This window comes from Trematomus bernacchii, unplaced genomic scaffold, assembly GCF_902827165.1.
Source record: "Trematomus bernacchii unplaced genomic scaffold, fTreBer1.1, whole genome shotgun sequence".
Taxonomy (NCBI): domain Eukaryota; kingdom Metazoa; phylum Chordata; class Actinopteri; order Perciformes; family Nototheniidae; genus Trematomus; species Trematomus bernacchii.
Genome location: NW_022987689.1, coordinates 3,011,359 through 3,155,537, shown reverse-complemented (window position 1 = coordinate 3,155,537; position 144,179 = coordinate 3,011,359). Strand labels below are relative to the sequence as shown.

At 40.3% G+C, this 144,179-nt stretch overlaps 1 protein-coding gene across 1 annotated transcript; it reads right to left on the bottom strand.

The window, feature by feature from the left end:
- Nucleotides 1-53,066: 53,066 nt before the first annotated feature.
- cdh2 (cadherin 2, type 1, N-cadherin (neuronal)) lies at nucleotides 53,067-111,640 on the bottom strand. Its single transcript, XM_034137300.1, has 16 exons — nucleotides 111,581-111,640; nucleotides 109,809-109,917; nucleotides 74,221-74,441; nucleotides 70,706-70,873; nucleotides 69,697-69,852; nucleotides 68,029-68,173; nucleotides 67,517-67,689; nucleotides 65,799-65,936; nucleotides 65,138-65,323; nucleotides 64,269-64,522; nucleotides 63,411-63,553; nucleotides 62,126-62,359; nucleotides 61,162-61,395; nucleotides 60,794-60,933; nucleotides 57,026-57,190; nucleotides 53,067-54,401 (listed from the first exon to the last, which is right to left on the bottom strand). Exons 1-16 carry the CDS (start codon nucleotides 111,638-111,640, stop codon nucleotides 54,195-54,197), a joined length of 2,733 nt encoding a protein of 910 aa, XP_033993191.1. The 3' UTR covers nucleotides 53,067-54,194.
- Nucleotides 111,641-144,179: the final 32,539 nt, after the last annotated feature.

Sequence of the window (144,179 nt, the reverse complement as noted above, 5' to 3'; positions counted from 1 at the left end):
GAGCGACAATGGGGGCAAGAGCTTAGTACTTCTGACATTCTTCTGGCAAGGACTCTGCAGGGGGAATAGTGTTTCTCATTTTCATTAGATTTCATTAGATAACACCTCGCTTTTCTCAAGTAGTTAAAAATATGAAATGCTATTTTGCACTTTTGCTTTGTCCTCTAGCCACACAGAGCTGCTTCCAAGACTGTAGTTTTAGAAAAGGAAACATATATTTCTAAGATGTTGGGAGAGGAATTCTATATTTACTACATGTTGCAAACTTAATCGCAAACTTTTTCTCGTGTATAAAACTTCCGGACGGAGCAAATGTAAAAATGATTTGATACAGCCGCCCACGCTGTATCACTGAACACATGCCAAGGTCTGCAGCACCTCCTCAGTCGCTGAATAAATTATCATACTTTCAACCAGAGGAAGATGACACAGTGTCTTGCTTTAAGAATAAAACATGTTGGATTAAGTTTGACAAGGAAAGCTCACATTGCTGTTTTATGAGCACTCTGGATCTGTCAAACATACTGTACAGTTCTCAGTACTGATCCTGAACATGTGTTTCCAGACATCACACAAGAGAAACCATAGCGACCTAATGTCACAAGAAACCGATATAAACATTGCAGGGATGCATCAATGGTTTTTAACTTTGACTCATTTGTACCAACTCAAATTACATGTCCAAAATGTATCTCATTTCTGACTTTGGTGAAAGAGTAATAGTTATTCTAAATGCACTATATTTACCTGTTCCTACAATTATGTCTACAAGATGTAAGTAGAAATATAGGAGAGTTTCTTTTGTGCAGTTTCTTCTAAGCTCAGAAGTGACTGGTAACTGCAAGATGAACAACACTGTATGCCGAAAATAGGCCGTGAATGAGTTGCAGTAATGGTGCACTTCATTGAGATGAGCAAAAGCCTCTGCTTAGGTATACATCAGGCTCAATAACAGATGCAACAAAGCAAGCACTTCATCAAGAGAGTACATCAGCCTAGACACTAATTAGGGACAGAACCCACATGAGCACAGACACACATTATAACATGAGATATGCAATAAAGACAAATAAGGATTTGGCTTGTCACCAATTAGTGTCCATACGAGTAGAAGAAATGGCATGGAAACGACCAATACCACATTACATCATTATTCATAAATGTACTTCTATGTTTATACTACAAGGTTTAAGCACTCATTTTCCAAAGCCATTACATATACACACATACAGTAGTACTGTCAATATGTATTTTTAGAAAAGGTGGCCATAGGTGATATGGATTATACTATTTCAAGCAATCAGCAGGTTAAGTGTAGCATTAGTCGGCGAACCAGCTATGTTTCTGATCTGTTAGCATTGTTTGTGCATACTATGTCAGGTTTGCTGAACACCACGTGAGGTAATTACAGGATAATGGCTTATTGAATAAAGAGCAGAAAAGCAGAGCATCTCCTCGAGCAGGTGACCTACTGGTCCGTCAACAAATCTATCCTGCTGTTTGTCATCTGCATCAATCAATCGTGTGGTGATTCCCTGACTCTGTATTTGCTTTTTAGATTGTAAAATGTTTGTCAAAATATTAGCTTAATTTGTGTGCAGGTTGTCAACACTCTAATATCCCTTCTGTGTCTTATACAGGTCTTTGCTTTAAGAAACATTTGACCAAGATTGTGAGTCATCTACCTCAAAGACATCGCCATTTGGTCATCTTTCTGAGAGATAAGGGACCTTATCTCTTGATGAGGTAAACTGTGTGGGATCTTTGTTGAATGCCATAGCTCTCTAATGAGCTGGTTGAAGGAGAAAATGTTTTAAATTTAGCTTAATAAAAATGTTTAGTTATGGTCGAAAAAACATTCTTTAGTTTTTTTTACATCCCATCTTCTGTTATATGCCATGTACAGTAATGTGTCTTTTGATAATTCACTTATGCGTTGCCAATTGAGCCATAAATAAGAATTCTCTCAATTTTCCCTCACAAATTTAAACAGAATTCTTATTAAAGCGGGGCATAATTGATGATACAAATATTGCGTTTTCTCTTTGTTCTGCTGGAACCCCTTATCCTTCAAACACCCCCCTCTCCTGGTTCAATCTCTTCATCTCTCTTTGATGGCGTCGCCCTGTTTCTTCTCTGACCTGTCTTGAAAACCACACAGCCTCTGCAGATTGTCGATCAATCAAGCTGTAGCATGCTTCATCATTTGGCCCCTCAAACTGAGCCTCCTCTACCTTCGCTCAAGCAATCAACTGATTGTTCTCCGGCCTCCCAAACCGCTCCTGAGTCACCCCTCAGAGTTCGGGCTAAAATGTCAACCAAATTAGCAGCCAGACCTGCGAGCGTCAGGAGCACGCAGTAGGACACGGAGCTAACAAATGTGGAAGATAAACTACACTGCTACATCATCAACAAAGTTCCTGACAAGCTGCTGATGTGAAAAGGTCCGCCTGTTTGAAAGTCCAAACATCCTCTGCTGCCATTGACAGGAGCCGCCTCATTCCCAGCCTTCCAATGAACTCTGGTGTCTGTTTTTTTTCTACGTTTTTTCCCTTTTGGGGATTGTTTGCTGTGCCTCCTGCATATTATTTATCATGTTATTGTTTTTCTCTCGCTTCTTTGCTATGTTGACGCGGCAGGGTGCATCCCAAAAAGTAGATGCGTACCGCCATGTCACAGTGTATAGACATCAATATTTGCGACTTGGTATGAGTGTTCCTGACAAGTAAACATGTTGTAGTCATGCATAATGATCAAAAAGGTTATCTTTCTAAAATTTGAAATATCCCTGAGAATAATGTAAATGTTTTGCTTTTTGGTTTTATTAAGATAAATAGGCCCAAGGGCAAAGCTAGAAGTCTCACATACTCCTGATTATTTCAGTGAAGAATACATATTTCATAAAATGATGGAAGTATTTCTCTTAGCTTAGTTTGGGGCTGTAAAAAGCACATGTATTTTCTTTTTGCAATTTATCGACGGTGACTGATAAATACAGATACTAATAATGACTTAAAATGTGCACTCTAAGAATGGCTCAGCTGAATTCAGAAATGGAGCAGCATTGTCTTTTAATTCATTCTAGCCAGCAGGGACACATTTTCTTACTTGTTTATGATTGTGCCATAATTCTCAAAGGCCCTGTTCAACCCCCTCAATATGTCATGTTCAATCAGCAGTTTATGCCTTGAAAAAGATGTAGGCTGGGGCTTACCAAAGACAAATGGTACCTTTTTACATCCTTAACTTACATCATCTAGATTTGGCACACAATGATGCTATTCCATGTTTTCCACTGCCGTAAACACATTTATCCCACAGCATTTGTTCCCGGTTACAAAGTGTCAGACAATCTGTCCGATATCATGTCTCACACAAACAGCCATTTCAGTGACAGCCACTGCATGAAGATCGAAGCTGCTGTCCTGATTTTAGCACACGGTATACTGTTTATGCTCCTGCACAGCAAAAAAAAAAAGCTGCTCATGTTATGTGTTTCATCAACAGATGTTCGGGGCTTTACAACCACAACACACCTATCATACCTACTGGAAACACTGGAGTGTACAAGTGCTCATTGCAGCAGACATGAAGAAGATAAAATAAATCAGTGAGTTGATTGGGCTTAGATTATAAATCAGACAAATTCTAATTCTAACTATTCAGTACATCTATATGTGCATTTAACAATATAGTGCATGCAGACTGCATTTCACAGAGAGGCTAATGTAGTATTTTCATCTTTAAGATTTGTTATAATAATATGTATGCTTATGAAAGATGTGACTTATTAAAACGTGTCCATTTAGGTGACTAGGTGGCTGATATAATGCATTGTATGGAGACGCTCTAGACCCACAAACTCAATGACTGGCTGAACTCGACAATCTTTCAGCATTAAGAAAAAAGACATGCGATGCCCATGTCCCATTTATTTATGTAACACCTTTCAGAAGCAGAAGCCATAAAGTGCTTCACAAAAGAAAAAGTGAATAACACATTGACAATGAGCTGCAATGCATCACTAACTATTAAACAATGTGTAATAGTAATGCTGCAGTGTGTTGGGTGGGTTGTTGTGGAAATGGACCATGTGCATGGTTCTGTATTTTGTCCTAAATTACATTTCTTGAATATAATGAATTATTCTAAAGGGGGAAAAAAAAATCATAATTGTAAAAGATAGCATAGACTAACTCTAACAAGCGGTCATTGAGTCGTCAGCACAATTTTGTGCTTGGGGCAAACGGAGTTCAATTGAAATGATGCAAGAAAGAGCAACACTGTTTTCATTATTATACTAACTGCTGATATCTAATCTACTGTGTGGAGGTACTGTGATTTCCTACAAATAGTTCCCACACAAGAGTACCTAATTAGTAATCACTACAAGTGCTCAGTGCTGATAAAATACAAAACGATAATCTGCAGAATACCTTTCATTCTTTCCGCTTTTTCTATATATTTTTTTTACAGAAATGAAGCCGGGGCTTTCAACAAAGTGCTACTATTTAAATCAATACATTCCTCATTACAAAATGATGAATATTTCATCAGCAACGCTATTACTTCAAATGAATAATTTAACTGTGTTATATCAGTGAGGGTTGGGGGTTCAGTTGGTACCCTGGTCCCTCAGCTTTTAAACCCAACCACTCATTATGAAGCTCTTTAAAACACTGCATAACCCCTTAAAAAGGTCCAGGATGAGGTTCACAGATTGTTCTCTGTGAAAATGCCAGGCTCACAGTTCACACCACCGACAGTAAAGGTATCCTCAGCTCCAATTAGCCATGATATATACATTGTATTGAGAGTATTTCTCTTTATTATAATGAGCTCCATGGATGGGTAAATCCCATATGGATGTATGGCTTTTGTGCTCATTATAAATACAAAAACCCTATATGACCTAAAGCAGTAATCTATCAAATATTCAAACATAATACTGATTGCACTGGAAACTTGTTGTTCATTTCTTTGTTATTTCAGACACATAAACAATATTTTGTTGGGTCCTTTGGCTTTTGTGAACACAATTACACAATACAATGATTAGACCTGCTGCTGCCACATCTAAATGAATCAAAGAACAGCTGTAACAATCAATTATTTTGATAAGATATCTGATCAGATTATTCTGACTTTTTTTTTAATCTTATCAGATAAGATTCATTTTAAACTGTATCACTGAATCGGTGTCCTTCCCAGAGGAACCAATAACTTTGGAGGGTTCAAGTGACCTTTACAACCTCATGTGGCCGTGTGGATAATGACTTTTTCTGTTAGAAAGTCAAAGTAACCTGATGTTGCCATAGTGCTGCGAAAAGCCTTAAAGGGGGCCTTTGGTAAGGTGGATGGTTCCACAAACTGGTATTTTGAAGTCAGAGACAGCTTTTAGTATCGTGTTTTTTTCCTACATTTCCTACAATGTTTTTTTTCCTACAATGTTTCCTTTTAATTATTACCACAATAATTCCTAACGATACCAAGTCTTTATGACTAAACCTAATCAAACTTAACCAAAGCTCAGGCAGATCAGAAAGTGTTCACATTGAATCTTCCTGTTAGTGTACTTCTTTCGGTTCTGCCCTCTTCCTGCCCTTACTACATTTCCAGCTTACAGACACAATAATGTCAGCTCTGTGCTGAAGGACCAATGAAGATTTAAGGCAGAAAAATGTAAATGTAAGATTTTAAATGGAAATCTCTGAGTAATCGTTTAAGCCCTAACACACGGTACAGATGCAATGTAAAGGCAAATTCTGCTACTCTAAACATCGACTGAGAACGGTAATGCTACAAAAAGAAAATCTTTATTATCTGTGACATCAAATTCACTATCATACATTAAATATTAAGTGAGTATATTTTAACCTTCTGGATTTCCACGGGGGAAAGGGATGAATCCATTTACCCCCTCTGAACTTCATCAAAATGGAGATAAGAGTTCTTTCAAGTGTTGAGCTGTGCTGGGTATTAAGTAACACAAGGTCAGATTCAGTGTTCATGTAAGATTATGGAAATGTCAGTCTTTTCCCTGCCTCTGAACTCTGTAGTTAGGAACACTGACACAGAGAGGACACTGGTTAAGTATGTCACACACAGATCCTATGTGGTGATTGATTTGTATGAGAAGCACCTATTTCAGTCACATGCCTCCTCATTTGTAGCCTTCACTCAGACAGGTTATAATTTCTGTGTAATTGCTTCCTATTAGCATGAATTGCTCTTGTGAAGCTTGAGTATGTAATGCAGATAGTGCAGCATGGGCACCACAAGCTCTGCAATCTTCTCCATCAAGAGGCTGCGCTGCCGCTCTGCAAATACGCCATTTATCGACTTAAATCCTGAGTTTCAAAGGACACACATCTAATATATCTGCATTTATACAGTCACGTTATCCTCTTGGGCAACATGTAGGCTGAGCTGGATAAAATAGCTGCCTCATTTTCAAGCATGAAAATACATTCATCAAATTCATGCATTATTTTAATCACATGTCTACCGTAGTGGCCCTGATGTTGTGCTTCCTGGGCGTTGCGTTTTCTGCATTAATTACATTCTAAGCATTAAATTGTTGACTTCTCTTGAGGTTCTTAATCAGAGTGATTTACATTTTTGCCCTAGGAGTAGTTTAAGAATAATTAAAACAGCCAGGTGTGTTCCTGCTTTTTTTTAAATTATAATTTTGAACATTTGAGCCATTAATGCTGTACAATAAAGTTCAATTTGATGACATTCCTTCTTTTTGTTTAGCATTGGGTATTGACATGAAAGGCTTTAAAGTTGGATGTAAAAAGTCAGTTGTTTTTTGTCTTTGGAAAAAGAAAGAAAAACATCGCCTGTGGTGGGCTTCTAAGTTTTCACAGCACAAAAAAAGCATCAAAAGGTCAAAGCAACAGATCAAACCTCGCCTGCAGCATTATAAACTTCTCCAATGTCCATCTCTGAGCTATGTATGTCATCATGATGAATAATGAGGATACAACCTTAATGGCTGGTTTACAGTAAAACCAGTTAATAGTGTTTCCCATCAACAATATTTGATCAGAAAGCTGTCATAACATTGCATTTACAAATAATGGCTAAATGATTATTTTCCGTAAAAACATTCAGCAAGTGTGCAGAGATCACTTCATTTACATAACTGGTGAGCTTCGTAAGCTTTTAATAGAATTTACATCGGACATCATTTCTTAATGCAAAAGGGCTCCATAACTTCTGACTCTGGACAGCAAGCCTACTTCATGCATGTGAAAAAAATAGACCCTAAATCTAAACAAAGTGGCCACAATTTATCTAAAATAAAATAAAAAGCCATGTCATTTTCCCCGTCTGTGTCTGCCAAGTAGTTCAGACCATGACCTTTTGAGCATCTAAACCAATATATTTAGCATTGCCGGCAAATCTCTTTAGCAGCAAGCCATTCATATCCTCTCTAACAGTACGTCCTCCTGGACAGCGCTGATAGTGATGGCGGAAGTAACTTATCTGGATCTATCTCTCTCCGGACTCTCCACTATCTCTCCATCCGCTGTCCGAGAGACGTACTGAATGACAAATTGTACTGTTCTCTGTGGATCAATGGCTCATAAGTATAAACCAATTTCCTTTACAAACGGCACTCTGGGAAATAAACAGACACACTGCCGCAGGAGCCTGACACCGTGTGAGCTGCGACAGCCCATTATTCATTTTAATGTTCTGGAACTTTGGCAGAACCACCAAACTTCAAAGATTAGCTTAAAAAGTACATTTCACTAAAGTGCAACTCAAGTCAAAATACTGTTTAATATGAAACACAAAGGAAAACCTTATACAATAACTTATTTTTACAGATGATGTGGTCCTACTTTCACACAATCATGACATTTATTAAGAATCATGGGCACTTTTTTCCAATGCATGTATTTGATATTGATGATTTTCCAGGAATCCATCTGTCTCCATTCATTTCTCTATAGCATGTATTGATGCTCGATGATATGGAATGTCATGATTATCGATAAAAGAAAGGCTTTTCAAATAAACAATCTGGTAATACAACTAGCTTGTTTTACTTGTAACCTAAGGTAAAGTAGTTTTATTTGTGGCCATTTTAGAGGAATTGAATGGTATTCCTGCATCTGCCAACAACAGATGAGATATTGATATATTAATTCCCCTAGAGAAGGGACTTGATGTTCTCCGCAATTAGGTGTAGCATAAATATGTGCTTCTATCGGCAATTAGATAAAAAATGAGTTTGGAAAATATCAGTGAAAACCCAATGTTGTGCATTTCACATATCATCATGATTATACCATTCCAGAGGTTTTAAATGCATTTTGAATCCAAAGTGATGTGTTCAAGAATGCTCTGACATTTCAGATTTATGAGTCTTCTGCTTTTAAACAAAGAAAACTAAATTAATGTCTTTCTCTTCACAGCAGTTTATTTGTTTTGAGTTGTACTTTCTGACAATATATTTCATCAGTGTAATCTCTCCAGCTGTCAACAACCTGTTATGGAGTATTGAAGAGTCCTTGAATGCATCGCCAAAGAAAGTTTTGAAAATGGTCCCTCTCTGCAGCTGCAAAACACTATCACTGTTTGTGCAGTATAATCTTATTCATAGCAAAAGCACAATATAAAATCAAAATGAAGCTATCCACTCCACTGTTGTAGGAGATAATTTGCTGTCTGAGTTCTACAGGCTCTTAAATTCAGTTTAGCCCCTACTGGATTTCTACTGAATATATTTGCATCATTCAAAAGTAAACTTCCTGAGTGAAAATACTGAATAAACCAAAAGTTAAATGATAAACAGTCGCAATAAGATTCAACACTTTTTGAGTCAATACAATAATAGCAGATAACAGAAAAACAAATCATGTCAGTAGTACAAATGTAAAGGTAAAAGGCAGAATGGTGCTTGATATGGTTTGCTTTTCCTTTTCCTTTCATTTAAGAGAAAGAGAGGTTTGGTTTGGCTCTGCCGCATTGTTTCCTTCTATGTCATCACAATAGACAGCTGGTGGATGTAATTGGTGTTGGGGGTTTTAGGAATATTTTTTATGGCCAGATTTTGCATGGCCAAGAAACGTTTCTGGTGCGAGGACATTCAAAGAAGGTCTGTATTTCTGTATTTCTTTGAAGGAATGTATATATTTTAAATGCTCGCATTGTTTTACATAACAATCACATCGGCAGGGTTCAAACCAAATGACGAGTTTTAAGAGAGGGAGTTCACTGCATACATACTGTACATGTCCTGGGATAAACAGCACTAACATACTAATATACACAACATATACCAATGCATACATATTATACATATTGTTATTGAAATACAAACAGTACGTACAATCATAAAAATGTACAGTATGTGTATACAGTAGGGCTGCTCGATTATGGCAAAAATCATAATCTCGATTATTTGGGTCAATAATTGAAATCACGATTATCCATTTACTTTGAAAAAATGTGAACAGTATGTTATTAACAGTTGATTACCCTGAACTTGAAGTATAATTCAACTGAAAAACCAATAAAAAAAAAAAGAATTATAAATAAATAATTGTTTTATTTCGATTATGTTGTTTTCATAATCGTTGCAAGCCAAAATCGTAATTGCGATTAAAATACGATTAATTGAGCAGCCCTAGTATACAGTAAACATATCTGCAATGCACATAGTCAAAATGTCAACTTTAATGTACATGTTTCTGTGTGTTTGTACAGACAGAGAGATCGAAATTACGTTTCCAACAATCCCGAATACAAAATGCAAAAATACAAATATGTATACAAATATGTATAAATATATGTATATCCTCTATATATACAATCAACAGACACATTTACACATATGCACACACATTAAGATAAAACACAACAATCAATATATACAAAATAACAGTCACTTCAATATCTTAGTGAATGTAGATAGTGCAAGATTGTCCATAGCAGCGTAAACAAATAAATAAATATATATACACATATCAAAACATATACATTAGGGATATTATATAAATAGATACACTTGCTTGTTTTTTGCAAATAGATCCCCTTCCTATGCATTCACCAAAACGATGTCCTGTTGATAATCTTAAAATCTATGGTTTTATGCAAAGTTCGATATTTAATGATATTCAAAATCATTTCTATTCTATTTTTTTGAGAAAACAGATATTTCTTTACTCTGTGCATGGTTGTCTTAAGACTGGTACACAACATGTCCAAATATTGCTAAACAACTGCCTCTGATGATGCAATAATGATGAGAAATATGTAGTGATATTTTGACTCCTCATAGTGTTTGAAATATTCTAACATACAACAAAGTAAAAACAGTGAATTATTTCTCAGAGATAGTTTGTATAGCTGGCTTTTCTTTTAACTTTCTGTTTAAAAAAGTTCATGGTAAATTAGCTTTAAATGGTTGCATATAAAAAAATCAATTAAACAACATTTGTCTGGCTGATTGTTTTGACAATACTAAAATTACCTCCACACCAATTAACAGCTGCTTCTGTTCTTTAACAACCACCAACGCAGATCTCACCCCCTTCAGGTGTTAGTGTTAACAACTGTTTTCATGCTTAATGCGTATTTCTTATTTACCACCAATAATAAAATATGCAACTGCCATGCCAACTTTGGATTAATTATTCATTATAAATAAATATTGGATCTTTTTTCTCACATTTGAATTGTTGAGTTACTGAGGATTTGCCATAAACGATTGAATCTACTCCTACCTTTAGCACCAAGGCTATCTATTCATGTTGCAGTTGTACACTAAGTGATTTCAAATGGTATCCTTCTCACTCTTTTTACATTTCTCATTAGCTTATTTTGTAATGACCATTTTGGTTGTTTTTACTTGAACCCTTAAACAAAGATTATTCTTGGTAAAGTCGGATATTTTCAACATGTATTGACTCTTTATACAAATATTTGCTTTCTGCGATTTTAGACACCATAGCATCATTATTTAAAGGTATATATTATCAACAGTAGTGCCATTTGGACTCAGACATAATCTAGCTGAGCATATGGTTATTCCTTTAATGTGTGGTTCCCATTCTCTCCCAGATTGTATACACCTGTCTACTCTTAGAGAAAAACGTCTGCCAGAATATTTACAGAAGCATTTTGGGCTCTTTTTCTCTTTCAACACTACTTCAGTGATTCCCTGCAGTTCTGAACAGTTGTTGATTGCTTTTAAAGCATTTGAGTTCTCTTGATGTTGTTCATCCTTTTTAGAAAAACAAAATTATCAACAACCAAAATCTCTGCCTTGACTAAATAAAATCTCTTCAGTCGGATAGAGAGGATGGCTTAAATTGATATCATGAAATGACAGTGTTTTCAATTACTTATCTGCAACAGACATTATCTTTGGTGTCCCTTGAGTTCAAAATACTTGCTGTATTTGAAATCATACAATGCTAACATTTTTCACTGTTGTGCATTGTCTGCTTTCTCCCGAATGCCTATTACTTGAATAAAAACATTTTCCTCCTGCTATCAGATGATAGTTGTCATTCTGGCTATATAGACACATCAGCGTAAAACATCCACTTATGTATCAGAACTTTATGATCAAAAGTTGACCCCTGTGGTGGGAAACTTTCTTCCCCTTAAAGAGAAAATGACTGAAAGACTCTGAGGACTTTAGCTTCTCCTCCCTGCATCTCTGCACACAGCACGATGGCCGAATGTGGAGATTCTCTGCCTTACAGATCACAGCGTATTCAAAATATCAAAAGGTCTGCAGAACTGGACTTGAAGTTTGGTTTTAAAGTATGCTCATTGAGAAGTTTTCAATAAATCTAGACCACTTGTCCTTAGAACTGCTAAACTGGGACTGTTAACGCCATTTTGATAAAGTTGCCTTTACAAAGACTTTAAAGGCATAGTTTAGATTTTTGAAGTTAAGGTACTTATCTGAAGTCAGTTTGTAACCTACAGTAGAAGGAGGTTGGCTCTCCTAAATTTGGAGAAGCAGACAGGATTACAGGCACCGAAGCTAAGCGGTGTACTGCTGTGAAAGGGGGCAGCAGCAAAACGTGAGCCATCTTCAAAAATCAAAAGCAGTACTCTATATTTAAAATATTTTACTGCTTTATCTTGACGTCACACAGCCCTTTCCAATGGGGAACTGAGGCTGGTATGTTCTTTTTCAAGCCACCAGATTACTTCTTTATAAACAGTTATTTTACCCTGCAGCACTGGTCAGCGTCTGCCCCGATCGATTAGTGCTATTGTTTGACTTTTTTCCTTTAGATTATCAATTCTTAAATATCTACCCTTTACGCACAGCCGTTTTGACTTGTCACAAATGGAAAACCAAAGATTTAACCATACATAGAAACAATAATATATCACACCAGTAAATGATGTACACTTTTCAGAAGTTCTGCGTACTACCTAACAATATAATTTCCCTTTTTTTATGACTCATAAAAGGTAATTGGTTAGAGAAGGGACGGATGGAAAAAGAAAGTAAGATACACTTCAAAAACCTGATACAAACAGTGCACTTCTATGAACAATTTCTAGGTTATAAAATTGATATCTAGACTGCAACAGAGACATGAGGGGACACTAGTTCACACAAAACACTGAGGGGGTTTTCATATCCTGCAAGAGCCATTTTCTCTGAACCTCCCACTTAATGCTTTGACACCGTTATCCATGTAAATGCTCAGCGCAGTGCTTATGAATACTGAGAGCTCGCTTTTGCACATGGATTGTCAGAGTGGTTGGAGATCATTTAATTCTTAGGAGATGGTGATTAACACATGCATTCATTCCAGGTTATCCACCTCTTTGATGCAAGCTGAGAGAGAGAGAGCAAAACAGGAATAGATGGAGGGGAAGGGAGGGAAAGACGAAAGAAAGTAATACAAAGAGACATGCGTGGATGAAAGAAGCAAATCCCTCATAACCATGAATTACCCGTGTGTGGCAATGGAGAGAAAGAGTCTTCATCACCACTGTTGATACTCCGCTCAGCCTCATTCGAAAGCACAAAGAGCACTTTGCACTGGCAGACATTATCAACAGTGCTCTTAGCCCAACAAAGACTGGAATGAAAAGAAGCAACCACGTATTGTACAATGAAAGCTGCCAGTAATTACGTTCCAATTTTCTCTTTTACAACACTGTCCTTCATTGACATCCTGTTCAATTAAAACAAAATGTCTGCTCGCAGTGAAGCTGTTTGTCTGAATGTGGGAGGGGGGCATTTTGAATAGCTGAATACATTGTGCCCAAATATATACATCTGCAGAGGTGGGAAGTAGTGGAGTAAAAATACTTTGTTGCTGTACTTAAGCACATTTTTCTGGTATCAGTACTTTACTCCACTACTTATTTTTATGACGACTTTTAATTTGACTTCTTACATTTTTAACACAAGTACCTGTACTTTCTACTTCTTACATTTTCAAAACAGGCTGGTTACTTTAGTTTTAATCTGCGTTTGGTGGCGTGATCATTGTTATTTAGAGTCATTGCGTGCCTATTGATTTGAACACGACCATGTGTATCCATCATTTCCTGGTCTTCTCTAAAGAAGAGGGACCAATGAGAAAGTAAGTGTAAGAGGCAGAGACAGGTGATGAATTTAGCGCAATACTGAGACATCTCTGAGGGGAGATATTGTTATAACATTCCAGATTGTTTGGAGAAGCATTACAGATTGGCAGATGAGGGATTTGATGGTGGCTTTGCATTATAATTACAAGATGTTAGCACTTAAAGGGCTATTGAGACAGTCATTAACCTCTTTGTAATGCTTACAGCCAATCTCATACTGCATGGAGATATTTTCATCGCTTCACCAATGATGATATGCCAACACCTTCCTTTGGGTAAATATCTCATTGTTTTTAAAGGTCATGTCCCAAATACCGATTCATAGCTCATGCGAAAGGGCAGATGTTCTTCAATCAAACCTCAGCTAAGGTCATTTGCACAGAGTAAAATCCATCTCTACACTGTATCTGTTATCTGTAATCTTCTAACCATCCATGCATCTTATCTGTTTTCCATCATCTGTGTGGATTAGCGCCTATCAGCAGGTCATAGGCTGATTTCAGTGAAGCTCTTGAGTTATGCTTTCAAATGCTACACACAGAATACTTCGTTAATTTACTGTAACACGTCTTTTGCACTAGACCTACTTTGGTTGCATTTTTTTAATGTTAGAAACAAAACAAACATAATTATTATTATTATTATAACAAAGAGAAGCAAAAAAAACAACAAAAAACGTTCTAAAACGATATTTAAAAAATTAATTCTCAAATAGTTTCTCATGTTCAAAAGGGGCAAGAAGAATCTTAAAAATGTTTCTGTTACGTACATTCTTCACAAAAATCTAAGTTTAGGCCATCGACATCCGTGATATTTGATTAATTGTTTTAAACAAATCTTTTTTTTGTACAAAAAACCCCAAAAAGAAATAACTTTTACAATGACAAGAAATAGCAAGCAGCATCACTTCACAGGTCCTGCTCAGAACCATTCAGGATTTGGTTTCTAAATAATAGTTTTAGTTTAGATAAAGTTGCACAGTATTTCAGCTCATCATTACAGTTATTCCACAGATGAACACCTTTTTGTTGTGATGCAATGAACGATGCATTTTAATTATTATGCTCAGTACTATCAATGTCAAGAAAAATGCTGTGTTTATGTTGACATGCTCAGCTCCTCTTCAGCTCTACCTAAAGCTGGAAGGAATGACGAGGCTCCACTCAAACTGTCAAACTGCATCTTCAACTTAAATGGTGTTTTTACTTCAGTTAGCGCTGTTTTGCTTTTGAAATGACACTCTGGAGCTGATTCATAGATTTAAATATTCAGCATTCACATTTAGTCACTTGTTTATGAAAAAGGGTTTGTGAGGGAGTTGTTTTGAAAAGCTATTCATGAATAATGCACAGAAAAATATGTGTCAGAAAGAGAGCCGTATCATTTCAGTGCAGAAGCCCGAGTGTTTTGAATTATAAACAATTTCTCTTTACAGTCTTGTACAGTGTTCTTAAAAATACAAAATAGAAACCACTGTTTACTCAGACACGCCTTTACTCTCGCTGCTCACGTTAATCTTTTCATTCCAGCAAGTTGACGGTGATGATGGCGGGAGATTAGTCACTAAAAACTCAAAAATTGGCACTCGATGTTGGACTGATGGAACTAACTAATTATTGTATTGTTAATAATTGGTACATGTGTTATTGAATGTATTTCTGTGACTAACTGTCTATAATTAAATCTGAGCCAAACTGTTCAAATAACATATGCTATAGTATTTTTATAACTATGAAACCAAGATGGAAATCTGTAATTCTCCATAATCCAGTAAAACAACAAATGGTTGTCTCTCCGTTAAAATGTCTATAGACAATGCAAGAGACACTGACCTTATAGAGCATTTGATCTATAGTCTGTGAGATTATATTTTCCACTCATCCTTGTTGTGGGACTGAAATCTCAGACTGCCACATCACAAAGTCATAAATGCCATAAAATATTAAGAAATGGTTTTATCCCAACTTCAAAAAAGTTGCCCCTAGCCTGGTTTGGGTTTTGGCTTTTGCTGTGTTGCTTTTTGCCTCAAGTGACTCACATCAAATAATTTACATTTATATATATTTTTGCTCAAAGTTGTCACATAAGGAACTAGGACACTCAAAGTATTACCATAATACTGTGGAAGGGACTGAACCGTTTTATGATAGATGTCTTTGTAAATAAACAATAGTATTTTACCGGTGAACATGCACTTTAAATGTCATACATTTTAATCTGAATCAAGGGATGACAATAAAATATTTATACGATATTTTGGCTCTTGCCGAATAAAATGAACATCATTTGCTCTAAGTTGTCACATTTTCTAACAGATGCCCCAGAGCGTTCAATGCTTCTCGTTGTGTAAATTAACAAAAAGATATTAAAAATGAATTTGTAGTGCACGTTTTATTCAGAAACCTATTTATATTTTACAAGAGCACTTTGACCAACAGCAGTCTTTAGAAATCAAATTACACAGTGTCCTTGAATGATGATGGTACTTTACAGCAGGGGAATTGCGAAAACTCCCAGTGTGTGTAAGCGTGTAGCTAATGTTTGATTGCGGAAAAAAACACCATGCTGAATGTTTTAGAAGAGAAAATGCAGTTTCCTTTCATCAGTTGCACTATATATGCAGCATGCAATAGGAGCTCGCAGGGAATAAGAGGGCCGATACGGGTCTCGGGGTGCAGGAGGAAGACGGTGGCGGTGCTCGTATCATCATGGCTGGCCTGTCACTACGTGTGGACAAACTGTGTGGGGATGATGGGGGACAAAGGAGGCGATTAGTTGGACAGAGCACTCGTAATACACTCTCCGGGGAGCAGTAAGTCGGGCTGCTCCATGCTGCAGCCAGGTTCACTGAGCAATTAAGAGCCGGGAGAGTCAAAGTGGCTTAGCCTGATGCTCTGCAGCTCTGCGCCAGTGTTGAGAGCAGAGGGTCACTTTCAACCCCTATCAGTCCACCTGTGTGTCTTAATGCACCCATCCACACTGGCTACACGAGCATAGAACAGAGCCAAAATGACAAGTAGGGGCCAAAGCAGTACATGGGGAAGAATTATTCTCCCCTTTCCCCATAATTGTGTCTGACACATCCTTTGGCTTGCCTCCCAGATCACTAGCAATATATATATTTTTTCTTTATACCCTTGTTATCCTTGACTCCTTAATGAATTATTTATAGCGGGCGAGAGCGTAGTGGTAGAGAGCATTTCCCTCCGAGTAAACATACCAATAAAAGGAAATATGACTGCAATAAAATGATATGAAAGGCATCATTTGCCCTTTTACCAAAATGGGTTTCAAAGTACTGTGGGATAAGCACCATTGTTGAACTTCAAACTCGCAATATTGTTCTTAAAAATAAAAATGGGTGACATTGTAGAAACGCTGTCAGACTCTGGATGTAGAATCTAGGTATAGGCATTTGCTACCATTCTCCGCCCCTTCCTTCTTTCTATCTGCTCTATCTATTTTACAAGGGCACGGCCAATGCATTCTTAACTTGCCCAAGATGATAGTGATTCATTTAAAGTAATGCAAACATGCCGGAGTGTTTGTTCCTACTTTACCAGAATGGTAATGTGTTGAGCCAGACCTTTGTCTAGCGCTGCTGACACAGTGCTGTGGAGGTATATAAAAACCTTGAATCAAAAGAGATGTGTTATTATTTAAGGGGCCTTTATTACAAACTCTGTTATAATTATAATTATCCTGGCCGCTGCATAAACAGAATCGATGAAATCCTCTTGCATATTGCATTGTGCGGTTTGACCTCCATTGTACAGTAGGTTCAAACATAATGATCACATTTGCAGATTTTTCCTAACTCTAATGTGAGTGGCAAATATTACTCATGACTTTGTGGCGAACAGAACCACCAATAAATCCTTCACCACTGGAAGTATTTTAACAGTAAGGCCCCAAGACAATTTTTCAAAAGGTGTTTTTTTTGTAATTTGCTTTTTTGTCTCTCCACAAGCCTGCAAGATCACAAGAATGAAACAAGTGATGCCTTGAGGGAAACACTTTCCAACTTACTGGCAGCAAATTCATGAGAACTCTCTCACCTAAAGGTCCTTAGAGAAATCTGTGCACCAATTTAAAAGCTTCCACAAGAATGTGAGCAATAACGTTTCCTGAAATGAGGATCAGGCTCTTTGTTACATTTCATTTATTTGAAGGAGAAACCTTCGGCTTCATAGAAAGATCACTGGGAACAAATTGAACAGCACTTAATAGCTCTCCCTCTCCCTAAGCATGTACATGTTCTGAAGTCTTCATTTATAATCATTGTCAAGTCCTCTCAGTGACAGCAGATATGTGAAAGTGAATCATTCTCCCACACATTCATCTGCAAGAAGTTTTTCGCTCCTTGTGACATACAGTCAGAATTCCAGTGTTTCAGAAATGCAGGCGAGGGCAGTGAAAGGTCAAAACCGAGAGCCTGTTAATTGAAGTTGTACATAATAAAAGAAGGGATGGCTGTGGTGAAGGGGGGGCATCTGTTCATTAATAATTGATCAAAGAGCCGTTAAATCGAAATGTGTTTTCATCAATTAATCATCCCCCCAGATACCACTAATCAGCCTTTTCCATCGCAGCATCATAGCAATCCTGCAGACTCCACCAGTTGTGCCGAGCCATCATTCATCATGTCTCGCTGTGCTCTTAAAGCCCGCCTCAAGTCTGTGACAGAGTGATTAAAACACTATTGCCATTGAGCGCTGAGGGCTTTACTCACAATCTCCTCTGAACATTGGCTGCAGTCTACACTGTGTACAGTGTGAAACTTGATTAACATGTTTCTGTGAGTTATTGATATTCTTTGAACTTTAACGGGGTGGTGAGGCGTTCTGCAACAGCATGCGGGAACAGTTTCACTTTAAATGTTCAGTTCCATCACTGTCAGGCTCTACAATGACCCGGTTTGCTGAGGGGGTGGACACCCATTAGCAAGTTGTGAATGGTGCAAAATAGGATTTAAAACAATGACTTAAAGGATGGCTTCATTATAGCTCATGGTCCGAGGTAGATTTGTTTGACCTCGGCATTGGTATATGTTTTCAATTGGTCAATCGTAAATGCAACAATATATGATATATATATTGGGAGGGATGAACCCCTCTTTAATGGTCACTCATGCAGAGCACACAGCACACACAGTGACATTTGTTCTCTGCTTTTAACCCACCCTAGTACCAGGAGTCTAGTAGTAGGAGCAGTAAGCTGCTATTGTACAGCTCCCAGGGAGCAATGGGAGTGGGGGGGTGGGGGGTTGTCCGATGCCTTGCTCAAGGGCACCACAGCAGGACAGGAGGTAGCAGTCCACACTCCATACTTTAAGTCTGTTCGGGGGGTTGAACCGGCGACCCTACAGCTCCCAGTCCAAGCCCCTACTGACTGAGCCACTGCCGAACACGCATTTCACTGTATGTGACCCAAACCAAAGATAAACACAATTGTGCAGCAAAAATGCACATACTGTAGACATCATTGTACAGCTAGTCGTCAAAGGGGAAAGAAATTGAGAATTTGTTGCAAAATAAAATGTAGATAGAAAGATTTCATTATTGAATTCCATTTATCAAACACTTTTTAACACACAAAAGAAGGAACTGTGAAAGAAGTTGCGTTTAGTGAAAAATATGAATGGCATGCAGCCTTGTGGAGTGCAAGATTCATTGAAATATTTATTTAAATCACTGATGGGTTGTGTGTGTACCAAACTGTGTGCAAATGTGTGTTGGTGGACTCTTTCTATAATGCTAAATATGTAAATTGTGAAGCTTTTTGTTTTCAATCTGAGTTACACTTGATTACCTATTGCACCTACGCACTTAAAATAATTACTAATGACTCAATATAAAAATCCATTCGTTACATTACAATACTGTTGTAATTCAGTCCAGTTCCATATCTACAGTATTAAGGAATTAAAAGCTGACACACCAGTTTTGAGTCCTATATGTAAGACTACCCTGGGCTTGAAACCCAGCTCAGAGCACATAATGTGAATAAAACGACTTTGGAATATAGGAACGTTTTATTTCTCGGCTTTTTGAAAGGCTAACCACATCCCCTCCCTCCTGCGCCAAGTTGAAATGTTTGGCAGTCTGTCCACTGAACGCTGAGAGACCAATCTAATATTAACCTACCACTCCCTTGCACGGCTCCTCGCTAAGGAAAGTAAACACATTACTGTTACTTCAAAACACTGTTGTTAATTGCCTAAGGTGTTATTTAATCTATGTCCTCCTCATGCATGTTTGTACAGCCTTGGTGCTAATACCTTTTTTTTAATGTATTGCTGTTTAATGTTTCAAGTTGATTCTGGTGTAAAATAAATGTATATCTAGTTTAGACGAATGGCCCTGGGGCGCATTGACATTGTTCCTTTTTTCAACATAAATAGAAATAAACACGTCGTGCAGCAACAATCACTATTGTAATCATTACACTTTTCATTAAATATTAGTTCTCAATGCTGCTTTTTGCAATGCCTTACCTAAGCTATACCTGAAGAAAGGGTGATGAACACTGTGATGTGTTCCAAAGAGTCACCTCCATCTAATCTGTTTGACATCAGAGCCCCCATCTTTAATTAAGATGAAAGCACAAACTGATGCCTTTTTATATTTACTACATCGCTGCACATCCAGGTTAATCCAAGAAGGGATTATCAGCTCTGAAAGTGACCACTCATGTAATAAACAGGTAAGGTGACTCATGGCCGGGGGAGTTACATTCTGGCTCAGCCACAAGCCATAGAAGTCAGTCCAACTAAGCCATGTGAGGTAGCCATGTCCCCATCATCTTTATTTAAACTTTAATATCTCCAGGCTCTGTTTCGGGCCCGTTGCTGTTGACATGAAAATGATCAATGACAGTAGATCAGCCCCATGGGAAGTGCACGATACACATCACATGATTAATGGCTTTGCCAGCTGTCATGAACTATACTGGACCAATACAGTGAAGGCTTCATAAATCATAAGTCTTCTGACACTTGAAGTTTTTGTGCACTTTATAAAAGCCAACATTGTGTATTTTCATTATTCTGCTTTTTTTATTTCTGCAGTACTCTCAGGAACATAACAGGATCAATGTTGCTTCCAATGTTGTCTTTTCATAGTTGCTATATTTTGTTGACAGTGTTGCTATTGCAAAGTGCCTCCAGTCTTATGATGAATTAAACATGCGATTTAAGAGTACAAATAAGATGTCCCTCAGGAAAGTCTGTCGTTTGCTGTCATACGCTAATGAATGTCTCTTAAACCTGCATTAAGTGTTTACCACTAGAGAGAAGAAGACTCCAAAACAAATTCACAACAACCAAGTCCTTATATACCATCAGCTTATCAAGCGCTTAAGGCTAGACTATTAAGAGAAAATTGTCTGCTTACACATCCACCAGACGCAGAGCAACATACTGTAGGATTCTTTTTTCTTTGTAGCTGTCAAATGTAACTCACATTTCAGCCCTGGTCTACAAAGCCTTGAGGAAAATACATCGATTTCTTTGGCTTTCTAGATGGTTAGACGTAAATGAACTGCTTGCTGCTGAACCCTGCATAAGCTAAGGCTTGGTGTTGAGTTGTGTTACTTCAGATTTTTCTCGAAGATCATTTGGTTATTGTGATATTAGCAGGTGTGGTTTAAGGGCCCTTTTAGAGTGATATCAGTCCTGAGCAACTACTTCTAGTGTGATAGCCTTTTTTAGATTGGTTCGGACTCTCTGAAAAAAACCAGTAAGTGGCAATACAGTTTCATGTTATAAGAGTAATGTAGTTCCTTAAGGAATAGCTAAGTGCGTAGCGACTGCTTGGTCAAGTGAATGATACTTGACATGGAGCAAGGAGTTTGAAACGCAAAAGCAGGGCAAAGTAAAGTTGGTGACCTTTCTGAGAAGCTGGAAGTGTGCACTCTGTTGCCTGCTATTGAATACATTTTTGAAATGGTTGTTATAGTATATTAGATGCACTTTTGATATACCACCACAGTAAAAACATACATTGTGTTTACTGTGGTTGCTTCACCACAAAGGCCACTCTGTTTTGCCAGGTGAACGGTTTTAATGTGAAGCTGCGGCAGTAAGAAATGTACCCTTTGCATTAGCAGTAATTTTTTGCTATAATGTAAAGAGGGTGACAATAAACGGTCTGGTACATTTACGGCATATTACAAGCTGTATAGTTTCCAGTGAATCCTTTGTGTGTGTGAGGCGAATTTGTTTCCTGCTACAGACTGTCGGACTCTGCCACTAACAATCAAAACAATTCAATTGTGAGGTAATCACTGATGTAAATATAATTAGTGGTTGTTGCACAAAAGGGCAGACCATGAATGGAATACAAAAATGCCACCCTTTCACATTACAGCAAGCCGTTTCATTTAGTGTAATACAAAAGGGAGCTTTAAATGTTCAATAATGTTTTATTAGAAATAGTTTATATTCCTTTTAATAAGCGCATCATGTTAATCCTCCATGTTTCACTGGAACCAACTTTCTGCATTCTTCTGTGTCTGTGAGAAACGTTTATGTTCCCTTATTATAGTGATGAACTTGAGATGCTATTCTGTTCCATTTTTCTCATGCATTTGCATATACACGAATCATTATGCTGCCATGTGGTCACAATGACTCTCCTTAACGACTGTATCAGCAAGACAGGTCACTGGGGGTAAATCTTGGGGATGATTATGATTATAAATTCACCCACCCACCCACCCACCGACCAACCTCCACATACTGTATGCTCAAGTGCATTACTCAAACATGCATGTGTGCACACAGTCTGCACCAAGAGGACAACAAGAGGTGATGAAGACGGGGGGAATAAGGAAGAAGGAGAGAGATAGCGGTCAGAATTAATAGAACATTGAACCTTTACTAACAACACTGTACAATAGTGAGGCCATTACCATTTTAATTACACTCATTAGCTTAATATCTGCTTCTCCATTCTGTCCAGGATGATATGCAACTCTATTGAGAGCCATCAGCTTTATACCCGTTGGGACTCTGTGAACATATGGTGCATTGAACGATGTGGAGGAAAAAAAACATGAAGCAAAAAATAATTGTTTATCTGACCATGCCTTCGGGAAAGTATTGCAGTTCTATTAACACTGAGCAAATATAAAGAGAACATTTAGGCTTTTTTTCTTAAATTGCTTCCTTTCCTGAACAAGCCAACCTTGTAATACCTTTTCTATGTGTTGATTTTATACATGAAATCTGTAGCTTCATTAATTGAACCACGTTTCTTTATCCTTATCCCGAAGAAAGTCATAGGTGATTGTTCAGCATGGAAATGAACTGGTATAGGAACTGTTATTAGTAGCATGTTCTGTTTCTCTCTGGCTTGAATTCAGAATGTGTCAACTGGAAGGTTACTTCTTGTACCATCTCTTTCGCCCTCTACTCAACCCAAACAGCAGCTTGTGGGAATAAACCTGTTCTAATCTAACATTTCAAGGTCAACAAAAATGAACAGCAGCTACTTTCACTTAGTGGATCTGCAGACATCTGCCAATGCCAAGAGAAAGAAAAAAAGAGATGACTATTTAAAAAAGCACGTCAAAAGCAATACATGTAGTGTTTTTGGAACTGGTAAATGGAATAGGATAACTTTAAATCTGTATTCACCATATTTTACATGAGTGTATTCTTTTTGAGAGTGAACCAATGATTTACTTGGGTATTTTCTTCTATATCCTGTTTTTTTTTTGTACCTTAGAGCCATGTGATAGACTTGCAACTGTGCATGCTGGGACAGGATTCAGTCCTATAGGGACCCTAAACAGGATAAGCCAGTATTGAAAATGGATGTATGGCTGGATGCAGTGAGGTCTCCTAGGAGAAAAGATGTGCACGATCTGTTTTGAGAATGACAGGCAATCTGTTATTACCAGTGTCTAAGGCTTCAGGTATTCTCAACATTGAGGGTATGTTTATTCAAATGTTTTATTGCATTACAGGTTGGAGTGAGAAGGTTTGGCTTATTGGTTTACCCTTGTAGCAAACAGCTATTACAACCAAGCAGCAGCATTAAAAGAGCAGATATTTACAATCAGCAGAAACCAACACATTGCCAAGGAGCAGAGCTATACATCATTAAAGGTTACTGATATTGCCAAGCAGACACATATCACACAGTGGAGCAGAGGTAATGGCACATTCTTGTTGGCACAGGCAGGAAATTGTTTGGTGGAGTGTGCTTGTTGATGTGATGAAGTAATCCCTGTGGGGCAGAACCATGAAAGCCGACGAGTTCAATCATATAACGGTGACCCTCAGTTGAGTTTGGAATTCTGGAAATAAGGCCAACCTTTACTTTTTCACTTGCTATAATATATTATATAAGATGTGAATGGTGATGACGTGTAATAAAAGTCATACCGGGTAATAAGGTAAACCAGAAGGAATTTATTTTGTATTTGTTTTACTTTATTATTTTATTTTCACCCTGGAAATGGGTGTATGTATATGTGTACATATGTATGTCTATGTATATATAGAATTGTGTTTATCTGTGTGAGTATTTAATTACGGAATCATCTTTTTTGACTTTATCCTGCAACTGGATGACTAACGGGAGGGCTACAGTAGCTCTGTATAAGCTATGCTTTCTGCCCTCCCGCTTCTACACATTTTGTTTGGTCTTTGGATGTATAAACTGTCTAATTGTGGAAATAGTAGAATAAAAAAAATAAGAAAACGCAGACTCCTGATGCAGTAAGCAGTCTGGCCAATTGAGGAGCACGTAGAAAGGACGCCAAAATCACTAACGCTCTCATGGCTCACAGGATGCTACCAGGCTGCATTTTACTGTCCCAGGAAATGTGACCGCCAGGCTCAGCGCCGGGAGAGATGCACGAAGGGATGATCCCTCACAGAGCAGCCACTCCTAACATGCCAATTTGAAAAGGATAGCCAAATTATTTTTATTGAAAAGCTAAAGAAAACTCAGCTTTGGGTACAGCTCTAAATCCCTGGCATCTTTGCAGAAAACCATCTGGTAGTTTCATTTATCTCAACCCCGTTGTTATGTCTTCTTAAAGTGGATCTTTGGGGCTAGAAGTTAATGAACAACAAATAGAGTTGAGGAAGTCTGAGCAGTATCAGACTTAGCTGATGAGCAAGGCATCCCAACAACCTGAAAGCTTATACATTATATGCCGTAGCAAAGGATGCTCTGGATGTATATTTAAATCATAGTGGGAGCATGTGGGAGCATCGCAGTGCAGTTTCAGTTTTCTGAATCTGATTGTCTGAACTTGCTGGCAGACTTCTCAACTGATTTAAAACATTGAAAATAAGTTTAAATGTTGGTTTTGGTTTCTATCCTGTGCCTATAGGCATATATATTTCCCAAGAGGCAGAATCGTGCCTTGGATTCTGGTAGCTTGCTTTATGCTGTCCAAAATCGACTTATATTCATAACATGAAACCGTATAGATATATCTTAAAGGTCACCTATTGTGCAAAATCCACTTTTTCATGTCTTTTATACATAAATATGTGTCCCTTCTGTGTAAAGAGATTCTGAATGTTTTCAGGAAGAAAGACCCCCTCTCTTTTGTCCTGATCCATACATGTAAAAACCTGTCTGAAAATGAGCTGATCAGATTTGGGCAACTTTATGATATCATAACGTTTTTTTGGCTTGTGTAACCATTAGCCAATCACCAACCAAAGTAACCCCCGCCCCACCTTATCACCTGAATCTCCTCCTAGAGCACAATTTTTTCCAAATATCTCGCAGAGGGGCGTCGGGAGTGGCTCCTTATTTTCATCTAACATAACAGACACAGAATCAGCCCTTTTGAAACAGGGCTGAAACAGAGGGGTTTATGGGATGCTATAATGGGTGATCTGTTTGGTATTTAGAGCCAAACACTTCAGAGACATGTTTGTATATATCTGAGACCTATAATATATTGATTAAAAACAGTATAATAGGGGACCTTTAATGACAAGCATTGTTGCTTAAAGGGGACTTATCATGCAAAATGCACTTTGTGATGTCTTTTATACATAAATATGTGTCCCCGGTGCGTCGGGGAACTCACGCAGCGTCAGAAAATAAACCCTCTCTCTTTTCCTCCGTACCCAAATCTTTTAAAAACGGGTGTACAACGAGCGGATACAGATTTCCATCCGCTGTGACGTTTTCCATCCGCTGTGACGTTGGCGGACCCACAGAAAGTTGCTATCAGAAACAATGCCTGACGTGTTTTGGACATCTTTGTTTACATTAGCAAGCCTCGCTAACACTCAGAGCTAACCTGTACTGAAGAGCACATGTGTTTAAAAAGCAGGAAATAAAAAAAGAACTCACCTTGTGATAAACCTGCAAGAGAAAAAGCATTTGAGCTCCATACTATTTCAGAAATTAAACAGGATGGCGTTTTATCACAACCGAATTTAACTTTATCTCCGGTAGAATTCTGATCAGGCATTAGCTCCGCCTCCTCTTATTTATTTATTTCAAGCTAAGGACCCAAAATCTGCGTTTCTCTAACAGGGCTTCAAAAGAGGGGTTTGAGCAGTATGAGGCATGGCTACAATGGGTGATCTGTTTGGTATTTTGAAAAAAAAACTTCACAGACATGTTTTATATAGGTATGGCCCTACAATATATTTTTCAAATATAGCATGATAGGTCCACTTTAAGTGGTCAATAATCCAAAATCAGTTTGTTTTATTTTCATGATGTTGTTTGTTTTTATTTTATTGGTGCAAACTTACTAACACTTATTTCATATTGTCATCTTTTGCACCAACAATGATCTATGTGAGGAATGTCCAGGAGATTTATGAATAGGTGGTCTTCCCATCAATAGTCCTTTAAAAACTAGAGAGAAAATAATCCTGTAATCATCCCAATTATGTTTTCAGTGTCTGACATTGAAGAGAGCGTGAGTGAGACTGAGGGAGCCAGGACAACACATCCTAATTAAATGTTGTGTCTCAGGCTGGGAGCGGCACGGCCTGACCCTTTGATTACACCAGAGCTGGGGACAAAGCAATCCAAAACCCCTCCCTCACCACCATGATTAATACTGCAGGAGCTGAGGCTTCCCCATGCTTTGTTGATCATATCAGATCATTTCTGTCATAGCGGGTAGCAGAATAAAAAAAATCAATGGAAATGAAAATATAAAAACACCTTCAGGCAACAACGGAGGGAAGAGACCTCAAGGCTGTGAGATGAAACAATTCTCATTGGACACTTGACTTGATCTTCAGGCAATTGACTTCAAATGTTAATTAAGGGTTAGGTTCAATAAACATATCTGGTATCATTAGTGTATTCAACTGTGTGTTACAAAGTACCATGATAGATTACATATAGAGCAAATGTGAATGTGTAAACAGCTAATGACTTTAGAGATCATAAAGAAAAAAATATTATTTATAATTCTATTAATATTACACTCCAGACTGCCGAGAGCCACAGTGAGATAGAAGCCATTATTGATGCCTCTGACTCTGTTGCATCTATTGCACTTGTGAAAAAATGACTGGATATTTACCACAAAAATAGGGGTGGAGGTGGACAGAGATGAGAGCTGGACATTTTGTTTCTTACATAAAGTTACCACATAGGCCAAGAAAACAAATATCACAAGACAATTAGGAATTAAATGAACTACGAAGCAATGCACAAAAGAGAGTTAAGGGAAATAACACGATTCATCCCCACTTTAACAGCATGGATATACAATATATAAGATTATATAATGTGTATGCATGTGATAAAAGCCCAAATATCTCTCAAATATGCTTTCCCCTCCAACATTTCTGTTGAAAAACAGATGCAGCATTCATTTTCCCACTCATCTATAATTAAAAACCAAATGTATGCATAATTATTGCTTGGCTTATGTGCTCATGCTTGCATTTGCTATCTATAAATTGGCTTAATTAATGAAAATGATATACTGAAGCTGTTTTCATGAAACTTGACAGTTGAAGCATTTCTTTTTATTTTGACAGCTTGATGCTAGAAGTGAATAATGCACCCTCTTGCAATGATAATGTCCTCTCAGTGGAGAGAATACTGACGTTAGAGGAAATGTGTTGTTACTGAAAGAAGGGTTCTTGCATATCAAGAGATACTGAAAAAAGAGGTCATACTTGGTCCCTTAGGCCATAAAAACTCCTGATAAAGCGAGGGAAGAGTTTAATTTGTTTGTACATTCTGAGTGCAATGCTTCTTTTCATTTTACACTAAACCCTTTTACACTAACCCCTGACCATAATGTGGAAAAATAACCAATTAAATGCAATTATACACTAAAAGCACCGTTCAGTGCAGTGAAGTAGGTGAACAGGTAGGAACTCTTATTAGGAGAAGAAACTAAAGATTGGTTATAGAGATAAAATAATCCTGAGCAGATTTTGTGCCAATGGTGAGACGAGCAAACAAAATACTAAGTGCAGTTATACATGTCTGTGCTAAAAATATTCATTTAATTCAAGCGCACGCATGTTACATTTATTTCTTATGGATTAAAGAAATGTGAGGTTGACGTATTTACAAATTGCACTGGCCCCCGGAATACATGAATGTGTTTATTCTAGGAGATAATTGCCACTTAATGAAGTTTACGTTTAGTGGATGGAGATGTCTTTTCAATGCTTCAAACTTTTTCCACAAATGATGATGGAACTAGAATTCATTAACATGTCAGTGCTGGAAGCAACATCAAACCAAAGTGAGAGAGAAGTACAGGATCCACTTTCTGTCTTAATTGCCCTACTTAAATACAGACATAGAAATGAAGAAATTGTAGCTTGTTAGTAGTTCTATAAATGCTACATAATGTAAGGTTGTATGAACCTGACTTCTCTAATTGGGCTAATTATTATGTGCTGACAGATAGGACATTTAATCTAAATTCTTATATGTAGAATATAATATGAATTGGACTTGTAGATGGAAAATATTTCTGAAATATGTTTATTTTATTTTATTATTCTAAATAGCTCTATTATAATACATATCAGTGATTGCGGTGTGTAAGGAATCTCATGGCAGCCTTCACTGCGTTTTGTGAACTGTGTGCAACGGTTTCATCATGTCCCTGTACACCCACTGTTGCGAGGGATTATTGCTTTGTTTTCATCTGGAAACACCATGCTGCATCCACACCTACTCTTCGATTATCCCATTTGTTGTCATCTTTGCAGTGAGGAGAAGGTACATACCGCATTATGTTTTATTGTCTTTTTCCATCACTGCAGACACAGAGCACATGCAGAGTGCTTTGCGGATGTGGTCAGGTAATTTGTGTCCACAAAAGCACAAGCCACAGCAATGATTGTGGGGGGGGGGGAGTCTCCTGTTCATTGCTGTGACAAATGATCTGTGAACCTTTTCCTGAAAGCAGACAAACAAAATGATGGAAAAGGTGTCAGGGCTAATGCTTTGGGTTGTTAACACGGCTGATTTTCGTGACCAGACTGTGCCCCCGGCCAACATGTGGCTCTGGTTATAACAAGGCCTTGTGGTTTAGAAAAAGCAATGTTCCTAACTCCTTAAAAGCTGTTCTGAATCAGGGACGAGGAAATACCCTTTCTAAAATGTTTATTTTATCTTTTCTGTGCTGCCTGCTTTAAAATACCGTAATATGGTCATTAGGATGCTCTGAGACCCACATAACATATACAACTTCTAAATACATTAGTGCAACATCTGGAATCATTGAATTCCACTCTTTTGGAGTTTTTGGTAAAAGAGTTGTTAAAGAGCGCTATAAAACATGAAATAAGTTGGCAGGTGGATATGATATGTATGCTAATCACTCTTTCACTGTGAAATATGAATGAATGTGAAATATGAATATGGAGGAGCAGCATCAGCGCCTCCTGTTTCAGGACACCTGGCCATTACACCCCCAAAACATAGCTGCTGCTCGGGCGACTTTTTCCAAGGTTGCTTCTGTGCTGTTCCTTGCAGGCTGCACATCTTAATATACATATATATATCATTGACTTTTTGATACCATAAAGTTCAGCTTACCTATCAGAGGATAACAGATAATGGTGAACATATATTCTCCGGGAATCTATTTTCAGAGCTATGATCATAAAAAAGAATTGAAGCACACGCCATTACATGAAATGAATATTAAAGAACAAAAAAAGAAGATGGATTTTATACATTTTGTTTGATTTAAGAAAGTCATCTCGGGGGAGCTGTGCCGCTTCTCACTGCCCATCATTAAACAGGCAAGCAGTGAGAGGATCAGAAGAATTAGAATAAGTAATAACCATCATCCTCTAACTTTTAAATTCCCACAGTGTACGCTCACAAAAGTCAGTTTCTCTGCACACAAGGGTATGTCAGACAGCTTTACTGTGTACACCACCTCCCTATTTACTGGTTTCTATAATCTCTTTTGCGTCTTAATCACTGTCTGAGTACTCAAGAAGGGAATTCTTCCTAAGGAGAAACCATTTGATGGTGTGAATGATTAATTTAGAGAAAGGAAATCATTTTGCCCTGGATTTAGACGCCACAGAATTCACAGCGCGCTCGCCAGGACAATGAAAGCACAGATGCACATTAATGCATTCAAAACAAACAGACACACAGATGCAGGAAACAAGGGCTGTGAATGGGTCCAAATACACCCCCTCTTAATCCTGTTGGAATATTTTGTCATTGCTGGCTCTTGTGTGAGCGAGGATGCAGGAATGCGGCTTCCAGTAAGTGGTGCCCTACAGCCAAGGCTGGTATAGAGCCCCTGCTAGCCCGATGTGTTCTGCTAGCAATCACAGCCCACTGAGTCACGGGCCAGTGGAAAATGTCAGATAAACATCACACGGGGAATGAGCTTCCTCTCCCTCTCTCTCTCTGGCAGTATGAGTGGTTTAAGAATAGCACTAGAGACGGAGCTGCTTATTTTAAGCGACACCGTGAGAGTCATAAGGTCAAATGAAATATACAAGGTTAGAACAGGCAAACATGGCGCCGAGTAGATCAGAGGACTGCGGTTCATGCCAGGCTATGTTGTGAGTTCCACTCTAATGCAAACGCTGTGCAGCATGTTACTCTGTCTCACCAACATCTCTGCTGTCGTCCTCTATTATGTAGTATGCAATAAAGGAGGGAAGTCTGTAGGAAACATGGAGAAAGGGAAACCTAAGAGTCCTGCTTTAAGCCGAGACGTGGCTCTCTCTCAGCCGTCTCTATTCACACCTTCACAAAAAAACATTAACAAAAGCTTATCGTAATTTCCTGTGAGACCCTAAAGAAAAAAAAACACAGTCAGGCCCAACGCTCACTGCCAGGTGCTATTGTAAATCACAAGAGGGCAGCTCTGATATTTCATTTCTGCTGAACATTTCTCTGCTCATCGACCGCTGGGAGAAAGTAGCCTGTGAAACATCTCTTCCAATTTCATGACGTATTACACAAGCTCTAATGCAGCGCTGCAAGTGGGACTTACAGCATGTTACATTTTTGTTGGATATAATAGCTTCTCTTTGTAGGGGACATATTTATTAAAAAAAAGACTCCCGGACCTCTACGCTATAATGCAGCAGTGGAAAGTATCAAGTACAACTACTGAAGCACTTCTATTTGAAGCCACATAATACTTTCACTGCAACACGGCAGGATCTTTTGCTCTTATTTTACTATAGCTACGGTAACATGTTACATTGCAAATCACTATCTTACAAATGTATGTACTGTTAGAGAATAAACACAATACTATATAATGTAGTTTACAAATAACTACACTTCAACCATTTACAATATTTAAATGCTGCATTCAAATACATGCATCAATAATAATAATAATGGATAGATAGATAGATAGATAGATAGATAGATAGATACATACATACATACATACATACATACATACATACATACATACATACATACATACATACATACATACATACATACATACATACATACATACATATATACATAGATAGATAGATAGATAAATACTTTATTGATCCAAATTTGGGAAAGGATTTTGTTAGCAGCATCAGTATGTTCAGACATAAAAGAAAAAAAGAAAAATATCACTAAAACCTTTGTAAAATATTTTAATATTTGGTGATTTATGAATGCTCAACTTTTACTAATTTAGTATGGCTGCTTTTAAATGACCGCTTAACATACATGTCTACACTGGTACAATCATCTATTCCACACTGATAATACAACACATGCAACGACCGAAGCTGTATGGTGTTTAAACTGAGTGACTCATTCAAACTTGAGCTTTTTTTTTAAACATTTCCCCATATGCCAGGCTGACGTATTTACAATAAAGTCCTGTGGGTTTGGATAGGTGTGACTGCACAAGTTTCTAAGTTTGAAGAGTAAAGCATCTGAAATCTTTAAACTAAAAAACAATCATAACCCCTTCCCTGAACTTTAAAAGACTTGGCCAAGCTACATTACAGTTCTCTCAGCCCCAGTTCACTTTCTGCCTTAAAGGATTCTTTTTCCAGTCTGAGAAGAAAAAGCAACGTTTTCGGTCCACTTCCTCTGCAGTGCCTCATTGCCGTGCCGACGGAGTGCCCTCCACTGTGAGCTGCTGCACAGAGCAGGGACGAGCTACTGTTAGTCTAGTTCAGGGGTGTCCAAACTACAGCCCGGGGGCCAAATGTGGCCCGCGGACCATTTTGAATCGGCCCTCAGCAAATTAAAAAAGTATAATGGAATATGGCCCACAAAGGAAACTTGTGCTTGTCTTATATTGTACTTGTTAAATATAAATGTAATCATATATTACACAGTAGTATTCATGTGTTAATAAGACCACTTATACAAATACATTCTGTCAATTAAAGTTGGAAACATTTTCTAACATATGTTGATAAGAAAAAAGCCCAATAACTTACTTTCAAGCTTGAAATACACCCTTCCTATTTCTCCTTATTATAATCAATCGGAGGCTTCTGTTTTAAGGGATGAGCTGCTAACACTCACAAGCATCATTTACCTACATTTGATTGGTTTTGCTAACTTATAACTGAACTTATGAGGCAATATACCTCTAGTGAGTGGCCCAGCCCTTCGTATCTTTTTCTGTATGTGGCCGTCGGTGAAAAAGTTTGGACACCCCTGGTCTAGTTCCTACCCTTCTTGCTCCCTGGCATTCATTTGTGGTGTCAGCTGGTGATCATGGCAACGGCAGGCCTTTTTGGCGGGGCCGGTCAGGTCTAGACTGGTCCAAGCTGCAGCAGTCTGTTTAATTAGGCCCGCCTTACTGAACCGCTGCTGTTTATTTCCCCTGTGACACCCCGCTGATCTCTGCTGAGAAACCCTCATTATGCATACACTTCTGCGGTAAAGCACCTATACACTGAGTGCTACATAGACGCTTGAAGTTACTCACACATATACACACAAACAGTACAGCAGCACAGTCGTATAACTATACTTTTTTTCTATATACACATTTATTTTATTGCGGATTTCATTCTGTGCACACACAACCACTTTCCAGGAGACACTATAGCAGCTCATAGAGCTCAGCTGCTGATCCTCTGGTCTTAGCCTTCCACATTATCACTCTGAAGCAATATTCTAGACCCACACTTCTCCCAAAAAAATCACATTTTAAGTCCCAGAAGCTAAAAGTTTATGCTTGATATTAGCGTTGTCATAAATAGGACTCAAAATCAACCATCAACCGTTTAATCAATTAGTTGTGGTTCCTTTTTCCTGGATAGAATATAATTGAAATAAATCATTTAAAAGGCATTAGCTTGACACTTTGGGAAGTACGTGCTGAGTTAGATGAGCAGATCAATACCACTCTGTACGGTAAATATGAAACTATAGCCAGGATCTCGGTACTTGAGCTTAGCAACAAGAGTGGAAACAGATTTTGACACCTTGAGGTTTGAAAAAACTTTCACCACAACATGTCATTTTCAGCCTTCACTTTTTGGACCGAATAAACAAACAAGTGGCAATTAGTGTTTTTTTATTAGCAATTTGGTAGAGACACCTGTCCACAATATATCAACTGAACAGCAAACTATCTTTTTTTCTTCATTTATTTTTCAGTTGGCATCACAGCCAACATCTGGGAAGGAGTGGAACAGACCAGGTCTCTATTTATTCCTCACAACATCATCTGACAAAATCTAAATTAATTCAGGTTAATGACAACAGAAATGCTGCAAATCTAGACGGTGCAGATGGTTCTGCTGTTGATGTTAATATTTAACTCTCACCAAGAATGTGAATAAGTATTTCTCATTGCCGTACTTTGGCAGACAGCTATGTGAGCACATCATGTGACGGTAAAGAATATGCTATAAATGCAGAGATGCTTTTGTAATTTCATGGTGCACATATTTATGATTTATGAGAGTACTGCTGTGGTGGAAAAAGTCTGAACTTCTTGTAAAAGACTGAAAAACATACACTACTCTATCTCACAATGGAGAACACAACGTGTCTCTCTGGTACAAAAAAATCAATGCAACGAAATAAAACCAAAAAAAACCAATAGCCCTTGACAGAAGTTAAGTTAGGCGTGTGAGTTTCTTGGATTCCCTGCAGGATAGGAACTCCATTGAGTTTATTAGCTGCTTAATTTAAGTGTGGGTCCAGTGAACTGGAAGAGAATTACTGTTTATCTCCACTAAGTCTCAATGCAGCTGGGATAAGACTCAGGTCAGCACAACACCACAGCCCATTGGAGGGACAGAGATAGATGGATTTTCTGTATACCTGAGTACCAAATGGATCATACTGTAGGACGCCATTTACGCTTCCTAGCTAAACAAACCTTGGTGAAGCAGAAGATAGACGAAAAGGAAAATGTAGTCGACTCGACACCCTCTTTTAGTCTCTTTTTTTTAACCCTCGTCCTTTTGGTTTCAGGAGTTGCAAATTGAACCAAATTGGAACACATGGCATGTTAGAAATCAGTTTGACTACTTTGGCACCTACCAAACTGTGAAAGTATGACTGGCAGAGCAACCATATGCTCTGTGCCAGATTCTCACACAAACACACAATTATTTAGTGGAAATATGATTGATTTCCTGATTTTGAATATGAACATCCACTTATTTATGCCCTCTAGTTGTGATTGCCATGCGTACCTGCAGCTTGATTTGGGACGGGAAACATAAAAGTTGCTTTGTTTAAAGTTCTAAAACACTATCACTCCTAAGGTCCTTCAATTGTTAAAGTTTAGATGAGTAACATGTAAATCTATATATCAGCTCCAGGCGTTAAATTGTTATGACATTACACATTACATTGTTGTTGTCTGGTTTCCCTTGGAACTCGAAGACAGGATGAGAATATTTTCCTTGTTAAATGGAACAATTTCTCCTCCTTAGGCGTAATGTATGTGAAGAATAATTCATGAGAAACACTTTGTACAGGATCCACCTTGGTTTGTAATTCATCGGCCACATGGTGTCATTGTGTCCTGATGATAAAGTGACTGAAAGCTGCAAAAAGGACATCCAGGAATACTTTTGAAGTGCACAGCTGTGCTCATATCAGTTTGTATATGAAGTATAATGAGGGACCTCCTTGTCACTGTCACCTGTGATAGACTCATCAGACTCCAAATCACAGGGCTAATGGAGGGATGGCTCAGTGGGATACAAAGGAGAGAGATATTGTTGCAGGAGCTGACAGTAGCACCTAAGCGATGAAACAGGCTGCATAATGTCGGATTTATCGATAGTGTTAATATATTTGAGAGGAGCTCATTCATCTGTCACCATGTATACTTGACTGGCGAGGATGGAGATTAGCCGAGGAAGTCAATGTGACCTTTCTTTCCGTCATTCCTCTTTCATTCTCACTGTCTGTTGCGCCCAGCTTTGGAATTTGTCTCAGACTGTGTGACCGTGAACTTGGTTTAAAGAGGTCCTTGGCAGCAGCAGCGGCGTTTCTGTAAGATGACAAAGAGAAGGAGACTGCCTCTAGGACGGAGCTGATTGCTTCTGGTGTTTACTTAACCTGATTAAAAAACACACTTATCATCGCACAGGCATATGGGAGCAGTTCGGATTTGGAAAACGTGATTGCGGTGTTTGTTTGCTTTAGCCTGTCATCTCTAAATTTCATAAATATAGAGCAAATAAGAAAATATGAGATTTTGCTAAAATTGCATCTCGCAGATCCTCACAGCTTGTGTTTTAATGATCGTAAATAACAAATGATATATAATGTGACACCCAAGGTAGTATCCAGGCACCCAATTTATCAATGTTTACATAATGTTTGGTAGATCTCTAAAGACAAACATTTGTTTAGTGCCTCGACAGGCGTCAGAATCCTAAACCAAAACAGATTCATAGCAGAAAACCATCTTGCCAAATGTTTGTAAAGATTAGCCCGAGTCTATCTGGCAGTTTAATTATTTTTGATTACACAGTATTAGCAAAGCTCTCAGTACACGTTCTTCGTCTCTTGTTTGGCAAATGAGGGCGATTGTTAATTTCCCTTTTTTCTCCATGTCACCAGAGTTCGGGACAACAATGTTGGCTTTGAGAATGATTGGAGGAAAAAAGAGAGCAGTGACATGCTTGAGCAAACAATCTCAGCATGATCAAAGCTGCTGAGTAGAAGAGAACACAGTGTACAATGATTGGAGAGAGGCGGGTGGAGGGCGCTGTAGTGAAACAGATCACCTCAACACAAAGTTTGTCTGACACTGCAGTTCATGGGATGGAATTGGAGGTGCAGTTACACACCATTAATCATAACTCCCCCTACTAATGTCAAGCAATAGCTTTGTCGGCCACACGAGCGCAGCCTGGACGTGATTGCTAACTGCATCGTAATTAAACAGCAGCTTTTATTTATTCACTTAGAATGTTATTACCCAAGGTGTGATAACAGGATACATCAAAACAGATGTTAGAGAGGAAGGCCGGGTAATGGCTGTGCATTGTAATCAAACTGACATCCATTTTGTATCGTGTTCACAAACTGCCTCCTTGTACATGATTAGCACATTCTTCTCCCCTGCAGTGAGCATCACCGGTTGGAGCTGCATCCTGTAGAGGAGAGAGAGACATGTGACACCCGTACCTACCAAGCACAGTCATTAGACACTGAGTGGAGGCAGAGTTCAGCAGACGGCTCCTGTATTAGGCCTAATGGTTACACGTTGGGATGAGGCGCTGATGGGGACAGGCCAACAGAAAAACGTATAATGGGCTGGCGGAATTAAATGGAGGCAGTTAACTGGGTGTGATTTAGAGTTAGCCAAATTGTGGCGGAGGCTACAAATCTCTAAATAATACTCACTGATTTTAATCTTCCAAGTCATCTTTTTCTCCTCTCAGCAGCTCAAGGCTTTTCTGATTATTACATGAGGCACGTTTTCCCCCTCAACGTCAAATAGGGTTTGATTTAGTAAAAAGCGATATTTGTTCACATTAATAACAGCACTTTTTTTTTTTATTAGTATCTTTTCAGAAACACAAAGTATATATTTTGAAGTGAATTCAATTATGAATGTGAAAACAACTTAATATTTTATTACCCAAAAAAATATGGATTTAAGGCTTTGAGGTAGGATCTCCAACATTTGGGGGTTGAGAGTCGATATTCTGGGCGGTTATTTATTAATTTCGCTTTTTTATTGTTAAAAAATAGAAACGGGAAATAGCAAATCAGAGTTCAGGTTTCAGTGTGTTTACCTGAGAATTTCAGTCACGGATAGTTAAGACACATGGGACACTAAAACCTGGAATAATATCGACAGCAGTACTAGGAAAACATGAATACATGCACCTTGTTATTGACATATTTCAACAATCAAGAAATCACATCTTGTCCATTTTATCAAGGAGGACTTTAATTATTGATGAGTTTTAGTTCTGAATATGAAGTGTCAGTTCCATTCTACATCAACAGAAATATGTGTTAAGTTTAAAGTTTTATTTGTCCCTGTGTTTTCTATTCAGTCTGTAGTCTAATTCAGTAGATAGTTACGCTGCGTATTGATGAATATAATGTGTGCTTTTGAGTGAATGTATCTGCAACACATTTTGGAAGACATACAGTATATGCATATAAGCTCATTGTCAGCGAACACTTCTGTGTCAGCTCCTCTGCATTCGTATCCAATCTGCTCCCTCTATGTACAATTAAAACGCCACTCAGGAATACTGCTCTGTGTCCCAATTATATTTCTCCAAATGTTTCCCGGCAACATTTCTGAAAGATGCGCTCCTCTTCCCACTCATCCTACTTCTAAGTTTGCTTGACAGGCATCTGAAATACCTAGTTTGTCTGTAGAGCTTTCCCCACAATGCCCCAGATCCATCATTGCAGGGCCATTGAGGCTCATTGTGTGCGTCCATTAACTGTATGTATGGCGGAACCTTACAAAGGGCCAGCTTGAAGAGGGTCACTGGTGCGTGGGCCCCCGCCATCATAAATCTGGTGCAGTCCAGAGCTAAACCTCCCCTGTGCTCAACTAATGGCGCTCTAATCGCTAGTGCCACTTCTTGGGTGGGATGGAGAGGTGTGTGCGTGTGTGTGCTGGGGGTTGGGGGTTGGAGAGTTTTACGAGGAGACGTGGTGTGTAAAGCATTACTCATTTGTTTCCGAGCCCCGAGACCAATGAGCCCTAACTAATCATCCGGCTTTTTGTCTTTTCCATAAAAGTGTTTCTGTAGAGCACAAATTAGCCAGCCGTTTGAGAGACACTTCCTTTGTCAAGATATTGATATTAATCATTGTCTTTATGCCCACTCCAGCACAGTGTTCATATCCATATGAATAAAATATAGGCTGCGCACAAGAGATGGTCAAAGCCCTTCCCTCGCTGGCTTTGGGATGGATCTCATTGTTCCTCATTATTGAAGTGGGTCAGTGCCTCTTCACCTCTCTGCACACCTGTAGGAAAACATATGGGTTTAGAGGGACCTGCAATATTAATGCCCTCATAAAGCAGGCAGGACCTTCTCTACAACCATATCCTACCATAAATATAAGTTTTGTTTTGGTATACTGCAACCATCTCTATAGACAGTATAGAAGTAATTTGATCCCCCGTGCCCAGGTTTGCAAGATATTGCACGATTGTTTACTGCAGCTGCATTATTAAATCTTGTGAACTTTGTGTGGTATAAACTTTCATTTTGCGTGATGATTGCTATCATCACGGCTCTAAGTTATAAAACATTTGAAGCTTAATTTGTGGTATTCCGCAAAAGCTCACCCTGAAGCAAATCAGAATGAGAATGATTTGGAAATATATTAGAAAAATAAGTTTATCAAAATAGTTTTTTAATCTCTCTTTCACTTGTAATGAAAAAAGCTGTGTGAAAACTGGCATTTGTACCAAAGTCACAAATTGTTACCTTGTTTAATGTGTGTCCCTGCGCTCTGAATGCTGAGCAGCATCCCTGTAAACATTATCATGCAGGTACAAGTATCACGTTAATTTAGCTGCAGGGCCATGGGATGGACTAATTCCCCGTAGCTGTATAACAGCGTCCATATTTGGTATGCTTCTGAAAGCTAAGCGGGATATGAGAAGATTCTCTAACATCCGGTATCCCACTGTTTGTCCTCTGTAGATTGGGCAAATCATCTAAATGTTTTCCTTTTTCTGTTCTCTTTTCCTTTCTTCACCTTCAGCTTTGTATGCGGCTTTGTATGTGGGTGTCCTCTTAAGTAAAATAATCTCCTATTGGTTTTTTCTTCAACATCCCACCCACAGACATCAAAACGTTCCCCTCTTTTTTGCCAATCAGTCCCTGTGAGTCCTGGCAGCCATCACAGTGAAACACAACATAATTTGTCCACCTTAATACTGTCTCTGGGTGGAGGGAGATGCAGCCTGCAGGTATCGGCCAAAAGAGAAGAGTGCCTTTGCTTAAGGGCCCTCAGTCCTCCTCTCTCCTTCACATGGTGTATGATCAAACCTCAGAAGAGCTTCAAGTCAAGTGCATAGATGACAGCGTGTTTTCACTGCCAAACACTGCAGGGTTACTGGTGGACTGAAGCCAGGCATATTCTCACATCAATTACACCATTACAGATAATAGACTTTATACCCTGCTTGATGTCAGATCCTGGCACTTAGGTCTACTTATGGAGCCACACTATTTCAATATTATAAATATATTGCTAGAAAAAGCACCTTAGGATAAAGATGTAGAATGTACCGCCAAATAACCAACTTATAGCTACAGTATCTTAACTTCTCCTATCGCGGAACTTGCAGCTTCACAAGACCACCAACTGCCTGCTAGTTGCATGACTGTCAATGGAACAGACTGCATTTAACTTTAAAAAACATGAATTGTAATGTCATTTCTTTCAATATCGTGCAGCCTAGCGGTCATTCTATTTTAACATGAGCAAACAATGGTAACAGCTACTCCTCACTTTGATGCCTATTTATAAACCAAGCTTACAACCAAGTGTGCACACGCTAGTAGCCTAGCTAGCTAACTGATATGCTACCTAACATGGGCAGCCTTGTTAAAGTGGACCTATCATGCTATATTTAAATGATATATTGTAGGGCCATACCTATATAAGGTATATTTATACGTTTCTGTTTTCAAAATACCAAACAGATCATGCATTTTAGCCATGCCTCATTTCGCTCTATGTGCTGTTTGCTGTCTACGGGTCTGATTCTGCTGACCACGCCCCCCTGCAGGAGAGGTGAGCCGTGCTCTGATCAGCTGCTGGGCTGTCAGAAGAGGGGGAGAAAAAGAGATCTCCGTCCTCCGTGTTTTATTATATAGAGTCGTTATTCATTTGTTTTAAAGCTCAATAAATAACAAAGAAGACCTTTGACCGGCACTTTTCTAATTTTGTCCGGAAGATTTCAACTTTAACGGACATCTTGACCGGCGAAAGTAACTGAAACTGAAACTCTGCCGCACGGTCCCCTCGTTCCTTGGAAGAGGCGGAGAGGTGGGTGTTTGTCATCTGCTGGTGGACTAACCGGAGAGAATTACAGTGCTTGCCTCGACGGGGAGGGATTGCATTGAATTAAAGCAGCGGGAGCAAACGCTTGCCTCGGGGAGGGAGAAAAAAAGCCACAGCGGAGAATAAACAGAAGGGTAACCATGGTAACTATGGGCGGGAAGTCTTCTTCGCTGCTTTTGTGGCAGACTACAGCGCCACTTACAGGCCTGGCATATGTACTACAGCGTCTCCAGCGCTTTCGAGCGGCAATGGCCGGCCGTGGCCCGACCCCACATTCCCCTGATAGGTGGAGAGTTGGCCCAATAGCCTTAGCGCCACTTCTGTGACGACATAGAAGTGTTCAAATCTGGATCAGTCTGTATCAGATCCGTTGCAGTCCCTTTTTTAGAGATTTGGGTATGGAGGAAAATAGAGAGGGTTGTGTTTTCTGACACTTGGTGAGTTCCCTGGAACACCGGGGACACATATTCATGTATAAAAGACGTACAAAAGTGCATTTTGCATGATAGGTCCCCTTTAAGCTAAATTAACACAACGGGCAATTTATCTTGTTGATTCATAGTAACTAAGACATTGTTATTGTTTTTCTTGCCAAAGCCAACAGGAGCTAAATCGCTAACGTTGGTAGTAGTTGTTGATATGATTATTTATATGATAATTTATTTCAACACTTTGGGTCCCATCGTATTTACCCTCTTGAGAAGAAACACATCTGTCACAATCTAACACAAGCTACACTATGTTGAAATGTTTGTTTTGCTCTTTCAAAACGCTTATTTGAGTCAACAATCTAAGTGACTTTTGACCGTTATGCTATGAGAAGTGTGTAGGTGCCTCCATATGGTTAATTCTAAACCATATGGAGATCATTTCACCCTCACATGCTTTTTGGAAAATGGATTTAACTAATGCATGCATCTGCATCTTAATGAGCAGGTATTTTCAGTTTTTACACACAACCATAACTTGGAGCATTTGTAATGATGCATTGTGTGACTTTCTCCTTAGGACATTGTGTCAAGGGTTTAAGAAAATGTTTTCTCTCATATAATCTATAGCTATAACACTTTGTTATCAGTGAAGCGAGGGTAATGCACCACAGAAAGCCATATCAGAAATTCATCTGAGGTAATTTCCAATGCGTAAACATGAATGTCGTCCTTGATAAGGTTGTGCCCAATAGTCCAGCAATGATGATAGATGGCCAGCGAATCACCCGTGTGTTATTTAATGCTCCTCCGAACGTGCTCATCAGCGGCAGAGATTACCATTCTGCTCAGGTCCTTCTCCTACTGTGTACCAGGACAGGAAGCAGAGGCTTTGCAAAAATATTAAATACATACGCAAACAAGCAGGCAAGCAAATCAAAAAAAAAGAAAAGAAATAAGCATGCCTACCTGTTGGATGTTGTGTGGTAATGATTTCAGAATCACTCATGCATACAATGTGCTTTATTAAATGGAATTCCAACAGTGTAGTTAAAGCAATTTCACTGTGCATTCGGTTGGAGATCAGATTATCTCTGGTGTTGTACAATGGCTCATTTTAAAGCTGGTGGAGGTTTCGTCAAAAGCGATTACACGATTATGTGGGTAATCCTTTTTCTGTCTCTCTTCTTTTGTAAAATACATGAAATAGTCCTAATACACACATTCCTGTCAGCGTGCTCAAAAACACGGAACAAGCAGGATCATCTCGGCAGAGAGAACGTACCCAAGTTAGATACGCTAATTAGAATGTTATCACAAATTCTAGTTTGCCGCATTACATTTACACTCCACTGCACAGGCAAGTCAAGAAAGATATTAAGACGCTTGATAAATAATTTGAAACTCTACAGTAGCTCTATTTGAATATCCATGTTTTTTTCTCCATTCTTTTCTGGGTTTTCTGCCCAGGAAACCACCTTTAGTCTGAAGACCATGACAGGTTGCTGTCGGCCTCAAATTGGCATCCACATCTCCATAAGAAAATCCACAATACACTCAGTAATAGTGGAGAAAGAAATATCGACTCATTGCTGAAACCCACTTCGGTCCAAAAAAACCATAAAACAAGCAGAATGAGTGAGAAAGAAAAGAGCAGAGATGCAGGTAAAATAAGGAATCAGATGAAGGACTGAGACGAGCTTCACCTCTTTCTTATTATAAGGTGTGATTGATCCCAGTATCATGCCATTAATGGTGTTGGAGCTCACATCGAGACGCCAGAATAACAAGGTCATGCGACCACATTATTGTGCAGTGCTGTTCCTGGACAGGGTGGCAATATCCTCCTCTTCTGACCTGGACTTTAAAATATCTGCAGTCACATTGACTTTTATACTTTATAAAAATTGGGTTTGGATTAAAAGTCTGTTTTGCATATGAATGTTTAATGACTAGCTCTCAACCAAATAAAACCAAGGAATTATTGACTTTGCATAGCCATTTCAACACTAATGTGTCTTAATGGCATCTCTATGGTTCCTATTTAAGTCACTAATCGGCAGTAACGAATCTCAAACTGTGGTGTGTTATATTAAATTAATTATTGATCCCTGCCTCATATGAAATTGAGGTGTTAGTCCCTGGATACCTTGTTATTGATGTATTTTCTGTGAGGTTGTATGGGCGCTCTGAAGACCAAAATGCATCTCATGCAGACACACTACGGACACTTTCAGCTGCAATGATGCAATTTGTAGTCCATATTGTAATGAGGCAAATCAATGAAATATACGCACGGAGCTGCATTCACAATGACCGGCTCAGCTGTGATGTCGATACATGAGGATAATGAGCTGAAATCGTTATGTTCTATGTTAATGGTGGGCATCATCTCTGCCATATTTTACGCTTAATTAGAATAAATGTATGTTATTGTTGCAGCGTTGGCTCTCTAATTGAACAAGGAATTGTGGATGTAAAGGCAGTCTAGAGGTCGTAAGACGTCATGTAAATGATGCCACAAATGTACTGAATTCATAATGGGGCCAATTAAGTTAATTAACTGGCTAATAAATGGTTTTACTTGTTTATTTATTTATTTGACAGGGACTGTGCACAGATTCTTAGCTATGTCAGAGTTAGCTAGATGCTAATGTGCATTTGTGTACCTGGTCAGGAAACAGAAAGATAAAACTCTGTTAAGGATTATTTATTTATCTCAATTTAATGATGTGTTAAATGTTAAGGCCCCTATCTATTGAGGCGTTTTCGTTCACACAATGCAACAGTATTGTGGGTATAAACTGAATGTATTTAGTTCTCTGCTGTTTTGCTGCTGCCAGACAACTATATTCAAACAGCAATACAAAAAGCACGTTTGCATTGTTGATTCTTATTCTTCTGCGTTGTTGTTGTTTGTGCACCTGACCAAACCCGTTTCCAGTGTATTCCACATTCTCATGATGAAGTGGTTTCGGAGTTCTGGGCTCTGTGTTTGAGCTTTAAAGCCAAGAAGATGATGTATCCTTCTTGGCGGGCATTTGTGCTTGTTTATAAACTGAAGAGTTGATGGGCTTCTTAGCTTTGGCACGGCTGTCTTCATCTGTCTTCTGATACCGCCGTTTCTTTTATGGAACAGTCTCTACGCTGCAGGGGAAAACAAAACATCTGAACATTGTTTCTTAACGCCTGCGAGTGTAGGGGCTTAAAGATACTACCTGACTGAAGTGACAGACGTTTTTGGACAATGCTTCATCTAAAACAGTTTGACTAATTAGATGATATAACACATACAGTAAATATAGATAACCTGGTTGAAAGGTGAACTTTGACAGGAAACTGTAGCCATAATATTTTCATGTTCAGCCTCAGACTGCAAACCTACCTCAGCGTTTTGGGACTGGGCAGCATCTGGCCTGTCTGTGTATTTGTTTGCTCATAATACAATTCTTCTGTGCTGTAAACGAGACAAGTGAGGCAGTCCTCGAGCTGGCTTTTGTTGAGGGTTCTGCTTTGTGCTGTTAGTCAGCCCTATTCTTTTTGAGTGTGCTAAAAATACTTGTGTGGACAAACAGAAACCAAAGAAAAGGAGAAATAAATACATATTGTTGCGACACATTTAGCAGCAAAGAATTGGACAAGAATCGGCAAGAATTGTTTGAAATATTCAAAACTGTTAAGCAGCCATGTTTTTATTCACTCTCATACTCACTTCAGTGAGGGAGTTATTAAGGTTTTATTATAACTGTGCAAACAAAAAGAAAATTGAAAGGTATTCCATGGTAAACCAAAGTAATTTAGCAGTATAACATGCAGTGTGTATACCAACATCAATCACCCCCTCTGCTTTCATCTCAACAAGCAATAACTGGATATATAAACTCAAGAGACATGAAAATAAGCCAACGACTACATGGCAGAAATCCTAATATGGCACTTGTGAAATCTCCCCCGAGTCGAATCTCTGCTTTGCCATGTGACTTCTAAAGGACACAGCATGTATATACTTACAGAGAGAGGAGACGTCCCCTGTATAAGCCAGCCTGCTTTTGAAGCCCCTCTCCACTTAGAATTGAGGGTAAAGGGTAAAATCAAGAGAAGAAGGCATTTGCAAAAAGGAGAGATTATTCAGCGAAAGGTGAAAACTAATTTAACATCATGCGGTCGCTGTGAAAATCTGTTTTACACCTTATGAGAGTTGCTGGGGCAACGTCATATTAGCATGAAATACCAGTTTGAGCTATTTATTATATCATGAGAATTTTGTGAATTGAATTCAAAGTGTAAAAAGGGATTAAAGGGAGCTTATAATCGCTGTGTTTATCACTACTTAGACACACACTGAGGATGATAGTACATGTCAGAGTTGACTAATGATTTTCAGCTGCTAATTCATCTCTATGTTACAGCTGATGTGTTTATGCATTTCACAGATGTCTTACGAAGAATAGGCCGATTAAAACATACTTGAATTGATGTGCATTCTTTCGATGTGGGAATGAAGCTGATGTTCCTCAGACAGAACGCTCTGGAGTTTTGCTCCCGTCTGCTGATGGCTTGTCACTCTAGCCCTCGGCTATCCATACGAATGAGCGGCTACAATGGAGTTAGTAGACAGGAAACACTGGCCTACCCAGTGGCCTCCTTTCTCCTCTATATAGACAATAAAACGACCCAGTTGTACAATCAGCTGCACATTGATCTCGGGGCCGTCTAGCCTTCAGCACATGTATTAGCCACTGATCATGGAAGTCGCTCACTAGTCGGCAGCAAGACCGCGAGAACGGCAACATATTTGGTCTCATTGGAGGAAATAATAGTTTGTATGTGGCCAAGGGACATAAAGCCTTAATGACAAACGGGTGATGGAATGTCAAGCGTTTAAAAGCATAAATAAATCTAAAGGCTCTCGAGGGAGTCTTTGTTTCCATTATTTTTCCGTGCCTTTGTATTTTCCTCACTCGGTTTTTTGCATATTTTATTTCAAAGGAGAATAAAAGCATTTCTCTTGAGTGCGCAGCGGCCATTTGCTTTGGCTTAATGTCATTTATTTGAATGTTTAGTCATTTTGTGTGTGTGTGTGTGTGTGTGTGTGTGTGTGTGTGTGTGTGTGTGTGTGTGTGTGTGTGTGTGTGTGTGTGTGTGTGTGTGTGTGTGTGTGTGTGTGTGTGTGTGTGTCAGAGGAGAGAGATGGCCTGGGTGTCTGTAAATGTGTGTGTGCATGGTTTATGATTACATGTCCCTTTGTGGAGCGCATCAACCATTCATGCAAGAGAAGCCACAGCGAGATGAGAAATTCCTTCCGTGCTCTCGCAGGCAGCAGAAAGTGACATTGAACGTTCATATACAAGCTGAAAATCTCATGCTCGGCCGATATGCATCTTATGAACGAAACAGCGTTCATCATTCTCGTCTCAGTGCGCCCCGCCCCGCCCCACCTCACCCTCCCCCCCCCCCCCCCCTGCTCTGTGACCACGGTGTCACGGCTGTGTTTGGACTGAGAATAATGGCTGGATGGGGCCTGATAAATGGGAGCTGATAAATCAGTATCGCCAACAGAGGCAGAACAATATCTGCTGAAACAGAGGGGCCAGCCATTCCACAGATATCTGCCTGCAGTCAGTGAGAACACAGGGAGCCGTAGATCAAGGCTGGATGTTGGTGTGATCGCAAAAGACTCAAGAAGCGGTCCCTAATTCTCTCCGTGGGTGACGCAATCAAAACAAATTGATCTAATATTACACCTAGAGATCAACAGAGTAGAAATGAAATTGATTGATTCTACCCAAGTCACTGGGTCTATACATAAATGCATTAAAGACTGCATGTGCCCTGTGTGTGCGCTCGCTGTCCTCCAACCTACTTACTTATTCATTCCAATGTAGCATGCAGGGAATGGGAAACTATAAGAAATGTGCTTTTGCCGCTGCGGGCCCAGAAGTTTCCATAGCATGGGTAGCATCCATCTTCCCAAAGTCCACCAAAGGTCAGGAGCAGCGTAACTTAGAATCCGGTTTGCATGGGACCCTTGTCTGTATTCTGCATGTTTACTGACAGTCCCAAATCCTCCCCCCCCCCCCCAACGGAGACTGGGTGGATCTGTGACACTTGCTCAGCCAACCACGCGCGCTCACTGAGGAGCTGAGGAGCTGAGGATAGCTAGTAAATCTGTGATGGTGAGGGGGTGTTGGTGAAAGCATTGTTTCACAGTCAATAAAAGGGGCCCTGGGGTGCTAGTAAGTACAGCAATCTGAAGCCATTTTCTAAAGAGAACATCTTGGGAGTACTCAGGGGGTTATAAGTTGAGTTCCTCCTCGCATTTGGAGTTAATATTTCGGATAAAAACCAAAACAATATCGTGCCCAGCACATATTGCCGTGTCTAATGGGAAAAGATAAGGAGTCGCTGGAATGCAATATGCACATGAGAGCCAGGAGGGGAGACAACAAAGCCATCAATGCAAGCCAACAAAAGATAGCACATTGATTATTTATTTATCTTTGTATTCCTGAGGTGTTTGCTTCTTTTTTTTTTATAAATGTGCATTTTGTATGTCAAAGACATAAACTGGCGGATTAAACCAATGTCATTTCCATCTTAACTTAATTAGCTTTGCAAATCATTTTCTGCATATTTGCATCCCCTTGCATGACTATTTTTATCCATTTGTCAGCTAGCTAAAATGTGCAAATGAGATACTATTTTGAGCAATTATTTCACCCATCCTTGCTGAACCATATGGCAAGTAGATGATGAAAATATGTGTCTATCACACAATAGGCCATTCCAATTACAGCTCAGTCTTTCAATGCCAATGATTATAATCCTCAAAATACATTCTCCTTTAATTTCCCATAAAGTATATTCCAGCATCACTCTAGCTGAAGCATACTCTTTTCCTTTGCGTTATTAAATGGCGCACAACGGTAGGTTTTGGGTGTGTGTAGTGAAGGAGCTGTTCAGCGGCGGCCTTTATATCTCGGGCTCTCTTTTTGTATAATATGTGTCTTCCAACATTTGTATTGTCACTATTCATTATGGCTACTCTTTTATAAATAGTTTGTTATAATACACCACTAGCAGATTATATAGATTATGTGGTCACATTATTTGCAGTCTGGAATGTACAGTATATATTTATGTCCCATGGCTTTGTTGAATAACCAATTCTGATTGGTCAAAAAGCATTCTACGGTCTGTTATTTCTGAATAACAGTCTGCTGCTTTGGATAACAGACCATTACTATGAATACATAATCATTTAAAAAAAACTAAGAAACACCAATAAAATGCAAATGTGCCAATTACTAATTATATTTCATTTTAAAATGATCAAAACGTATACAACACATCATAGGAATCGCAAGCTGGATTTAAAGAGGCTTTGACATTTGAGAGGCACACTCAATTACTGTATATTGTTTTTGAGAGTCAGCTGTTGGAGGTTAATGCTTTGATTCAAACAGTAAAATAAAAAAAAGAGGTTTACGGAGTAGAACATGGGATACACAGTATGGTCAGAAATATGTGCCACTGGAAGCTGAATTTGAATCACATCATTTCAAAACTATTTGTATAATTATGGAGAAAACTGAATATGAATGGCATTATTTAAATGTGAAAGTAGTACTTTGGAATCGAATGTCAGTATAAGACATGTTTTTGTGATATAAAACCTCCAACCGGTCCATGGTCTCTTCCCAGCGGGACGTGCATGGTGGAATCCTAACCAGGTGCACGAACCACCTCACAACTCCATTGTCCCCTCACTCGAGAACAAGGCCCCGAGATACCCCAACTCCTTCACTTGTGGTAATGACTCATTCCCTACTCCACTCTGAGTGGAGAGTCCATCGGTTTCCTGCTGAGAACCATGGCCTCAGATTTGGAGATGCTGATCCATCTGAACCCTCTCCCATCATCCCCTTCATCTGGCCTCAAATCGACCACAAGATGTGTGTGTGTGTGTACCATTGCCTTAATTATTATTCAACTTAATTGTATCTTCATTGCGCATTTTTTCTATAACTTCTTATATTTATAAGACATTTATTTTTATTTATTTGTTATTGCACAATTTCGAGTACTTTTCCCAGGAATAGTTCCGATAGTGCGTTCACACCAAAAAGATCTGGAACTAGAACTTTTTTTCGGGAACCTTTTCAGTCCTTTTCAGTCCTTGCTAGAGAGGTGGAACTTTCCTGGGGAGGAAAAGGTTCCAATTTCTGATTGGCTGGGCGAATTGCAAACCACGCCCCGTAAAACTCCACTTGTTTGTTTAGTTTTTAATTATGATGTGTTGAATGCCTATGTGAATCACTTTGATTTGCCTCTGTGTCTTAAAATGTGCTGTATAAAAAATCATAATAATGAACCTTGATGCTGTGGTCCTGCCTGATGCTGTGGTCCTGCCTGATGCTGTGGTCCTGCCTGATGCGGTGGTCCTGCCTGATGCTGTGGTCCTGCCTGATGCTGTGGTCTTGCCTGATGCTGTGGTCCTGCCTGTTGCTGTGGTCCTGCCTGATGCTCACCTTACTACCTCTTTAATGGCACCCAGAGGATTGTTGACATCCACCTGGATCCATCTTCATCTTATATACTGTATGCATTTTTCAAGCATTTGGATGTATTATGATTTTAATTTATACACAACATCTATTGCATGGTCCTGGGAGAGGGAGCCCTCCTCCGTTGCTCTCCCCAAGGTCTCATCCATTTCCCCCATTAACTCTGGGTTCTCTTTGGAAGCTTTTCCTTGTCCGATGGGAGGGTCTAAAGACAGAGGGGGTTGTATTCGTATTCATATTGTGTACAAACGATTGATTGAATGATTGTTACTCCTGTTCCTGGAGTCCCTCCACAATTTCTAGGCATATTACAACATAAGCAGCTGCATTAAACTCATTAAATAATAAAAAGCCTAAGAAATCCTTTATAAATTGACGTAAAATGGAGGCTGCAGTACTCAACAGCAAAACTATATGAAACTATTACTCTCACAACTCGTCGACTGTTGCTTTTTTTTTTTTAGCAAAATGGCAAACCTTTCCTTGTGCCTTAGTAAACTAAACCTGCAAAGATAAGTAGACTAATAAATTATTAGATTGAAGGAAAATAAACGGACAACTGTTTCAATATTTGATCAATTGTAAAAGTACATTTTAATGACAAATGTTTTCAGCATTTCAAATGGAGATCTTTCTGTTTTTTAAGGGTAATCATCGCATTTAACGACATAACTTTATGAAACTGGGATGACCATTTCTCTCAAATTCTATTCCATTTTATAGACCAAACGATTAATGTCCCGCTAAAATGCAAATTTTAATTGTGAACATTAAAACTGTAAGTCCGACATTAAAGGTAGAGTAGGTAAGAATGGAGAAACCAGCTCGAGTGCGCTAGAATTTGAAAGTACACAACCGAAAGAAATCTGCCCCTTCCATCAGACTTCCTTATAGAGCCCCTCCTCCAACACACACAAACATGCACATGACCAATGAGGGCACGAGATGGAAGGCTGACAGGCAGGTAGGCCATCCAATTATCTGACCCGGGCCGGTCCAATTATCTGACCCGGGCCGGCTCAGATGATTACTACGGCTTCCACAGATTACATTTTTGTATGTATTTATTGTTAAAGCATTTCATTTATTCATTGCTATCGGGATGTTAAGAGCATTCCATGGAATATAACAAAAAGTGTTTCTGAAGTGAATTACCTACCCCACCTTTAACAGCAGAATATGTTGTGGTGTTGCACAAGATGTGTGCGTTGATTCAGAGGTGTAAAGGCTGCTCGGAAGGTAGCGGATATATTCCAGCATCACTCTAGCTGAAGCATACTCTTTTCCTTTGCATTGTGGAACAGTACGACGTGTCTATAAATGGCACACAACGGTAGGTTTTGGGTGTGGGTAGTGAAGGAGCTGTACAGCGGCGGGCTCTATGTCTCGGGCTCTCTTAGATTGCCAGTTTTCCTTCGGGGATAATCCATGTTGTGAAATTGAAGTGCAGTGCTGGAATATCAATTATTTTTACTCCCCCCGCTGAGGGTTAAAAATGAAACTGGACTTGACTACTTGCTGGATATGAACCCGTCGAAGCAATCTGAACATCAAGATGATAATACGGCAGAGTGGGGGAGCCTGTAGAGGAGCTAAAGCTGGGAAGAGATTATAAAGAACTGGACAAATGTACTCTGTGCTGCGCCTACAAAGCTTTCCATCTCCTGTGTTTAATTTCAAGGAATAGTTTGACATTTGGGATTTTCTGGCGAAGAGTTAGATTCAAAGATTGATATCTCTCTCAAATGTCTAACTGCTCCTTTAATGTTGTAGACTCTTTCTCTGGAAATGTCCTGCTTGGCTACACAGTTGTTAACGTTGGGGTATCTTAGCCATAAAAAGGAATTGACGAAGCACTTTTGAAATGTTGAGTCGCACTAACCACATCTGTTCCTGCCAGGGATCAAAGCAAAGAAAGCAGTTTAAGTGGTGTAACGCTCCTATTGGTGAAGCTGAAACACAAGCACATACATTCAAGAACATTCGCTGGTTTGAAAACCGCAAAGTTGAAGGGAGTGAATTGGCAAAACAAACATGGCGCAGCTACAGTTGAAACAACACCTCGAGGTCAGACAGTTTGTTTTGTTATCATTTCACCGGACTTGGCAACGTTACATTTCATGTTGCTTCTGGCAAATGTAGGGTGCCGCTTTGCATACTCTGAGATAAGTGATTTGCACCAGACAAGGTCAGTCGAAATCAACTCTGTAAAAATAACTCCTCGCCTCACGCAGGAGGATTTATGAAGACGACTGGTGTTCTTAAGAGGTACAGGATGTGGAACACAGAGCAGCGACACTGATTACACCCGCTGAAAAACAAAAGGCGGTGCGGTTCACTGGGTATTCTCTAATAGACGTTCATTGCGTTTTGTGTGAGGACTACAAAACCAAACTGGAGTCTGTCTAATTTGGTTGAATTAATAAGCCATGTCAACGTCTATTCAGCTGGGTGCAAGTGGTGGCTCTGTGAATTACAAGTCCCACGGTGATAGAGGAGGTGTGGGGGGGGGGGGGGGGAAGGAAGGGCAGGTGAAGGCTAACCGGCACATCTTCCGTGACTTCCATCATCCAGATTCACCGTACACGTGAGGGCTGAACAGATTGTTACCGCACCGCCACATACAGTACACACACACACACACACACACACACACACACACACACACACACACACACACACACACACACACACACACACACACACACACACACACACACACACACACACACACACACACACACACACACACACACACACACACACACACACACACACCACACACACACACACACACACACACACACACACACACACACACACGTCAATCTCGCCTACATCCTAGCACATGTCCCAGGAGTGCAGATACATGCAGAGTCCCTGGAGGAACTTTTTTGAGGCATTCTTCACTTTGAGGTCAGGTCCGATGTGACCTTCAATTCTTTACAGTACAAACAGCTGATAGCAGACAGGTGCTGATTGGACCTGGCGTTCCCATGATCCTTTGACCTTGACTTGGCTTAGCAACACACAGGTTGTGTTACAGAATGAGCTAATTGTTTACTTCTCAGCTATAGACTTGTAAGAACTTTGTGTACAATGTGTGCAAACAAATAAATACGCTTATTAATGATTCATTCTCCCCTCTGGTAAAATATTGTACAATAAACATTTTTTTCATTTAAAGCTTTTGTCCTTTGAGATAGATTGCACAATTCACAATCTAATTACGCCTCTGCAACAATGCTGAGTTGGAGTAAAAATGAATAAATAAAGAGGCAGTTAATTTTTTAGCTCCAAAATTAGCATTTTATTTGGATGGTTGGGGTCAGAGATGTATAATTTGTTTTCCAGTACACATGGTTATCCTCAAGGCTTGAGTCCAAAACCTTTTCCAGTCTTAAAGCTGATTCAGTAATTAGTGCCTAGCATGTCATCCCCCTCCCCCTCCCCCCACCCCCCCCCCCCCCCCCCCACTCCCGCCGCCCCCCCCCACTCCCCACCCCCCACCCTTTTTGGTACAAATTCAACAGTTGTGCTGACAAGATCACTACTTTTCCATTTTTATTAATGTGTTTTTTTTCCACGTTTTATACAAAAAACTCTCTTAACGTCTACACATTTAATGTCACCCAGATTTTTATTAATTTTTTTCACTTTGTAAATAAATTTGGGAAACAACATTTTTCACTTTTGTTGTCATGAAAAGATAAAAACATGCAAAAAACTTGAATTTGTAGTCCAAATTATACATTTACAAGTTTTGGAACTTTTTGCACTTCTTCATATACTACATCAAAAGAAAAAAGATAAAGGGAAAAAAAAACATTATGTACACACATCTTTTTACAGTGAAGTAAAGTTGAAAATATCAGATGATGACTAAGGCAAATGAAGTGTACATAGATTAGACCAAAACAGTTTTTTTGTTGTTTTTGTAAAATACTACATCACTCCAGAAACAAAAGAAAAGAAATCTGCTACAAAAGTATGATTCATAACTCCCTTTATTTGCAACCAGCTGCATCATTTTAATTTTTTAGTGAAAAAGTCTAGAAGTCTAGCGTACTGTACAGTGCTGTTCTTAATTGTTTTTCTTTCCATCCAAGCTAACAGATGATCCTTCATTTAGCGTCTTTGTGTTTTATTTAAATAATCTTCAACAAACAGGAGCGTAGTGTAACCAAAGAGAAAAGCATGTAAGCATACCAGAGTGTAACATACTTAGTTTGAAATCACTCCAAAAGTCAGTACCATTAAAGCCTTGAACATAAAACTAATCATTTAGATCCAAAAGAATGTACAAAAAGGCACATTATATCCCAGTGCTTCTGTACTGTGAAATTCAAGTGTAACTGAGCGCATTCAATACCAACAATCCAAGTGGCGACAGTCCACCAGTGTTCCCTCCCACATTCTCCATAACTGGACCACAGCCTATGCCAAAGCTTTCAACAAGCATATGTATGCGTAGACTACAACAATAAGCCTAGGTTGGTTTTTGAAAAAATTTCTGAATCAATGTTTATTTTTTTGTTTTCTTTTCTGTCACAGTTCCATCACTCTCTCGGGGGAATATCAGAAGCTGTCCATGTCCATCAACAGGAAATCTTTCCTTTTTTCTTTAATTTTAACTTTTTTTTCATCTCTTCATCCTTTTCACGGAGTGGCTGTGCATCTTAGTCATCGTTTCCACCGTACATGTCTGCCAGTTTCCTAAAGCGAGGGCCCCAGTCGTTGAGGTAGTCGTAGTCCTGGTCGCCCCCACTGCTGGAGGAGTTGAGGGAGCTGAGAGAGCCAGCTGTGGAGCCGCTGCCCTCGTAGTCGAACACTAGCAGGGAGTCGTAGGGGGGGGCCGTGGGGTCGTTGTCTGCCGCCTTAAGTCCCTGCACAGAAGGAAGGAAAAACTGCCGTTAGATGAGGAGATTAAGCCACGTCTGCTCAGCAACACTGTCTGCTCCGAGGAGTGAGCCGCATCACGCACCCCCCCCCCCCCTTCCCTCCTGCTGCACACTAACAGACTAATCTGTCCTAAAAGCAGTCAGCGGGTCCACCTTAACTTGGGCAGGAAATCACATTAATCAGGCTCTGGTGTTCCTGCGAGTTTCCTTTGTGCGTTTGTTGGGACTCTCCTGATGTTGCTGGGATGTCGGATTATCTGCTGCTTGATCGAAAGCCAAGAATGAGGATGTCCAGCAGCCTCCGAAGTCTCGAATCATCTTCCCCTCCCCCACCGGCCCATGCAAGCCCCCCCCTCTCTCTCTCTATCTCTCTATCTCTTCAAGAGCGGCAGTGTTACTTCAGCGCTGATACTTTGTCTTTTAATATAGATGGCAACACCTTTTAATATATCATATTTATCCGAGGCCTGTCTTCACAGCGGTAAGCTCTAAGTTAAACTGACGCAGAGGTGGAGTGTCTCGGTGTGTTATCTCCACGCTCGGAGTGTTGATGGGGGGGTGGATCTATTTTAAAGATAGTGCTCGACATTCCCAGAAATCCTCATAGCATCATGAGGGGGGTCCACATGGATTGTTATTGATTTCTAGCCGCATTCCCTAACTGGACTGTGGAGACTTGATGGATTGCTAATCTAGGAGTGGAGATGTGCTTTGGCCATGAAACACTTTGGATCTGAGCCTGGTTTCTCTCGCTTATCGCCACCACTGAGCTAACCCCACAAATAATAAATGAATTAACAGAAGTGGAGCAACATAACACCACAAAAAGAGAAAAAGAAAACGAGACCTCAGCTCATGGGGAACTTGTCAAAGATTTATAGTGTCCTCCATGCTGCCGTTATAGTGCTGGAATGCTCTCAAATAAAAAGATGGATTGAATTTGGGCACTAAGCGATTATTTTTCCACTTGTTAGCTTTGGTTAAGTATTTGCTCAGGGCTGTGACGCTGATCATTTGGTGGGAAATATGACAGATGGATCTTTCATTACAATTACAACCGTGATCGCTGTGTGCTGGTTATAGACCCCTCCGACTACAACGTCAGTTTCATAAGGTTAGTCAATCACAGAAGTTCATAATAACTGACTCATCCACTGTGCAGGAGACAATCACGACTCTCAGAGAGAAATGCTGCGCTGTCCTCACTTTAGGAGTCCGCTGTCCCACAAAACAAAAGAGTTGTGTAATAAAACCCAGTGGTATTTCTATTCAGAGCCCAACCTTGCCGGGGCTGACACGCGGCTCTATGCAGAAACAATGAACGCAGTCACGTCAGCGTTGTGTCCACCTGCGTCCAACAGAGGTCATGCCAAGTGATGCTGCTGATGTGTCTCATTTGACACCCCTTCCCACCCGACCCCTTTGTGTGAGAGGCTGACTAATAGACCTTTGTGTGTCCGTCTGCGCGGTTAAAGTCCTTATGCTAAACCTCTGTCTCATTTTTTTTCTCCCCTCTAATTGAATTAAGAGCCAAAAGCTGAGCTCCATTGCAGGATGGAGATCAGACCCCCCCCTCCCCCTGTCCTCCCCAACCCCTCTCTGTCTCCCTGCTCCTCTGGCAGCTAGCCCTTATCAGTTCGGTCAGATTCCAGCTCCATGTGAGCGCTGGAGTTACCATGACTGAGCTTTAGCGACAGTCAAATCTGCGACTAAAAACAGATCGCTGCCTGGTTGCGCTGAGCCCTTTTCTGGGTCAGGATGCTCAGACTGGGAAATGTCTCAGAGGTTTTGTGAGAACATTGCAATAACAAGTCTGATGAAGGGTTTCGTACATTTTCAAACCGTTCCTTATTGAGCGGTGCAAAGCATTACATTTCAACTCAATAGGGCCGCCGTTACGACAAGTGTATTATGTGTATTCATGACACATGGCGAGGGGGGAAAATGAGTGGTGCCTGGGTAAAGGGATCCGAGAGATAGATGGTCGGGGGGGCACAGCTGAAAGAGCGAGTTCTAATCTAAAAACATGGGCGCCATCCTAAAACTAGGAGCGAATTCCATTTATAATGCTGTGAAACTCTCGTCTGTTGGAACTATTGAAAAATACATGACTGCTCTTTTCATTTTACATTCTCTCTTCATGCTGGAGTCAATGATGGCTGCAGGCATACGAGGGCACTCCCAATAGAAAGCCGATGTATTGCTTCTCTCATCTCCTATTTCTATGCTGACACATCTATAACCACTTTGGTGGAGATGTGAGGAGAAAAACAATTATATTTAAGTGAGTTAGCATCGTGTACTTTTTGGGGATTCATTTGAGTGATGAGAAAAGTTTCTACTTTCTGCGGGGAACATATGAAAACAATTGTAATAAAAGTTGATTACATTGTAAGACGTTTTCTTTCTATGACTACAAGTTAATATACACCAAATTGTTTATTTAAATACAAGTTATTAATAAGAAGTTATTCAGCTTGAAAATGAAATGCAAGCTTTGTAAACAGCGCTGATTCTCTCACTTCGGCTATTTTCCAGGGATTTGATTTCAACATACAGCCAAACAATCTCAGTTTTCAGAAACTCTGTACGCCCGAAGGTGTTATTACCTCATTGATGAAGTCTCCGATGTCTCCAGGGTGGGGTGCTGCTGACCTTATGGGGTACTGAGGCTCAGGGTGGAGGGGTCTCTCGTCTAGACGGCGGATTCCAACCGGCTTGATGGCATCAGGCTCTATCGTGTCCGGCTGCTGGAGCTGACTCAGGTCGTAATCCTGTGGAACAAGTCGACAGATGGGAGTTAGCAAAGTGGCGTGATGAGACCCCCGAACAGAGTGCGATTATCTAAATAGGTAAACACATCCAGTGCCATATGGAGGAGGAGAAGTTCATCTGAGTAGAGGGGAAGATTTCAAAGTTTGCATGTAGCAGGAAGAGTTGAAAGTACACAAGGGAAAACTTTAAATCTACTTGTCTGTGAAGTACAAGCCCAGGGACAATTTTGACACATTAAAGAGCCAGCACTGAGTGGGGTGGTGGTGGGGGGGGGGGGGGTCCAAGCTGAGGACCACATCATACGCTGCACAGTGTTTGTACTTGTGCGGTGTGCTGCAGGAAGGATGTGCAGGCGACTGTTTTGCTCTAATCAATGCCCAGACACGGGATGGTGGATATGCATAAGCCATTTCTAATCCTATTAACATTACCAAGGCAACCTGAATGGCTCGCAGTTTGTGCAAAGTCATGGGCAGGGAAGGAGGCGGAGGAAGAGAGAAAAGGAGTTAGGAGAGACAGAGGCTGTGGCGAGGAGCAGAGCTGAATGACTGGATGGTATCACGGTGACAGCAGATATGATGGAGAAAATGCCAGGCGAGATTCAGGGTGTGCCTAATAAGCGTGCTTGATGGATTGTCCCTCTTTAGAAGATTTTCGGTAATCCATCCATCTCTAATATCCCCCTTCAAAATTGTCTTTGCTCAGTTGCACATGTACCTACACACACACACACACACGTGGGAAAGAAACAAATTCAAAGGCTGCAGACCCTCCAATGTAAAAATAATCATGAGAGAACGCCTGTGATGATGGACAAACAATCCGGATAAACAAGCAAGACAAAAGCACGCGGCCACTTCACAAACACTTACTCAACTCCCCACTAATAAGTATCATCTCAAATCTAAAACAAACACATTGATTATTCATGTGTAATTTGATTTCATGGGGAATGACACTCAACCCCCGAGGCTAGCCGGAGAAGAACAATGGCCACCACACATCGTGCGATAACGCCATCCATCATCTTTGGACCATTTCTGTCTGACTTCTGTTTGACCTTCGCTGAGGTCGCACACCGGAGGGGTCAGGAGTCCGTAGCAGGAATTGCAACAGAGACGTATAATGGCTGAACTCAGCAGGAAGGTCTAATGACAGAGCAGCCCCCCCTTCAGGGAATTGACTCCTCACACACATTGGCCTGGTGAAATGGCCGCCCCTGGCCCTTGTGACCCACATTCAAACATGGGAGACTGAACAATGCTAAGCCTTATACACTTGATCTGTAGTGAGTCATCGCTGAGCAATTTAAAAACTGAACTGAGTTGATGATTTCAACGTTTTTGCCATAATAAATAATAGCGTACAATCTTATTTTATTCTGCAATCTGGGAAAACAGCAACAACACTACAAATTATTACTAATGCGGCTGTTCAATTATAAAAAACGCATCCACTACAGTTTATAGGAGTCATTTGATATACCCATCTGACCATCATATGTAGCCCAGTTATACGTTCACACCAGGTTCACACAGGTTTTAATGCATTGATGGATTATAACAATAATTTGACATATTGGGAAATTAGCTTTCTTGTTGAGACAAGATTTGAATTACTCTCATATCTATCAATTCAATGGCAGTAATACCAAATCTTAGCAAGTAGTAATTCCTTGTGTATGATATCATAATAATTCAGTCCCAGATAAACCATCTTTTTCTTGAGATAATATTAGAATCAGATCTTCTGCACGTTGTTAAACTTGTCTTGTCTCTAGTGACAAAAACGGCACTTATACTATTTGCATAAACAGGTCTGATTCGTTTTGTTTCACTTGCCGCATGAGATTGAAAAACAAAACAGAATATTCTTCAGAGCATGTCTGCGAAGCCACACTGTCTCATGTGCATCAAATCAGTCTGAGGTCATTTGAAGAAGAAGACGCCGCCCGTCTTATATTTTATGTCTTCACCTGCACACCGGTGCGCAACCACCTGATTTGCTTATATTTCTGCATTTTTCCCCATGTCTTGGGAGCGAGGCCTGATCAGCTGTCTGCCTGTGATGGAATGAGTGCTTTACAAAGCAATACAAGGCAGGGCAATGGCAGCAGCAACTCAAATCATACACTCTGAAAGCGCCCCAATGGTGTGACACTTCAATTTCCTCGCAAGCGGGAGATAGGGAGAACAGAGGTGGGCATTATAAAGACCACATAGCTGGGAAAGTGAGGGCCATTTTATACCTAACACTGACTCTTGATACTGTAGGCAAGACCATTTCCTCCCAGCGCCCTGCCCTCCTCTGCGCCACTCAAAATGGAAGCATGTTTTCCCTCAATAAATTGCTTCATCCGCTCGTTACCTTTTAGGGATATTATATCATGCAACAGTTTCCTTTTCAACATGTTCTGCTCCACAAGTTTCACCATTCTGTCTGTGAAAACAAGTGTGTGCGCTCCCTTCTGCCTAATCACCAGCTGATGTGTAATGGCTTCCCAGTCATATTGTTACCTTAGACAGAGCTTCATTATTGTGCCCCAGCAGATGTCTATCTCCAAATGACATCAGCTTACCAATTACTAGTCTCCGAGGCTAATTTGGCACTGTGCTGGGTCAGACCGAGGTCTCCGGCTTATATCTGCTATACCTAAGCCACCGGAGCACTTCATCCAGCAGCAAGAAAATAGCCCATTTGGTATATTAGCGCCTTTTTTATAAAATGATTCCGTTCTGTTAACAAGGGGTCATTAGGACAATTGAGTTTGTGCCTGTGTGTGCCTGATCAGTGCGGGGGGATAAAGAGATGGGACTTTATTGATGCCTGTGGCACTGCATTTCTATTGTGTCTGTGTGAAGCTGGAACCGGTTCCAGTTGGGGAAACATTTCCAATATTTCCAGAACAGATTAGACCAGAATGTGTTTGTGTTATTGATTGCAGATTTTAATTCCCAGCTCCTTTTTGAAGAAAAGTACTATTTCTATTTTACCATGAATAATTGTCTTATTCCTATTTGTGACTCTTTAGGGTCCTTATACTGCTCCAGTTATACAGAGACTGCTACTCTCCTGCATACTGGGAGGCGTGTGGCGCAGTGGATAGAGCGTTGGTGTTCGGATCAAGGTAGCACAGGTTCAAACCCCACTGCAGTCAGCATGTCGTTGTGTCCCTGGGCAAGACACTTCATCCCAAATTGCTCCTGTGGGGATTGCCCACAGTATTGAGTATGTAAGTCGCTTTGGATAAAAGCGTCTAACAAGTAATGTAATGTAATACTGTCAGTACACACTCGCCTTATGCACCTTTTTTCAAAACATTGCACAGCTCCATGCTACATAGGGTTTTGTGGAATATTAGATAGTTATATACCAGCACCAAATGCCTCTGCTAAAACAGAAACAATTATATTTTCTGATACCAATATTATTGGTTATTATTATTATTTTATTCAAGAATTGTGAAAATGTAACTATCAGATTCTAAAGGGGTATGTGACAGTCTGCTGTTAAAGTAAGCAAAACAAAACTTGTGTTAATGTACACCTTCACTTATATCAAGAAGCAGATTGATAAAAAGGAGAGACGCTCATGATTCTTACCTGATCTTCCTCTCCTCCACCTTCCTCATCATACTTGAGAATGTTGTCTCTGACATCGTCCTCGGGGTCAATGAGGAGCTGCTTGGCCTGACGCTCTTTATCGCGGCGCTTCATCCACACCACAAACATCAGCACGAGAACTGAAAGGCAGACAGGGAGAGGGATCTCATATTACAAAACATAATAATGTGCATGTTTTCAGACAAATGTAATCGGATCTGATGTTTTAGAGCTTGGATGGGAGCCTGATCAAGGCTATCTTTTTGGTAATCCTACAGTAATCTAGCGGTATCTCGGATAATGTTTATCTGTCTTTATAATCCCTGTGTGTGTGATGTGCTGTTTGAGAGGGGCATTGAGACACTCACTGAGGAGGATGATGATGCAGAGGAGGATGGAGATGATGGCGCCGGTGCCCAGGCCAGCAGCCATGATGTGTTGCTGGTCAGTGCAGTCTCCGTTGAAGTCGCACTGGCACACTTTAATCCGCAGATAGGAGGTGTTGGTCATGGGCAGGTTGCCTGAGTCTGTGATTAGGAGGGGGATATCGTAGATACCGCTTTCAAGGAAGCCAATCTTCAGGCTCACCTGAGCATAGTCACCTGGGAGATGAAGGGGACAAAAGACAGCGTGAGTGGGTGGTCCATGATGCCCCCTTGTCAGAGCCAATACATAAGTGAGACAAGAGATTAAGTTACTCTGTGTATAAAACAATATAATAATATATCGTTTACAGAGGAGTCTTTCAAAGGAGATTAAATCAAAACTGAATTGTTTGTATAGACCGCTTGTTTGTATGCAGCAGAATTCCCTACCTGGAAGTTGCATCGGCACATCTAATCCAAAACATGGTCGGGATTTAGATTTGGAGCTTATAAATCCACTGAATACCTTTAGATAATGCTGCTTAGGCCAAATTCCCAGCTGCAATAATCCAAATGCCATTATCCTATTAAGATATATTCACTGCTTTATAACTCACACTATCTAATAACTTAATACGCAACAGATGGGTTCGTACCATTCATGTTTTCCCCCCCAATTAGCATAAACAATTAATGACTGCATAGTTATGTTAATACAATATTATTTTGTTTCCCCTGCTCTACCTGACCCCTCTGCTGTATGCTATGTTTACAAAATGTAATTTAGGAGAATCACAACTTTAATTACTAAACAACAGACCGCTGAATGATATATTGATATTGATCTTTTTTTTCTATTCATCATTTAAGATTAATTAAAATTGCTGCTCATCTTTTAATATTCAGTAACACATGCAAAAAGCTGAATCAGCGCCACATTCAAATGAGTAAGTATTCGGTGTCTTACCGCTGACTCTTGTGATGGTCCAGTTTCTCCTGACATCCGCGGGCCGGTGGGCTAACTCGAAGGCAAAGGGCCCGGCGTTGGGGTTCAGGTCTCCATCGAGGGCCGTGATGTTGATGGCATTTGGCTCCGGCTTCTCACATATCTCTGTCTCCTGGGGGAACACCACGGGAGCGTTGTCGTTGATATCCAGCAGGAAGATCTGGAGGGTACCTGTGCCACTGGCTGGAGGTATACCTGCACGGACCATAAAATGACACACGCTCAGCTCATGCATATTTATGGGGGGGAAAGGGGATTTTCTTTCACATTTACATATGTATGGGAATATAGACTTTTGAAGTGCAATCTCTCATTTTGCAGTTGCTTTGCAGTCATTATGCAATCGTAAAGTAAAGTATGGAGTTTTTCTTCTTGGATCTCATGCTATAATAAGACACTCTAAACAGCTATTTACTCTAGTGGGAGAAGACTCATCCAAACTGCATACTGATCTGAGAATCTTATCTCTAGTGAGGAGGTATGCAGAAAGAGAGAGATATCAGAACATTTGGGTAGTGTGTGTGAGTGTGTGTGTATGTGTGTGCCCGAAGAACGTCTTCCTGACGAAGCACACGGGATGAGAATACTAAAGCAGACAAACAGAGCCCACTGTCGCTCCTCTCAGGCTCCTCTATGTATTCACTCAGCTAAGAGGCTTTTTACCATTCAGGCCACGCTCAAAGGAGCTAGTCATCCAATCCTGACCCATTAATGCTGAGAAACCTCTTTATTGGTAGAGTTTTTAAGCCTATTGGCCTAAGCTATGCTCGGCAGAACAGGGTAAACCTGAACAGAGGTAAATCCCACCAGGGCAGGGAAGAGGTGAATACATCCACATGCCGCATGGTTCTGGGACTGCTAGCACATTAACCTTCAACTAAGGTAGTCGGCGTTTCAGACATGCCAAGTGCTTGGTACAAGGTTGACCTTCAAGCGTTAAGGATGTCTTTGTGGCTTTAAATAGAGTTTTTATGTTTTTAAACTGATGCTTTTTTGGACTGGCTTCAGGTGAAAAACATCCCGGTGGAAGATTGACCTTTGAGAGGTAGGCTACATTAGACATCCGCTAGGCTTTCCATTGAAAAAGCAGCATTACCTCCTCCTGACTGCTCCAACAATAATGGCCGGGAATAGAGTGCTTGTGTAACAGTCTGGCTAAAACATCTAGACCATGTAACCGGTGCATCACTGGAGCTCAACAAGGTATTTTTGGAAAATGCAGTACCATTTTTAAATGGTAACTCACCGCTGTCAGAGGCCAGGAATGTTGCATTGTACAAACTGTTCTTCACATAGGGCGACTCTCGGTCCAAAATGGCAATTGTTGTTATACGGCCGGTGTTAGGGTCAATCCTTAGCCAGTTGGCTGGATCTGCGAGTTTGGAGTATCTGAGGAAAGAAAACAAAGAGATTCACACACTGATGCTTCTGTGTTCACTGTAAGCTGAGTTTAAGTTAGGAGCAATTTGCAAGTTATTTTTTTTAAAGTAGTGACAAAGTTTAAAGGGGTTAATTTTGTTAAATAAAGTCTCATTTTTTTTGGAATCCTCCTTCTTCTAAAACGGATTTCTTTTTATTTGTTAACACAGAATAAATATTTCAGACATCATGCATTTTACATAATTGTTCTAACATTTGAGAACAGCCCCACAAGGAGACCAACTTGGTTATCAGTAGCTCAAACTAATTTGTAGGACAAACTGAGAAATTACAAAGTTAGCTCATTTCATTTCATGGACTGTTTTCAGGCAGATAAACTCTATCAGGGCCAAACAGCTGTGAGGCAAGGCGTTTGATGATGAACAGGGAAGAAATAGGGCTTGTTTGACAAAAATGAGATGCCGGCTGCATATTGTTTCTTGAGCAGGGATGATGAAAGGATGTGGCCTCATCTTAACCTATCATTTCAATGCTGTTTCACAAACAGAGGACTATAGTCAGTGTTGAAACCACCATCATCTTCAATGCTGTTGGTGCCAATTAGTTCTGCGTTACGGGTGATAAAACCCAGACATTCCAGGATATTAAGATGTGAACTGGCCTTGATTCATTTGAAAATGTGTTCTCAACCACCTTCTGTATCCTTTTGACTTTAAAACTCTACCTGATGGTTTGCTGCATGAAGCGATCGGGGTCCTGTGCAGTGAAGGTGGACAGTGTTGACTCAGGCATCATTCCCTCTTCCAGTTTAATGAGTTTGGGGTTGGGCTCGAAGTAAGGACTCTCGTTGACATCTATCACTCTGATGGAGACAGTGGCGGTGGACTGGCGAGGAGAGTGGATCCCCCTGGCCAAGGAAACCTCATTCTTCGCTTCTACTGTCAGCACGTACGTCCTACTAGTTTCATAGTCAATGGGCTGGAACACAATAAGAGGGAGTATATGGAAATCACGACTAGGTAGAAGAATCACACGTCAGGATGAATGTAACAAAAGAAAGTCGCATAACATGTTTTGGTAATTTGAAATGAGCTACACAAAGAACTAAAGCTAATTCTTCATCTTATTGTGAGTGCTCACAATAGACAATGGGATGCGATCAAGGGAATGTATCCTTTTGTGGTGAGGTGAAGGATATGTCACTGCAAGAGAGTTGGCGGAAGAGTTGTGCAACCAACCATTTCTTTATTTTTAAATCATGTTTCAAGTTTTAATGAAGATATATTTCAAATTAGAATTTACATGAAATACAAGATGAGAATTGGCTAGCAGCAACATACTCATCAGTCAGAAACATTTCTTTAATATACGAGACAAATACGGTGCAGTGACCTTTTAATTTGATTGTTGTTCTTTCCTTGAAACAAGTGAACTGGAAAGTTTGATTATTAACTCTTCGTAACCATGGGCAACATCATAAAAACTGCAAGATATTAATGGAATAACAACAACCGCCAAACCTCTCATTGCAATATACATTTAATATGCATCTCTAAGGGATAACAAGGGTGGAGTTTGAAGAGGAGGCCTTACCTTGACAACCGTTACCAGGCCCTCGTTAGTGGTCGGATCAGTGGGCACAGAAAACCTGCCAGTGGGGTCGCCCCCGGTGATTTTGTAGACGGCGTTCCAGGCCGGCGTGTTGGGCTGGTCCTTGTCAGTCACTGTCAGGTTGGCCACGATGACATTCACACGGTTTTCAGGCACCTCGCCGAAAAACTGCATGAATAAACCATAAACACACAGAGCAGCGAGCTGTTAGTGATACCGCTGTGGCAGCAGAAAATACTGCGAGCGCGGCCTCACACAGCACAGCCAGACCAATCTCGAGTAAATAGACATCTAAGGTAACTTATCATGTCATCATGGTCATCTCATTCCCTGTCCTCCCCTGATAGCACAACAGTAGCATTACAAATGTCAGTGATTCCCGGGCACAGTAAGTGCCTCTTTCACTCGGGCAGACATCCCAGTAGTTGCATGTGTCAACATTTTGGAGGGGAATGTAACACTCAACGCATGGCTTCCTACTTGTATATCTGTATGGCTTCAGAAATGCTGGTCAAGCAGAACTAGGTAAGTGAGCAGAACGGCCGCTTGAGTGCTTATATGGGGTGAAATAAGGGGTCCGCGAGGTGCTCTCACTTCGCCAAGATTGCTGTGCTGATGCCTCAGGTATGAGTTTGTGTCTCACCGTCTCAGCAGTAAACTCTGGTGCATTGTCGTTAACGTCTGTGACTCTGATGACAGCGGTGGCTGTGTTGGAGAGGCCGTACATGGGGTTGCCCTCCATGTCAGTGGCCTGGATGATCAGCGTGTACTGAGGCACTTTCTAAAGGGAAAGGGGAGAGAAGCAAAAACAGGATTAAAAAAACATAATTCTCAGGGGCCTCATTTATAACGCCTTGCGTAGGATTGACGTGGGAAGGTTGCTTACGTAGTACAAAGCAAAAAAATAGGTACAGAAATGTTCCGACATTTTCCGATTCACAAAACATTGCGTACCGGCGAGGGAAGTGCGTACGGCACTTCCTACGCCTGTTTCCCTTTTTAAATCGCACATTTTCCCATCAAGTTAGTATTTTATAAATCGCAAACATTGCGTAGAAACTGGCGTACGCCATTTTTTGAGCGTATATCCCTTTATAAATGAGGCCCCTGAACTTTTAACAATATAATACGTTTTGTAGAAATGTTTGGAGATTGTTGACATGCTTACTGTTTATAGGGTGACCTGTTTGTTTTAATGAAATCCAAAACAATATGCATGTAAACCTTATCCATCCTATCTTTAACTTTGTGGTTGTTTTTAGGAAAGTGCTTAGTGTTGGTGTTGCTTTAAGCATTATGTTAAAATGTGTTAATATTCCACGTCATGCATGTTAATGAGGATACATTTATATAAAAAAAAACAATATACAATATAATCTAAAGTGATACATACAGCGCTGCCTCCAAAATGGCCTTAACGTGAAATATACACATCTAAATACACATCAGTATTCATGTGTTCAACTCGAATAAAATAAATCTGAACTGGCTTCCTTCTAATTTACGATGACAAATGGTGGCTTTTTATATAAATGGTATTTATTCTCTATGGAGTTTGCAAATGCATGATGTGTGAGCTTGCACCTCTGCTATGTACATCATCATGAAGCAAACAAATGGCTCTTTTCACATTAAAAGCCACTCAGGTGACGGACCAGTTGCTAGGTAATGAGAGTTGGGGAAATTACATTCATGGTGGCAACTGGTGGACATAAAACAGCGGCCCCTGAGCGGGAGTGATTGAGCGGCCACCTAGCCAGATTGCTCTCGATAGAATTGCACCAACTGGCTCCAGCTTTCTATATTATTTTATTTTTTCTCTAACTCATATGCGATCCAATTAAATAAAAGGTTGGTAGCATTTACAGCATAGGAAGTAGAGGGGGAAAATAGAGAAGGGAAGGCAAGAATGAAGGGAAGCAAGCGTTTAGCTGCTCAGTGAGGCACGCTGCCCCCTTGTATGAGTAAATAACTGTGAAACAACCAAGTCCGTTTTTACTTCTCATTTAGTTGGTAATCGACAAAATTCCCTTTGGCTCATTAGTTCTCAGACAGTCGGAATATTAGCAAATATTCTCAAGCTGTGTTTTGTCATTATATTTAAAAGGAAAAGTGTCCAGACCATTTATGTAAACACGAAAACATTTACACTTATATGTATATCTACAATAGGAGGAAGTGCAAGACGGATATTATAATAGGTGGCCCTGCTAATGTCTCACTTAAATACTGATACAATCTTTTAATTATAAGTCTACATTCACATTCAGTTCAAGAGTGAAAGAGCCAAAAGTGAAAAGCTTATGTATGAGAATAGCAAGTGAGAAGGAATAAAGGAGAGAATACAGATGTGTCAGGCACCTCTCTGTCCAGGCCTGCTGCCACCGTGATGATGCCTCCGGTTTTATTGTTGATGGTGAACATATTGGAGGTTGGACTCTCTGGATTCTGAGAAAGGATCTTGTAGCGCAGCATCCCATTGGCTGTTTTGGGGTCGTCTTTGTCAACAGATGTCACTGTCATAACAAATGTTCCTGCAGGGCAAAATGCAAATGTTTTCATGTCATCTCTCTATTTATTGCTTTTTTATTGGCAATCAAAATATATTATAAGTTGAGTGGATAGTGCAATATTGAAGACAAGATTGATAGTGTTGTAAGACAGAAATCCAATGTTCCTTGTGTGATCTGAAAATACCCCCAACCGCTTTGAAGCAGTGAAGGCAAAGTTAACAAAGTAGCCACCCTAGGAATGCCATCAATGCTGTTTGATCTGCTAACACCGCAGCAGCGTGTGAAGCCAGAGGCTCAGACTACAGCCAATCAGCTGCTCATACAGTGTGATGCTGCGCTGGGCTCTATGTGGTATATTACCTGGCTTGGAACCCTCTGGAACAGAGCCGTTCCAGATCTGATGAGTGAACTCGGGTCTGTTGTCGTTCATGTCGATCACATTGATCACAATGTCAATAGGGTTTTCTACCTGGTTGCCGTTGAGGTCCACTGCATGAGCTCTCAGCTGAAGGAAACACAAACACATCTGGGCTGTGGAACTGTTCAAGCAACAATGATTTTCAACAGTGCAAACATTATATCGGGACAAACCATGAACTCTGCGCTCAATGTCACCCATGGAACTGCTGTGATAATTAACCCCACTAACCATCACTAAAAGCTGTTTACTTTATGCAGAAGAGCAAAGAGTTCAGAAAATCCTCTTTATTCAGACCAGTATGAGAGAAAGTCTGTTTTTGTGAATAATAAATGATTCCCTCAACCAGCTCTGGCATGCCAAGGCAAAAGAGGAAGATATGATTAGATGCAGTCAGATGCCTGCCACGGAGTCGACAACAACACAAGCATTTCATCTGCATGTTTATGGTTGTCTCTTGAAACGAATACAATCTGATTTTATTCAGTAGTGTTGCCTACACTGGGTCATCACAGGTTTAGTTCTTTCTTATGAAAAACAACTGATGCGCTGCATTGTTTTGCACTTCAAGTGCATCTTTCATGCATACACACTGTGGTAAGTTAGTGCCTTACACAGGAGTTTGAATCAGTGATACATTTACATATTGTGATCCTAACCATTCATTCTCTAGAATAAATACATATATTGAAAATCCACAGGCTATAAGCAGCATACTTTACATCATATGGCTTCACATGTAATGCCTAACAGCCTAGTATTTCGAGTGTAAATGGATTAATTAATTATAATGTACAGCTTCAAGTGCATACAGTGAAAGTAAGTAATAGTAGGAATTATGGGAAATAGGGGGAAATTGGCCCACTCTCACATCAGAGACGACTTATACAAAACGGATCTCCCGTATTGCTCGACAGTGAACAGTCCACATACAGCTTCAAATGAACCAATGTGTTACTGTGTGGATGTTGTTGTGATTCTCTATTGTGACCTTCAAATACACGGAAGTAGACTATAGTACACTATCATTATATTTTAACTACAGCCTGGTCTAAGGTCTACCAGTTATTGTTTAAGCACAGGCTATATCATTTAAAGGCCATTGCAATGTAATGGGAGAACCACTAATGAATAAAGCAGCTCTGAAGCCGGACCTTATCATAATGACACACACACACACACACACACACACACACACACACACACACACACACACACACACACACACACACACACACACACACACACACACACACACCACACACACACACACACACACACACACACACACACACACACACACACACACACACACACACACACACACACACACACACACACACACACACACACACACACACACACACACACACACAACTTCACTCAAAAGAAGTTAAATCCTCTACATTCTCAGACGGATAAGTCAGATTTCTGGGACACCCCAGTCTGTAATGATCCTGAGGAGACTGTTTAGGCTACACATGACCCTTAAGCACATGCAGATTGGCAGGAATGTGCGGCAAAGCCACAAAGAACAACCTTCTCTTGATGAAGCAGGCATGAAACACCATTTGCTAACTATAATATCATTAAAGAGTTTTTTGACATACATGGAAGTTGGAGATGTGCTCTCGATCCAGTGGCTTTTTCACAGAAAGCTCTCCGGAGATTGGGTCGATGATGAAGACGCTGGTGGGTGGCTGGTCAGCGCCCGGGCCCGTCACACTGTATCTCAGCAACCGGTTTTTGTCGTTATCTGACCGGATCTGCAAATGTAAAGATTTATTTATAAAAAGCTGCAGAACAAAACGTACTCTACCCATACTTAAAGTAGACCACATCTGATAACATCATATCAATTGATTTTCTTCTTTTTACATTGACACATAACAAATGGAAAGAAACAGGAAACAAGTGCGTGTGTGTGTGTAGTACTGAAGTTCTGTCTTTACTGGGCTGCCTATCCTATTTGCCATGTAAGCTGAGACCCTCTGTGCCTACACTGTGGATCCATTCTGATCAAATGTTTTCCTCATCCTGATATTATCCAGTAAGCCCACAAACATCCCCTCTAATATGTCTGGATTTAATTTAATTTAATACATACAAATAGCTTGTACAGGACTTGTTTAGGAAGTCAGCTCAATATGCTGAAAAAGGATCTGCTTCTAAGCTGTCCTGTATATGCTTGTCGTCTGTTAGCTATCAACACTGAGAAAAGATGCAAATGAACTTGGCTGCGAGTGTCCTTGAGCCGTGTTCAAAATATGAGTATGATATCTCAACAAGGCAACCAAGGGACAATTGGGCTTGTGGGCACTTAAGATTTCTCTTTGCTTCTAAATAATGCTAGGTTACATTGACTCCCACTGCCCCCTGAAACAAAAGATAAATAATACAACAGAAAAGAGAGCCCTGACCTTTAGAAAAGTGCTGTAAATATGAAACATTTTGTTGAAGGCACAAGTCTCATGTGTGTGACCCTCTGAGTGGGAGCTTAGGGCCACAGGACCTACAAGGTTGTCATATCGAGCAAAAGGCACTTTCTTTTTAAAGTTGTGAGATTGGTGTGTGTACATGTGTGTGTATCTGTGCATGTGCTTGGGTGAGCTGCGTTACCCGGACAAGCTCTTGCGGGAAGGGGCCTCGTGAGTTCTCTGGGACATTGATTGGGGGGATGACCCAGTCTCTCTTCATGCGCTTCAGTTGGCTGTCCGTGTTTCGTGATGGAAACACTATTTCCTGCAAATCCTCTGACATGACTGGAGGGGCAGCAACTTGTTGGACCTGTGAAAAGGAAATGATTAAGTTCAAGAGCTGGGTAGAAATCACATCTTTGTTAAAAAAAAAAAAAAAGAGTACATTTATTCTTAGCCACCCGATTGGCACTGCTACTATGTGGATGGATACGTTGTTTTGCCGGTCGGTCCAAAACAGACCACAACCTTTGGATGGACTGTCATGAAAGGTTGTACAGACATTCATGACCTCTATGTCGTCTGGCACCGACATAAGGTTTACATTTGTGGCTTTGCGGGCAAGAAATTGTTTAACTGAATCAAATAGGTCTGGTCTGAAATCATCCTTTGTCTTATTATATTATGTTTACTCTAAATGACATATTCCTCTTTAGTAAGCATTAAGCTGTAATCCACCGCAGCATCTGCAAACCCAGATAGTAAAGGGCGGTGGCGGCGAAGTCGATAGGGACTTGGCTTGGCAACACTGCTCCCCGGGCACCGTTCAAAATGGCAGCACACTGCTCCTAACACTAGGATGGGTCAAATGCAGAGAAACAATTTCCCCACGGGGATTAATAAAAGTCCATATTTTTTTCTTTTTTTTTAAAGCGTCACCTTACTGCACAGAATAGTAAGCTGACTAATGACCCTCACCTTTCGCTTATACTAAAGGAAATTGATGTGGTGATAAAAGGAAACAGGATACCATTTCCTGCGAAACTAATAAGCTCTTCCAAATGTCATTTAATAAGTATTCAAAATGTGTGTTTAATCAAACCATCCATTTTTTATGACTTTCTTTGTAGCTTAAAATATCTCCAGTCCGAAATGTAATGATATTCCCTGAAATGCTTTGGTGTGGCGAGTGCAGCTGCCGCACAGCGCCAGCACTGGTTTGCGTTAAATGGCAAACCCCTTCTCATGTCCTGATAAAATGCACCCACACAGACAGACCAGCTTCCATAATGGATCTGCCATCCTCCCTCGGCTGTAATGAATGAGATTTGAAACAAAGGAGGATGGTACCTGCAAGCCAGACACTAAACACACAGATGGCTCAAATTGCCTATGCTGCTCCAGAGACTGGGGGAGACTGAAGTAGTGCCAGAGAAAGTTAAAATAACCTTGAACACAACGAAGTAGGAAGGAAAACAGAAAAACAATATGTAGAATCTGTCAATGTCAATGAATGATAGCTAGGATTTCAACGGAGCTGTCGGGTCCCTTGAAGTATCTTCCTTTCTGTTGCCTGTAATTATTTGAATGTGAATTGTTTTCCGGGTAGTCTCATGTCCTAGAAAATAGTACAAAGTGCCGTGTGCAAACACATAAATTAATTAACACTTTGTCACCTTATAGCGTGACCCATATGCCACACTTCCCCCCCCCTTCTAACATCTGGAAGCTGTCGCAGAGCTTCCACTAATCATGTTTGAAATCCGATTATACTGCTTTCACACATTGGAAATGCAGAGAGGCAAGCGGACAGATAGCGGAGCAGCATGCTTCAGAAATATCTATTACCCTATTAAAATGGGCGCGAGTGAGAGTAGTAATTATTTGCAACCTGCGTCTGGAATGATGAATGGCATGGTGGGTTTGTTCAGCCCAACACGCATCTATCTCTGCTGTGCTGGAGGTCCCGCGCCTATCTACACTCTCAGAACCCCCTCTATCTTCTGACTAGGAGTCTGGAGTCCTGGAGGGTGTTAGGCTGAGTGATGGCCTGTGTGTCTGTGGGAAGGATTAGGCACGTGTGTGCGTTTGCCCTTTTAGAAAAATTCTCCCTTTCAGAAACTTTTTCTCCTCAGGAATGTGGAGCAGCTGAGGCTCTAATAGAGGTGGAGATTGCGACAGAGGACACTCATGTTAATGAGGATATTGTTTGGTTGTCATTGATTAAAATGTTTCCCCACGGCTGCCGCATTCATAGACTAATAAAAAAATGTAATCGCTGATGTGATTAAGAGATGTGTGATGATTCATGACAATAATTGTGCTGGGGGGGGAGATAACCGCTTATGACCTCTTAAATGGGCGAGATACAGGAAAGTCAATCCCTGATTTCATTACGGACAAATCAGGGCGAACCCAACAGCTCTCCGCAGATACAGATCAGAGAACGGCTGCTGGAGATAAATTGATAATTTCTATGAACTCATACAGCCATTGGGGGTCTGAGTCTTGTAAAAGAACTGATGAAAGTCTATATTTACCTGTTTGAGACAAGTATGTATTTGCCCAACAGACAACAGTGACTAATGGCACCATTCAAATGACATACCTGCAGGAGTCCCTATTGTAAAAGAGTGTCAGTGGCTAACGATGGTGTTTTGAGAAGCCATGAAATCATTACATTCTTAATTTCCGTTCAGCAGACCCCCGTGCCCGCAGCACTTATAGTAACTACAAAGAACTGTCAGTATTAACTTCTAATCTGCGCCCACACAAAAGCCTTCCCTGAGATTATCTGCCGTGCTGCTCATTTAGAAATGGCCACTTGTGACCATTTGCTTAAGTGTATTACAGGGATAAAACAAGACACACACATTGGTCTTTGTAAAGCAAACACGATTATTGCATTTGGGGTTGTTCATTAAGACGCCAGAAGGCTAATGATCTAATATCTAACGGCAATGATTATTAACATATGCCCATAAAGACTCACTTATAAGCCCTACGGGGTGGGTCAGGATACAAAGTAGCACACTAAAATAACATGTGTGTGTCTGTGAAGTATTACTCCTGTAGGTTTACAGCGACAGATATGTTCTAATTGAGCAGGATCATATAATCCACTTACACTGAAGTTAAAACCCCTACAATAACACAGCCTTTGGAGCTTCTTTTCATTTCCTGGTTGCAAAGCAGACAGGAAGGACAGTGCTTGTTTTGTGCACTTCCTCTGAACCCCACAATGTTGACATATGAGCACACGGTCATTCTAACAAATTGTAGATGAGTGCACAACACGTCCAGCGGAACGGTTAGACGGCACTCAGACAGATGCTTCCCGTCTTCCAAAGCATTGAAAGAGGTGTGTCCCCTTTTGGATGACAAGGCAATAACCTCACAATCACTGTGTATGCTCACTGAAATATACTTTATGAGGCGCTTTTTTGTATCTCTCGCTACCCACTGACCGTGTGGAGTATATGTTTGTGCCTCGTAGTAAATTGACAAATTAAGTTTGAATTAGCACGCATCCATCCAGTCTCTCGGAACACCTGCTACAATTTAGGCAACTAGTCATCTGTGAATGTGCAGTGTGCTTAATAGGTGGAAGTTATTCGATGAAGGGGATCAGTCCACCTTTCTTCAGCACTAACATCAGTCAGACAATTAACAAACAAGGCAGAAATATTAGGGAGGTGATGGTTAAGGTATATTCACCTGCTGGTTGTAGTCTGTAGACGGTGTCAGCTTGACCTGGGTCACCCATTGCTGCTGAGTAGTGGTGTCACTGGCCTTGATCAGCAGCGGTGACGCAGGAAGCGTAGAGAGCTCAATGCTCCTGGCAGCATAAACTACTCCGTCAACTTCTATCCGGAAGTCCGATGGGTTACTGCATTCAAATCGCACCAGACCACCTCGGCCACAGTCGACAAACCTCACTGTAAGAGACGGAAGAAAATGGAGGATTAACAAACTGGCCTAAGAGTGAGAGAGAAACCAATAAGGAAAAGAAAAAGTGATAGAGACAAAGAGGGGGGAAGACAGACAGCCAGCCAGACACTGAGGGTCCACAAAGGTTTTCTGATTCTCCTTCTATCTCATACATTATTCACTTCAAGCTGTGCCCCAAAGGTATTGCTCAAAACAGGTGCAGTGGAGGAGAGAGTTAGCGGGAGAGAAAACTAAAGAAAAAAGGAGAGTGTGCCCCTTAAGGTCTATTAAATAAAACCCCCAAACATTACATTTAAAGTCTGATGTGTTAATTACACTGTCTAAATTCCCCACTGCAATAGAGACTATATACACCGCATGTGTAAACCTGTATCTAGAATTCAGCTAGATAAGTCTTATTTTATTCGCAGCTAAGGCCATCCATTGCATGCTAGCTTTGTCCCTCATGACATACAGGGATGCCTTCTGCGGATGACTACCGATCCTCAGCTGCTCGAGAGACAGAAGTAAGTGCTGTGCTGAAGTAACGGATGTTTATTTCATCAGCATGTTCACACAAAAAAACACTGAAACTCACGCACGCATACAGACACTGCAGACAGGTGGCTCATGGGGGTTTGAGTCCCATCGGTGGCAGTGGTACAACACCGGTTCATGTTACAAGTGAGTGACAGTACAGCACAGCCTATGTAGCTCCTACATGTACACACAAACACCAGATACACACAGAAACCCCTTCATTGAGCTTCATTATGCCATCCCTTTGTGTGGATATGTGTCCCTGGCAGGCTCCCTTCATGTTTATAGCACACAAAACAGCAAAAGGGAACAGATAAAAAAATCCCTCCTGGCCACAGAGATCAGAACGTTCCTATATATCATTTGTGTGGAGGCTCTGCTGGTGCCGCTTTGAATTATTAAAGGAGATGTGGAATTACTTAACAAAAGCCTTGAAGGAGGGTGCCTAATCTTCCTTTGTGTCGTTACCTTGGGGACCCACAGATGTCTCCAGAGTATCATCTGCATTCGGAGCGTATCAAGTTCCTCTGACTTCAAGAGAGGATGCAGTAGATCGGCACTGGGTCCAAAGGAAGTCCTTAGTTTTGCCCCTAGGCCTAATTTAATAGCAACACTCGACGCATGCACTCAATTGTCCTTAAGTGTACCACACCCTACTATTAATACATCTCTCGGGGATGACAGTAGTGAATTTAGCCATCTTCTTGGTGCTTGTAACAGCAGTCATGGCAGATGTTTTCAGGTAGATACCCTTGGTCCCAGCTGTATCTGTTTTCTTAGTGAGAAACTAAATGCAGAATGAAATGGAAACACAAATAGACACACCTATTATTGAAAAGGAAATGTGGCGAAATAAAAAAGTAGTGTCCAATACAAAGTATCATGTTTCTGAATGTGAGAACTAGAACGCATGTCAGAGAGAAGGAGAGAGAATGAATCAAAATAGGAAGTCGCACAAGGGAAGTTTGTCATGCAGTGTAGTCACAATGTATTCATCGTGCCCTTATGAATGAAAATGCAATCTTGCTGTACTTTATCAAAACCAAAACGGGGAGAACAAATCTTCTGCGAGGACCATGAGCTGCATTTTATAACAGCTGCTGCTAAAAGATTGAACACTGACAAAATGGGTAAACAGCACTGCAAATGCACATTTTTTACCAGAAGAGTTACAATTCATCTGAATATTTCTAAATGACACACAAGGTGAAATCAAAATGTAAGGAGAGCTGGCGGTTCTAATAATAAAGATAGAAGATGACAAGATCTTTCTTCTTTCCTGGAATATACTTGATATTGACTCTCTCCTTCCTAGCAGCTTCTGTTCAATTACCCTTGACCAATTAGCTTTTTTTCTCTTGGAACCTGGCAAAGCTGACATCAGATAGATGACCTTCTCCCTCTGAAGGTTTTTTGCCTTAAAGCCAGCCGTCTGTAAACTCAAAGTCTTCAGGCAATCACCAGCCAGCCCAAGTCAGCAGATACTCAGACAGAGGGAGAATACAGAGTAAGGGACTGTCAAAAGAACTCACAATGCAGCAGAAGACACTCCATAGATTTTACAATTCCTCACTCCACTATTCTGACTGATGTGCCAATGCTATATAATGTTACTCGGCAAGTGTAAGTACAGCTGAAAGGAGTCTGATAAATGAAAACTGGATTATTCCAGCTTCTCAAATATTAGCATTTTCTGATTTCAGTTGGTTTGTATCGTGTTTATTTGAATATATATGGACTGTTAGTCGGACAAAACAAAGAATTTAACAATATAACATTTTACTCTTAAGGGTTGCAGGTTTATTTATAATGAGAATAATCATTATGGCTTATATAAATTGGTTGCCTGCGATTTAATTAGATGACTGCAGGTATGAGTTTGGGCAGCACTTGCTAATGAACAATTCACTTTAACATTATTATATTCATGGGGAATTCCAATCATATTTGTGTCATTTAATAGCAACAGGACACCAGTCATGTAACTATGGCTTGCCTGATCTTAAAAAGATAGTATATACTGCAGATATCTAAAATGTGTTCTACTAGCTCACTATGTAACAGTACAACCAATACTAAAAGCGTTTCATTGTCTCTGACTCTGACCATTTCCCATGTGCTTCCGTTTTCTGTCCACCCAGCACTTTTGACTATACATTTTTGTGTGCAGCAGTGCAGTCCACTTGACAGCAGCGTTCCCCTGTGAGTTATTTAAGCCCAGCCCTCTTGTTGAGCTGAGCTCCTGCTCTTTAACATTGTCTGAAATGTGGCCATCAGGACACCTCTGAGAGGCCCTTCAACAGTCAGCCCCCACGGCAATCGCTGCACAAACTCCCAGCAGGCACGGCCATTCCCAATGATAATGAATGAGAATGTCCACCATGTGTCTATTCATTTATCAGACACCCTCTAGTGGCTTATAAACCACAGAAATGTGTAGTGAGGCCCCGGTTAGACCCTGGCTGCTGCAACTTAACTATATCTAGATATATTGGCTCCCCAAGGTTCAGGGCTAAATGAGAATTTGGCTGCCACGCCCTATCAGGCATGCCGTCATGGGCACAACGATAAAGGCCTTTGGTTGGACAGAAATGCCGATGCAGCAGAGGGGGACTGGGGGTTGGGGGTTAAAAAACAGAGGGGGGGGGGGGGGGGTAGAGGGAGAAACAGGCCTGTCAGCAGAAAGGTCTGTCCAACTAATGCCCTGCACCGGGGCCCAAAATTACCTCCGACTCAATGATTCTATTCACAGCTTAGATGCCCCCCCCCCTCACGGACAAGCAACACAAAAACCCAGCTAACCTCTTCGTAGTGCCAGAGTGCCTCTCTATTGTCTGCTCCGTCACGTGATAGCTCTAACTCAGACAGACACAAATAGTTAGAGAGAGATTGGGAGAGGCGGAGAGATGCATTACATTTGGAACATGGGATGTGGACTGTGTGACTGCACAGAGGCAAATCAAATGTTCCACAATCTCAGCTTTTATTCCAGCTTGCCGAATACACTGGCTGCGAGTGAGCCGGCTGAAAGTCCCTCTAATGTGTGCCGTACATGCGACAAGACTGAAACCTCTCATGTGAGATCATCCCAATATACCATCATTCATTTCGGGGAAGTGAGGTCACTGACAGTTGAGAAATACTCAGCATAGGTGTTTCATCAGTAGCTGTGGATAAATGCAGACCCAGGCAAATACCCCAGTGGCAACCCCCCCTTCCCCCTCCCCTCAACCCTGGCTAATGGTACAACACCCCTGACAAAATGCATTATTCACAAATGAATGTGAGCAGGGTTAGTACAGTGGCCAGCACTGGCGATGAGACAATGAAATATGAAGCAGAGGCTGCAACTGAATGTGCTGTGTGACACATCCATGCCAGCACCACTGTTTATAAGATCCGTTTAAGCCCCAGTGGAGCCCCCACTCTTGTACCTGAATTCAAACTGCTGTGATATGAAATCCTAATCCAGTCCAAAATTGGGGAGAACAAGCCAAATTAAGGTCAGCATTCTTGTGCAGCGTACAGACTTTGTGCCCAAGCACAAAAACATCCTTCACAGCGTATTCTGTAATTGCCCAATTATTGTACAAAATGCTAAAAGCACAATACACTAATGTTTTTAAAATAGGGTGGCTGCCCGCTTTGCTTAATTGTGCATGCATGTTATTTTCTCTAACTTTTCTTCCCTGATGCTTTTATTTTGAATGCATATTCTACAGCTTCAAGGCTGGTGAGTTAACCAATACCATTGGGTACCTTATTACATCTTATTCTTCACAATTATGGCTATTTTATGTAGATGCTTAAAATGTAAGACTATTTTCCAATGGAAAATGTGCGTTTTGTTTCTGCTCTCTGATCTTAACTATGCACATTTGAACTGATATTAAAAAGAAAACTAGAATCAATTGTGTCTAGAATTAAGTCAACAAATGTGGGGTTATAAAAGCATCATCAATTGTTTTTCCTTTTTTTTGAAACAGCAATGTTATAGGAGCTTTTGTTCAAATGTATTCAAAGAGAGTGAGATTCAGAGCTGAGACAAAGATATATTTTAGGTTTGCGATAATAGGGTATTCTTCAGAGAAAGTAAACAGTTTATAGCTGAAGCTTGGATCTGGGAATGATGATACTGCCTTTTGCCAGACTAAGCCCTGGAAGGCGTTTTACTAATGCACTTCACTTCAAACGCGCAGAGCATTCCATGCATTTATAGCCGGGCCTAAAATATGCAAGGGATTTGCATGAAAAAAAACATGCAGTGTTTGTACTCTGTTCAATGTCTCTAGCAATTAAGAAAACTAAAGAGGAATTGCATCACAGCATAAACACATTTAACAAGCAGCTGGCTTATTTCCTTAGCTTGATTGTAGTGACCATTCCCCCAACACTTTGGTTTGTGTAGTTTATGCATATTGTTGGAGCTATTTTTCCCTTCCCAAAACTGCTGCTTCAATTACAGAATTATGAAGAGGCCCTCAGAAAGCGCATTGATACTACCTTCCCTTATCACACACGCCCACATTGGGATACACACTGAGAAATGTAAGAAGCATGAATGTTGGAGCGGCTACAGCGATACGAGCTTGTTCAATCTCAAACAGAGATGTTTTAGCTCCCTTGATCTACAAAACTGGCCCTGAGGAGATGGAAACTATTTGAATTTGGTTTGACGTGTTCTTTCTTTTCACTTGCATTTGTATCACATTTGCACATGGTCATTTGCACTCTCTCAGAGTACAGCAACCATTTTTGACAACCATTGTATTTTCAGGACAATTACTATAAGCAGGCTCCCCACCAGGTAAGAGTCACCTCCGTTTCCTTCAGTGTCAAAACCTTTCCCTCTTGCCGTTGGCTAGGAATGTTCTTTGTTGTGTCTCAGCAATGATTGACTTTTAATGAAACTACCAGGACCCTCTCCGCTGACTGGCCCATGCCTCCACATCAGCGCCATGCTTATTAGATACCTGCTGGGTTCTGATTGAGCAAAAAAAGCTAGACGATATCTGGCTGCTGTGATCTCCCTAAACTGACATTCAAGTAAGAGCCTCTTATAACTGTGGCAAAACATGTTTCTCTGTGAAGAAAAAAAATACACGATGACAGTTCGGCTCTTTTGAATAAGTCATATTTGGCCTTTGAAAATTATCAACCTCGATGGGTTCGTCGTGAAGGGGAAGCACAGGGGAAATCACAATTATTCGCGCGCCTTTGTTGGGTAAATGAAATGATTGTGTGTTTTCCAGTACAATGACAGCAGAGCATTGTGTGGATTACTGTGTCACTGGAGCCAAGAGCTGATAAGCCTAAGCTACATCCTTCTGCAGTTATCAGCGCATAGCTACTGGGATTTTGTTCTGCGAGTTATTGAGACGAGCGGCGTGATACGTAGGCTTTAGTGGGGTATTAAACTGACCACATTACCAGGATGTCAAACACTCTAACTCTTTATGATGTCTTTCAGAAAGGCTCTGTGACCCCTGGGAACGCTTGCACGAGAAAACCCTTATGAAAGTCATCACGTTTATATGCTGGTTAAATCAAACTACTAAAATGACAGAATATCAGCCTTCAAGTTTGATTCACTGTCATTTATTCTTTGAGTTCAAAGGACAATAATTGATGCTTTGTGAAGAGTGAGACTTATAATTACTGTAGACTGTGATTGGGCCAAGTGTTAGGTAAATGTGACCGTAAAACACAAACGTAGTCTCTAAATCTCTGAAGCCTTACTGTCTTCCACGCCCTGTTGGCAGAACCTCTGAGATGTAAATCACAGTTATTGAAAATGAGGTGTTGACCTTCATGACCATAACAGCCATTCTTTGACCTCCTTCTGCCCTCACATAAAAAGGTTGCAGGTTTTTAATTGCTCTCTATACCCTATTTCACCTTATAATTTGCTGACATTGGTCACTTTGTTACATCCACCAAAGCTTTAATGATTATCCGAGGGAAGGAGAAAGAGATGGAGAACAAAAGCAGGGAGGGGTAAAGTAAAGCAATCTGCACAAGGTTGGAGGCCAGCGGCAGTATGAGACACTGAGATTCCTTTAAGAAATCAGACTGTGAATAATAAGCCATTTAAGGTGGCCACATGCATCATTTTGTATTGTTCCTGTATCACAGAGGTCATTCTTTGGTGACCGTACACCGCAGTAATACACATATTAGGAAATGCTCTACTGCACCGAGCATCCATCTCGGCTGCACCGTGGCGATTTTCTGCTGGACAGGAAGTTCACTCATGTCTGGTGCTCTCGTTGGCTGAGAAATAACCATTAATGCTATACATCAGATACTGTATCTCCTTTCATTTATTATGCCTCTACTGTGGTGAACACATGGGTACCACTATAAATAAAGAGCTAAATAAAGTGACCCACCCCCCTCGAAATGATGTCTTTTATGAACATATTTAAGAATATGCTTCAAATAGATGAAAGAACTCATGGTATATGTATTTTTTCTTAACTATATTTGGCGATTAATGACTCAAAGGAGTCTGAGAGAAAAGACAAATATGAAAGGGCAGCGGCCAAAGGCTTCATCACATGAACGCTGTGAGCCCCCATGCCTTTGGTTCCAAGCTGAGCTGATGTTTTCTGAAAAGGCTGATCACGAGGGTCGGGCACTAAAACTGCCTCAGTGCAACCTGTAATGTAACATTATTAGGTCCGTTTGATCTCAAAAGCACAGACTCAAAGCTATTTAGTTCTTTCCCTTGATCATTTTTGTCAAAATACCATCATAAATATCAAAGAGACAAAGCAGGAGGCAGTGACCCGACGATGAGGTAACCTCGGCTCGCAGGCTCACTGGGTCTTGTAAGACTTTTTAATCTCAGCAGCAGAGTGTGTCCTGTCTCAGATTTGTTTCCGAGAGAAAAAGACCGAAATATATCTCCCTGCCCAGAGCTGTACCAATCATTGTTCCATAGGGACAATCATTATCCAGGGCTTTTGGTGGGAAATGGAATAGGTGACTTATGCAATGATGTCAATGTCTCCTTCTGCTTTCACCAAGTAGAAAACTAATGGTGTTAAAATCCTGCATGGTTAGGCTACAGGCTGCAGCTCCACTGTCTCCAGCTGTAGTAAATCATATCTGTCAAACACTCGGCCAATGCTTTGGCTGAGCACTGGCACAGTATCATTTTGACTGAGTCAGAAGTGCATGTTTATGGAAATGATATCAACAATCACTTAAGGTACTCACTTATTTTAGAAATAAGAACTGTTATCACTGCAGAAAACGCAATTGGTGTTTCTTTGGTTGAAGATGACTGGTGCCAGACAGAAATGCTCCAGCGCCAGTGTGTGTGTGCAAACATCGCATGTTTCAGTGAAGGGTGGAAACATATTGTATCAATCATAACGCAACCACTCGCATATTTGTCATTCATGCTAAGAACGACTATAAAAACGGAAGCTGTGTATTGAGGCACATTTTGGCATACGGATAGACAGCTGAGGAATTAATTATGTAAAAGGAGTGGTTTGAGAAGTTTCAACCGTTTTTGAAAAGTTGTTTGAAAACATTTTTGTTTTACCAATTAGCTTTTTGTGAGACAGAATATGTTATATTTGATAAATATCCATGAAAAAGACATGTTAATGTAGTTCATAAAAATAATGTGATTCTGAAATAGAGTCCTACATACACGTATCTATGTTTATATCAAGTTTCACATTTGATACATTACATTTCATTTAGCTGACGCTTTTATCCAAAGCGACTTACAATTAGCAATTACAGGGACATTCTCCCTGGAGTAACTAAGGGCTAAGGGCCTTACTCAAGGGCACACTAGTGGTGGTGTTCCAGGCGGGATTTGAACTCACAACCTTCCGATCTTCAGCCCACCTCACTATCCATTAGACCACCACTACCCCTTCAATAGGATATACGATACGTTTCAAGACAGTAAGAAGACAGACCGGACCTTTAATAGGAGAAAAAACCTGTCCATTAAAACTTTAATTTGACCTCGACAAAGGTTGTGCAAATGAATGTTCAAGAAGACATTTCCCGGGAGATTGACCATCAAGGAAGCTATTTGTACATTATCAATTTGGATTCAAATGAAAACAAATGTACGTTGAGTGTGATTAATTCCAACACATTGTCTTACCACCTGTGTCATTACTTGACATGGAGTTCATTTAATGCTTTAAGGAAGCGGATCAGGCCACCGTAAATAATAACTATCATGCGTGACAGGGCTTGACGCTCTCTCTTTAAATGTAACACGCCCTATGCATAGTTATACAGCAGCAGATGGTTATTGCTAATCCTAAAGTCTTCAAGTGCTTTCTGTCTAGTAATAAATGTAACCATATTGATTGCCTCACTATATTTAAACACATTAAATCTTTCATTACACGGTGAATAACCAGCCAGGACAAACACAATGGCAAGAACATAACATGACCATGTAAAAGAGTAATATGAATAATATTCCAATTCATATGAATTACTCCCTTCTATCTGTTGCGTGAGGCATATTCACACCTTTGCGAGTGAATAGAAGTCATGGCTGCTTAATATCGGTGTAAAAAACATCAGTATAATAAATATATTCAGAATGAAAGTACAACGCATAATAGTATGCCTATTTTCTTATTTACAGTAAAAGCTCGGTACCCACCACACCACCACAATGTTTTTGGGGTGGTTTTTCCCCCCCCAAAATGATCCTTTTCCATGTCCTTGATTGTACTCCTTGCTGTTTCTCTTTTTAGGCTTTGCTTCACTTGTTAAAATGGACGTTGATGATTCCTCTCAGTATGTTAAGTTTGATGACTTAAGCAAATTTATAGAAACCTCCCACTGTGTTTAACTTAAGGCAAGGTCTAATCTACTGAAACACACTCCAGTAGATGGGGCATGGCTGGATAGACTTGATATGCCTTTATGCATTATGCAATTTCAACAATTTTCTTAGCAAAAATGACTCCATGCTAATTAACATGAAAGTGATAGCTATTAAAAAAAGGCATGGTTTGTACATCCTCTCTGTCTTCATAGGGAATTATATTTGCGCCTGCTTTGCATCACTCTGTTGTCAATCAAACCCATGCACATGACTAGCTCAGGTAAAGACTGATATGGTCCACTGAATCCAATTACAAACCTAACCACACACACAAACATGGAATTCCTTTTCACTTTCAACCCTTTCTTTTTAACATGCACACATGGATGAGTACACACACACACACACACACACACACACACACACACACACACACACACACACACACACACACACACACACACACACACACACACACACACACACACACACACACACACACACACACACACACACACACACACACACACACACACACACACACACACACACACACACACACACACACACACACACACACACACACACACACACACACACACACACACACACACACACACACACACACACACACACACACACACACACACACACACACACACACACACACACACACACACACACACACACACACACACACACCGTTCCCCTTTATCCTTCCGTGTGCTCAAACAAAAGAGTGCAGCAATTTGAGCCACATTCACAAAGCAAGTGATTTCATACAAACCAGAGTGTGTCTAAAAGGAACAAAACATGGAAGGTGTGAAGCACTCAACTACAGCATAAGATGTGAAATAAAGCTGTAGAAAAATGCATGCGGATATGGGGCCATTATGTCATGTGTATCACAGTCACAAGTTCATGCGTTTTCTTGAGAACATGGTAAATGGAATTCCTGATTCTCTGCTTTTTTTCTTTTTGTGAAGTCGGGCACGGGGAGAAACAAGGAGAGGGCACGTGAATCCTCTTTGCAGAGGAAACAAAGCAGCAGACAAAGGGAGATGAGGCTGACAGCCTCTGGAGAACACTATTATACCGTAAGATGGGGCTTGTTTCTGCGTCTCCCGTAGAAGAAAATGATGAAATTGCACACAAAGAAAGAAAAAATGAATATATACAGTATATTCCGCTTTACTTCTTCCATCAACATCTGCAAATCATATACAATGTACATTAATGTGCTATTCTCTTAAATTATTCATAGATTTTAAAAAGAAAAAAGATATATATATTGCCGGAGAGGTCATAAGGATATGTAAATGCTTCTTTTTAAAGCTAAACAAAGCAATTGAGTCACTGTGGTGGGCAGACCATTAAAGTCGTAAATACCAACCATTATCCTCATTTGACGCACTTCCCCCTTATGCCACACATCACAAGACACTTAAAAATCTCCCTCTCCAAACCCCATTATAAGACCAACACAAACTGAGGTATGGAGAAAAAACAAAGCTCTGCCCTGCCTCCTCTGAAAGGCTGGGGAGAAAGTAAATGTAAAAGAATCCAGAAAACAATGACAGCAAGAAAAAAAGAAGCTTCTTCAAAGAGAGGGATTAGGGCATCTGCCAATACATGCGGTGTGTGCATTTGCCATTGCACGTTTGAATCAATATGTGTCAAATTCTGCTTGAAACACAATTAGCCCGTGCTTAAAGAGAAGACGAAAAATACGCAGAGGCAAGATTAAAGACGAGCCCCATGTTCCACTCAAAAGCTTTCACATTCAACACATACACAGCTTTTCATATGCATGACAGCTTGTTATGTGCTGCTCCAGCAGAAGAAAGCAAACAGAGAGGAAACTATGCATTTGTATGAATTTACAAACGCTGTCTTAATGTGTCAACTGAGCGTATCCCTTTGTATTGCGTTGGTTCTTGGAGACATCAAGCTACAACTGAGATGTCGAATGCATCTCGTTACTAACCTACTCTGACCTGCATGACCCTCCCCCACACATAGTTTGTGCTCAAAAGAGATCCACGGGGTGGAATGGAAAAAGGGGGAGGAGGTAGGTTATTGTATGGATTGGGGGTGGTATGAAAAAATCCTTCTCTGCAGAGCAAATAATGACTGATCTCAAGGCTGAATGAGTCATATTTTCAAATTGATAGCAAAACTCCTACTCTACTTGAGTTAACAAATACATCTAGTGTCGTGCTTTTTTTTCAGTTTGTAGAATATCGAGTTGTTGATTGGAGGTAGAAAGTTGGTATGCTGTGAGATATAGACATCTCATGCACAATCCAGAGCTGGTATCGATCCCTGTTACTGTTTTTATTTTGTCTGTAATGAGAAGTTCAGCCTCTGACGCTCAATGCGGCATCAATTTGTAAAAGAGACACATCTTTCTATTAGTGCTGCTCACTTTCTTATGCATGACTTCTTTTTTTATTTCGGAACAGAAGCAATTTAACACAATCCAACCCAGCAAATTGGCATACTGCATAGGAGTCTCGCCTCCACACAATGCACTATTTTAACTACTCCAACTATTTGATCATTCAAAAGGTTTCCTGTCACGCCTAGACTGAGAAATACATCTGGCAAGCTAAAAGAAGTATTCTAAACAATGTATATAGATAAAGACTGAACATGGCTGTCCTTATGGTGGCACAATCTGCATTACTAATAGAAATGGATATCACAGTTTATCCGATGTAACAGTTGCCCAGATCAAATGCAACATCAGGTGTTAACAATTAGTCATGGCATGAGTCCAGCACAAGGAAGTGTCTCCTCTCGCATGCATCATCTGTGTTCAGGGAACAGTAGAGCATTGCCATGTGGGGAGCATGGCTGTGCGACTGGACTGTGAGAGGAGAGCCCTCTTACTCCCATGTAATCATCTGAACTGAGTGGGTTCAGAGAAGGATCTGTGCAGCTGTGCTTTATTACAGACACAATGAGTCCCAGATTAGGGGAACTGGGAGGAAGGAGGGAGGGGATAGAGGATCACGGTGGGGGGAAGGAGGGGTAGGAGGGGTGAAAAGGACTCGAAACACATCTGTCCTCAGTTTGTCTGCAGCTATAACACCAAACCACAAGCAGGGCCATGTACAAATCTGTCTCTGCTTGGAAAGGCCGCCTGCGGAAATGTTTCCAGACCTTGGGTTTTTAGCGCGAGGGCTCGTGGGAATAGTCTGTCGCCTCACAGTGATAGCAGTGTTCGTCAGGGTCACACTCACATCGGCGGCGGTGGCACAAACAAGCAGGTTGCACAAACATGTGAATCGCTGTGGACAGCTTCTGGTTGTAGCTTGTGGTCTTGTTGTCGGTGACTCGAGGAAACAATCAGTTATGTATTTATTGCGACCCTTAGTCTTATGGTGAATGACATATGACAAGTGGTCCTGCTGTTTCCACTTTGGAAAACAGACGGACTGGTAAAGGCTTTCAGGTCAGGCTTGGCAGTGCATCTACACAGTTGTGAAGTGGGACTTTTATAACCTAAGAAAATGCAAGCTATCATGACGCCTCCACATGAGTCATCCTAACCGAGCCAGAGCGAAAGAGAATTGAGGTGCTATGTTTGGTCAGTGCTGTCCTATCATTCTGCTTCACTGGAACCTCTCAGGAAAACATAAAATGCAGGTTCACAGCAGGTTATGCCAACCGAGGCAAGATATACCAGAAAGACATCCCACTACCATTAGAGCTTACTGAAAAGCCTTTCTATCCCCCTCAGAACATCTTACGCATAAGAAGTGTTTAAACATCAAACCACACTGTTGCACCCTAATCCACCACCCAATTCCTGATCTGCCTCCCTGTTTGTCTTGCTTTCTACTTCACATATACATAAGGAGAGACGAGCTGATTCTGAACACTACTTAGGATTAATCCGCCAATAAGATGTTGTGTTTGAAAAGTGGCTTTGTTAAACAGTGGGGAAGATGTTCTTTTGTTACAGTTTACTTACTGACAAAAAAAGCTTCATGTGACTTAATGATGCAATTTAGTTTTTTTATGGATATTGATCATCTTTTTCCAACTCGGGGAGATTTAAAGTTAGTGGCAGCCGGCACTGACAAAGGGAGGGAGAGGCACTATTTCTTTGTTGGAAAAGGAGAATTAAATGTTCCAAGTAGGGTCCTATTTTCTTTAAAACCCCCCTGCAGGTATAAGAATAGCAATTCCAAAGCTCATGAACAGACCAACAGATATGATGTGTGCCGCATCACTTGGTTTGTGGCTGCTTTTCTCACTTACACTGCTTTTCATCTAAGGCTCTTTTTCACACTGGTTCACACACGTCTGATTTATTGGTGAAGGTAAAGGAATTACATTTTTTTTTACAAGCTAAATCCCATTTATTTCATTGGCTGACAAAACCATGCGCAAAAAATAAGCTTATTAATTTTTGAACAAAGTCTATGTGAGCAAGGTCAGAAAGACGCTTGGATTCAGACATGTTAGGAGGTGATATTAATAATATAAACCTGTTTTTTTTTTTCATACATCCTGTGGTCAGGGTATAGCGCAGCTGCTTAATAACCAATATGATAACCTCGGCTACTCTATTTCCTCTAGGACCACACCAGACACATCCGGCAATATACATGGACACTCAAGATGTACGGCCTAATAACTCACATGATATGAATTCAATAACACGTGTCTATAGCCCTGCATGGTTGTTGATGAGAGCAGTAAAACAAACTTTAATATCCCAGTGTGTTAGAACTGTTAATGATCGGTGCTAAGGGCAGTGAGGCTCTAACTCACTGTCCACAGCCACCTCACTGCCAATGTAGACTGTAGCTCTCATGCTAACTGTGAACATTGAAGAGATGTTCCTCCACAGCACCAATAAATAACAGCATTTTTATATGCTTACCAGTTCTGTGACGTCAGCATTTAACTTGGAAAAATGAGACTCACTGCATTGTGTTATTCACCATCTTGTTTTCTCACGAAAGCATGACACTGATTACTTTGGAAAGTTATTCATCAGTATGTGATTTGGCATCCGAGGGCAAATAATGAGTTTGCAGAGGTAGGGTTTTGGCAAGGCTGACGAGTTCAGCAAAATATAGCAAACATGGCATGCTATGAGATCACAGAGCGCCGGCCAGCTGTGTCTGTTGATGCTGTTGAACCCTTTCAAGCCCCTTCAACATATGGTTTGAGTCAAGCACATCAAGAGTCATACTGAGTTTTAAAAACAAGCAATGGTGCCATGTATTTGCAAATGCTGGATTAATTAAAACACTGAAATACACATCATTAAATGCATCTTGACATGCAGAAATGCTGACACTGTACTTACGGGACCACATAATTCAAAAGCACAATTCAAACGGAGAGAAAAAATACTTGGCCAACTGGTTCGGTTTAATCCAGCAACTGCTTTAAATTAAAAATCTAAACTGCTTTTGACAGTGAGGTTAACTCTAACAGCATCATTCTGTTCATTAAAGTCAAGGATTTGACTTTATAATGTGGTGCTGAAATATCTGGACACATTTTTCCAAAAACACTGTTCAGGTGGGAAATAATCAAGACATCAAAATGGTTTGAATTGAATACAGCTATCACAGTCAATATCTTTCAGTACAGGAAATGGTTGCATTTATTAGAGCTTACAGTGTTAGACTACAAGCTTTTAATAGTTAAAAAAACCTTCTCTTGCCTCTTACACATGTTCAGATGAAGACACACGTTAACCAACAGCTACTGTTCGCAAAACGAAAGCTTTCTTTTTGACGGCCATCCTTTCTTTAAACGCATTATTATGCGATCAAGACATCACTAAATGGAGCAAAGAATCACATAAAAACAATTTTGGCCAACCTCCATTACTGAAGTGTTAAAAGGGTGCTGTTGTATTCATAAACCCTGCACACAAAAGGCAGGGGCAGACTGGCCTTCAGTCACTTTTAAAGCAAACACAGAAAACTGGCAAATACTTTCCAAAGAGCATGTTCAAAAAAGAATGAGTCACTGATTGCAGACCACTGTCCCTTGTACACTCAAAACGTGAATATGAAGCAGATACTGAACTCATGTAATCAATAGCAGTCATGTTAGTGCTAGGTCAGCTCACACCACCTGAACCATAACACACCTGTACAACGTCCTATTATGTGCTGGCTGGTCACATCAGTTAATACCGTGTAGGTTGGAAGATAATCTATATTTGCCTTTTATTACGTTTGTGGCTGACATGCATATAAATTGTCCCCATTTTGGACTGCAGCAAGTTTATATTAACTAGAAGCTTACAATAATAGCCTTGTTGTAATGCTATATGTGCATGATAACCATGGTTCGCCTGATCATACCAAAGCAGGGAAAATCCAGACAAGTAGTCGGGTCAGAACACATTCATACTTTTTACAAAAAACATAATGTCCGGGGCTTCTGTGGCATGAAATGTAGAACTTCTACGGGCAGAAATGGTCAGTTGATACTCTGAGATAGAGTCTGGGAAAGGGCGTTGCCCATGAACCTCAGCGTGCTGCTCCATCTTGTGTTACACATCCCCCCATGCTTTGTGCACAGGGACAATAACAGCGTTTGGTGGGGTGGGGGCTGTTGAAGGGCTGACGGGGGGGGGGATCTGGTTACCTTCACAACCACTGCCATAACAACATATGGAGGAAGCTCACTTACATGACAACAGGTCCATCTTCCTGTGTTTCTGTTCAGGCCGTTTACGTGCCTCAGGACACAGATTGTTCAGTGCAGTCAAATCTAAAACTCGGCAGTAGCCTATAAAACCTTATATGTTAACGTGGACATAATGTAGGACTAAAGCCAATGTCTGGCTTCAATTGCGTCACCGTGTGCAAACTCACAGACACACACTAAAATAGAGTGTGTGTGTTTGTAGGCAAATATTTGTATCATCCCTCCTTTTTGTACATGAATTAACATAATGTGGGCGTAGAGGGGTCAAAGATTAGCCCCATCACAAACCCTTTGAGTGAGGACGTACCACAATGGGCAGGAGCTGAATGCTTTAAGGCTAGCAGGAAAGGGGAGAGAGGCTCCTCCCTTGGTACTGCGATCATCCATCCCTATCCCCGCACCTCCACTACATCCAGTTATTCGCCGAGTTTACCATTTGAAAAGAATCTTGCAGCCTGCACTGTAACCTGAAGCGGGCTATTGCATATCAGTTTTCCACCGAAAGTAAGGAGAGCTGCGGAGGAGAGGAGAGGAAACAATATAAGGTAGAGAAAAAACCCTTGTGAAACAAAGGGAAAGAGGGGGGGTTCAAAGCAGAGCTCTACTAGTTGCTGTTTTATTGTATCCTGGTCCATGGCAGAAACTGTGGGGCTTCTTTCAGTTGTCACATTAAAAGACCCATCCGTCAGAAACAGAGCACAGTGTGGTCTCCGCAGAATGCCAAAGAGGGGACACTTTCCACTGTGCTGGCCAACACCCCTAAACCCATCTAGTGTAAATAAGTTTTCCATTGGCGCTCATTATGACCAGCATACAAACAAGGCCGGTACATTCCTTAGAAAATAAAACAATGAAATTAAAGAGCAAGTGGGAGGGGGGATATTTGCACACAAACCAAGCGTAGCTAAGGAGAGAGTTTACTAGCTTTTACCCTGGATAACACTCAGAGGGTACAATATCTAAAAATCTGTAGTTCATGTTAAGTTCATTCAGCATTTAAGAGAGCAAGGCATTATGAGGGCTTTAAATCCGATTCCTACAGTTGTTGTTTTCCGGTTGGGACTTGAGCCTCAAAGATGGCTTTTGTGCCGGAAGCCTGGTGATTAAGTATGCACGCATCCGTCAAAATAACAGCAGATATCTTAAAGCGTCTGCAGGAGGGACACTAGCAGATATCGTGTTGCATCCTGATTTGGGAGGACGGTTCGGTTGGAAAGGGGATAACATGACAGCTGTAGCGACCCAGGATACCGGGAAGACCTGGAAGCACAAACATTTGCCTTTCTGCCTCGCTGGAATCCACATTAAGAGGTCATCGGCATTACAGAAAGCCCCAGACGTGCCCTGGTGGCAGCTGTGCACGAGAGTTCACAGCCCAAACACAAACAACAGAAAAGGGATGGGTGCTGCCAAGCATGTACAGTATCACACTGACACTCTATCCCAGACAGTAGGCCTGGATTCAATTCAATTACCATTTCATGACAGCCACTTTCATGGAACCAAGTACACATTGCTGTATATTAACAAAGAGAGAGGATAAGAGTGAGAAATGAGGCGAGTGGTAACATGAGAAAGCCCATTTGCATCATAAATCAATCGGGATAACATCACCAGGGTCATGTGATCTTACACCAAATAGTGAAATGTTTGATGTTGCCCTTGCATATGTCCCACTCAATCAGTCTAAGGTCTTCTCCTCAAGTACACCAGGGGGAGCAGAGCTTTTAAGATCAATGTAACATATGGAACACACCAAACTGAGAAGGAGTGGCGCCCAAGAGTTAGATTTTAACACGGACAGACAGCTGGTGCCATGAGCTATGACAGCAGAGAATTCATATGGAATTCAATTCCATTTTTTACGGCTGTGGAATTGTGGGCAAATTGTGGAGCTTCTCTGCTAAGAACATTAAAGGTTTTTTTTATGGGTCTCCCAGCAGAGAGCAGGTCACTTTAATGAGGGGCAATGTCCAGCCTGTGGTCCTCCTCTCTTTTAACTGCATGCTTCCTCAAAAGCCCAGGTTGGACCCTCAGCTACATCAGGGACATCTGGCCCTTCCATCTACAAACATGGCCCTTAATGTGCAATTACAAAGTCCAGGGCCTGGGAATATGCTTCGATTTATAGTTCCAATGTATCCAAACCCAGAATCCACTGTCTATCATGGCCACATTAGGTTATATGAGACAGGAGGCCCATCAGACCTAATAAGCCTTATCCTTTCCAGAGGATGGCCATTAAACTCCCCCCTACCACGCCAGCCCAGTCATAGGCTCCCAGTCTAGTCAATTAAACAAATGAATGGCGTCCGTGGTATTACAATTAAAGCATAGAATAACATGAAACTATGTAGCTCATTAAAGCCAGACTCCATCTACACTCCGAGCAGAGCCCAGGAAAACTCAATTACAGACATCCAATGTGTGTATTTTTGTTTCACCCTGTCAATGTCAGGCTCGTATTCAGTCGCACTATATTCCTACATCTGAGGGAGGGGGAGGGGGGGCAGAGCTGTTTCAGTTGCCCCTGACAACCCATGGCTTTTGCCAAGTTGAGCCCTCTTCATTTAAGTTTCCCTCTTCTTTATTTCACTCTTCCGCCCTCTTTTCTTCAGGTGGGGGTCTCCTGCTTTTGTTAAGCGCCCTCCCCCCTTTCGTTACAAACACTACCACGTAATCCATGTCAAATCCATTGGAGACAGCCCGAGGAAGTCAATATGGAGCGAATAGATTCTCTGCTTTCAGTGTGGAGCTCCTGAGGCAGCGGAGGCAAACGTTGAAACTATCGCAGACAGTTCAAAAAAACAACCGTAACAATTGTTTTTGATCCAATGCAAGAATATACTTTATTTTTAGGGAGGAGCTGGTATTTTCAGAAAACATATCAAAAACACTATTCAACAGCTATTTCCTCGCACATCAGTTTGTTTAGATGTATTCAGAAGTGACAGCGATGTTCCAGTAAACTGTTTATCTTCCTTGGAATGTTCAAGTAAATAAGAAATGTTAAAGCCCCCCTGCTGAAATGAAAGATATGAAACTCTTCTGTGCTCAGAGCCAATGAAAAGAGGATTTACAAACACATTCATCTCTGTACTTTATTGAAGTGCTTGAGCAAAGATGAAATTCAAATTCAATGAAAATGAAAATCCGAACAATTGATTGTGTAATACTTCATTCCTCCCATTTAGAATTGGATGCAAAAATAAAACGAGTGTTGGGAATTCATTCTTAGTTGTGTGAAATATCAGCTCAGGAGAGAACAAGAAGATGGTGCGAAATGATATGTCCATGCCGGGGTCTCCACTGTATTTTTTTAGCAATTAACACCTGCCAACACCCTTTCACCCCCATGTCCTGCGCCGCAGGTGTGAGGCGGCCAACGTGCGACCTGATGAAAGACACACTGCCAGTGTAGTGCCAAACAGTCATTTCCCCTCACTGATAGGCTATTCTTTATTTAGCGTAGCCTAAAGGAGGTGTGCTTAGCTACCCCACAGACCAACGGACACCGGCAAAAACACTAACAATAAACTGTTACCACCAGCACTGCCCCCTGGTCGCACATTAACCACAGCAAACTGATATGATAGTGAGGCTCGGAATTAAACACATCAGACAGGAAACAGGAGAGGGCAGAGATGGAACCAGGAAGTATGAATCACCACCTGTACGGCACTATTTCTCCCACTCTTCCTTCGGCTCGCCCAATGGCCGGAACTCTAGAAGTGACAGTGAATACTAACAATGTGAGCTAGTGTCTCTTGGGCTTCTGTACAGCAGGCACAGCCTAGAATCATAAATGAGCGACTTTGACAGAAAACACATAGGCTTAGAGAAAAAAAGGGGTGAAGGATGAGCGGCAGAGGAGGCAATGAATTTAGAGGTTGGGGGACTTTCGATATGACGGGGGTAGTTATTTGTTGGCAGCAGCAAGCCCTTTACCAACAAAGGGCCTTTCATATTTCCTGTGAACAGAGACTCCCATTAATCCCGGAGGGAGGACTCATCTCAGGCTTCTCCTCCGCACATAAATTACTCTTCTTATGCCCTTCCTCCCATTACTGCTCAGTGTTTACAGCGTGAAGTGTAAAGGAAGAAAGTAAAGGAGCCAGCCACACGGCTTTAATATGTTAGACCACTCTTAAAAACAGTTATGTCAGCGCTAACTCATAACACATGTATCAACATTTGCTTTGCCCCAAGCCACAGCCGGGAAAGTCTAGCAACCACACTCCCCATGTCCCTCCTCTTATTCTGTCTCTCTGTGTCTCATGTCTGTCTGTCTCTCACATAGAGGAGGAGTGAAAAGGCTCTGCCCAGCTGTCGCATTTTTGAGCAGATGAAATCGCCCCTGACGGGCAGAGTACATGCCAATCCCCACTTATCCCACACAGAAAGGAGTTTAACATTGGTGCACAGCTGCCTGTGTGTGTACACATGCTTAGACCCCTCGGCTGTCTGGTGGAAGGCATGATAAGCGGCTGAGGAACCATCGCTTCGTCTGTGTGGCACACCGAGAATGGATTTGCAGGAAGTGGAGGAGAAAGAGAGATAGGGATGGAAATGGAGATAGAATGAGAGAGAAAAGGGTACAAAATAAAACTCTCCCACTTATGCATGTGCCCAGTGTCTGAGCGGCCTTATTTTAAACAGGCACAAATCAATGCTGGTGCAATTGCATTTTCCAGGCGCACTGCAAGACGGACCCATAAATGAAGGCCGGGGATCAGAGGATAGCGAGGCTAGACACTGCATTGGCTGTGGCCAAGTTTCATAGAATGCTGTTCCAGCTGTCAGCAGGCTCCAACACCTACTGCCACACAGACACACACACACACACACAGACACACACACACACACACACACACACCCTTTAATGCCTGCAACAGTCCTTTTCATAAGGTGCTTAACGTGAGAGGCCTCTGGTTGTTAGGTTGTCTACCAATAAAAGCAACAACGGCCACACTGTTTTCCTGTGAGATTGTACTAATGATTATTCTAAGTGCCATACAAATGTGGAACAATTATCTTGTAAAAGGGCTGAATTTAGGGCCGCGTTACTTGGTAGGATATTCATTTACACAGTTCTTTAGCATTTGCCTGATTCGTCACAATGAATAATTGTTCATATTTAAATTTGAAGTGTGGATTGTATTGTACTCCATCTTTTTTTATCAATCTATTACGGAAAAACCACAGATATCTTCCACACAGTCAAATGTAGCTGCTGTGGGTCATGAATCATTCCAGTTTGGATTGTTTTTATGTCCATGAAAAACCTCAAAAACTTAATCTTAATCCAATTTGGAAAACAATAATTTGTGACTATCTTGTCAGTGGAAAATACAACATATAATTAATATACAGCCTTGTAACTCATGAATAATTATTCCCTTTCGATCAACTAACCAATCTTTCAACATGTGTATAAAAAAACAATGTGTGCCTCTGTTGTCCACGACAGACGTTCGGCACAGTATAAGCCGGGCAAATGCAGAACAAAGCCTTGTTTGTGTCTTTAAACCAAAGCTCTCCTAGACAACACATTCTTCGGAGGACAGGGGGGGAAACATCTAAATGGGTTCACCATAGTTGTTTTTTCTACTATTTGTCCAATAAGATACCCTTTAAAAGAACAGCTGTGTGTGTTTTTATGTGTGTTGACACTTGGTGGGTGCTGCTTTAAGCAAACACGACAAACTGTAGTGTAAAAGTAGTCACTCCATGTCAACCTTATGTTCTTGGCAAGTCATCCACAGCAAACTTTGGTAAGAACTGTTCAAAATTCAACAGTAAGAGAAGTTAATATATCACTAGATTTAGCTAAAAAATAACAGATAAGTGACTACAAATGTCTTATTCGAGTGAATTCCTAATGGCTCAGCGGTAGTTTGTGATTGACAGCTCTATTTAAAAAGAACAGGCAATTTAAATGACTTACTTCAGCAGGGCACGATGAGTAAACGAGAAAATTGTAATATTGTACAATAACTAACACCTGTAACCACAGCAACATCTGTTCCGACCGTAAAATGGTGCCTACACTAGCTATCAGACTTTTTTTTCCCAGCATGGCTTGATTGCTGAAACAAGCAAAGGTGTAATTTTCTCCATCAGCTTGTGATAAACCAACAGTGACTCGATGTGCTTTTCCTCCTGACAAATGTACTACCTTTAAGGCCTAGGCTCCACGGGAACGAAAACGGGTTGAATCCACATATTTCTCATGCGTATAGCCCTTTAAGCTAGACGACGCCGTAACGGAAACTTAGAAACAGACCCTGCAAACGACAACGGGTCCAAAGGTGGATAGATCTGGGAACGGAGCGCTCTGGGGGGTCCAACGGGGCCGTGTGGTCGCCTATACGGTCATCCGTTTCTGATAATGACGACGCAATAGCCCCGCCTCTGCTGCTCACCCCCGCAAAAGTACACTGCACACTGAATTCAGATTATTTATCTTTATCTCGATATGGACATAAACGCGAGTGAAGTCTAATCTGACAGGACGGAGACATGCAGCTCCTCCCGCTGTGATGCAGCGAGAGCAAAACACACACTTCAAGTCAGATCATCACCCTTAGCTATTTTAATTACCTCTCAAACTACCTAAACTAGTTATAAATATGTTTATTTTTACTGTCGAGTCATCATTACTGGATCAGCTGCTGCATGAGACAGACACTGACGCTGTCAGAAGAGAGGAAAAAGAGACAGGCTCCGTGTATTTTATGATTATATATCATTATATCGTCGTTATTCATTTGTTTTAAAGCTCAATAAATAACAATGAAGACCTTTGACCGGCACTTTTATAATTTTGTCCGGAAGATTTAAACTTTAACACACGTTGACCGGCGAAAAACTCTGCCCGGTTCTGTCGGCCCCCACCGCGGAGAATACACAGAAGTGCAGCCATGACAACCATTCTTCTTCGCTGCTTTTGTGGAGGAAGTTGCTGCTTTTGTGGAGGAAGTTACAGCGCCACGTACAGGCTCGGCATATGTACTGCAGCTTTTCCAGCGGTTGGATGTAAACGGAGCTGTCTCGTGGAGCTTGACACAATCCGGTGTATATTGCGCGTGGGCGGAAGGTTTTTTGCGGTTGCGTTTGCGTTACTCCGATGCGTTTTGCCGTATGCGTTCCCGTGGAGCCGGGGCCTAAGAAAAGCGCTCAGTGTGAAGTGCAACATTTGGTCCAAGACCATAAAAGTGGTTCGCAATGGGAGCAAAAGCAGTGGAGAGGAATCGTCTGGATTAAATATGAGGATGTAACGTCTCATCTCTATGAGTAACTGGCATCTAGCACGGAAAAAGGCCACTCACACCTCAAAGAGGAAGGGGTAGAGTGTAAAAAAGGCTGACTATGACTGCGGTGTGGCTGACTTCTAGTTGTCCGATGTGTTTTCAGAGCATAATGCAGAGTTCGACAAGTCAAGTAAAGTTTGAAAGTAAAGTATTCTTTTTGCCTGTTCAGTATTTGTTAGTCATACTCTTTAGTGATTGAACTGTGTTTGAACTTCAGCTTTAGAATGACAACCATATTTGGCTGCAGTGCAATCATATGCTGTGTGCATGTTCCCCCCCCCATCATCTGGCACCCACAGTCCTCGCTCGAGGTATAAGCTTTTGCGATATGGAGCTTTTCAGGTCCAAAATAGCCCTCCCACTCTTACATACTGACAGGCAAAGATAATACTTGTTTCCATTTTATACAGTACATTTGTATAAGTCGTCCACCCCAGCATGCAAATCAGTCCCTACTCTCAAGCGCACACAATTCTCATGCATTAGTCCTTTTACCTCGTCCTCTGGCTATCTTGCTGCAAATAAACAAAACACTGGAAAGATTCAACAGGCTCCTCTAAATGAATACTACAGAGAATGGATGAGGCCGCATCAGTGATCCTGCCTGTGTTCTTGTTCCTCTAAATGAGGTTATAAGCCCGCTTGAAATATATGTGGTATATGTATGAATGGAACAAATGTATGATATTAAAAATGTCCTTTAAGTTGGACCTCACCAGGGACGTCTTCTAATAACAAAAACGCATTTATAGTAGCGGTTTGCTGTTTTTCTCTATTGCTTATTTCCAATGGGATGGGATTGTGGTCCTATGTACAAACAATGTATCAGGCGGAGATAAGCTTCTCCAGTCAATACAAATGGTTTTGGTTGAACCCCACGAGGGACCGGGTATGATTATAAACACAAGTAGTGGAGCTGGAAAAATAACATCATACCATGTTGATCCAATATAAATGCATGCCTCCCTTTCCTCCCACCAGGTTTGTACAGACTAGGAGCTCTGAGGGAGGACAGGGCTGAAATAACATGCGCTCAATCTTCTCTCTCCGTGTTTCTCTGCAGTCCACACAGCATTCTTTACATGCTACATTTGATTCATATAGGTTTCTACCCATTGAGCTGCCTTCTTTTGTCTCACAGCTAGAAATGTAGAAATGAATCACAAGCAAAGACCCACGGAGACTAAAAGATTTGGGATTAAAAATTAAAAACAGCGAAGTTGGTTAAGTAAAAATCGCGAGTGACTCTTGAGTCTACAAAATCCTTCATCTGATAACGATGACCTCATTTGAAGATGTACTGCTGTAATGTGTTTTGTGCTCTAAGTATGAATCCTTCAGGCATTTTCACACAATGCACCCTGATCTCTCCAAGACGTAGTCACGGCAGCATTATGATTCAGTGTAACTGCCGCTGTATGCGCTCTCCATTTCTACTTTGGCAGAAGACAATTGGTCAAATAGTGTAAAAAAAGTAATGATTTGAATGAAATAGAACCCTGGAGAATTAAGTTGCCCCTCAGTTTGATTCCAAGCCAAGCTTCTTAATAAGCTCAATTCATTTTCCTCCTGGGCCTGGCTCCCTCTATCACTAGTGACAGGCGTGAAAGGTCAATAACCTTGGCTCATAGCCCTCATATGGTTAGCAATGCCATAAATTAATGGTTGAGGCCGTTATTCCAAACTCTTCAAGTCAGCCGAGGGAAGCTTATCTTCTACAAAGGTCACAGTGCTTAGAACACTTAGTGTGAGAGTGAAGGGCTGACACTGGACCTGTATAAGATTGAGCGTCTCGCAATTGGGTCGAATCAGATAGAAGGTAGGTGGGATGCTGGTAAACATTTGAAAACCTTTGTTACTGTTGCTAAGCATTCCGTGTGCATTGTGTTAGGACATAAAACAAAAAAGCTATTAAAGCAAGCACTGTTCTGATGTGATAATGGAATGGGGAAAAACTACACTATACTATTTCTTATAGATAAAAGACACCTTCAAATGTATCCGAAAGTAGCAACACTTGTACGCAATGCAAAGGAATGCTACATCACTGTATGTACTACCTTGAACGTTTTTGTTGAGACTGCTATTATCCACCAAACACCAAGAGATTAGATCCTCCAGGCAGCAGATTTTCTGCTACTTTTCATGGCCTTGATCACATTGAACAAATGTGTAGTGTTGGCTTCAAATGATGCAACTAAGATTTGCTTGCACTGTGCTTTTTTTGTATAATTTGTTTGGGGCTGTAGTATTCAGTACAGCTGAAGACGGGAAGGGAAGGGAGATAGAGCGAGGAAGAATTACAGTTAAGGGTTCAAACCCGATACCCTGCAGGAAGGACTTGGTACATTATAGGGCTGCTCGATTAAGGCAAAAATCATAACCACGATTATTTTGGTCAATAATTGATATCACGATTATTAAATACGATTATTCATTGACTTTGAAAACATCCAATTATTGAACTTTAAAATAAATACAAATAATAATTTGAACAGCATCTTTTTAACTGTTGATTACCCTGAACGTATAATTCAACTGAAAAACCAATACTAAAATAAATGATACATTTATATTTACATTTAAATAAATAATATCAAAATAATAAATACCAATAAACAAGATCAACAAATATTTTGGAGCGCACTTCAACAAGCTACTAAACATATAAATATGATAAATAAAAATAAATTAGACTAAAATAAATGAGATCAAATATGTTGCAGTGCACTGTCACAACCTAGCAAAGCAAAATAATCGTTTTTTTCTATTATGTTGTTTTCGTAATTGACGCAGGCCAAAATCGTATTTGCGATTAAAATACGATGAATTGCACAGCCCTAGAACATGAGCAACCTAGCAATGTGCTCTGGACATGTCCTCAACATATCATCGAAAGTGGTACCCTTGTTTTAAAATACTGTAAGCATGTTTATGTCAAATTAGGATTGGATAAAGAAATGTCCTCTTCCTCACCATCGTGTTTTCCTTTGTCTGAATCCTTTTGATCTCTGTTAGCAATCTAGGGAGCAATTAGGAGAGTTTGGCTTAATGCACTGATCTCCTGCTTATCCAAACGCTGCTAAATCATTGTCATGTACGAATGAGATTTCAGAGTTATGAATGTTGTTATTGATTTCATTACAATTAATCATGCAGCTCTAATGGACAGCTTCTCTCGCCTCAAAACCTCACACAAGCACAAAACCCTGCAATGACTCAAGTGGCAGAGGGCCAAAGAAAGCAAGAAACTAGTGAAGAAATGGAAATTGTTGAGACGTTTGTTAGGGAGTCTTGCTGTTAGGAAATGTCTTGATTTTATAGCAACTTAATTAATGAACACTGCCAACTCTAGCAAGTGGTAATGTAACCATTGTCTCCACAATTCTGTTCTTCGTGCTCACAACTTGAGGCAGGAAGTAATTTATAACAAAAGGAAATCAAATCAAAACCACAATCAAACTGTTATGCCATATGCCTTTGTCTTATCCACATGGTTTGTGCAGACTCAGTCAGACTCAACGTGTTCGGAGAAATTAGCAGACCTTCATCCTGTAGCAGCAGTTATACCCCTCAGTAAGAATGTACCCCCCTAGCCCCTGTCCTGCTGAGCAGGCAGTGCTACAGGAAATAAAGTGGCGACATGCTGCACGCTCTTTAATGCCTCAGTAAATATCGACAGAGGCAGAGATAATATAAACTCAGACAACGCAGGCCGCAGAGAGATATGTTGCTTACTGCCATAGTGTGCACTCAATGGAGACTAAAAATTGCTGCAGGTCAATCATAATACCCGTGTGGCGATGGCAGACACTGGTGTCAGCAAGGCTTGGTAACAGTAGATCACTTGAGACAAGTAATATGGCGTGCTACATATGCTTATCTGATGAGCACACAGTTTGGGGGCGGAGGGATATGTAAGGCAATGTTCCTAAATCACCAATCCAGGCAAGATTACATTTAAAGATTAATTTACTGTTAATAAAAGTACAAATATACTCCTCATTTTGTTAGACAAGCAAAAACTGCTCCCAGACCTATTTGATTAATACACAATGAGACTTTAAATCCTGTCTCGACAGATGCACACACACGGCAAAAGGAACTATCAAAAAAGCACAAGCTCCACAAAACCTCAAGATAGCCATCTATCAAAAAGTATTACCAACAGCACTAAAATCGCACATCACACTCATGACTGGAGCCATGAAGCAACCAAGGTCACTTCCAGAAGCAAACTCAGTTATAGAATAAGGGACTAAATGCAGCAGAACTGTCCCTGCATTACTCAATTAAGTCACATCAATCATTGTAAAGAGCCAGGGGAGCTCCTCCATCTTAAGCCTCACGTGAGGTAGGGGGGAGCGGAGGGAAGGGAAGGGAAGGGAGTGGTGGAGGTGATAGAAAGCGAGATAAAAGGAGGATGCATGGAGGATGTCCCTTTTTATATGACCTAGCGGCTCATCAGAGGCTAGTGTCCAAAAGAGGCGCTGGTGCGTTGAAATTGAAGCCCCCGCCGGAACACAATAGTTGGCGTGGCCCGCAGGAGGTAGACGTCTCTTCCCAAGCAGGATATTGGCTTTTGTGAACATGGCTACAGTATCTGGGTCAATTAACGTGTCCCTGCTTCAAATTTCTCTTTTGTTGGCAGAGGAATAATAGCGTGCCAATTCATGTAGTCTCTTGAACACAGCATGAGGTTTGAAAATGTGAGCTATGTGTGTCACTTGCATACAAAAAAAGGCTAAACACAAGGCTCTGTCTATTTTTTTTCATATGCTCAAACTCTCATTAATATATTCATTTGAGTATAAGCTTCCCGGTTTGACCCTGCACACAAAGACGTTGTGTATGCCTGTTGTCAGTCAATGCTGTTTGATTTATATCTGGGCAGCAAGTGAATGCATTCCTGTCTAAAAGAAACAGAGCTGAAGCGTAACGTTTTGCCTTTAGAACAAAAGATTTCACGAGAAACAGAAAGTTGTGGATAGGTCTGCCGATGTCAAATGTGGAGCCAAGGCTCTCTTTACTCGAATCTGTCTAAACGTAATGCAAAAAACAAACAGGAGAGGGAGAAAAACTGGACAAATCAAGTGGGGGGTATTGCACAATAAACAGCTGGGGCAACACTGCAAACAGAACCCTCTTTGTAGAGACAGGATCTGAGAAAGAGATATGGAGCTGTATGCTCAACCAGCCAAAAAAGATTGTCCCTCAGAAGAAAAATGGCACTGAAATCCACAAATCAGTCCCCAGAAAAGTAAACAATTCACTCCATAGTGCTGATGTATTGTCTTCCTTGTGCAAGCTGGCATTTTCTGTTCCACACTTGTTCTGGCATTTCACTTGTGAAAAATAACTGCTAGCCTAGTTATAAGAAGGCATATATGCAGGTCAATACGGCTATTTATACACGGCCTCATTACATAGTGGGGTCATCTTATGCATTTTCCTGGGTGTTCTTCACGTTAAATAAAACACATCAGAATCAGTGTGCCGGCTACACGACACCACAATCACTAAGAATGATTGCAGCTCCCCTCTCATGTCAGGACCAACTGCAAACAGGAAGGGATTGTTTTTAGAAGAATAAATAAATTTCCTCTTTTGACAGTCTATTAGATGGGAGCACACAGATCAATTTGAAAACCTTAGCAATACAGCATTACGGATGGAGGGGCGCAGGTGGGATCTAAAACCAAATAACCTATAAAATCCCTCCAACCTTCACATGACTGTGAGGCAGCAATGCAGTGAGAGGTCTGCTTTCCACATCTGTGTCCAGTGTCTGTAGATCATGATAGGCAATGACACTTTGATTTGGCAAACCGAGTTACATGAAACCTTGTGAAAAATAAATGACAGTTTACATTTAACGAGTCGCAGTTCGATTTTAGAGCGTGGTCTGGCTGCGGGTTTTCGGTCAAATGTTGTTGTTAAATGCAGTCTAGGTGAATTAACCTTTACCAACAGCTAGTTATAGAATTCTCTGTTACCAGGAGCTGCCCTTCAACACCACCACCAAAAGCCGTCTGTCTGAGTTGAACGAGCTAATTATATGCCAAGGACAACCCCCCCCCCGCACATTCGCACAGGCACGAGAGGGACACCTTAACTCCTGTCCAATGTCAGAGCCACACACTGTTAGGCGCCAATGGCAGAGGGCAGGGCCTGTGGCTGATAACAGCGATATGAAGGGAGGTGATGAAAAGCCATCAGGATAATGTCAGTCCTACAAAATATTTTATCTGCATTAAGGCATTTCTCAAGAATCCGTCTGCCTCCTAATATGGAGGGGTTATTTTCCGACTACCGTTTGGTTTAGTTAAGAAGATAAGAGCCTAAAAAGGTCAGACATAAATAAAATATGTGATTTTCTGTCATGCCACCCAGCAGGCTCAGAAAGCACACACACAAATTAGCCACAGATGGGTGCACTTGTTTTAATATGCTAACACTATTCATTATTTTTTTACGATATGGCCTAAGGAGTGCAACTGTGATCCTCTGACAAAGAGTTGTGGTAGCCCTGACGCTAGCACTCAACCAGCTCTACTTTTTCCAGTAAGACCGGAGGCCAACTGCGCCAGAGTTAACTTTCCAAAACCATGCAGTGCCAGAATTCAATCTGTTGTCACAATATGTGGTGGTTATCTAGGCCATGGCGCTCCCAGGAAGAAAAATAAGACAGTGACGGGATGAAAAGAAATGTATGCAGGCTGACAACAATGAAGAATAAAGCAAATTCAACTCTAACTCGCCAGTGATGCTTCAGCTGGGAATTGAAGCGTGGTCTTCATTACAACTTATTGATCACTGAAAACAAAGACCCTGGATTCATTGATTGACTTCCTGAAAAAAAGGAGGGGGGTGGGGATCAACGGTCTGCTCTTACTAAGGCCTAGGCTCCACGGGAACGAAAACGGGTTGAATCCGCATATTTCTCATGCGTATAGCCCTTTAAGCTCGACAACGCCGTAACGGAAACGTAGAAACAGACCCTGCAAACGACAACGGGTCCAAAGGTGGATAGATCTGGGAACGGAGCGCTCTGGGGGGTCCAACGGGGCCGTGGGGTCGCCTATACGGTCATCCGTTTCTGATAATGACGACGCAATAGCCCCGTCTCTCCCCACCTCTCCCCACCTCTCCCCGCCTCTCCCCGCCTCTGCTGCTCACCCCCGCAAAAGTACACTGCACACTGAATTCAGATTATTTATCTTTATCTCGATATGGACATAAACGCGAGTGAAGTCTAATCTGACAGGACGGAGACACGCAGCTCCTCCGGCTGTGAAGCAGCGGGAGCAAAACACACACTTCAAGTCAGATCATCACCCTTAGCTATTTTAATTACCTCTCAAACTACCTAAACTAGTTATAAATATGTTTATTTTTACTGTCGAGTCATCATTACTGGATCAGCTGCTGCATGAGACAGACACTGACGCTGTGAGAAGAGAGGAAAAAGAGACAGGCTCTGTGTATTTTATTATCATATATCATTATATAGAGTCGTTATTCATTTGTTTTAAAGCTCAATAAATAACAAAGAAGACCTTTGACCGGCACTTTTATAATTTTGTCCGGAAGATTTAAACTTTAACACACGTTGACCGGCGAAAATCTCTGCCCGGATCCCTCGGCCCCCACCGCGGAGAATAAACAGAAGTGCAGCCATGACAACCATTCTTCTTCGCTGCTTTTGTGGAGGAAGTTGCTGCTTTTGTGGAGGAAGTTACAGCGCCACGTACAGGTTCGGCATATGTACTGAAAGCTTTTCCAGCGGTTGGATGTAAACGGAGCCGTCTCGTGGAGCTTGACACAATCCGGTGTATATTGCGTGTGGGCGGAAGGTTTTTTGCGGTTGCGTTTGCGTTACTCCGATGCGTTTTGCCGTATGCGTTCCCGTGGAGCCGGGGCCTTACACACTTGCGCTGAAGCTGCTGCTAGAGCTAGTACAACTAAAGGAGAGCTGGAGTTTGAACCCCACTAAAAAGAGAAGGATGGTGGGGTTGCCATTGATGTCGCACTATGACAAAGAGAATATGTGAAACATGCCGCAGCTGCTATACAATTAAAAAGCTGCACAGTGTCTCATGATGCTCTTGATTTTTCTCATCTGCTGTGTGATGGCTCCTCTGAGCTCATGGAAGTCAACAGGGAATCTGAATATTAAGAAAGTCGTGTTTGACTACTGAATTATTCAGCATCAGCACAGACATCAATGCAGACCTCATACACCTCAAACACAGGAATATTGATGGCAGATAGTCTTTTTATGACACTAGGCTTCAGGAGATACCCTATTCCAGGCTATTCTGTAACTTATAATGAATGTTTAAATAAACAACAGCGCTATATAGCATTTAAAGTAGGCAATGTTCCACAAACAGTCCCATATAGTTTCTGGCACATAGGACAAGGGGCATGTGATACTATCCAACTTGCTATACAAACCTGAAAACCTGGACTTTTCAAATTTGCCTTTTCCGTTTCTCCGAGTGATGGATGACCAACTTGCTAGGTCAGAACAACATGAGGTAAGGTAGCCCCCCTAGTGACGGGTCAGGACCCCTCGGGCTGGTCTTTCATTCATCTACAGTCCACCAGGAAACCCCCACCAGCCAGCCTCATCACCAGTCTGAGAGCAGGGGAAAGGGTTGAGTACGTTGCTGAGCACTTGGCCCAGTTTACAGGAGAGGGTCGAGCAGGGTCATGTCTGACCAAACACTGGGGCCCCTTAAACACATCTGAGTGGCCCCAGCTGTACCCAGGGCCATCAGGATCTCAACAGAGCGCAGAGAACCAGAACAACATAAAACTCAGGATTTCATGAATACCATGTTTTTCTTGTCAAAAGGGTGAAATTTGGTTTGTTTAAAAGGTTCGCCTTGAACAAACATGGCAAAGAGAGGTAATTACACCTAATGATAGATTAACTGAAAACTCAGAGATATATATATAACCCCAACGCGCTTTCCAGTTCATGTTCTCATTGCCGACGTTGACACTAATTGTTCCAATCACATTATTAAACTGGTCAACTGTAAATCCCCCCCCCCTCCCCCTTTGGTAGAGCCTTCTCCCCTGACTCTCTTGGCATGCTCACATTTAAAGCCCTTGAACCAAGGCTAATTGTGAGGGAAAAGAAGAAACAAGTGTGAGGTGGAGGGAGGAAATATGAAAGCAGGATACATGTTGGGGGTAGGGGTGGCAGAACAGCAGCATACAAGACTGTATTAGGCCCAATTAGGCTTTTGATTAACCCAGTTTTTAGGGAGGGAAACCTCTGCTGAATAATGCTCTGACTGACTCACTTTGCAACACCGCTATAAAGGCCTCATCTTTAAAAAAAAATGTGTGTCAGCTCTCCAAAGCCACCAGAATTCCATTAAACACCCAGCGGCAAACCCCCCGCAGCTGCAGGCTACCTGAAATTAAATGCAATTTTGTAAAACAAGTCACTTTATTAAGTGATTAAACAAGATAAGCGAAAACACTAAACGCACGTTTAAAGGCTCCTTTCTTCCGTATGATGGTCTGATAATAAATAACTATGTTTGGCCGGTTCTCTCCTCTCAGCATCAGGTCAGAGAAAATATTCAAACGTTAAACGCAAGGTCAAATCGGCCCCAGAGGGTAAACAGTGGGTAACCCCCTAATACTGAGTTGGTTTTGCGATCTGCAACAATGAGTGTAACCTCCCTTTAATGGATCATTGGAGATGAGTTCTCATAGAAGAATAATTGTCCTTCCTGGCTTTTCTCTTTGCTGCTCTGCCAAGGAACTTTAAAGAAACACATTTGAACAAATCTATTGAAAATCAATGGGGCTTCACTTGGCCAACTAACAGTTAAAGTGTACTTTATGCCGCTGCTAATGTGATTAAATCGTAAAATCTAATAACTATTTTAAATGGTTGGCCATAATAGATATCATCATATCCACAGGATGTTTTTAATTTAGCACATAGAATGTCGGCCGTTTACATGTGAACTGCCCCCCATTTCCAGGTTTTACAGACTGCAGGATGTGTATTCCCTTGATCAATAACAATAGGGGAGACTGCAATTAGATGGGACAAAGATATCTAACAGCTCACTCTTGCTGCGTCTCATGCATACAGTACACCAGGGTCAAAAGCAATACAATACGAACAAAGGACTCATATTACTGACACCTAACACAATGTACGGATACTATTACACGGATATTCAAGCAGGTCTTATTAACTGAGCTAAACTACAAACCAATAACACAAGGAGTTGTTGCATACTGGAATTAGCTGACTGGGTTATTTATCACATGACAAACCCTATGCATTCTGTTGGAACGTGTTGAGACTTTCAAGTATTGTTTAAGAAAATAACTCCAACAAGTTTAATTTATGCGTTTGTATTCATTATGTAATCTTTTCAGGGCTTAATTGACAAAGTTAATGAAATGCGAGGAAACTTAAAGATTAAGCCCTCTACATGTAGCTACAGAATGAAAAAACCCTCAGCTCCTGGTCCAAAACAATATCCTCACCCGGCATGGTGAAAGAAAGTTGAAAAACTTTGGGCATACTCTCCCCACTGTGGGGGCTTTGTCTTTCAAAACATGCCACAGGAGCTTTTCATTAGAGAATGCAGTTTCATTAACATCATCCCACGCTGCTGAGCCCTGCTTCATTACAATGACACAGGAGTGCCCCTCTCTGTCAAGGAAACCTCCACAGAGCAACAACTCGCTGGGGGAGGGGAGGGGAGAGAAAATAAAAGAGGGGGTTGTGTGAGCGTGAGGGGGGGGCAAACAAAAGGGAACCTGATTACCCCCGGTCACGGCTCATCCACAAGCCAACACAGGGAAATCCATCACCTGCAGGATCAAACGGAAACTTGTGCACAAGGTAAAGCTCAGTGAAAGCTGTACCCACCCATCTAAACACTCTCTTCCCTCTCTCCTTTCTTCTCTCGTCACTGCTACCTCCCCCACCACCTATCTGACTCACAACGACGGCAGCGTGCAAGTTTTAGGCACACACTGTGAAATCCAACACAAGTGAGAATGTTTTCTGGTCCAAATGACCTCAAGGCTCTAACCTCTCTAATAGCACACTGGTGATATATTCCAGTTTTTATTATCGTCTGTGGGCCTGCATACTCTTTCATGGTAGCTGCATACTCATGTTGCCAATATTAAACTCCAAAGAGGCAGTATTGGTTATGCTTGCTGCAATTTAATGGGCTAAGAAAATCATTATTTTTCACTTTGTTGTTTGGATGTTATGTATACACCTATTACATCTGGGTTTCCACAAAGAAAGACTATCGCTGTAACAAACATTTTGAAAGGTATTTCAATTGCTGTTATTACTGGGCTTAGCAGTGCAACACTGCAAACGGATACATAACGATGTGATTCAAGCGTGTATTCTTAGGCATAAAAGTGTTTAAGGTAACGGAGAGAAGAAATACTTCCTGCATATGGTTTAAATCGGTACTGAAGAAATTATAAATAAAAGAGAAGACAAATGCAAAAAAAGGCATATGGTGAAGGTAGTGATTGAATGCATCAGCACAAGGCATGGAATGTTTAATAGCTAGGTTATTTGCTTGATTAAAGTGGTGCAAATACTCAAATCCGTGTGTAATTGACTTTCTAGTCAGTGCAATCAAAGAAGTTTCCGTACTTAAAATCACAAAGCCAGCAGTTTAGCCACAATGTATGATCAAGCATTAAAGTAACAATACGCTCATGTGTATGTCTGCTTTAGAAAGCTAAAACAGCATGGTGGCTGAATTGACAGGAGCTATATAGTTAAGTTGAACCACATTTGTGCTGGTTTACAAGGCAAACTACACGACTTGCAATACAGCACAGCAACACAGAGGCTAATTGTTTAAATATGTCAGGCTTGTTCTGATCCTCCCTGAAATGTAAAACATGGAGGCAAGCGCACACACTCAAACAAACGTAGACACAACATGCATCCTGGGAATATTTATTTCACTTACCGTTAAAAAGGGGATGTCCTTTCTCCACGATATCTGGCATCACAACCTTGTATACATCTTCAGAAAAGCCTGGTCTGCATGGTGGGGTGACCCTGCCCTCTGCTGCTATCTGTAATGGGGGGAAGGGGGGTTAACAATGAGTCATAAATCAACCTTAAGAAATTCACTCTGTTGCCTCTAAAACCTCTTGGTCACGTTCTGAAGTCCCCACAGTTGTACAAAAGCATCTGTTGTTTTTATAGCAGGGACTGCAATTAGGATAATGAGGCCAAAAGGGTTAAGCATTAGCCAAAAAGCATGGCCAGGCAAGAACAGGCTCCATTTGTACCCCTGGAGGGGCCCATGCACAGGGTAGGGTTATGACCAACTCTCCCACTCTGTCCCGGTGATCAACACACTGCTCTGGACAAACACTCCACTTTGAAGTACAGGAACAAAGCAATAAAAAGGTAAATGCTAACGATCCACTGTTGTGGGAATAAACATGTATGTGTCAAAGTCTGAACACACAAGAAATACCAACTGCTGATGTTTAAAGAAACTGAAAGGCGATCATTGTGATCAATAAAGTGCTTTTTTCTTGCCTCATTTTGAAGCGGAAAACTCTTTTTAGGTTGTCAACACAAAATATTCAGGGAGTAATGGGGATGTTGTAAAGCAAAAGCAATCAGTGAATCACTGGGGATGGTGTTTCGGTAAAAACATGATTTTAGCACAAAAAAAAAGAAATTAGTAACATTAGGAACCACAAGCAGAGAACAACTGATGTCCAAATATACTCCATCAGACAACCTCAGCATTGATTCAGCTCCTAGGAACGAAGGCCTGGCTCTATTTCTTTGCATGCACTCAAAAGAATGTAAAAAGAGGAGTCCTGCTGAAAAAGAGCATTGTGGGTATCCGTGCCACTTGCCATTTTAAATCAGAGGAATTTAAATGGAAAATGCTTGAAGAGAGGGGAGGGGGAGCAGAGCTGGAATTATAGCACGTTACACCAACGGCTCCGGGATGTACATTTCTGAATATGAAAATACGCCAATCCCTTATAAAACAACTATTTCAGCTGCCAAAGTGCATTATTTAATTCTGGGGCTGCTCCTTTTCCTTTACTCACGGGATACATTTTAACAAAGTAGCCATATTGTCAAGAAATACAATTTATATCCGCAAAACACTCCATTACACTGTCAGGTTTCATTTGGGGTTCAACAACAATCACTATAACATATAGATAAGCTATAGATAACCACCTTTCTTCTTTACAGTAGGCTACTTTTCATAATTGCTTAAATAACGTATTTTAACAGAGAGGCAATTAACTCTCCGGGGGACAGAGACACGCTGCAGCAATCTACATACATATTCTAAACTAAATGTAACCGAGTAAGAGCTCGGTTAGTCTGCGTCTGTATCGCCCAACTTTCAGACAATAAACGGTTGAGCTACTGTGAACTCTCATATGAGGCTACGTCATTGCAAATTTGAACTATTTTAGCTAGAATAATTAATTCAAATATGCGTACTACTAGCTAGGCAGATAGCACAGCATATCGCGAGCGAATAAATAACCAGAGATTACGGGGCACGTGCTAGACCTACTTTATCGTGAATGTTTTGGTACATTAATGGCAATGTTTTAGAACTGCACGTCATGTAAAGTGCATGTTGAAAAGCTAGCAGCTCGACTGAACTCGTAACTCAACAAATAGCATGGGCACCGAACAAGAAGCAGCTAAACTGTCCGGTGTAACTCCGCTCTGTAATTATATTACCTGCAGTCCTGCCAAGACCGCGAGCAGAAACAGACCGCTGCCCTCGTGTAGTGAGTACATTGGTGCGTCCGCGACTGTTTAATCTCCCCCTTCGGAAATCCGTGTGGCCACAAATAAAAAAGAAATAAGGGAAAAATAAAGGAATATCCGTCTGGATCAAGTGTAGCCGCGTTGAAAAAAAAGGTCCCTCTACGACAAAGGCAGGAGCGGTGGCGGCAGCATGTAGCAGCCTCCTCCTCTATCTATCCAGTCAGCACTGAGGGAGAGCGGTGCCTGGTACTGAGGCTGCTGCTCCCTCCCATCCAGTCCGACACAAACACAAAAAGAGCCCCAGCCACTAGACTACACACCGCCCATCTCACTGTCTCTCCCTACCGGTCACACAGCCAATTTCACTGCTGGGACTGAGCCGGGTCCATCATCCCAAATGACAGAGTATTATAAAACGTTTACACAAAATAGTTATGTTCATTCACCATGTGTGTGGTAGAGTTTCGAGTTTATGGTGGTCTTATGTTACATTACGGTAGGCGTATATAATTTATGCATTTCGTTTTTTCTTTTATTATTTATTTTCTAGCCTATTATTTTGGATTTGTAAAGTAGTCAATCTAGGTAATAAAGTATTGTATATGAGCATGTTCAAGTTTCATGGTGGTCTTATCTTACATTATGGTAATCGTCTATGTTTTTCTGTGTTTTTTATATTTATTTTCCAGCCTGGTATTTTGTATTTGTAATGTAGTTTTTTAAGGTAATCAGGTAATGTCTGAGTATTTTTTGTAATGTTTATAGGGTATGTTATATGTATTTAATGTATTACTGTTGGCCTAAATTGGTAGATGTATGCAAAACTGCTGATAAGGCTTTAATATTCTTACTTAAACTGCATACAATCATAACCAACCAAACTAAAATACGGCTCCTATTGATATGACTGAACTGCCCTTCCAGTCCAAATTAAATTACTTAATGAAAGACCACGTCTCTCTATTTCAGATTACAACATCAATAGTTTTCAACATTTAAAGGTTAGTTTTAGGTCACTATTTATTTGCCTATTATCTTATTCACTACTCTTGCACATTATATTTAAATGAGACTGAGATAGAAATGCAAAAAAAGACAAATCAGAAAGGACGTTGCTGTATGTGAATATCTTCTACATCTTATCATCATCTTATCATGTTTACTAATGGTTGTCTTTGTTTCCAGTGTTTCATTTTGAAGTCAAGTTGGAAGTTAACAAATGGTGTTGTGTTATTTGCTATCATAATACACTGGTTTGTATATCTATGTTGTTTTCATTAGAGTTCTATTGTTTTTAGCTACAGACTACTTTGAGATTAATGCTTTTTAAATGTCATGCTCATCAGTAATGCAGAATTCAATCAGTTGTCTTTCAGTCTGCATAAAGAGTAGCCTAGGCCAGACTCTATTGATCACAAGGTGGGAGATTTTGATCACAAAGCCCATAGGTAATTGCTGTTTACTGCATGTTTGATTTTAAGGATTATTACTTGTCAATGTTTTAGGGATCTATGTGTGTGTGTGTGTGTTAGTGTGAGTGTGTGTGAGTTTTCTATACAGTCTGCCTCATTGCTGCCAAATAAGCTTGCTGTTTCACAAATTACTATCACTGTGGAATTCTGAATTTTGCATTCTATCAATTCATCTTCACTTAAGCCTAGAATCCGTAAGTAAAGCTTTTTTCATGTTCCACTAAAATATGCAATGAATAATTCCCTCACATTATCTTCTCATGTGATACAGGCTGATGAAGGTTAAATTACCTTGGTTGTGCTGCTGACATCTAATTAACTATCAAGACAGGGCTCTATGGAATAGATTTCATCTGTGACACAGAAATACTTTAGTATGGTTGGCGAGAAAAATACTTAGTCTCTCTCCAAATAATAAACAAGGGCTGACTTTTCATTCACCTCCTTCTGGGCAATCTGTTGTTTTCCAAGTTATTGGCGTTTTGTGCTGCATCGAGTTTGTGATGGGAGCGATGCTGCTCCCCTCCTCCCACAAATCAAACCATGTGCTCCTGAGAGTGTCTTGTAATCCTAAACAAACAGTAAGCACTAACATTTCCCACTTATAGTCAGTACACACACACACACACACAGACACACATACACACAAACACACATACACACACACAGCAAGAGAGTGCTGAATAGTTTTTAAAAGTGCTTGCGTGTCATAATGAGCCACACGTCACTTCACAGTCTTGTCATTGATTAGCACGCCTGATCATCCATGTTTTTAAATAATTACACTGTCTCATTGCTGTAAATGAATGCAATCAAAAGAAGAAAGAAAGTGCAACAAAATGAAGATAAGATCAAAGAGAGACTGTTGTCGTCAGGGTTTCCAACAGCCAGTTTTCCTCACAGCTGATAAGACACATTACAAAATCATGTTTCGAAGGCAGTCAGATTCAATGTGCACTTTGGCAGAATTGGGCAAAAGATCAAGCTGAATAACCTGTTGATAATTGATATCGCATTTTGTACAAATTGATGTAATCTAATCTAATTGAAAGTAGGATCAAAATGCTCCATCTCTTTGATTAATGCAGAGGCGGTTATCTTTAATCAGCACTTGTCTGGGCAGGGAGGGGAGGAGGCGTTAGTGGGAATCCAATTTGGACTTGGTGCATTCAATCAAACAATATCATGTTGCATGATTCATAAGACCAATCTGAGACTCTGCGAGAACTCTGTGTGCATCTACCTGAATTTGGCATGGTCTTAAATGTGCAATAAAAGGATACATGTAACATTTACGTCGCTGTGCGGTCATATATTCTCTGTTAGTGCTGTTTGTAGACAGATAACCTTGTTTTGCAGGCATGTGTGAGGCAGCTCTATATGATGCATGTTGGTGTTGCTGCTGACACTGCTGTTGACTCTCATAAGCGCAGGTGTCCGGGGGCTAGTGGCCTGGGGGGGCCCTTGATTCCACACCTTTTACTCTGCACAATTGGATGCAGCGTGAAGCACTGCAGCCTGGTGGCCTTAATGGCACTGGAAGAAATATGGACGAGGTCAGCAGCACTTTCACATCCGCTGCACTTCTTCATGCTGACTTTGTGTTGATACAGGAATATCACACAGTTCACACTCCGCTCCCACATACTGTAATTCAGAATTCAGTCCTTTCTGCTGAAAGCCAAATATAGATGACAATATTCAGTGACACACATGCACATAGCCTCTTTCCTTTGAATTCATGCGCTGCTTATGCAAATTTACAGAGGCACAGATCCAGTATTTCAAAATGACACTCGGTATTCGATCAGTGGGCAAGAATGTATTCTCTTGGCATAAACACACATATTTGGACCGCTCTCAAACTGTTGGCTTATTACCTTGTCATTGGCAATTCGAAGCATGTCAAAGGTTGCTGTAACAAATTAGACACTGGGAAGGAGAAACCTAGTCCTCAAAGCTATTATCAATTCCAATCAAGCTTCATTGTTATGCATTCAATAAAAGATCTCCAAGGAGCACAGTAATGCTCTAATTATTCTCCTCTTCTGCAAAATCGGTTCATTCAATCTTTTATGCCACTCGAACAATGGAGCCAAACAGAGCCATGCATGTATTTGGGTGCACATACATGTGTGTGAATGTATGATGTGTATCTGATGCTGTGCATGTGTTAATCATATCTGGCTACTTTGAGTTGTCTCTGGCTTTCGCAAGTATTTTATTGCAAGGTCCCAGCATGTGATCGACCACAAATGTAATGCATGACATGTTTTCGACAAGAATATTAGGTAATTATCTAGGAAGAAAAATCGTAACGATAAAAAGGATCTCATTATTTTGTATTGTATGCAAAGAGACAAACAGTGACAGACACACGCAAGCACATTTCCGCTGAGCGTTCTCTTCTGTAATTTCTTGTGAAAAGACATGTCAGTAAAGCAGCTTGGTGCCACCCTCTTGTCGACAAATAAAGGCGAAATGACGCTTCGCAAGCTCAGGCAGCAGCTTTGGCAGCGTCTACTGAGTCACAGGGCTCACACAAGTCCGTGTCTCCCCCAATTTAGAGATTGCAGTTTTTTGCTAGGGGCCACATGTGCCTGCTGTGTGCTTGTGTGGCACGCAGATCTAATAGTGATTGATTGCCTGATTAAGGCAAATTGTATTAAACTTCAGAGCAACCCAAGGAGAGAATCGAGCTTTTTTGGTTAGTGATGCAATAACAGTGTGGCTATTGATTTTTAATGGCACATGTCGGCAAAAAGGCAGTTGTCTCAATTATTCATTGTTCACTTGTTATCTTCTTTTTCTTCCAATTCAAGTGTAACCCATATCCAACATTTCACATGTAAATTATTTATTGGTTATGTGCTAATCACTTCAATTCAGAACTATAAAAAAGAATATTTAAAAAAAACTGAAACATTAAGAACAGAAACAGAACAGTATGTTTTATTCAGATTTGAAGTATGTATTGTACATGTGAGAATACAGAAATAATATGGCAGTCTACAAAGTCAATTATATGATGTATTACCTTAAAACAACGTGAAAATGTGTCTGTATTAACGCTGGTTGAGTTGCTCTGAGACGCTTTATTAAATAGTTTCATCATCCATACATGAAATGCCGTGGTGAGTCTGTCAAGTGCTCACACACGCACTCACACTCATGAACTGACAATGCCTACAAGTAAACACATGTTTTGTGCAGAGCCATGTACGTCAATGTATCAACTAAATACAGAAACATAATGTGCATAACAAGAAAACATTGCCAAGCTCATCTGTGCTGTTATCCACAAGAGCAAAATCGACCAAACCATCATCTCAGCTCCCAGTGTGCAACATTCCAAAATCAACTTCCAAAATGCAGTATACATGTCTAAGGAGCTTCTTGCAGCCTCAGTGCATCTTTGGTGTCTTCAGTATTTGCAGCTCGAAATGTATTCCCCCTTATCACTATTGATCTGTGAGAAGACAAGATCTCTGGTCCTGACAGCCTGGCCTGCCTGATTTAGGGCTGGACCAACAGCCTGTCTGAGGCGGGATGGATTTATATGAAGGCTGATTCTGCTGCCGATCCCCCCCCCCCCCCCCCCCCCCTCTACATTCTTCTGTCTCACACTGGGCGTTCTCATCGAGAGCCTAATTTTGGAGGCAGTCAAGGAATGAGCCATTGTTTTTTTGCAATCACAGAGGTAATGAGATTATAGGTTACTTCAATAAATGCTTGATTTCTTTTGGTTACCCTAATGTGTTCACCTGGGAGAGTTTAGTTTTCACATTTATTAGATTTCCTTCCTGCAAAAGGCACAGAAGCCTGATTAGAAAAATGCATTAATAATTACCGAGGGCGCAAGAAGATGGCAAAGGGCTGGCTTGCTCCCTGAATTTGACAGATTGAATAAAGAGGTATAGTGTGTTCATTAAAAGAGTAAAAATCATGATGAAAAGTATGATAAAAGGCAAGATAGTTAATATGACAATATAATAAATGAACCAGGGAATATGTTGATGCATTATTGCAGTTGCCCTTTTCATATTGGCATATATTCTCATTAACATATATAACAGTTAAACATTGCAGATGAAAACAATATTAATAAACAGAAAATAAATTACGAACATAATGGTTTTTCTTCTTTTACAGGAGATATTATCGCTCATTTGAAACAATATAGTGTGTTTTAATGAGATTAAAAAATGGTCGTGATTCACGATAATTGCCATGGTACCTATTCCAGCACACATGCCTGTGGGTATTAAGTATCTTTTTTCCCCCTGTCAATGTGAACAGGATTATTATCTGGTGCATAATACTTTTCACAGCTCATTAGCAGTCAGCAGGATATTAAATGCTTAAGATGCTGTTTTTCTTTCATTAATTCAGAAAATAATGCTGCCTTTTTCATCTGAATCTGATTGCTCTAAAATAAAACACCAGCATACCAACAACATGAAATGTTTTAAAGTGCATTGTTTACGATTGTACAGGTTCATTCTGCACTCGGTGATATGAATTCCACTGTTGACTTGCTTTCACTTTCAGTAAAGAGAAGTCCTGCCAGCCATAAAATGAATAATTAAACTAAAGAGAAGATACATTATTTGGAAGTAGCATAGATATTATTAAAGGTTTTCGGCATTAGAGCATAGACGGTGCCTCACACCAATAATCAGACAGGATTTATATAACTTAGAAGGGTATTTGCGGCCAAAGCAGCAGATGTTAGTGGCAGGTTGCTCAGAGCGAAGGGTGCCTCATTTGGCTCGCTCAGGAGGTGATCATGAGACATATTGCCTTTACTCTCGCCCTCCACAGACACATGACTGCTCCCTTCACCCGCTGGGGACTTCAGCAAGACACACATCAAAGGGTCAGTAGGACGAAGCAAAACGTCTGAAGTGAACCAGTCAAAGTATTTCAGGTGCCTCACAATGTTTGTTCATGAAAACTGTAAGATCAGAAGCTCTTCATAGTCAAAACAGCTTTATTTGGTTAAAGGGAAGCAGAATGATGCATCAGTGTGACTCACACAATCCCCACAAAACACAAAGCATGTCCCACACAGTTCTTTTGAAACTCCCACGAATCATGAGTGAAGCTGTTCTCAGATTTGTTGCTTTTTAATATCAGCTTTCGCTCTCTTAAACACAAGGAGGATGTTTCAGCATGACAAAGATGTTTGATTTACAGGTATTTTTACAATAATTCTCAAGGATAACGTTTTGTCTCATTCTGTCCTTTTTTTGCTGCTCAAGTCCTTTCTCACCTTTCTTGGTGTCTAATTGGGTTTCATTGATTTACTCCTCCATGATGCTGGCTTGGCCAAGTCTCTGCTGACCCTGCAGAAAAATATCAGCCGGCCTGTCTAACAGGCACTGTTCCGGCTACACACACACACACACACACACACACACACACACACACACACACACACACACACACACACACACACACACACACACACACACACACACACACACACACACACACACACACACACACACACACACACACACACACACACACACACACACACACACACACACACACACACACACACACACACACACACACACACACACACACACCACCCCCACTACAAGCAATGAATGATTGTGTCAGTGAGTTGGAAGTGAGTCAACCTGCCGCTCCTGTGGCCCTCGCCACAGGAGAACCATAGATTTGCGTCGCACTGAAACAACAAAAGGCTCGAAGGGAGGTGTTTGAACCAACTGCTCTGGGACTCTGGTTCAGCTGTAGAGGGGGAAAAAAAGTGAGTTGGCCAACTGGCGGCCCAGGGACAGCCACTCATCTGTGCCTAAGCAACCATGTGTCACCTTGAGCTGTCTGGAGGAGGTGTCCGGACGCAGACCTGCTGGGCCAGGCGGGGTGTAAAGAAGGAGGAAGTAGAGCTATCCAGCTTTCCATATGGGACATCTGTCACTTAGGGGATATGAGAGAGTGCAGCAATAACTTAAAGGATTTGAAAGTGAAAATGTCAAAAAAGGAAATACACTCCCTTTTTCAATTCTGCAAACACCAATAGAGAGGTGTCTGCTTCTTTCTTAAGAAGAAAAGGATATAAGACACAGACAGGGCTTTGATACCAACTGTGTCCTCGTTTCCTCCTCTAGACTCCTGTCCCCCTTCTGCCATGCATTATAAACGGCTGATTATGACAGTGACAGCTCCTCAGGTGTGCAGTATGCTAGATTTGTTATTCAGCTCACAGGCATTGCTGTCCCTCCCTCTTACCACCTGCACAGGCACACAGACACATACACATAGCGACACACACAAGTAAGAGTGCGCACAAATACACACACACACACACACCCACGCACGTACGTATTGCTCACAGCTGCTGTGTCAGCGGGACTCTGGAGCCAGAGAGAAGAGGATATTACATGAATCAGCCTCACACAACTGTTGTATTCATAGTGCTATGATCCAAACTCACAATTTAAATTGGGCTTTCATTGTCTGATTTAGTCTTTCATGGACCACTGGTGGTTTCGTGAACAAGGATTTGTTTAATTTTGGAGATATTGTTACATTTTAGTGGACAAGATGGCCAGATTTGCATTCCTGGAGCCCATTGCAAAGGCAGCCTCAAACTTTAGGCAACCTAAACACTACCCAAAAATGAGTATATTATACTTCTGAGATCATTTGTGAATGTTGGCTCTACTATAGTATATGGTACGAAATATTGAATGCCTCACATGATAAAGCATATAAGCAGCACTAATCAATATTTTTGTATTCATAATTAATCATTATGATTATGAGTGATGTAGAATGGTTCAACCCACAGACAATTATCACCTTACTCAACAGTTCCCCTTGGAGACTTTAGGCATCTATTAGCTCATTGTTTGGGTTTTATGGCCTGCAGCTTTACTGTTTTAGTGACATGTCTATTTTCAACAGAAAAAGGGTTGAATATTTTAAATAAACTATCTGCCCGGTAACAGAATGGTGAGAGAAACCGTTACTGACTGGCTGGTGAAGATAATGTAGCATTTAGCAGCTAAAGAGCTAGACAACCCTCACTACACTGACAACACTGAGCTAAAGGGTGAGTGAATATTGGTCTCTGCTGAATGCGTAAATAAGCAACTGGTTGCTAACATGTTAGCCACTACAACTTTATAAGGTACATATTCGTCAATGTTATGTTCGTCATTTATTGTCCTGCCCTAAAGTGGCAAAATGTATAATGCTTTAAGCATTTCTGAGCCTGTTACTTAGTGGTGAATTGATCTCATTCTGGGGAACTTCTTAAAATATGAGGCAATTTTTAAATAATGGATATGCATCACAGTGGAAAATTGTTCATTACAAAAATCAATGCTAAACATTTTATCTTCTGCTCTTCCAAATCAGAAAGTAAAGACGTTGTCATAGCCTCACTCGTTGCCGTTCTAAACCTGTATTTACAGTATCTCCAACTTACACATCATAAAACAATTATTGTCCTAAACATATGAATATCTATTGTATTAAAGTTTTTACCTGGACTAATTCCCCTTTAAAGATTAAGTGACAATACTGAATTTGTGCTGCTGTGTACAATTCTCATTATCCTTTTATATTCTCCTGTTGCAGTATTTTTAGAAAACAAATTGGCTTTTGTATTAAAAAAAATATTCAGTGAAAAGTTGGTGAGGAGTTGCCTTGTAAAACAAAATGGTGGGCAAAAATAATTTCAGGGCATGTTCAGAAAAAAGATAAGATTCCTGAGGTGTCTCCTCACATGGCATTTCTTAAAGTGGCTGTTTTTTTCAGCAGAGCCCATGGCTTAAAGCTCTAATTTGCTCCAGCTTTGGCTTCAGTCTACCATGTAAATGCAATCAAGTTGCTGACAAAGTATTACTGTTGGCAGAGCTGTCGTCTCCTCTCTACATTAAAGAAATAAAGAAATAAATACATAGGAAACTGATCTAAAAATAGAAACATTAATCACTTTGCCAGGCCTCACTGTGGGAAGCATTAACTTACAGCGGGTTGTGGCTTCAACTTTTGAATCACATTGATTTTACTGACGTGATGTTTCTACTTTCTGTATTTGCCACATGCATTTCTAACCTAATCTAACTTGACAGGGTTAATATTGCGGGGTCCAGTGTACAGTTCAACAGTCTGCTGACCTTTTGGCGCACAGATTCATAGTCAACTTTTAATTAGGTTTCCTGTTCCCTTCATTGCTTTGCTTCTCTAATGCAGCCAGATTGCAAACACTAGATATATTAGATGTGATGTAACCTGAGTAGGTTAACCGAGCATTACACACTACATCAAGACTGATTGCCCAACCTTATACATGAAAAGGTTACATCAACCTTCAATTAAAGCCTTCTTCACATTTCTCAAGCTATACAGTCATGTAAATGTTAGTATAACGGGGTCCGGGTCAAGAGCTGAAATGTTAATGACCCAGTGCCTAATTTACTTTGTTTCCTCTAGGGTTAGAAATGAGTTCTCATAGCAGATAGATAGACGTCTCCTTAATTGGACGTTGCTGTTACATAGTTTCAGTTTCGTAGGTCAGTAGTACATGGAGCAGAAATTAATGCACAATTACATTTGCATGCGTTGATGTGAATATATTATCCTCATCCCATAAGCACCTCTTTTAATGTTATGCAAAAGAAACACACAAGGGTCTTTTAACAAGTTTGTGTGTTTAAATGGCTATTAGGGAGGACCTAAACATGCAGAGGAAATTTATATATTATGCTATGGATATAACCAGCTGTTAGTCAGGGCCGTGGGCACTCTTGGCTTACTCAACGGCATTGAACCTTGGGGAGGCTGATCGAGCATCTGCTGGTGAGAGTGCCAGGGCTCAGACCCCTTAAAATAAGATTGAAATTGATACTGACAGAGAAGCTCTTATGAATGTCATGGGCTCCTGAGTGCGATGACAAATTGTATTGTGGGGAGAGTTTAGGATTCTGGTGACAAAGTGTCATCTTGCATTAGCTGGCTGGAGATCGGCGGATCCGGCTCAACAAGGTGGCAGTGAGGTAGTCAGCACATGAGACTGTTCACTCCTGACAAGCTTGCTGAACACTCTTCAAGAACTGAGAGGAAGAGCCGGTGTAGCCAAGCGATTTTTAAGTGCTTGGGCTTCGCATTGCTGACTGTGAACCGCCTGATTTCCCTTTTCCCCAGTGCCATTTTTAGCTCTTTTTTCATCCTTTTGGAGTAGACGCAGTGCCATATGCTTTTTAAATCTAAAAAAAATTGTTTTATACAAACTCAGAGCGCTTTTATGTCTAAAATAAAGAGGAAGATAAAAGCTTAAAGCTCCTGTGCTTATCAAACCTCCTCATCCACAGTGTATACTTGGAACAAGTCTCAAATTCAGTCTCCCCACGGCATCATGTTGGAATCACAAAAAAATTGTGCTATAAAGAGGAGGAACCCAGCTGAGATTGACCTCTTCCCATTACCTGCAGTTTAGTTTAGAAGTTATTTGAGCAACTCTGGACCTATGAAATAGCTAAAAGTTTGCTTTTATATTCATTCCTCCTTATATGGCACCTATGGTCAACTCTATTCAGTGCCAGCTTTTAAAAACCTTAAAAGACAACTTGTATGTAACATCCTTGCTTTCTTCTCTTAGCCTCTCATTCTCTGTCTTTCTTGCAGGATCCCTGACTGTTGTTGTCCTTGACTCGTGGTTTCTTTGTGGAAGCGCTTACATTTTAAATTCCAAATGTAATTAACTGCAGTTAATATAAATGTATGTTAGCTTGTTTTTTATGCTTTTCAATTGCTTTTCAATTGCAAAGTGCTCTTTCATGTTTCGTGAATCACCTTATACTACCTGTATAGTTGAATATCGGATTTAAATGATTTATTTTAAAGGCCTGTTATTTCTGATGCTTAATCCCCTATTTTTATGATTTACTGTTGGCATAGATGAGTTCATGCATCTTAGTCAAACAGGGAAAGAAACTTGTGTCTTCCTGTTTAACCGATACGTTTTCCTTTCAGAAGGAAAAAATTGTGGCTGGAAATTTGCTAAATGAATCGCAAAAAAATCCACATACTGTGTCTCTTCGACGTTTCAAATGCATCAGACATCTAAGATGCATTCAGCCTGCTGGGTAAAAATAACGATGCTATGAATAGGATGCTGTAAATTGTCCTTGCAATATTATGATGTTAATTTAATTTGTATTCCCACTTTACAATTTGAAAGGACAATGTGACATCTCCCAGAATGCAAAGTAGGGGGAAAACGCGTTATCTTATAATAGCTAATTAGATTTGTTATGTGAATACTGACATGTTAAACAGGTTTCTCCTAACAGTGTCCTTCATGGGCCATACTCGTGTTTATGATTACCATTAATCCTGCCAACAGAGTGGAAACATCTTGCTGCCTGTGTATTGGCACGGAGCTCCTCAATCATATCAAAACTAATTTGTTGTCTTGAGTTATTGATGTAGAGCATTTGGGCTGAAGCTATGAGGACTGAGTTCCCTTTTCCAGTAACAAACAAAGCTGTTTGTTAAATTAGTCGGGCTGAACAGATATATTGAACAGATTTATTAATAAACATCCAGTGTTATTAACGTCTGCAAATGCTGTGCAGTCAATAAAAGAAAGGATAATTCCCCCAGCATACACTTCATTACTATATGATATGATGTTAGTAAAATGCTACATCTTACTTCTAACCCTTTTTATTCCTTAAAATCTTTCAATGCATGGATATGTCCCTGCTTCTAATCTCCACTGAGCAGCACTACATCAACAAATAAATCTTCTACAGCGTCTACAGCCACACGTCTGAGGATGGGACATATGAGGCAATTTGAAAAATTAGTTGTCAGCAGTATTGATTTGTAAACATCTCTTGAATTATCGACCCATGCAAGCCCAACTCAGAGCACTTCCTCTTTACATTATAATGTCTATCTTTCAGGATAGCAGGTTAAAGCGCGAATATGGTTTCCAAATTCTTATAAAGAAATACAAATAAAGTCGTTGTTAGTAGAATGTGGCCGGGGTGCTATAGACACCATGTTAATCTGTTTGTGATCCGGTCCTGTCAGAGAATGCGGCGATCTGTGGTTGTTTACTGATTTATTCCTCCCCACCGCTCTGTTAAATGGGATGTCTCTAATGCTGGCACAATAACAAATTACCTGTGAATTTGCATGCTGTTGTTGCAGCATGCTAACATCATTGCTTCCAGTAATCACCTCCGATTTGCTAATGGAAGCTCTTTCATAGTATCTCTGCATATTTTTGCAACTGTATGTGGTCATCGGATGGAGGCATAAAAGCATAATTGGAAGGCACATAAGCGATTTGCTTAATCTACTATTTATTTGATGAAAATGGGTCTTGCTCATTTATGTAGCCTTCAATAAGGCACTATCAGAACGTGAGGAGAAGTACAAATGTTTGTTTTCCAATGAGAGTGCTTAATCTGGCTGGGTGAAACTCACAAGCTGACATTCTTTCTGCAGGCTCTATTGATAAAAAATGCCTCAATATAGAAATGATGTGGCGCCTCGTTTGGCCTCTGAGGACTGACTGCCCTGAGATGGAGCACTACAGTTAACTGCACTGCAAACTTTCAGGAGATTATTTCCCAGTTGGGGAATAATCATAGTTGGACTTAAACTTCACTTCAAGCCTAATGGAAATCAAACAATTGACCATTGCATCAATATAGCAACATTTTCCATTACCTTTGTTTAGAGGGAAAGTTGCAACAACCATTTGCACTGCAGTACAGTTGAAGCCGAACAAAGGCATATAAATAGAAATACTGCAGGCACATTCCTTTGCCCCATGTATTTACTTTTCTGTAGTTCTTGTACTCCCAAACTCCAGATGTCAATAACTGATATCAGTCTCGCATCGCCATTTCTTTCATTGAAATGGTAGAACTTTTGGGAATATGTAATCAGACTAAAAGGTCGGAAGTAATCTTAGACAGATAGGCTGAATAAATACTTAACACCTTGAATATGGACTGACTGAGTATTCACTCAAGTTTCAGCTGAAACTACTTTAGTGTTTGTAAGACTTCTCTGTGGTGCTGGCAGGAATTCAGTGTCACCCAGCGATATCTCTAAAGGCTTTTTGAAAATGTCTTGGACCGGCAGTGACACATCCTCCCTGACCTGGCACTACCTCTGTTAACAGTCACATGTGTTCAGTGTGATGACAGGAGGGAAGTGGAACAAGATAAATAGGCCTTAGCTAAACAGTGAATTTACAGTAGAATGACCCAATACATTCTTCAAAGCAATGGAAGTCTCTTTTATTTTAAAATGTTGGATTATTACTAGTGATGTTCTTTTTATACATAAACAGATATTGACCATTTCTGTGGATAGCTCATACTTAAGCTCTTTAACAAGGAGGGGGCTCATAGACAGACCTGCACCATTTCCCAAATAGTGTGCCCCCCAAATATAAAGTTTAGAAAGTGTTATCTAACCATAATAATCGAAATCGAAATTACTTAATGAAAAATGTTGATGAATAAATAGTCATTAAATAAACAAACTATTAATTTTGGGCGGTCTAACGACAGAGCGGAACTTCACATTTTGCGATATTGTCCACTGGGGTGATAATTAATGTAACAACACCTGGCTTACAACAGCTAGCTAACATACAAATAGACGTTTTAAGGTTTGTTTTTCCAAACAAGAGCACTGGTTTTGGAGAAATCAGGAACTGCAACAGCTGAGGAATAAAGTGTGGCCAAATCAGACGCAAACTATTATGCGCAAACTATTATGGACAAACGTTTTACACTAGGACATTAACCGAGCATTGACGTCATTTAGGCTACTTCACATTGGAAAGCAGCTAGTTTAAGGGATAACCTAGCTAGCGTTTGGACTTTTGCCAGTAGTGCACCGTTTCCTGGAAGGATTTGTACCCTGGGACTTTCCTAAACTGGCCCCCGCAGTCCTCAGTCACTTCAATGGTAAGTTATATTTAATTGTTTCCCCACTGACATACCTGTGCTGCTTGGCTGTTGGTACATTTGTGGATCACACACACTGCTGCTTCACATCTGCTTGCAATGTTTTGATTTGTCAAAAATGTCTATCTTGCTTCCTGTGATGTCTTGGAGCTCAGTTTATGTAACTAGTAATGTGCCTTCAATGGCACTGAATATACTGAATAACTATTGACTATTTGTGAAAGGTTTGATATTACAGCATCGATATTAAACTATTAAGATAAAGGGGAGACTAAAATGACACTCAGAGGGATAGGACAGCAAACAGATGCAGAACATATGGAAAAATGTGTATACATATTTGTAAAGACTCTTGTGATCTTGCTTATGTCATGGCAGCAATGATGAAAACATTGCCCAACATAAAATAATGCCAAAGGCAGCTGTTACAGACAGGATGGCAGCAGTATTTTTGAAGCATTTAAGTATTATATGAAGCTGCCTCGCTTCTGTTCACACAGAAAATATGATCCACATTACACTCAAGAGACACCATAACCGCTGGAAGAAGCTAATTAACAAATCATTAGAGTTTTGCATTTGATCCCTGGTTTTACATTTTTATGCGGCACAGAGAATTAAGACCTCTCTTTTCTCTTTAAAGATGTTGTGTGAAAATGCAGTTTTCACAAAGAGTTGATTAGAGTTAATAAAATGTCACAGTAGCCTTCTGTGAATGGATTAGATTTTAAATGAATGCATGGGCACAGTTGGATATAAAAGATATCCGTACACCTCCACTACTTATGATAATTGTTATATGCAACTAATTCAAAGGAGCAGCAAAGCATTTTGATGCCTAAATTTAGTTGAGCATGATTATCATCAGAGCCAGTCTGATGTGGAAAACAAAAACAGGATGCTTATGTAGAAAATGACTTTTGTTAAAAAAAGAAAAGCATCTTTTCGCGTCAAAACTGTCAAAGAACAGCGATGGTGTTACAAAAAGAAATAATTCCCAGCCTAAGATGTGGGTACCGGTGTTGTGTCATGTGTCATTTATCTCCATCTCCAAAACACTCCAAAATAATGACCAAACAATCCTGTTGTAATTGAAAGGTTATGATGGAGTTAAAACAATATTGGATGATAGTCATTATTTTGGAGTGTTTTGGAGATGGAGATAAATCATGGGTCAAAATTGACCCGGAAACACCATGAACGGTAACAGCTTTCGAACACAACACAAGGGTTAAAGATGAATATGACATGTTGTTCACACTGACTTTGATTGCTTACCATGTCACTGGACTCTAATCTTCAAAATGAATGTTTATTTTATGTGTGATAATGTACACAATGTTAGTATGGATAATATGTCACTTTATTTCTTTATTTCATTCAACATGTATTATTAATTACTGTGTGTATGTAAATGTGTTGGACAATTGCAGGACTAGCCCTCACTCCATATTTGTTTTATTTCTGACTCGGATGATAAACCAGGCCTGTCATAAAATGCACCCCCCCCCCCAAAAGATGTTTATATTAATCCCACCCTCAAGCATTTTTTAGGGTATAGTTGTAGGACTAGTACCAATGAATGGAGCAAGTTTCATGAATGTGACACTTTTATTTTGTAAGATAGCAAGGGGTGCATAACGTGGCAAAAATATGCTGACAAAGACTATGTAACATTTGTAAACATATATTTTGATTATTATATGACAAATATGTAAAATTAAACAATACATTTTAAAGCACGTGTATACAGACAGGACGTAACAATAATAAGAAAAAAAAAAAGATTAAAAAAAACAAAAATTGAAAAGGAAGTGACGAATGAATTTCGACACCACTACCATCAAATACGGAGCGAAACGTTTAACCACAAGAATCAAGACTATGAGTTACCACTAAAAAACTCACAGTCTGAAAATTACCATTAATAAAAACCCTGAACGTTTACTTTTCGTTTTAAACATCGTTTTAAGGTGTAAACGTGTCATTTAGAAATGCGCGTTCCCGTGACATGATGGGGGTGCATCATTTGACACAACACCGGCGCTGTTGTCACACGCTATGACAGTTGGGATCTAGACGAAGCTATCATGAAAAGGATATTGTTGTTCACCTGACATGGGAAATCTACTCTCCTAACAAATGAAATGATTAGTTTTCCTCAAAGAAGACACAATTCAGGGCTTGGATTCATCGAAAAAAATGTTCTGCCTTGGCAAAATGGTGGAGTGACATTCTGCAGGCGTTGAATATTTACTAAAAGGGGATAAGGGCGGATTTTTCTTTGTTTCCTCCTTTTTAAGGCTAAAATGTTTAACACTAAACGGCTGTTTTTTATTGTCTTTTTTTCCCAGGGAAAGAATGGAACACAACAGCGCCTTAAACTCTATTGCTTTTGTGCTGATTGATTTAGATGAATTTACCCTGAATTATAACATAATTAGCTCACAAGGGGTTTTTGTAAATCCGTTGCAGTAGTCAGGGCGTTCCTCTCTGTTGGGAAACTACTCTGCATCATTTACTACTTATTGTACCTTGGTTTTAAGACCGCTGTAAGCAGATACTCAATGGTACGGCTGTACAGGAGGCCAAAGAGGCTCGTCAGGCTGCTGCTGCTGAATTAAGGTGGTAATTACAGAGACAAATCACTTGAGCTTATCCCAACTGTGGGAAACGTGGAAAACCAATTTCTGAACACATTAAAGGAGTTTCACACGTTGCATGTTGATATCTCAGCCTGATGGTTTGCTGCCAGAGGATATTTAATTTCTTACAGTATACAACATTTTAGATATTTAATGATACAAAGCTTTAGGTGTTCCTCTGGGAGTTGTATATGAATCACTCTCATTGTGCTATGCTTACGGTCACTTTTCTTTAATTTGAGGGCTTTTTTTGAATTTAGTACAATTTTACTAAAATACTGGCCTTTCATTAGTCCAAAATCAACACAGACACATCTCTCATTCAGTTTTATAACACAGTGTCAAGCATCATATCTCTCGTTAACAGCAAGCAAAAGCTCAGCATTATTATTCTCTTCAGTATGCAGACACACAGTAAGGAATAGGTTTTTAACACTTTATTTGGTTGCATCTTGAGAAATGTCATGGTACATTTTCTGTAAAAACACTAAACGCAAGGGTTAACCGGAGAAGCAGTTTATTGTTGACCCCAGTGCACAGAGATGTTTATAATACTTTGCAGGAAGGCCCCTTGAAACAGCATTAGCCTAAATCATAACAGTCAATCTTTACTTATGGCTCCTTGGCACTGTGTGACTTTGTGTATCTCTGCAGCCACTCTGCATTCTGCCTTTCCCCACCAAGGACAAAATGTTTGAACTCCAATTTCCCTGTCACTTTGTTTGACTGTTAGCACCGTATTTCAAAAAAATAAATTGTATTAACAGATTGCAGTGACATCTTTTGAATTTTCTTTCATCAAAATACATTTTGTTCAGAATTCTTCAGCCTTGAGCTATTATGAAGTCTTTGAGTGCTTGTTGGTATATTGCAATTGTTTTGGATTGGCTATGACATTTGTCGAAATGTTTCAGTCTGTTGGTATGTAAGTCTACAACAATAATCCCCAATGCTTGTGAACACACAATTCTTGGCATACATTGATACATTTCACAGCTTTACTTACATTATTATTTACCTTACAGGTTTAGAATAATTCATTTTGATGTATTATTTTAAGGTTAAGCTTCCAAAACAGTGCACAAAGTCTTTTACTTTAGAGATGTATGTATATTTTGATGCTAATACTTAATATTAAAACTCATTTTGAATGCAGTGTTTTTTCTTACACAAAAGTATTGCTCAAGTTAAAGATCTTAGTACTTCTTCAATACATGCATTTATGTCTAGATGTGGTCAGGATGTAAAGACAATCTCACGAAATATTTTAAATAATAAGGATAGACACTTCCATTGAAGGCATAACATTTAAACCTCGTGCATATATGGTCTTTGTAATGAAGTAAATCCAAACACAAGTGGTCGTGGAATCTGCCAATAGTAAGCAACTTTATAAGGTATATAAAGTTTATTATAACATTTCACAAAATAAAATACTTCCCATTTGATTTATGCTTAATTGACAGTTAAACTAGTTTTTGAAGTGGGCAAACTTGTTGAAGCAGCTGCATCTTAAATTATAAAATGTAACCTGCTCGTTTGGGAAAGGATTGGGACTTTTATTCTTTACTGCAGTACTGTAAATGTTGGCTCCGCACTGACTGTACCCCCATGGCCCAACTTGATGATAAAACTTTTATATGGCATGGAGAGCTCTGCCAATATGTCCTCGTCGTTCAAGCAAACCTCAGTTTATCGTTTGAAGTATGGCGCACCATCAGCAAATACCTTACTGAAATTCAAATGTGTTGAAATACAGTTATCCTTTTTATGGGGATTCAGATGGAGCTGTTTGGAGTTGGGGCTTCCTATTCATTTATTCTGTCACCAGGAGCCGCTCATCTGTATTACTGAATTGATGCACTGTGACAGTCTTAAGCTATTTTTATCTTTTTTCTCCATCGCATTGAGAAATTACGGCTGAGATATTGTAGAAAAATCATGGATTTCCAACCGACACTGAACTGAACTTGATATAGCTCATAACACCATCTAAGCCTGCGTATTGAGTTTTGTTCCTCTGTGACCCTTAGATCAAAGTAATGGACTATTGGAGGCTGTGCTCTCCAAACCAAAGAGGCCTGAGATACTGAGCACTTTAATGGTTTTGGGCAGGTTCTTAATTATAGGACAGTTTCCCCTGAGTGATTCCTCTCTTATGGAAGAGCAAAGCAATTCTACATTTGTGCCTGATCAATACAATGAGAAGGTTTAATAAAAAGGTAATTAACAGGCTCCATCAAATCAATTAACACACGATTATTCAGATTGGCAGCGATGCTATTCATTAGCCTAATACGACAGAACGTTCTTATAACATGCAGTCATGTTACAACTAAGGCAGGTGCAGGGTATTAAGTAAACTCTAACATACCAATATATTTTAAACCAAAAACCATGTAGTGATGATTTGATAGGTATTCAGATTGATGCTTTCACAAAATCCTTACACAATTTTGTTTAGTTATCATCAGGAATGTGGATGAAATCACCAGGTGAGTAAAGGCACATAATAGAAGTGCTAGAACAGTCTGGTAAATTCAGAATATTGCATTACTTTGCTGTTATGCAGGCTTTTAAACCAAAATAAATAAATAAATATCCCAAACGTAACATGATATCATAAGACTATTAAGCACCTGAGCTCTGTTAAGTGCCTCGATAAACATTCATCTGTTTGTCATCTGGCAATTTACTTATTTATCTAAATAGTTATCACCGGAAAAAAACGTATTTCATTTCATCTTACTGTACAATATTTCATTTTGCATTCTCTTCTTGTATATATCATATTCTATTTACGTGTATATAGACTTCATGCACTATTTTTTACTTCTATTTTTGTATTTTATTATATATGTTGCATCGTTGGAGGAGCTCGGGTCATACGATTTTCATTGCCGTTTCTACAATGTAGCTTATATGTGCATATGACATTAAAACCTTTGAATATTTGAATCTAGAATATCACGATACAGATATATTGGTACACATTGGCCAGCTCTAGTTACAACACTATTTGCTCCAGAAATGCAATTTACAATGATATTGTTCAATACATTTTCCTCCTAATTCAATGATATATAATATATTTTCAAGCACATTTCAATATGAAATGATACAAAGGGGTCAGTGTTATTAGCTGGCTCAAGTGTACTGTCTTCAAAAGCTGCTGCTGAAGGTCTGTCCTTTCTATCCCTGCTGTTGTGAGCCTCTTGCATGAATGCTCTGTTAATGGTCTGATGACTTTTTGCTCCAACAAGTTTAGCGGGTCAGGCGTGCCATCCATTTTACTTTGGTCCGAGCTGGTATTGATCTCTCCTAAGTGTAGCTTCTTTTTCTCCCTTAGCGGCGATTTCTATGGCAGCGGGAGAAAAATACTCCTACCCTACTTATCTGGGCATAACTCTCCACACGTCTAACATCCAGACAAGCTGTAAACATTGATACGGTACAGCAGAATGGTGTAAAGATGATGCACTGCAAATATAGTTTTGCAGCATGGTATCTGAGTAAAATAACATAGCATGGACTGTATTCAGCGGCGGATTGCTGAAAAGTGTTCTGTTTACAAAAACCATACATTTGGTGTTGCTCTTGTTTACCTAACTTTTTATTTTGGATATGGAGTTTTGAGAACTTTAAAAAAGTATGATGATGATTATAGTTGCAGATTTCATCCATGAATATATAAATAGAATTGCAATATGATAACAAAGCACATTATACATTTTTTGAAGTATAAAAGTAAAGCAGTAAGTTTGACATAAGGTTAATACAATCTGATAAACTTGGTCGAGTATACATGGAGAATGTTAGGCTTTTTGAGTTAAACTATTTGTAAAGTTGTGTCTCACAGGATTTTGTACTTGTTGTACTTGTACTTATTACTTTTTATAATGAAATGCATCAATCTGGTGTACTTTGAGATCAAAATGAAGACTTTAGACCTACGGAGACCTTTGTGCTCTTGTAAGAAATGTCTGGGTGATAATGTTGAGCTCTATAAACTATCTATCTATAGCCAAGTGATTTACATTTTCTAGCATTTATTCCTTTATACATTTGTTGTCCTTGTTTTGAGTGGAAGGCAGATTTAAGATATTCATTGTACAGGTAAACTCACTTTTAACTGTGCATATGACAATAAATGCGACTTGATGTAAAAGGTGATTACACAGTACAGAAATATCATTACATTACATTACATTACATTACATGTCACTTGTTAGACGCTTTTATCCAAAGCGACTTACATACTCAATACTGTGGGCAATCCCCACAGGAGCAATTTGGGGCGAAGTGTCTTACCCAGGGACACAACGACATGCTGACTGCAGTGAGGTTTGAACCTGTGACCCCCTGATCCGAACACCAACGCACAACCCACTGCACCACAGCAATAATGCATAGTAAAAGAAACAGGCTCCGTGATTTAATGACGTATACACATGCAAATATATTCATTATTCATTAGTAAGTTGAATAGGTTGTGAATTATACATTTCTCTAGTGCAGTGAGCACTTCACCTCAAAACCAGGATGTTGAGTGATCATCTGTTTCAACTCTGAAACAACACTCAAGCGTTTTTTAGCCAGCATGCTGGGCTATTATCAACCAGCAATTTCTTGTTTCGTTAACAGCTCTTTAATCGTTATGTACACCGTGTTTTGTGGTGGCTTTTAAATGCCCAGTTCTTTTTCACACTTAAGCTGCACATCTTTTCAAAACATTCTGAATAATTTAGTTTTTAAGTGGAGTTGCCCTGAAATCAGAGAGTGTGCTTGTCTGTAGTGCAGAGAAGAGCCTTCTGTATGACTCTGTTAGAACTGCTTTCTGTCAACTCAGTGTGCTTAAAACTTCTTTTGAAGAGTTTCATCAGTCATGCATAATTTTTCTTTGATGCACATGTTGGATGACTGTGAGTAATGTTCGCCTGATATGAAGTTTAGTGACAGGGTTTTTCTTTGCCCGCAGATACCTCAGGTAGATCGCCTTATAGCATTAAAATGTATATACTGTTTATATACCATACCGTGTCCTTCAGTTAGTCTTATTGGATCACATTTTTGACTGGTATATGGAAAGAGACATGAATGAGCTAAATATATAAACTAAAAGCGAAGACATGTTTTGCATGTACATATCGCATTGCTTGGAACCAGTTTTTCTCTCTGAACGTGTTTGATATGTAAAATGTAGGAATATCATTAGGTTAAGGAAGCACTTCAAGCCATTCCAGAAATAAAAGCTATGTTGCTGTCACCCTGCTCAGTGGTGAGCTAGTTTAGAAAGTCATCTCACTCTTTGACTTTGAGAAGTTCTACAAGACCTCATCCAGTCACGCTCCGGACTCAACTGGATGTGAACGATTTCAGGCAGACACAGATATCATCCATCAGCCACCTCACCTGGGCCTAATGGCTTGCCACAGACAGGCATGTTTGACAGTGTGTTTCATGTGTGCATACCACATACCCACCTACTCTCTTTATGTCAGAATATCAGCAGGCAGCACAGTGTCAAGGCTTACAAATGGATTTTCTAATCCACTTGTTTGCTGGAAGTTCTTTCAACCCCGGTTTTTGAAGTGCAAGCCAAAAATGTACTTAAACGCAAGCATTCCCTTAGACTCCTGTCTGTTTCAGCCCTCGGCTGTCATTGTGTGTGTTTGACTGACTAAAAACATTTCCCTGGCAGAGAGAAAAAGATGCAGGCAGTAGAAGCGAAGGACATCAGGAAAGCTCTAATAATGAGATGTCAAGCAGGGCAGACCATAATTGTTAATTACATTTATTCCAGTGCTTTTGGAATGCCGCCACGATGCTTTCAGGAATATAAAGTGGTGTCCTCAACATGTTCCAGGTTCAGCCTTTTAAATGGGTCTGAGCTATCAGTCCTGAAATTCAATAAGGAGGGCCCCGTTTCAATCTGCAGGCATGGCCATATAAGGAACAAAGTCAGACGTTTAAAAGCAAGATGTATAAAGTCTCACAGCGTCAAACTGTATGAAACACTAGCTTTGTTAGAGTGTCTGCAGACCTGCCAATGTGCTGTTAGTTTACTCTGACATACACAAATATATTTCTCCATTACAGCAGAGTTTGAGCTGCATGGGTGACCATGCAGGACACGGCTTAATAGTTTGACATAGTGTTCATCAAACTGTTTTATGTCAACTGGAAATCACTCCCAGGCTATTTGCTTTGACTGGGCCATGTTTGCTTGTTCTTCTATTTAATTAGGTGACCTTTCCTCAACTCCTTACCTCTGCTTGAACCGAAGCTGCCTGGTCTGCACGCACTGATGGCTACTTTTTCATAACATCTGAAGGCAATTAAAAATGTGCTGGTCAAGAACAGTTAGTGAAGTCGGAAGTTCACGAGTGTCCCGTCCTTTAAAGAAACCCTTGTTATTTGGATTGGAGATTAGATATCCAACCACAGAATCACAAAGCGCCTCTTGTATGTACTGCTGAACATCCTTCCAGCTTGTTGCCTTAATTGCATTTAGAAGGAGAATCTGTTAATCATACTACTTTTCTGTCCCTCAACAAATACACTGTTGCTGTAAAAATGACATAGACTAAGGAAAACTACAAGCTCTGTTTGGTATTAACACCTTCTTTTTACACGCGTGCAAAAGCACATCCTCTGACATACATATCCCTTCCTAGTTTTAGTTGCCACCCCCAAACCATCTGCTGTCAGACATCGGTAATTAGTTTTATGGTGTTCTTGGCAGCCAGAATATGGCTTCACGATAATTACCCTTTTATTGTTTTGTATTCTATTGTTAATGTTGTTGTTGTTTCGTGGCTTGTCCTAATTAAAAGTTTGGAGCTTTGCAGAATTAACACAGGCTGCCCTTTTTGTCCTCCTAAATTGCTTATCCCGCAAAGCCAACATGAAAGGATATGATGAATGGACTGTGTGACAAAAGCAGATATGGTGTGGGACAGTAAAGTCTCTCAGTAATGAAACACACCAAACCCTTCTGTTACCACAACCTGTAATGAGTTTGAGTTTTACAGGTTGCTGGCACTTGTCTCAGAGGAGAGAGTATCATTTCTATTTTGTTATCCAAAAGTCTTGTCTTGCAGGCCCATGTCTTTCAGGTGGTGGAAACAAGCCATGTCTCCACTTTTCATCTTTCTTTGAGATCCCTCTTCTTTTGTTTTCTTCTGCTCTGCCATCCCCTGAGTAAAGTACAAGTCAATATTTTCCCTGCATCTCTCACCGTGCTGTTTGTTTTTTAATGGCTTTCAAGTTGACTGCCGGTCAGCGCCCGTCTCTCTCTAGCCTCAAACGTGTTGTCTGAGAGGTCTCTGGTGCTGAGCTTCGGTCATCTTCGCAGCCAAATCCACTTACACACAAACCAATAAGCTCTCACATTCAACAGCACACATTTGCCTTAAGTAAAAGCTCTCTAGATTAAATGGAAGACTTGACCAAGAGAGGGAAAAACTGACTTAATCTGGTATTGACGTACACAAACTAGGGCTGCTCGATTATGGCAAAAATCATAATCTCGATTATTTGGGTCAATAATTGATATCACGATTATTAAAAATGATTATACATTTACTTTGAAAACATCCATTTACTTAAAAAAAAAAATAATTAACAGTATGTTTTTAACAGTTGATTACCCTGAACTTTATCATTCAACTGAAAAACCAATAAAAATAAATAAATAAAAAACATAAAATAAAATAAAAAATAAATTAAAAAATAATCGTTTTATTTCGATTATGTTGTTTTCATAATCGTTGCAAGCCAAAATCGTAATTGCGATTAAAATACGATTAATTGAGCAGCCCTAACACAAACCCATCCTGATCCTTTGGAAATACAAGTCATCAATCATAAGGATTTAATCAAATGTATATTTATTTGTATTTTAACTTAACATACACTCATGAGTAATGTTATAGACGGTTTAGCCACAATGTCAATAGTGAGGCACCTACAACCGACAAATTATACCTTGTTAAACTAAAAACAATGATATTTACAACCAATAATACCTCCAATTTATATTGATTACATTTTCACTTTCCACAGTAGTGTGTTTTACCATTAACAAATATTTCCGAATGAGTAAGGTTTAAAAAGATTTAATGTCATATACAAAACTACAGTTTAGTTGTGAATGAATAATATAAACAAAAAAATTCAATCTGACTCTGGTGTAATGGTAATTGTGGTGACTGAACAATGGTGACTGAGAAGAATTTGTCAGCTCCATATTTTTCCTTGATTATTAAATCATAGACGCCAGAGAAATGTTGTTTCCATTTCGCTTTCAGCCTTTCTTTTTGCACAATTGCATGCCGTCGGCGGTATGCTGTGAAGCAGTGAGGGGTATGTGTGATACAGCCTGCCTGACTGATTACTAGATCTTTAAATCCGTGTTTAACCAAAAGTTTGGGAAAGCAATCAAAACTGGCTCAGCCTCTTGTTATCTCACTCTTTCTGTTCTGTACATTTTCATAATAGTGTGATATTCTGCTGTAGGAAAACACACCATTCCTGACAGAATGACTACAACTGTATTTCCACTTAAAGGTCACTCCAGTAAGGTTTCATTATAGATTGGTCGAGATGCTTTTCAACTAGGACATGCATATGAAGGCCGTCAGCTGTCACTAGCACTTACATCTGAATGTTAAGACAACCTTGGTGATCCTGTAGTCAATAAAACATGTATGTTCTTTAATAGATGGCCTCAGCATTTTAATCACTAAAATATTCAAATGAGCACAGAGAGCAGGGGAAGTATCAAGACATCTATTCCAGCGTATACATAGAAGACACATTTAAAGGGGACCTATCATGCAAAATGCACTTTGTGATGTCTTGTATACATAAATATGTGTCCCCGGTGCGTCGGGGAACTCACGCAGCGTCAGAAAATAAAACCCTCTCTCTTTTCCTCCGTACCCAAATCTTTTAAAAACGGGTGTACAACGAGCAGATACAGATTTCCATCCGAACTGACGTGTCCATCCGAGGTGACGTCGGCGGACCCACAGAAAGTTGCTATCAGAAACAATGCCTGACGTGTTTTGGATGTCTTTGTTTACATTAGCAAGCCTCGCTAACACTCAGAGCTAACCTGTACTGAAGAGCACATGTGTTTAAAAAGCAGGAAATAAAAAAAATAACTCACCTTGTGATAAACCTGCAAGAGAAAAAGCATTTGAGCTCCATACTATTTCAGAAATAATCCTTGACGTGGTTTAAACAGAATGGCGTTTTATCACAACCGAATTTAACTTTATCTCCGGTAGAATTCTGATCAGGCATTAGCTCCGCCTCCTCTTATTTATTTATTTCAAGCTAAGGACCCAAAATCTGCGTTTCTCTAACAGGGCTTCAAAAGAGGGGTTTGAGCAGTATGAGGCATGGCTACAATGGGTGATCTGTTTGGTATTTTGAAAAGAAAACTTCACAGACATGTTTTATATAAGTATGGCCCTACAATATATTTTTCAAATATAGCATGATAGGTCCACTTTAAGCTGTTTTTCTACTAATCAAAAGTGGCTTTTTATCATAAACTAATTGAAACCAAGTAGGCGACCAATGATTCAAGGTGAACAGGGATTTTGTAATCGTGTTATTTTGCCCCTGATCCCGCTCCGAGTAATTTAATACCAGAGGCCTGTACTACGAAGCTGGATTTTCGCTTAGCCGGCTAAATTCAGGGAAATCTCGGGCTTTCCGGTCCTACGACGCTGGTTCTCTTTTTAGCAGGCTAGATTTCCATGGTAACTTATGCTGAGCGGCAAACCTGCTCCGGAGCAGGCTAAGAGATCAACTCAGTGAAAGCACTGCCTGCTGACCAATCAGAGCTCCGTGTGCGGAGTTTAAAGCGATCAATTCATATTACAGGATAGAGGAAATACAGAAAAACTGCCGTTGCAGGAAAGGCGGCCGGCCAAAATCAACTGACTGTGTGAACGTGAAAATTAATAGAATATCCCCTCCCATCTTCAGAGCAATCTGACTATTATAATATTAGCGTTAAGAAAGCTTACTTAAATATCTGCCACGACATAAGTAACCGGATCAGAGTAACATTAAGTACAGTCCGCGGCACTGTGAGTGCAGATGTAGATGTGTCCCATTATCATTCATATCATATCACATCATAATGTATCATATATTTCCTTATCTGAGTCAGCTTCTTGAGCCGTATCTGGCCGTGCAACACTCACAGTGTCACATACTGTATGCAGAAGTATTATTTTAAGCAACACATTAAGTTGACGAAACACTCGAGTCAAATTCTCCTAATTAAAGTCAGATCGTGTCTTGGACGGGGCAGTGATTTCATAAACCTGTTAATGTACGCATTCAAACACTTTTTCTTTTACCAGCTGTATTCACCTTGCAGGTGCAGCTATGTGGCTTTTATCCTGGATAAAGTGTTTAAGTCATGGATGTTTAAAGTTTAACTTCTTCATATTTGACTAATATTAAAGTTCACTTTTCATTCAGGAAGTATGACGCTGCGCTGTCAGTACGCTTCTCCGTGTTTGAGATTGGTCGAATGCTCCAAATACCACCCCTTTCATGTGAACGCGCACCTAACTAGATAGGACACGGCTGGCTTGAGCGATCCACTTGATAACCAGCGTCGTAGTACAGCTTAGCGCCGGCGCGTATGTTTTGGCTTAGGCCAACCGGCTAACTCCAACATATCCAGGTTAGGTTGAACCAGCTTCGTAGTACAGGCCTCTGGTCCAGATCGGATACTTATAACTAGCTCTTCTGCCAATTTCAATTCAGCACGATGTAATAATATCAGGGGAAAAGTACAGTGTGTTCCCTCTGTTTATTGAAATAGCATGGTAACAGTTTAAACCAAACATTGGATCAGGATCTATAGCTCACCATACCCTTTATGTATTGTAAATATAAATAAACGATTACTTGACCATTATCCCATCAATAAAATACTAGCTGTGAATCCTACAGTATTTGACCTTTAATTGAACTCAAACCCGATCCTTAACACAAATGTATCAGAAATAAATGTATTGCTAAAGGTTAGTTCTATATAAGGGCTAGTTCTTCTCATTCCATTCAATATAAAAACATACACTTACTGGATCATTTTCGTTTCATTTCCCCACATTTTTCTTCTTCCTAATTACCCAAGTTTAAGTTTGCTTTTACATTGCACCCGAGCCTAAATGTCATAGCATTACATATTTGCTGTGGCTAATGGCCTGTGCTGACAAGTGAGTGGGCAAAACTATCTCTTTATTTAACGCGCAGAGAGTAATGATTTGCACTCACGGGGGGCTCTGGTGAGGACCGGACAACTCAGTCTGTTTCCCTTAATAGGGCCTGTCTCCAATGATTAGGGATTGTTGACAGCGGAAGTAGCAGTGCCTAGCACCAGACGGAGCGCTCAGTTTACTTTTCCCATGTATTAACACCTTCCTAATCTCCGCTCGGCAAAAGCACTAGCCCACACACACATGCACAAATGAACACACACAGACTTACTTTTGCTCATTATGTCAAATATCAGATGGTGAAACAAAGTCGTGGGGGAGAGATGGACGCCGCTCCTCCCACGCGTTCTGAAACTCCTGAGTCTCAGGGCCACACGGGCAATCGCACTCCAGCTATCTCATCATTACACCGCGGTTCACAGCACAGCATCAGGGCTCTCTATCCTGGACCAGGCTGGAACCAAACTAATTAGCCTTTCATTTCTCTTGTCTTTGAGGCTGCTGGATTTTTTGTGATCAGTCTCTTCCATGTCATTTCTTAAATAGTTCATAGGCCTCAAACTCTTTTCTGTCAAAATGAATTAACACTGTACTTTCTTCTTATGGTAAAAAAAAAAAAGGCTAGACCTTGAGCTAATTGTAAAGAAATGGCTCTGCCTCAAAGTATTTTTCCCTCCAATAGACAAAGAAGCCTGATTATCTTTTTCGTATCGCGACCCTGACTGTGGCATTCAATTCCTTTTTCTATCTCACCCCTTCGATTCAGGGATCAAACCCGGGTTCACTCTGGGATACAACACACTCTAATTGACCAACACCTTTGACATGTGCGTGTACACAACTTGTATAATCATAATGTAGCATGCAATGCATACTGAACAGCCTTCCTTTGGGGGCTGAAGGCTAAATTCATTTATATGAAAGTCAAGGATAACTAATGGGCAGCCTGGACAAATCATACAATAACACCCCTCTTATTGTACAGACATTCAAACACACAAGGCATATATAATTCCTGCCAAATGCATACTCACCCCAATATAAAAAAGGACACCTAATGGCATACTAATGCTTAGTGTTAGCCATTATGCATGAACCGTTTCAGCCTAAGCCACCATAAAAGCTAATCAAACCATAGCCTTCCAAATTCCACATTGGGCCTTATTTTTTTAGAACCGTTTATTCTTCTGATATCAGCAATTAATTGCACAGAGTTAATTGCAGAGTGAACTGCAGATGACTTCCTGCTGCAGTGTGTGTACCCTGAGACAAGAGTGTAAAGGATGTACTGGGAAAAAAAGGATGCGCTCAGAGGATTACTAGAGCCTTTCTTGTGCGACTAAAGCTGGCATGTGATTTTAAAAGATAACACCTGACCATAATAACGAAAAGCTACCACAGAGACGTTTTAATGTTGTATCCATCAGCGTGGACAGAAGTAAAAGTGACACACTCTTCAAAGGCATTCTTAGCTCTGGAAATTTGACCCAGCTTTGTGACTATCCATCATACAGTACATGGCCATTAACCTGTGACACATGGCAACCATCAACCAATCATTCCTCGCCATAAATCATTTCGTCCTATAAAACTATACCATTTCTACACCCTTACAATGCGATGCCACGGGGTAGCGAGGACAAAGACACACAGGGCTCTTTGAAAGTGGTCATGTTGGGCAGCTCCAGTGCATAATGCCATGCTAGTTGATATGTGCTGGCCCATGTGCATGCTCATGCCGTAATCGGTCCTGATTATACAGTAGCTAATGGCCATAATGATGTACATTTTCTCCCCAGCAGGACAGTGCAATTAGGATCAAGCAAATTCAGTAACTCCTCAAGCAGTCCCTAAACCCTCTTTCTCTCGCAATCTATTTAGCCAAGTCGGTGCATGTGTGCACGTGGACAGTGTGAGAGTGAGAGAGAAAATCTTTGTAACCATGTGTAAAACATAACACGCTTCACTTTTTATGGTAACTGACCTTTCATTCAATGACAAAAATGCAGTTTGATTGTAAAAAACTTGAATAAACTAGAACCAACACTTCAGAATCAGAAAACTTTATTTTGGGAAAATGGGTTTTGTAACTATTGCTTCATTTAAAAAACAAAAATCTATTTTGTTCACTCTGTCTGAAACGAGAACCCAGTCTTCTCTGATTACCGGCTCTGTTGTGATTGGTCAAGTGCTTAGGGACGTGTTGGAAATGTCCCGCCCCTCAGCCTATCTAATGTACAGTGTGTTGGAGCACTAGCCTTACATAATGATGTCACTATGTTACGGAAGTAAACAAAGGAGATCCAATTATGCGAGTGTGTGGGAGAGAGACTCCCTCTGGAGGGACTTTGGGATTTCAGCCTTTAGCAGACCATTTACATGCACTCTACTGGAAAGGGAAACCCCCAAAAAGCATAATAGGGCCTTTTTAAAATAAAGAATGTGCACATTGTACTAACATATGACTACCATACATGTGTAGAATGAGTATATTCAATGTGTGTTAGTATAAATACAGGTTATAATGCTGCAAACCATATTATTACTCCACACCATAATAATCCTTAGGGATATGAGTATCACTTAATGACTTTTTGCTATAGGAACCCTTACACTACACACTAGTTAATACTATACAACTTCAACAGCTTTGAAAAAACAAACTGATAATAAACGGTGTTTGTTGACAGTAGTAATGGACACCATTTGAGTAACCAGCCCTGGATTTCAACATTAAGTATTAGAAACATGTGCTGTAAGGCTGGCTGCAACTTTGTTGATCATAGACGGCTGCATTATTCATCAAACAAGACTTGCCTCTGGTAAAACTCTCCGCCCTGCAGCTTTCCAAGTTTTTTTTTTTTTTTTTTGTGGGATAGCACTGAAAACCTCTATCACATTACATTACATTACATATCCCGTAAAACCACACCTGGCTTTTCCAGTCACTGTATGTCACCATTTCTGATTCGGGATTATGTCATAACAATCAAATACGGTTTTAAATAAAATAGTTGGAGTAAAACAGTAATTGTTTTCACAGTCAACATGCTGCCTTTATCATTAAACATATGGATCTGTTCCTTTATATATTTAAGGTTGCCATGGTTACTGTAATCTTAAAGTCTCAGATTAAAGGAGGTGTATTTTACTCAAAAAAGAAAAAATTGGGATTTAGTTTAAACTTGTCTTTCCCTCTTCAGACTTTTGTGCAAATTATACACACACACACACACACACACACACACACACACACACACACACACACACACACACACACACACACACACACACACACACACACACACACACACACACACACATTGTGCCCGCAAATCAAGCCACGTCTCCATGGAAACTAGAACCGAATAAAGAGATTGCCTTAATCACTTGATAAGTAGTACAAACTCTGCTCTAGTCTGGCCAAAGACATTCACTTTCCAATATGATTTCAAATTTAGTATGTGAAATATGTGAAGCCATTTCATTCTATTAGCCAGAGTTATACGTGGCGACATCTGGGACGGCTCTCCAATATGTTATACTTGGGGTTAATTAAAAATGTAATGGTCAAGTCTGTATTTCTAATAGAGCCGACAGGAGCTCATAATTCATTCAGATTGATTAGATATTAAACCACTGGTCTGTATAACCCGCAGTCAGAGCCGACTGTATGGAACAATTATCCCTAAATCAGTGCTGCTGGTGATGCCCATTGCTTGGATTGGGACGTGTACAGAAACCTAAGGCAGCATTAAGAGCCTGTTGAATATTTTACTCTAATTTGCTTCAAATCCATGATAATGGTAAAACAGATTTGAGTGTTTTGAGATCAGTGGAAAAATGGAAAATCTGGAAAAAATACCATCAACATGAGGGATAATACATACCAAACCATCATGTCATGATAGGATTGAATTCAAATGTGTTTATATTGTTTGGAAATTAAACCATTGACAACTGTAGAATTAACGCTTAATCATCATCATGTTTCTACCTTGCAATACAGTTCCAATTTAGAAGATTTCTTAATAGATATCTATTTTTATGCATAATATGGAAGAGAAAAAATGGATTGTCTGAAATTGAAAAATAAATTCAATACATTTAACTGCAGACCTGTGTCTACATGATAATATTTGTATATCAGACCCTTTTTTTTTAATACTGACCAATCAATTTGGGATTTCTATCTTGCAACATTTTCAATT

Excerpts from the sequence above, each read along its gene's own strand:
- cdh2 (XM_034137300.1), bottom strand. The coding sequence starts at position 111,640 with ATGTACTCACTACACGAGGGCAGCGGTCTGTTTCTGCTCGCGGTCTTG. Across the intron at positions 64,523-65,137 it reads GCCTGGTAACGGTTGTCAAG|CCCATTGACTATGAAACTAG; the intron begins GTAAGGCCTCCT and ends ATTGTGTTCCAG. Across the intron at positions 63,554-64,268 it reads TTCATGCAGCAAACCATCAG|ATACTCCAAACTCGCAGATC; the intron begins GTAGAGTTTTAA and ends TTCTTTCCTCAG.